At 40.1% G+C, this 142,749-nt stretch overlaps 8 protein-coding genes across 9 annotated transcripts in view; 5 read left to right on the top strand and 3 right to left on the bottom strand.

The window, feature by feature from the left end:
- Positions 1–5,776, top strand: part of aifm4 (apoptosis inducing factor mitochondria associated 4) — a 7,274-nt gene extending 1,498 nt beyond the window's left edge. Inside the window, exons 2-19 of the mRNA XM_061720305.1 lie at positions 626–716; positions 819–928; positions 1,022–1,131; positions 1,423–1,467; positions 1,574–1,655; positions 1,811–1,923; positions 2,066–2,152; positions 2,280–2,371; positions 2,511–2,641; positions 2,833–2,948; positions 3,052–3,123; positions 3,440–3,503; positions 4,047–4,123; positions 4,212–4,329; positions 4,435–4,533; positions 4,618–4,693; positions 4,785–4,889; positions 5,284–5,776. Of these exons, the coding sequence (XP_061576289.1) occupies positions 628–716; positions 819–928; positions 1,022–1,131; positions 1,423–1,467; positions 1,574–1,655; positions 1,811–1,923; positions 2,066–2,152; positions 2,280–2,371; positions 2,511–2,641; positions 2,833–2,948; positions 3,052–3,123; positions 3,440–3,503; positions 4,047–4,123; positions 4,212–4,329; positions 4,435–4,533; positions 4,618–4,693; positions 4,785–4,889; positions 5,284–5,314 (1,617 nt within the window). The 5' untranslated portion in view covers positions 626–627 and the 3' untranslated portion in view covers positions 5,315–5,776. The remainder of the gene's footprint in view (positions 1–625; positions 717–818; positions 929–1,021; positions 1,132–1,422; positions 1,468–1,573; positions 1,656–1,810; positions 1,924–2,065; positions 2,153–2,279; positions 2,372–2,510; positions 2,642–2,832; positions 2,949–3,051; positions 3,124–3,439; positions 3,504–4,046; positions 4,124–4,211; positions 4,330–4,434; positions 4,534–4,617; positions 4,694–4,784; positions 4,890–5,283) is intronic.
- A 4,569-nt stretch (positions 5,777–10,345) lies between these two features.
- Positions 10,346–15,863, bottom strand: LOC133441720 (tubulin alpha-1B chain-like). The gene is made up of 4 exons (XM_061719299.1): positions 15,826–15,863; positions 12,267–12,489; positions 11,397–11,545; positions 10,346–11,326 (listed from the first exon to the last, which is right to left on the bottom strand). Exons 1-4 carry the CDS (start codon positions 15,826–15,828, stop codon positions 10,346–10,348), a joined length of 1,356 nt encoding a protein of 451 aa, XP_061575283.1. The 5' UTR covers positions 15,829–15,863.
- Positions 15,864–20,840: 4,977 nt separating this feature from the next.
- On the top strand, positions 20,841–69,888 carry smc1b (structural maintenance of chromosomes 1B). Its single transcript, XM_061720304.1, has 25 exons — positions 20,841–20,949; positions 22,712–22,900; positions 28,480–28,592; positions 31,653–31,856; positions 38,314–38,552; positions 39,562–39,820; positions 40,827–40,967; positions 42,277–42,359; positions 45,299–45,506; positions 46,568–46,753; positions 48,394–48,585; positions 48,667–48,813; positions 48,897–49,034; positions 49,187–49,303; positions 51,908–52,014; positions 52,206–52,347; positions 53,674–53,819; positions 58,679–58,832; positions 58,941–59,039; positions 62,055–62,208; positions 62,877–63,031; positions 64,971–65,122; positions 67,337–67,406; positions 69,471–69,581; positions 69,657–69,888. Exons 1-25 carry the CDS (start codon positions 20,841–20,843, stop codon positions 69,786–69,788), a joined length of 3,747 nt encoding a protein of 1,248 aa, XP_061576288.1. The 3' UTR covers positions 69,789–69,888.
- A 5,488-nt stretch (positions 69,889–75,376) lies between these two features.
- zgc:153372 (uncharacterized protein LOC767695 homolog) lies at positions 75,377–79,664 on the bottom strand. The gene is made up of 10 exons (XM_061720303.1): positions 79,563–79,664; positions 79,094–79,227; positions 77,947–78,097; positions 77,724–77,860; positions 77,564–77,633; positions 77,394–77,475; positions 77,176–77,307; positions 75,994–76,136; positions 75,764–75,886; positions 75,377–75,686 (listed from the first exon to the last, which is right to left on the bottom strand). The coding sequence occupies exons 1-10, from the start codon at positions 79,596–79,598 to the stop codon at positions 75,609–75,611; spliced, it is 1,086 nt and encodes a 361-aa protein (XP_061576287.1). The 5' UTR covers positions 79,599–79,664; the 3' UTR covers positions 75,377–75,608.
- Positions 79,665–85,616: 5,952 nt separating this feature from the next.
- prpf8 (pre-mRNA processing factor 8) lies at positions 85,617–105,589 on the top strand. The gene is made up of 43 exons (XM_061719298.1): positions 85,617–85,775; positions 87,060–87,198; positions 87,314–87,482; positions 87,667–87,831; positions 87,975–88,193; positions 88,283–88,495; positions 88,702–88,827; positions 88,945–89,050; positions 89,357–89,547; positions 89,781–89,900; positions 90,013–90,202; positions 90,362–90,481; positions 90,705–90,839; positions 91,707–91,836; positions 91,956–92,152; positions 92,552–92,758; positions 93,228–93,391; positions 94,186–94,312; positions 94,995–95,187; positions 95,301–95,488; positions 95,599–95,837; positions 95,932–96,078; positions 96,212–96,422; positions 96,523–96,639; positions 97,403–97,650; positions 97,756–97,935; positions 98,051–98,186; positions 98,467–98,636; positions 98,834–98,963; positions 99,080–99,226; positions 99,321–99,481; positions 99,674–99,865; positions 100,193–100,430; positions 100,548–100,676; positions 100,875–100,988; positions 101,114–101,287; positions 101,542–101,735; positions 101,880–102,119; positions 102,261–102,402; positions 102,542–102,682; positions 102,793–102,932; positions 103,173–103,375; positions 104,958–105,589. The coding sequence occupies exons 2-43, from the start codon at positions 87,069–87,071 to the stop codon at positions 105,110–105,112; spliced, it is 7,038 nt and encodes a 2,345-aa protein (XP_061575282.1). The 5' UTR covers positions 85,617–85,775; positions 87,060–87,068; the 3' UTR covers positions 105,113–105,589.
- Positions 105,590–106,711: 1,122 nt separating this feature from the next.
- rilp (Rab interacting lysosomal protein) lies at positions 106,712–121,209 on the top strand. Its single transcript, XM_061720302.1, has 8 exons — positions 106,712–107,190; positions 110,070–110,193; positions 113,027–113,148; positions 114,694–114,879; positions 118,477–118,646; positions 118,794–118,919; positions 119,013–119,111; positions 119,506–121,209. Exons 1-8 carry the CDS (start codon positions 106,861–106,863, stop codon positions 119,630–119,632), a joined length of 1,284 nt encoding a protein of 427 aa, XP_061576286.1. The 5' UTR covers positions 106,712–106,860; the 3' UTR covers positions 119,633–121,209.
- A 2,469-nt stretch (positions 121,210–123,678) lies between these two features.
- Positions 123,679–134,795, top strand: scarf1 (scavenger receptor class F, member 1). Its single transcript, XM_061719297.1, has 11 exons — positions 123,679–123,854; positions 125,444–125,505; positions 125,611–125,712; positions 126,437–126,974; positions 127,076–127,294; positions 129,028–129,156; positions 130,516–130,622; positions 130,712–130,823; positions 131,809–131,933; positions 132,299–132,436; positions 132,541–134,795. The coding sequence occupies exons 1-11, from the start codon at positions 123,757–123,759 to the stop codon at positions 133,644–133,646; spliced, it is 2,736 nt and encodes a 911-aa protein (XP_061575281.1). The 5' UTR covers positions 123,679–123,756; the 3' UTR covers positions 133,647–134,795.
- On the bottom strand, positions 133,661–142,189 carry vtna (vitronectin a). Of its 2 annotated transcripts, none has more exons than XM_061719295.1 (8): positions 142,110–142,189; positions 139,442–139,561; positions 138,930–139,340; positions 138,268–138,407; positions 138,030–138,186; positions 137,783–137,935; positions 136,699–137,190; positions 133,661–134,964 (listed from the first exon to the last, which is right to left on the bottom strand). In XM_061719295.1, the coding sequence occupies exons 1-8, from the start codon at positions 142,165–142,167 to the stop codon at positions 134,843–134,845; spliced, it is 1,653 nt and encodes a 550-aa protein (XP_061575279.1). In that variant the 5' UTR covers positions 142,168–142,189; the 3' UTR covers positions 133,661–134,842. The 2 variants fall into 2 exon arrangements, with proteins under 2 accessions (XP_061575279.1, XP_061575280.1); XM_061719296.1 differs by having other exon boundaries at positions 139,451–139,561.
- Between the last annotated feature and the right edge of the window lie 560 nt (positions 142,190–142,749).

Raw genomic sequence — 142,749 nt, 5'->3', positions numbered from 1 at the left:
CAGTTAACTAGTACTCCTTGTTGTTGTAGTACTCTAGTATTCTTGTACTAGTACTAGTACTTTAGTACTCCTGCAAATGTTACTGCTGAACATAGAGCCGGGCTCCACCTTGTAGGAGAGTGTTATTGCTGCACCTCTTCTCCTTCTCCTCTTAAGGCGAAAGAAAATAAGTGAGTAGAGTTATGCCAGGCTATATGCTCATTATGCTCATGCAGTTGAATATCTATTATTAAATGCTAGTGTGTGTGTATATATATATATATATATATATATATATATATATATACGCACAAGCATAGATTTGTCATTTTGATGAAAGGAATTATTTTTATGTGGATGAATATATACTGTGTGTGTGTGTGTGTGTGTGTGTGTGTGTGTATATATATATATTTTTTTTTTTCGACATACCTTTGCTCTTCTGCATTTATTTTGTCTATTCACTTTAAAAGGTTGAGTAAAAGTGTAGATGACACCAGTGGTTACTTAAATAGATTTAGAGAAGTGGAGTTGCTGCAGAAATCGAAACCTACTTGTTTGCATGCAAGAATGAGTTAGTATATTATATTGTCCCGTATATTTGTAAAAGGACCACCCATAAACATGTTTCATTAACCACTTGCAGGAATGAATAAGATACAAGAAACAGGTCAAAGTGAAAAGAGGGAAGAGGTGACAGAACTGGTTTGTCAGGAGACTGATCTTCAAGATGGACAGTAAGTCATGAGTGGCTTTACCGAAAAAAGTCTGTTTCCAATGTTGTCAGTAATGCAAAGCTTCACAAATACTCTGTTTTTGCACTCTTAATGTTCACGAAGAATGAAAGAAGTAAAGGTGCAGGATCAAGAGGTGTTGTTGGTGCGTGTCCACGGTCAGTACAGTGCTGTTGGAAGCAAGTGCTCTCATTACAATGCTCCTCTGATTAAAGGTAAATCCTTGCACGATGTCCAGTTTTTTTGGGGGGGTTTGTCTCTGCACATACATAAACATGATGTTCAGGTATGAAATAATGACTTCCCAGGAGCACTAGTTGGTGAGAGAGTGAGATGTCCTTTACATGGCGCCTGCTTCAATGTGCGAACTGGAGATATTGAAGAATACCCAGGCCTGGACTGTCTACCCACGTATAAGGTAAAACAGCACTTATAGCAAATAAAGCCAAGACATTATCTACAATTTAAGAAGTCAATAACTTACATAATGCTAATTTGCTATTCAATGAAAACTGACAAACACTAGAACTAGATTTCAGTTTGTCTAGTCGGCCTAGACTTTCAGCGCCTTACATTTTTAAGTTAGAAGATCACCGTACTTCCTGACTTTTATAAAACAATTCCTTTTTCTAGGAACGGCACTGTCATTGACATCTAAAAAAATGATTCTGCAATCGAATATCTTTATTTATATGGTTTAATTTCACAGGTAAAGATTGAAGATGGCAAGGTGTATGTTTCCATCAACAAAATGGTAAGTGACATAAATACAGAGCACTTGAGGTGATCTACGATAAGTTTTATTGTATTAAGTGTTTACAAAGAAAAACAAACACTACGTTTTTTTCTTGTTTTCCTAGACTCTGACGGTGACTAAGCGGGTGAAAGAGATGTGCACCGTTAAACCAGACATCAAACATACTGTTTTGCTTATCGGAGGAGGTAAGATCAAGATGCATCATTAGAAAAGGTCACGTTTCAAAGCCATTTCATTCAGCAGTATTAAGGTGCAACATTTAAAGGGTTGTCGAAGTATTCAGACAAATATGGGGATTAGGTTTGGGTTCAAACCCTGAGCATGACTTTTGTGATTTCAGGTCCTGCTTCTCTGGTTTGTGCCGAGACTCTTCGCCAAAATTGCTACCAGGGTCGCATTATCATCATAACCAAAGACAGCCTGCCTCCCTTTGACAAAACCAAGCTGAGCAAGGTGAGAGCTTGAGAGTGGATGGATACCCTTCATACAATGAGTATTTTGGTCCTCACTGATCATTGCTCTGCTCGTTGAATGGTTATTTTCTTTTTCTTTCAGTGTGTTTCTGTTTTTCATTAAAATGCATTGCTTTTCTCAGGCTATGAATGTAGACAGCAGCAGCATCCTCCTCCGCACAAGTGACTTCTATCAACAGTATGGAATAGAAGTGTGGACACAGAAAGAGGTAAGAGGCAAAAACTAACTGTTGACGGGTTTTCTGCTAAATACAATGTTATGTTTGTCATGTGATACCAACATATAAAAGATATTACATTCTGCTGTAAGTGTTATGAATGTGTGATGTGTTGCAGGTGGTGTCTGTTAACCCAAATGACAAGGTGGTAAAGATGAATGATGGCACTTTGCAGCATTATGACCAGTTACTTATCTCAACAGGCTGCAGGTTAGTCCCAAAACATCCAATTTTAACTAACATAAGCAAACATACACTAAGTTTTAAATGAATTAAATGTTTCATTATTTTGTTGCAGGGATCCAGTTAAAACTTTGATAAAGGAGTTTGGTTGTTTGTTTTTCCACAGAGCGCGCCCAATGAGCTGTCCTGGTTCAGAGTTGAAAGGAGTGCAGCTGCTGCAGAGTTATGAAGATGCCAAAGAGATTCATGAATCCTGCTTGGGCCGGAAAGTTGTTGTAACCGGAGCATCCTTCATAGGTGATCATTAGGCATCTTTGACTGGATAATTAGGCTGACACGATGCTCTTCAGTCATAGCAAATTCCCTCACTATTAAATAAGCTATTCAAATATACAACAGTACATGATAGATTTGTTTTACTCTATATGTAAGCACATTTGAGCATGCTAAACACGCACACCGCTTACGTGTTTTTCCGTCATAAACAGGTATGGAGGTGGCATCATACCTGTCGGACAAAGCTGCCAGTGTGACTCTGGTTGGGACTTCCAGATACCCGTATGAGATGTCTCTGGGGGAAGAGATTGGAAAGATGTGTATGCAAGTAAGGGACAGTGGCAACAACAGTGTGTCACTGTTGCTGATATTTACTTTGATTTGTTTTTTACTTTAAACAACATAATTAAAACACAGTTTCTCCTTTGAAGATGTTGGAAGAAAAAAATGTGAAGTTCTACATGAGCAATGAAGTGACGGAGATCAGAGGGGAATCTGGCAAGGTAATTCTTGCTTTAGATAGGTGGTAAAAGCTGGACATTTGGATTTGTTATTATAGAACCATTATTATAGAATGGTTTAACTAATTAAATGTTCTAGTAAACCCCACCAGTAACAGCAAACCAATGTGAACAATACCACAACCTTCAAACTGTCAAAAACAATACTCTCCCAGTACAATTTTGCTAACACTTGTATTATGTTATATTTGCTGTGATATTTTACTTGAACTACGGTAAGTACAAATTCACTGAAATCTAACATATATTTTGTTACATCCCTAAACTAAGTACCACAACATTTCTTTATTTGTTGAAGGTGAAAGAGGTGGTGTTGAAGAGTGGTGCAGTACTGGAGGCTGATGTGGTGATTGCTGGAATTGGTAATTGTATTTCATTGTAAGATGTTAGGATGGTATAATCCTAATTCTATACTTTGATTATTCAAATTAAACCAAATAAATCCACACAAAACCAAATATACAGTTACATATTAATAATGGAATAAAGCAAGCAAAAATTAAAAGAATTAAAAACTAACAAATGATAATGTAAGACATCAATCTCCAAATTAACTAAAAAAAAGATTGTAAAATGTACTGATAACAAAATCCTATCAAAATAGTTAGGATGAAGAAAGATATCTCTTTAATCAATTCAAATTTGTTCAATGGCAAACTGTAAACTGCCTATAGTGCAATATCATGGCAGATGACTATTTTTTAGAAACATAGATGTGCTTTGATTAGAACCTCTTTCAAGCTTAAACAAATGTGGGAATCTGTAAATCTTATTTAATTATGTGGGAAGCTGGTGTTTTATTAACACTGCAAATGTTGCCCTGCTTCAATAATAGAAGTAAATCAGAGCTTCTGGAGTTAGTGCAGTGCTGTGATGCAAAAATCTAACACTTACATGTATTTCAGGTGTAATCCCTAATACGAGTTTCTTAGCTGGAAGTGAGGTAGCAGTGGATTCAAGGAAAGCTGTGATTGTTAACAAGGTAACACAAGAAGGTAAAAGCCAGAATTACAATCACGTGGTGAACTTTATGCTTCAAATTGCTTTATCTATTTTATCTCCTTTAACAGTTCTTGAGAACAAATGTACCTGACATTTTCAGCGCTGGTGATGTGACGTCCTTCCCTCTGAGCATTCGTGGTGACCAGCAGGTTCACATCGGTCACTGGCAAATGTCACAGGCTCATGGTTAGTTCCTCATAGCATAAATTAATTCCATTATTTCCCTTCCACATGTGGGGGGGAAATAGCATGAGGGCTCATGTTTAACATCACCATGATTCTTTATTCCAGGGAGAATTGCAGCTCTAAATATGCTGAACAGACCGACCATGATCGACTCGATTCCCTTCTTCTGGTCTGTGCTCCTCGGGAAGAGCATCAGATACGCAGGTTGAGTTTTTAACGCAAGTCTGACATTTAACTTAAATGAGGGTGCACTGAACCCGAGTTGTCATTTTCATTTCTTCTTCATAGGCTATGGGGAAGGATATACAGAGATCGTATTTAAAGGCAAAGTGGAAGACAGGAAGTTCCTGGCGTTCTACATAAAGTGAGCAGCTGCGCGGTAACCCTTGGTGGCTGTGAAGATAGGGTCTTGCTATTTGTCTCAAATAGATGTCTCTTATTTCTGTTGTTATCAGGGATGAGGTGGTGGTAGCTGCAGCCAGCCTGATGTTCGATCCTTTTGTGGCGCAGGTTGCAGAGCTGATGGCTCGGGGCAAGATCTTAACAAAGGCACAGGCTCAGTGAGTGACCGCCTGCATTTATACGGGAGAGTGCATGTTTACATACCCTACGCCTACATCCTGAACCCAAACAGGGATTTAACTTCCTCTGACTGCCATGTGGTGCTGCACAGGAAGACAGCAAGGTTTAAAGACTTCTTTGGTAGAACATTGGTGGGCTGATTGAGATACATACAATACAAGGGCAGATTCCACCGGTACGATGTTGAATTATATCTTCACCAAACGCAGAGTCTGATCGGACACCAGAAAAATATATTTGAGTAATGTAAACGTGCTTGGGAAGTAAATAAGTGGGTTGCATAATGTTATATGTAAACATCACCTGGTAAAACTTAAGATATTACTACATTTGATGCTAAATGAATTGTTTCCAACTTCCTGATCCATGCAGAGCTGACGACCTGAACTGGCTGCAGATGTAACCAGATGTTTCCAGAAGTGCTATGGCTCAGAGATGCAGGGTGTCGTCTCTGTTTATTGTTTTCTCGCGTGTTAACAAACTGGATTACTCCATTTACTGCCTCAGGCCTCCAGAAACCCAATCAGATGTCCTGTCTGCTTTCCCAGTTACCATAGTAGCTTGAACGGCTTTATTGAATTACATCTTTGTGTACTCTGGAAAATCAATTTTGTTTGTAATGAGTATTTACAGTCTGTGTTTATTTCAGGTTTAAACTCTTAGTGTAATGTAAGTGAGATTCCTCAAGGGGTCACTGTCAAATACAGTCAACCCGAAACATTTTTCTTACATCTTAAGAATTCATAAAGATTTGGTTTGGTCGTTTTTAGAGGTATAGCCATAGTGAAATAAAAAGTAGGCATATTCTCCAGTATGTCTGGTTTGCCAAAAGACCAATGTCTTTGTGATGATCATTACGGAGATGAGCGTTTCAAAAATGTACAAATTAAATAGATGAGTTGAGAAAAAAGTATTTTAACATTCATAGCTTAGAAAATTGATGTTGGACCAGCTCAGGGATATAGCTCTGAAAACATTTGTCTCTTTGGAGGAGAAAGTATAATGTAATAGATGTGATCAAAAATGCAAATGTTTAACTGTGTAACCGTCAACCGTGAACCACTTTGACACAGTCAGAAGAACGTCATCTGCTGGCTGTCTCTGAGAACTGCACCAGAGTGGACAACCTGAAAATTCCTCCAGCTTGTCACGTTTGCGTTTTTTATTCAATAAATATTTTAAGAAACTGTGCCAACGTGTCCTGTCACTGTGTGTGCATATAGACACAATAATTATCGTAATAATTGCACGTCTGCAAAACTAGTTTCTTTTGGCAATATTTGAATCATCACGTAGTTTGTCACTTTTACTGTGGTTACGGTTTTATCGTGGCAGCGCAGTGTTTTTATTTGTCCACCAGAGGGCGCCGTTTAGTCTGAAACAGGCTATTTAGCTTTATTTATCTGTTTCATCAATAATAGCGTGAGAAAGAGTAACATTAATGTTGATACTGCTTAAGTTTGTTTCAATGTTATACTTGGGAAGTGTGTGTAACAGTATGTAAATGTGTTTATGTCAAAGGCATTACAAAGGGAATATTTTTGTTACCAGATACAACAGAAATTATTTTGTAGTAATGTTTATTTTTGTTTATTGTTTGCAGTCTTACAAAAAAGAACTGTGATTGGAGAGAAGTACAAGAAATAAAACTGAGGACCAAAAGAGAAGAAAAGATCAAACATAAATCCTTCTTCAGAGTGTTAGCGATCTGTCTAGTTGTACAAGCTGAAACGAGGACAGAATAACCTGTAACCCACCAAAAGTTACCAAAGATACATTAGTTCTTGTTTTTCATCAGTTTTAGACAAATAAAAACATGTAATAATCCTGGGATATCTCCCACTAGATCTCCCTCTAAGTTACAACAATTACTTTTATTTGTATCTTTGCATCATGGTTGGCACGTCACATTCATGCGTAATCATTCAAGGTGAACTCCACCTGCAGAGCGAGAAATCTCAATCAGCTCGTTGCATAACGATAAAAACTATAGAAATGTCATTAATAACATCTTGAAAACATCCCCACAGTTATCTCAGGGCCATTTGTCTTAGTGGTGAAACTGAGACAGGCCTTTTATTGGAGTTAAATCAGGTTTTAACTCTAACAGAAAAGGGAAATGGTATTTTTCCTAAAATGCCAAACTACTCCTTTCAAGCAGGTAAATGTTCTTCTGCTGACAGCAGAAAGATAGCAAAAGCTAAAATACCACCTCTGTTACTGAGGTGTTTTGTGCTACAGGGGAGGGAGAGCTGATGAGCAGCTACTGTCAGGAGGATTGGTCTTATTAGAATTAAACCGTCCAGTCCTGAGTGACGGACCAACGGAGGTGAAGGAGTGAAGAGGACTGGAGGAAACCAGACCGTAAAATAACTCCAGCCATAGGTTTTCTGAAGAAGCCTCTTCTTCTTCATGCTGTGCAGCGGCACGCCGCAATCCAACCAGCTCCTTCAGCCAAACCCCCAGAAAAGCAGCGAAGCTCCTCTGAATTTACCTGAAGTTCTACCAGACAAGGCCGAGCTATGGAGACAAAAACTACTTTTTAACCAGGCAGCAAATGTTTGTTTCAATATGTCAATATTTTAACATGGGGGTCAACAGCGGTTGGCACACTTTTACCTATTATACAGTACAGACCAAAACTTCCCCATTTGTTTGAATGACAGGGGTGTATATATATATATATATATATATATATATATATATATATATATATATATATATATATATATATATATATATATATATACAGTATATATCACAAGTATGACCACATCACCCCCGTTCTGGCCTCCCTTCACTGGCTCCCTGTCTCTTTTAGAATTCATTTTAAAATACTATTGTTTGTTTTTAAGTCACTAAATGGGTTGGCACCAAAATATATCTCAGACCCCCTACATGTGTACATTCCCTCTAGGTCTTTGAGGTCCTCTACTCAGTCACGTCTGGTCGTTCCCAAAACTAGGCCAAAAAACCAGGGGCGACCGTGCCTTTTCAGCAATAGCCCCTAAACTCTGGAACGAACTACCTCCCCACATCAAAATGGCCCCCACAGTAGAAACTTTTAAATCTTGTCTTAAAACGTATTTTTATTCTTTGGCTTTTAATCCAGCATGAGAGTTGTGTGGTCTCTGTCCTGTCTTTTATGTTTATGAATCACTGGTTGTTGTCTGTCTGGTGTGTTTTTATTTCGTGCTTTTATGTGCTCTTATCTATTTTACTCTGTTTTTAGTTTTTACTATTTTATTATGTCTTGTTTTACTCATTGTGCAGCACTTTGGTAACCTTGTTGTTTTTAAAATGTGCTATACAAATAAAGTGGATTGGATTGGATTGGAACATTGCACCTTCAGTGACAAAAAGAGAAAAACAGGCTTTAAAAGGACTCTTAAAGCCTGAGTGACGTCACCGGGGGTTTGTCCAGTTTTAGTCGATGGTTGACCCTGGATTATTGTGCCTTTTTAATAGAAAAATGATGATCTCCCACCCTGCCTGATAAAACACAGTTCGACACCTTTCTCAATCCACTTCCTACTCTGAAAGGCACCCTGACAATCATTTATAGACAGATTTGCTCCTTACAAACTACCTCATTAAACGGCATTAAAGCTTCATGGGAGGAGGAGCTGGGTGAAGTTATATCTGATAATATATGGGAAGAGGCGCTTAAAAAGGTGCACACTTCCTCCATCTGTGCTAGACATGGCCTCATCCAGAGTAAACTTATTCATTGGGCCCACTGGACCAGGATGAGACTGTCTAAGATTTACAGAGATGTGGATCCTAAATGTCTAAGATGTGCCCAGTCCCCTGCAAACCACCTACATACGTTTTGGAGTTGCCCATCTTTAGCTGTTTTCTGGAAAGACTTTAACAAGCTGTCAGAAATGTGTAATATGCACATTGAACCAGACCCCATTATTGCACTGTTTGGGGTAGTTTCAGCCACGCCACAACTCTCTAGAGCGAGTAAGGACGTAATTGCCTTTGTTTCTTTATTAGCAAGACGTTTAATTTTACCTATGTGGAAATCTTCTGCAGCTCCTACTCACGTCTCCTGGATCAGATCTATTTTACACTGTGTAAAACTGGAAAAAAGATGCACATTGAATGGGTGTACAGACAAATTCTATGCTACATGGGCCCCCTTTTTCTCATGTTAAGCTTGATTTCCCTGCAGTTCCATAGTACTATTTCTCCTAGCTGTGTGAGGATATTTTTATTTTTTTTATTAGCATTTAATTTTTTTTATTTACATATGTATATGTTTTACTTGCTTTCACTCTGCCGGATGGATGTGACGATTAGACAGTCTAGTAAGTATCATGATGTACATCTAAATGGCGAATAGTCTGGTTAGGAGGATCCCGTTGTATTATCTGGTCGAACTGTAGTTAACTTAGTCAAGGCGTATTGTTGGTTTTTTTTTCTTTTTTTAGGACAGTTTTTGTTAATGTCCTTTTACTTAAGCATTATAATTCATGTGTACATTTATACTGTTAATGTTTGTTGTGCCAAAAATTCAATAAAAAGATTTTTTTTTTTAATAGAAAAAGGATGATCTGTGTTAATTACTTGAGCAAAGATGAAACGAGGAACAAACTCCTGGTGGGGTCAGATGTTGAGAATCCATCCTTGGTGTCTTCCATCAGGGGAAAAAAAGCTTCATCACCTGCTGCTGAGGGTTCATCCAAGTGTAATTAATCTGACCTTTGTTCTCCTTTCCAGGACAGTTTGAGTTTGCGCTGACGAGGTGAACACCAATAAAAAAAATTAATTCCCACTTCATAAAATGGTAAATCTTTCACAAAAGTGTGTATTTCTGCCTTCATTAATCCAATGTGAAAGTTACAGTTAGATCTGCAGCAGAAATCAGTGAAAGGTTAACTGATTTCAGATTTTGAAGGGGGACTAAAGTGAGTTTTGTTTAATATGACACTGATCTAAGAGCCTACAGAGAGGGTGGAGTCAAGTGTCAGACCCCCCCCTAAAAGCTGCTACTATGAAACGGTAGCATTTCAGCACTTGCTTGAATGAGCTTAAAAGTGAAACATTAACAAATTCACTTTAATCTAGATTTCCAGACTTAACACATTTCAGATGCCAAACTCAAACAAACAGACATCAACTGCATTTCCGTCATGAACACAAACAAACATCAACTGCATTTCCTTCATGAAAACAAACAAACATCAACTGCATTTCCTTCATGAACACAAACAAACATCAACTGCATTTCCGTCATGAACACAAACAAACATCAACTGCATTTCCGTCATGAAAACAAACAGACATCAACTGCATTTCCGTCATGAACACAAACAAACATCAACTGCATTTCCGTCATGAACACAAAACTTGAGAACTGGCTGACGGATGTTCAAGGATCTAATTCTCCTCTTTCGTCCTCCTTTCCGACGCTGCTGCTTACGTCTTAATATTCCCCTGCCTCTTCCTCTCCTCCATCATCAACGCTGTCAACTCCCACCTCCTCGTAATCCTTCTCCAGAGCCGCCATGTCCTCCCGGGCCTCGGAGAACTCCCCCTCCTCCATCCCCTCCCCCACGTACCAGTGGACGAAGGCCCGCTTGGCATACATCAGGTCAAACTTGTGGTTGAGCCGAGCCCAGGCCTCGGCGATGGCGGTGGTGTTGCTCAGCATGCACAAAGCCCTCTGCACCTTGGCCAGGTCTCCCCCGGGAACCACGGTGGGGGGCTGGTAGTTGATGCCCACCTTGAAGCCGGTGGGGCACCAGTCCACGAACTGGATGCTGCGCTTGGTTTTGATGGTTGCTATGGCGGCGTTGACGTCTTTGGGCACCACGTCTCCGCGGTACAGCAGGCAGCAGGCCATGTACTTGCCGTGGCGAGGGTCGCACTTCACCATCTGGTTAGCTGGCTCGAAGCAGGCGTTGGTGATCTCAGCTACGGTCAGCTGCTCGTGGTAAGCCTTCTCCGCCGAGATGACGGGGGCGTAGGTGGCCAGAGGGAAGTGGATCCGGGGATACGGCACCAGGTTGGTCTGGAACTCCGTCAGATCCACGTTGAGGGCGCCGGCGAAGCGGAGGGAGGCGGTGATGGAGGACACGATCTGACTGATGAGCCGGTTCAGGTTGGTGTAGGTGGGACGCTCGATGTCCAGGTTCCTGCGGCAGATGTCGTAGATGGCCTCGTTGTCCACCATGAAGGCGCAGTCGGAGTGCTCCAGGGTGGTGTGGGTGGTCAGGATGGAGTTGTACGGCTCCACCACCGCCGTGGACACCTGGGGGGCCGGGTAGATGGAGAACTCCAGCTTGGACTTCTTGCCGTAGTCCACGGACAGACGCTCCATCAGCAGGGAGGTGAAACCAGAGCCGGTGCCCCCGCCGAAGCTGTGGAACACCAGGAAGCCCTGCAGGCCGGTGCACTGGTCCGCCTGTCCACAGAGAAAACCGTGAGAAAACAGTCGATGCCTTGGAGGTGAAAACCACTTGAGAGGAACTCACCAGTTTCCGGATCCGGTCCAGAACCAGGTCTATGATTTCCTTCCCGATGGTGTAGTGTCCGCGGGCGTAGTTGTTGGCAGCATCCTCCTTGCCAGTGATCAGCTGCTCGGGGTGGAACAGCTGACGGTAGGTCCCCGACCGCACCTCATCTGAAAGAGAGGGGGGGGGGGGACAAAGGCCAAAAAAAAAAAAAGATTATTATTTAGATGGTGTTGGAGCCAAAATATTTTGTTTTATTTATTTAAACTGAATATGAATTGTCATCCCCCTTATGGCGACGTCATGTTTAGCCTGTCAATCAGTCTTGGTGGGTGGTTGTCATGGTAACCATTACCTTCCTGGGTGATGATTGCACTCAGGTGCGACAGGGGGGAAGACAAACAGTTTTCGACCGTGCAAGACGTGCAAAGGCGTTCTGTCACTCACAAGTTTATGTTAAGTTTAAACAGTGGAATTATGTTTGCTTTGACTGCTGCATACGGAATAAATGGATTGGCATATCCGATTCGGATCCTAAGTCTGAATCAGTTTGAAGCACGCGTCATAACAAAAAAACCAACCCTGTTGCCCTGCAGTATAGCCTATTGGTACAGGCTCTACAGATGGGACAATGCATATTGATGGCCACCAATCCTTCAGATTTGTTCACAATAATTCTGTTCTGTAAATGTTTTCCAATAAGTTATGCTCTGTGTCCTAATTCATAATAGTCATCTTAAAATTGTAAAATTGAATTTGTGTCTGAGGTTGGGCCCGTGGGGAGGGGTTAGTTCCTACAAGAACTTTATCCTACTTTCACCCCTGGTCAGCAGTTTCAAATCATTAAAATGTGATCTGCTCAGACTGAAAAGCAGCAGAACTGATCATCACCGATGACGGTGGGTTCCAGGTCCACAAAGACGGCTCTCGGCACGTGTTTTCCAGCTCCAGTTTCACTGAAGAAGGTGTTGAAGGAGTCGTCTCCTCCGCCGACTGTCTTGTCACTTCGGGTCTGTCCGTCCGGCTGGATGCCGTGCTCCAGGCAGTAAAGCTCCCAGCATGCATTTCCAATCTGAACACCGGCCTGGCCCACGTGCACCGAGATACACTCACGCTGGGAATTTCAGGAGAAGACAAGAGAAACACCTTAGACTGAAAGATTATGCAAAAAATTTAAATTACTATAAAAATAAAAAATATACATACATTATAGAAAAAAAATAAAAAATATAAAATTAAAACATATGCAAAAAATTAAAATAACTAAAAAGATTACACACACACACACACACACACACACACACACACACACACACACACACACACACACACACACACACACACACACACACACACACACACATAAAAAATAATAAAATTAAATTTAAAAAATTGCTGTATTTCTGAATTAACGAGATAACATTTTAATTTAAAAAAAAATCTGCTCTGTTTTTCCTCAAAACTTGCAAGAAGCTTCCTTCACTTGAGAGCTCGATTTCATGGAAGCAAACATGTTCCTGTCCAGTTTAATCCAGTTTTATTTTGGTTGAAACATTAGGAGATACTCTTGTCTTTAAGTTATATCGATGGTTTTGTTATTAGTTTGTCGACTTTGCCAGAAACCTCAGGACTTTGCGGATGTTCAGACGGAAAGCCCATTCTGATCTGCTGGAGTAGCAAACAAAACAAACCTTGTGCCTTTTTATCAGCCAGGTGCTTTTTGTGTCAGTTAGGCTTCACTTTAGCATCAAGACACTTTCTACTGCCGTTAAACTTTAACCGTTAAACTTTAACCGTTAAACTTTAACCGTTAAACTTTAACCTTTAAACTTTAACCTTTAAACTTTAACCCTTAAACTTTAACCCTTAAACTTTAACCCTTAAACTTTAACCTTAAACTTTAACCCTTAAACTTTAACCCTTAAACTTTAACCGTTAAACTTTAACCGTTAAACTTTAACCGTTAACCGTTAAACTTTAACCGTTAAACTTTAACCGTTAAACTTTAACCGTTAAACTTTAACCTTAAACTTTAACCTTAAACTTTAACCTTAAACTTTAACCCTTAAACTTTAACCGTAAACTTTAACCGTTAAACTTTAACCGTTAAACTTTAACCGTTAAAATTTAACCGTTAAACTTTAACCTTAAACTTTAACCGTTAAACTTTAACCGTTAAACTTTAACCTTAAACTTTAACCTTAAACTTTAACCTTAAACTTTAACCTTAAACTTTAACCGTTAAACTTTAACCTTAAACTTTAACCGTTAAACTTTAACCGTTAAACTTTAACCGTTAAACTTTAACCTTTAAACTTTAACCTTAAACTTTAAACGTTAAACTTTAACCTTAAACTTTAACCGTTAAACTTTAACCGTTAACCGTTAAACTTTAACCGTTAAACTTTAACCTTAAACTTTAACCTTAAACTTTAACCGTTAACCGTTAACCGTTAAACTTTAACCGTTAACCGTTAAACTTTAACCGTTAAACTTTAACCTTAAACTTTAACCTTAAACTTTAACCGTTAAACTTTAACCGTTAAACTTTAACCTTAAACTTTAACCGTTAAACTTTAACCTTAAACTTTAACCTTAAACTTTAACCCTTAAAATTTAACCGTTAAAATTTAACCGTTAAACTTTAACCTTAAACTTTAACATTAAACTTTAACCGTTAAACTTTAACCGTTAAACTTTAACCGTTAAACTTTAACGTTAAAGTCGAAGCGCTGGACGTTTACAAGGTCTCGGCGAGACGCCTTCAAAATAAAAGCACTAAATAGCTGTCTGCTTAATACATAATACAATAAAAGCCTGGCTTTAAAGAACGTTAATGAGTTAACCCTTAAACTTTAACCGTTAAACTTTAACCGTTAAACTTTAACCGTTAAACTTTAACGTTAAACTTTAACCGTTAAACTTTAACCGTTAACCGTTAAACTTTAACCGTTAAACTTTAACCGTTAAACTTTAACCCTTAAACTTTAACCGTAAACTTTAACCGTTAAACTTTAACCGTTAAACTTTAACCGTTAAACTTTAACCGTTAAACTTTAACCGATAAACTTTAACCGATAAACTTTAACCTTAAACTTTAACCTTAAACTTTAACCGTTAAACTTTAACCGTTAAACTTTAACCTTAAACTTTAACCGTTAAACTTTAACCGTTAAACTTTAACCTTTAAACGTTAAACTTTAACCGTTAAACTTTAACCGTTAAACTTTAACCTTAAAATTTAACCGTTAAACTTTAACCGTTAAACTTTAACCGTTAACCGTTAAACTTTAACCGTTAAAATGTAACCGTGAAACTTTAACCTTAAACTTTAACCGTTAAACTTTAACCTTAAACTTTAACCGTTAAACTTTAACCTTAAACTTTAACGTTAAACTTTAACGTTAAACTTTAACGTTAAACTTTAACCTTAAACTTTAACCTTAAACTTTAACCTTAAACTTTAACCGTTAAACTTTAACCGTTAACCGTTAAACTTTAACCGTTAAAATGTAACCGTTAAACTTTAACCTTAAACTTTAACCGTTAAACTTTAACGTTAAACTTTAACCGTTAAACTTTAACCGTTAAACTTTAACGTTAAACTTTAACCGTTAAACTTTAACCGTTAAACTTTAACCTTAAACTTTAACCGTTAAACTTTAACCTTAAACTTTAACCTTAAACTTTAACCCTTAAAATTTAACCGTTAAAATTTAACCGTTAAACTTTAACCTTAAACTTTAACCTTAAACTTTAACCGTTAAACTTTAACCGTTAAACTTTAACCTTAAACTTTAACGTTAAAGTCGAAGCGCTGGACGTTTACAAGGTCTCGGCGAGACGCCTTCAAAATAAAAGCACTAAATAGCTGTCTGCTAATACATAATACAATAAAAGCCTGGCTTTAAAGAACGTTAATGAGTTAATAATGTAAATGGCCTTTAAAATGAGTAGAGTATTTCTATAAATGTGTTTTATGTTTTCTCATTAACGTTCTTTAAAGCCAGGCTTTTATTTGTTGTTTTAAGCAGACAGATATTTAGTGCTTTTATTTTGAAGGCGTCTCGCCGAGTGAGGAAAAACAGCAGATTTTTTTTTCCATTAAAATGTTATATCGTTAATTCAGAAAAACAGAGCAATTTGTTTTTTCTCAAGTGAATGTAATACAGTTCTGTAGGAAAGTTCTCATGACTAAACTGAAATTTAGGCTTCGGCCTTTTGGGCGTTGGTTTAAAAAAATACAAATATAGGCTACATGAAAAGAAAAGCATCATCTCTGTATCAAACACGAACCCTGTTTAACAGCAGAGAAATTTAATTTTACATTACGTTATCAGACTCAATGTCAAAGAAAAATTGATGACGCATTTTAACAAAGAAATTGACATGAGGTGAGAAAGTTTCAACTTTTGAATCGAAATAAACCTGACAATTAAGAAACACTTACCATGTTTGCTGAATTAAGGTGGAAAAAAGGCAAGTAGATAAAAGTTTCTCTACGCAGACAGACGTTAAAGCGTCTCAAACTAACTGTGACTGGAACCGTTGGGCGGAGATATTTATACTCGCCCAACAACCGGAAGTTCGTTCTTTCACCTGATTGGTCGCTGTTTCTTTGCCGTTAATTGCATTACGTTAGTTACACGTTAGTTACGTTCTAGTTAGTTACATTTACACTGCTCTAACAAACAGCTTCGTAGTTCCCTGGTTGCTGCAGCATGAAACAAAGAGACACATTGTTGATTTATAATATCTTTTGTTTTAAGTTGTTGCCGTATTTAAACCCACACAGCCTTTCATCTGTTAACAGTTTAATTTAAGTTTTAAGAGAGACAATAGAAACCCTTTTTGTTCTGTCAATTTACCTTTTGTTCAAATAAACAGGAACCTCACCCAAAGATATTACTTTTGCAACCTTTCCTTTTTATTCACTCTGGAGTCGAGTCAAGAACAAACCATCCCAAACCACCAACAGGTGACAAGTTTTGTTTTTTGAGTAGTCACCACAGTTCAGTAAGTATGACAGTGTAATTAAATTACACCTTGATGCCATAAAAGAAGAGCAGAAATCTGGAAAAAGACCTCTTGTCTCGCTCCTCTCAAACAGAAGCCAGAATAATATCATCAAAGCTTTGGCCACTTCAGTAAGACGCATCATCCACACAGAAATCCAAGAAAGTGAAATCTTTTCCATATTGATAGATGAAACCACAGATGTGTCGCACACCGAGCAGGTTTCGGTTGTAATCGGGTACATACACAACATGGAAATCAAAGAGCACTTCCTTCAGGTGTCGAATGTGCAGTCAACACGTGGAGAGGCTCTTGAAAAGGTAGTGATGCCTTTTCTGGAAGAAAATGACCTGAAGATAGAAAACATCAGGTGTCAAGGTTATGATGGGGCTGCAAACATGAGTGGGTGCTTTAAGGGACGTCAGTCAAGAATCCAAAGAAGAAATCCGAAGGCCTTGTATGTGCCCTGTCAGGCACTTTGTCTTAAAGGGGACCTATTATGAAAAACACGTTTTTCTTGTTTTAACATATATAAAGTGGTCTCCCCTCACCCTGCCAGCACAGGGGAGACAAAATACCATGAATTTCTGCAATCTCTCTGACCCCCGCCGGACAGAGTCCCCCAGTGTCACGTGGTTTTTTTTGAGCCGATTAGAATCTGCTCCTGTCGTGACATCACGACAGGAGCAGATTTCCATAGGTTCAGCCTCCGCTGCTGAAACCACGCTCACAACCAGCTCTCTCCGCTGCTGGAGCGGTGCTTCCTTCAGCCAGTCGGACGCGGCGCCACGGCGGAGCGGATCCGGGTTAAATCATCCAGGTTCCCGGGCGGTTTGGGAGCTGGTTCCTCGGGGGTCTGTCCCAGGCTGGACCAGCTTCACCCTCCGAGATTTTCAGGCAAATCTGTCGGTTTGATCACCGGTAACCGACAATGCGCAGAGGATGCGCTCCGGAGCCGATCTGTGCGCCTGCCGTGGGGTTGCAGCGCCCGTCGCGCAGCATCCGCCGGGCAGATCCGGCTGAAATTCCGCTGGTCGGTCCCCAGGAGTCCCTGCTATCAGTCCAGGCCGGTTCCTGCGGTCCCGGCCGGTCGGAACCGTTCAGATTCCCCCGTTAAAGCCGCGGTGATGCGCGCTGCTCCAGCAGCGCTGCTCCCGGGCGCCCGGCGTGGCTCCGGGGCCAGCGTTCAGCATCCGCCGGGTAGATCCGGCTTAAATAGTGCATAAATGTTATTTATATACAACTCATATTTTATTTTTTTAACAATAAAGTTTCCATTTGTGAAAATTCAGTGTTGTGATAATTTACAGGCTCGGGCTGCTCTGGCGGAGCGAGGTTTATGCTCCTCCCCTGCTACACGTCATTCAGGGAGCCAATCAGCACAGAGCCTCATTATCATACCCCCCCTTCCCTAAAAATGAGGCGCAGAAAAAGAGGTTAGAAGCGGTAAAACTAGTGACAGGGCCCACAGGCTGGATTTATGATTTATGTAGAAAAAACAAGCTTTAGATTGTTTTTAAGAGATTCAAGGCCTGTTTAAAATATACATTAAATGCCATAATAGGTCACCTTTAATCTGGTGTTGGTGGAGTGTGCAAAGTCCAACATGTGTTTTGTCAGTTTTTTCAACTTGGTTGAAAAACGTTACTGTTTTGTTGCCAACTCATCTAAACGGCACTCTGCATTTATTGAAATGCAGAAGAGTTTGTGCCCTGATCAGTTCCACAGGAGCTGCAGAAGCTGTCAGACACACAGTGGGCCTGCAGAGAAACTGCCCTTAACACTTTAAGGAAGGTCCTCCCTGCTGTTATGCAGTTTCTTGAGGAAATGACACTGCAAGATCCTCCAGACTCTTCAGCAGGTGATGCAATGATCCTTCTCAAAAGCATCAGCTTTGAATTTGTATTTGAATCTGCAACTGCATCTGATGCATTGCAGCAGAAAGATATAGACTTGGCTGCAGCTTATGAGATTTTTGATGGGGTTTTGCAGAGGCTGGCCCTTACCAGAACAGAGGAAGAGTTCAAGAAGCTGTATGAACAGGCCACAGAGAAAGCTGCATCAGCAGGTTTGGACTGTGGCAGGGTGGAGAGGTTGATGGGACACGCGCACCTGTGTCCTATCAACCTGAGTGGCTGCCGCGCCTCCACCCTGCCTGCCTTATAAGGCAGAGCTGGACAGCAGAAGAGAAAGGTCGGAGGAGCTGTATGATGCTGTGCTTCTGCACTGTGTGTGGCGTTTGTGGCTGAATAAACGGTGCGTCCACGACCGCCTCCCTCACGGCGCAGCCCCGTTCTGGAGCTGGTGCGTCCCGGACCACGCCCTCCTTCGTGACGCAGCCCTGCGCGGGCTGCTGGTCCGCCTCCAGGACCGCCTCTTCCCCCACACTCTGCTCTGGCTGCAGGTCCGGCCCCGTCTCCGCGGGACCCGCCGTAGCTGGCGGCTACGCCTCCGCAGCCGCCTCCCCCCGCCAACTCTGCTTCCGCCTCCGTCCCAGGAGCCGCCTGGCGGCCTGCAGCCACTGCCTCACGGCCGGTCGGCTGCAGCGCCGCCAGCGCTGCCGCGGCGAACCTCAGACGGGGTGCAGGGATGGGTCGCTCCGCGGGTCCCGCCGCCTCGGGAGCCGTCGCTTGGCGGCCCGCAGCTTCTGCCTCCCGGCCTCTCAGCTGCGGCGCCGCCAGCTCCTCCCGCGCTGCTGCAGCGAACCTCGAGCGTGGCGCAGGGGTGGGTCGCTCCGCGGCCACCAGCGCTTCTAGTGCCGCAAGCTGCCACTCCCCCTGGCTCTGAAGCATGGCTGCCAGGTCTGCCAACTCATGGGCGAGCGCCTCCAGGGCCCGCTCCGTGCCTCCCTTCTCCATCCCGTCGGGCCCCACGTTGGGCGCCAGTGTAGCATGGCGAGTGCTACGGGGCCCGACCGAGAGGATAGAGAGGACACGGAGTTTAGTGCAGAACCCTTTTATTCAGCAAAATCACCCAAGACACGTGCTTCCAGCTCCTTCAGCTTCAGTCTGACCACCAGTCTCAGCAGCAGCTTCTCCTCTTATAAGGCTGGCAGGGTGGAGAGGTTGACGAGCCACACCTGTGTCCCGTCAGCCTGAGTGGCTGCAGCTCCTCCACTCTGCCACATGGACCATCTCAGGTTTCAGGACAAGCCAGGAGGAAAGTTCCAGCAAAGCTGAAGTTTTTTGCCTCAGCAGCTACAAGTGACCATGCTTTTGCGACCATTCAAGATTACTACAGTTAAAGTGTACTACACTTTTGTGGACACCATGAAACAGGAGCTTAAACTGCGCTTTAAAGGAGGAGATAATTCCACATGGGAAATCTTGAATGCCTTCCATCACCTGACAGTTCCACAGTAGTGGAAAGCAGCAAGCATCTCAACAGAAGTGATTTTTCCCAACATGACTGAGCTGCTGAGCTGCTGAGTTGCGCAGCCTTTGCTCAGAGGAGAGATTGACAGATCTACTTTTATTGGCAATTGAGAAGGACATTCCGATCAACCACAGTGGCGTGACTTTATTCAGGGACATGGTCAACAGAAAGTTGCCGTTGTGAGCTGCAAAACCGAAGCACACACACACACGCACTCACGCACGCACGCACGCACGCACGCACGCACGCACGCACGCACGCACGCACGCACGCACACACACACACACACACACACACACACACACACACACACACACACACACACACACACACACACACACACACACACACACAGAAACTCCTTAAAAAGCAACTGTACAACATTCCCATATCAGGTAAAGCATAGGCTAATTTTGCTTTGCATTATTGTCCTAACCTGATGAATTCAGATGGGGTGATGATATTGTATGATGCGATTACATGTTACACCCTTTAAAAATATGGGTTGCTATAATATATTCTGTTATCCTGAATGTTATTGTCGGAAAGTGTTTAAATTTCAGCACCAGCCCCAAAGGTCTCTGCACATCCCTGCAATACAGTACCGACCTAGATATGTATGTATATATAAAAACAACAGAATTTCTATTTAAAGTCTATTTAAAAAAACATAATGTTAATAAAAATGAATGTAGACTGTAGCGGACCCTTGGTACCAAGAAAAAGGCGGAGAGATTCATACGGGTGCTCAAATTTTACATCGCCGCCTCTCATTCGGCTGTTTCCGGCCCCATTCGGCTTTTTCCGTTCCCGCCTCTCATTCGGCTTTTCCCGGCACCATTCGGCTTTTTCCGTTCCCGCCTCTCATTCGGCTTTTTCCGGCACCATTCGGCTTTTTCCGTTCCCGCCTCTCATTCGGCTTTTTCCGGCCTCATTCGGCTTTTTCCGTTCCCGCCTCTCATTCGGCTTTTTCCGTTCCCGCCTCTCGTTCGCCATTCATTTATGCCATTCGTCCAACGACGGAAAATTTATTGACCCGTTATTTTTTTATGTACCTCAGAAAATTTAATAAAGATGGGGTTTTTAAAACAAATTAATGTCGAAAACTTCAAGTCCTGGCGTGGAAAACAGATTATTGGTCCGTTTATGCGGTTTAACTGCATAATTGGCACTAACGGCTCTGGTGAGTGAACATAAACTTGTTAGGGTTAGCTCGCCTTTAGTTACAAAACTGCTAGTTGGTTTTGAATTAATGTTAAATAATTAAGCAGGAACTGGGTTTATTATCACTCATTTATCTGCAGGACCGCGTTCGTCTATGTAAAAAGATGTATTGAAAGAAACGAATTGGTTTTCTGTCTAATTCTTTTACCAAATAGCAATTAGAAACCAAGAAATAAAACTTGTTTGACACACAACACTAATTTGAGTCCACAGAATGCTAATTAAAGACCACAAAATATGAATTCGAGCCCACAAAAATAATGTGTGGCCTCAAATGTTTCAATTATTGCCAAAAACTGATAATTTAAACCCTATAAATATAAATTTAGGAACATAAAATAATTATTTAAAGCCACAACATTCTGTAGGCCAGCAGATTTGAAGTTCTGGCCAAAATATATAATTTGTATATACAGTGTATTTGTGGCCACCAATTTCTAGTTTGTCACTACAAAACATTACAGGCCAATAAATACAATCCTTTTTGCCACAAAACACTAATTTGAGGCCATGAAATTATATTTTAGTAATACTCAATCATTCCTTCATTAATTTATTGGCGTGGAAAACAGATTATTGGTCCGTTTATGCGGTTTAACTGCATAATTGGCACTAATGGCTCTGGTGAGTGAAAGTTAATAGAATGGAATAGAATAGAATCAGCTTTATTGGCCAAGTATGAACATGCCAGACAGGGAATTTGTTTTCCTTTTTTTTCCGCTCACTGAACCCAGATTTATATAGTTACAAACAGTAATAGACAAATGTCTCTTATTAACATATACCGGTATATACAATTTAAAAGTGAAAGGTGCAGCAGTATGAGGTAGACATGGTTATTGAAAGGTGCTTTGTTACAGCACATGATTGTGGTTATTATTATTATCGTTATTGCTCAGTGGTTGATTACTCTGCATCTATAATATATATATATATATATATATATATATATATATATATATATATATATATATATATAATAATAAACTTGTTAAGTTAGTTACAAAACTGCCTGTTTGTTTTGAATTCATGTTAAATAGTTAAGTTCCTGCAGGAAATGGGTTTATTATCAGTAATATATCTGCAGGACTGGGTTCCTCTATGTCAGGGGTCGGCAACCCAAAATGTTGAAAGAGCCATATTGGACAAAAAACACAAAAAACAAATATGTCTGGAGCCGCAAAAAATGAAAAGTCTTGTATCAGCCTTAGAATGAAGGCAACACATGCTGCATGTGTCTATATTAGTTAGAACTGGGGGGAGATTTTTTTTTTCATTATGCACTTCGAGAAAAAAGTCGAAATGCAGAGAAAAAAGTTGAAATTTCGAGAAAAAAGTCGAAATGTCAAGATTAATATTGAAGAACAATCTTGAGACAAAAGTCGAAATGTCAAGACAAAAGTCGAAATGTCGAGAAAAAAGTCGAAATGTCGAGATTAAAAAGGAAAGGAAAAAGAAAAAAAGGTCAAACATTTTTGAAAAAGCTCCAGGGAGCCACTAGGGCGGCGCTAAAGAGCTGCATGTGGCTCTAGAGCCGCGGGTTGCCGATCCCTGCTCTATGTAAAAAAAGATGTATGAGAGTAAAACTACATATCTGTGTAAATGAGTCATACTTTTTTTTTAATGGCCCTATTTTGCTTGCAAGCACTTGTAACTGTTAGCTTTTAAGTTATAATATGGTAACTAAAGTATATTTACTGAGTTGGTGTAAATCCCACCAGGTAAGTCCAACGTGATGGACGCCCTGAGCTTCGTGATCGGGGAGCGGGCGGCGGCGCTGAGGGTCCGGCGCCTGAGGGACCTGATCCACGGGGCCCACATCGGGCAGCCCGTGTCCGGCTCCGCCAGTGTGGCCCTGCAGTTCTGTGACGACAGGGACACAGAAACCGTGTTTTCACGGACAATTGCAGGTCCGTGTTATTCCATGATTAATATTTCTTCTTTTTTTTATTCCTTGAGTTTTTTTTTCATAATAATATTTTATTGATTTTCAGTATTAACACCAAAGGTATAAATCAAAAACAGAATACAATACAAACAAAAAGAAAAGAAAAAAAAAGGAAAAAGAAAAGGGCAATCGACACATCTATAGATACAACACAGTTACTGTGTAAATTAAAAAAAAAGTTATATTGTGTAGTACACACAGCACACACCGAGCACATCAGAAGGTAAACTGCAAGAGTACAGCTGGGGGTCTAAAATCAAAAGAATCGCTTCCTTTATAAATCAAGGCAGATAGATCCCTGGGCAAATGGTTTATAAGAGGCCACCAAATTTTCATGAAGTTATCTTCCCTATCTTTTAATTTGGCACTGAGTCTTTCCATCGGAAGAACTCTGTAGATTTCTCTATACCATTGGGTTACTGATGGAGGTTTCTCATGAATCCAATTGAACAGAATACATTTTCTAGCTACGCAGAGAAGCTTACTAAGTAGCTTGGCTCGATCCAATACTCCAAATTTTGACGGCAGCCCTAATAGAAATTGTCCAGGATCTTTACAGATAGTAGATTTCATAATTGAACTCAATTCTTTAGCCACATAGGACCAAAATCTAGCAATCTTGGGACATTCCCAGAAACAGTGTATGTAGGTACCAATCTCCTTTTTGCATTTAATGCATAATGGGGACCTGCTGGGATCGAATTTGTTTAAGATTTCAGGTGTTCTATGTTGCCTATGAAGAATCCTATACTGCATCTCCTTGTATCTATTACTTATGAAAATAGAGTGGGAGTTTTGGATGCATTGAGACCAACATTCTTGTTCATACTCTGTTTGGAAGTCCCTTTCCCATCGCCATGCAACATTGGCCACGTTGTGTTTTCCATGACTCAGAAAAGTGTCATAAAAGTATGAAATCAAGCCTTTTTTCTTAGTAAAATGCATAATAGTCTTTTCTAAATGCCCAAGACGAGATCCATCTTGAGGAAACCTAATGTTATTGTTTATAAAGTGGCGAGCCTGTAGATATGCAAAGAAATCTGTTTGTGGGATTCCAAATGAATTCTTAACCATTGTGAATGACATTAAAACACCATTGGCATCAAACAGGTCTCCTATAACCCTAATACCTTTATCATACCATGACCGAAAAACGACGCTCCTTATCCCCGGGACAAATTGTCTATTACCGATGAGAGGTGTCAAATATGAGGACATATTTTTCCTACCAGTAAAAGCTACAATATTTTTCCAAATCTTGCTTGAATTCAAGAGTACTGGGCTATCTGCTGATATGGAGTGTAATTTGTGTATATTTGTAAGTTCAGCTAGGAGTACATAGGGAGTACACTCCCATACTTCAAGGGGCTCTGGCTTACCAGTAAGAAAATCATGAACCCACCCATGCATAGTACGACAGTGGCAGGCCCAATTGTAATATAAGATACTTGGAAGTGCCAACCCCCCCCTATCCTTAGGTAGTTGCAATGTCTTCATACTCAGTCTAGGTTTTTTACCATGCCATATGAATTTTGAAAGGTCCCTTTCAATTTCTCTAATTACTTTCTTGGTTATGTATAGTGGTAACATTTGCATGGGATAAAGAAGCCGGGGTAGCACGTTCATCTTAATTAGATTTATCCTACCCATCCAAGAAACCGGCAGGTCAAACCATCTTACAAGATCTCTTTTAACCTCTTGTAACACATTGGAGAAATTTAACCTCAGCATATCCTTAACATTAGGAGTGATGGTGATTCCTAGATATGTGAAACCAGTAGTGGACCATACAAAGGGAAAATTAGGCAAGCATGGTGTGTCAACACTGCCCCCCAGAGGCATAGCTACAGATTTGTCGTAATTTATCCTGTAACCTGAAAAGGAGCCAAATGTCTGAATAAGTGACATTATAGCTGGGATAGATTTGGATGGGTTGGATACAAATAATAATAAATCATCGGCGTATAAAGCCAGTTTGTGTGTAACCGGGCCCATTTGAATTCCAAATATATTATTATGACTTCTAATTGCTTCAGCCAGAGGCTCGATAGCTAAATTAAAAATGAGTGGAGAAATCGGATCCCCCTGGCGCACCGACCTTCCTAAGTTAAATTCAGGGGATAGCATACCATTGACCAGCACACTTGCCCTCGGAGAGTGATAAATTAATTTTAACATATTAATAAAGCCCTCACCCAGACGAAACTTCTCCAGGGTACTAAATACGTAAGGAAATAAAATGTTATCGAAGGCCTTGGCTGCATCGCAAGAAATTACGAGACCCTCCTTTTTATGCGTTCTTGTGTACTGTATAACACCAACTAATGTCCTCATATTTAGCTGAGAAGCTCTATTTTTGATAAAACCAGTTTGTTGTTCTCCAATTAAAAAAGGAAGATGGCCTTCCAGTCTCTTTGCCAAGAGTTTAGAAAATATTTTACTATCGACATTAATTAAACTAATAGGGCGATATGAACCACATTCATCAGGAGGCTTTCCTTTCTTGAGGATGACAGAAATATTTACAGCATATAAGGTGGGGGGAAATTGGCCTAATTCTATAGAGTGTAGATACATTTTAGTTAAGGGGCCTATTAGTAATTTATGGAACTTTTTATAAAACTCTGGCCCGTAGCCGTCAGGCCCAGGCGCTTTACCACTCTGTAGTGATGTTATCGCCTCTGTAACCTCCTCTGATGTAATAGGCCTCCCAAGAGACTCCTGGTTTGTTTCAGATAGGGATGGGAGGTTAAGTTTTCCCAAGAAAGAGTGCATAGTCTCCTCATCAGCCGATGAGTCAGGAGCATATAGCTTTTTATAAAAGTTCCCCATTATTTCAGTAAGAGCTTTCGTCTCATGATGGCTCTTTCCAGAATCATCCTTAAGTGAGGCTATTGAGGTATAATTCTGTCTACCCGCTGCCAAACGTGCAAGCAGCCGACCCGGTTTATCCCCCATTTCAAACAGCCTGTGTCTCGCATAGAAAATGCTGGCCTCCGCTTTCTGTGTTAGCAGTTGGTTAAGAGCTGAGCGTGAGGCATCCGTTCTATTAAGCAAGGTCTTGGTCGGATTGTCCTTCAATTGTTTTTCTAAATCCGCTAATTGTTTTTCTAAGTCAATCTGTTTTTTCAAAGCCTCTTTTTTCCTTGCTGAGCAATACGATATGGCCGCACCCCTAACATAGGCCTTAAGGGTCTCCCATAGTATTGATGGATTGGTTTCATCATTATCATTAATCACTAAGAATTGTTCAATTTGGTCCTCCATATAATCCACAAATGCGGTGCTGTTCAAAATAGAAGGGTTCAAACGCCAGCGGGGGGTGGTGGGTTGACAAAATGGTGGTGCGACCACCAGGGAGACATCGGCGTGATCTGATAATAACCTACTGCCTATATTGCATTTTTCTACTCTATCAAGAACCTGCCTAGAGGTAAAGATATAGTCTATTCTAGTGAAAATCTGATGTGGATTGGAAAAAAACATGTAGTCCCTCTCCGAGGGATGTAGGACTCTCCAAGTGTCAAATAGATCTAAATCAGAGCATACTTCTCTCATGGCTCTTGACATTTTAGAAGGTTTGGCCCTGGACGGTGGAGAATGGTCAACCTCAGGATTAGCCGTAGAATTCCAATCACCAGCCAGTATTGTGTATGAAGAAGAAAGAGAGGAAACGTCAGCCAGCAAAGAAGAGTAAAATTGACTGTCATATGTATTCGGAGCATATACGCAGCCAATCATAATGCGTTCCCCATATAGAACACCAGATATAAGAACATAGCGTCCATTTTTGTCTTTAATACAACTATCTAAAGTAAATGGTGTATTCTTATTTATAAGAATGGCGACACCTCTTTTGCTTGTCGAAAAAGAGGAATAGTAAACTTGGCCGACCCATTCTCTCTCCCAAGTTTTTCATGCTCCTTATCGTCCAGATGTGTTTCCTGTAAAAGAGCTATATTAACTCTCTCTGTCTTCAACCAAGATAGGAGTTTTTTACGCTTTATGACATGGTTCGCCCCCTTTACGTTAAGTGAATCCTTGAGTTTTTTTAATATATGTGTCGAGTTTTCAGCTGTTTCAAAGCTACAAAGTACAGATAACCTCAAATTAATATTTCATATTTTTGCTGCCAATTATTGTATGGCCACAAGTTAGTATTCTGTGGTCTAAAACGAGTGTAATACTAGGCAAGGCAAGGCAAGTTTATTTGTATAGCACAATTCAACACAAGGTAATTCAAAGTGCTTTACATCAACATTAAAAGCGGCAAGACACAATTAAACAGTAAATAACAAATACAATGAAATAAAATGATAAGAAAAGAGGTAAAATAATAAAAAGCACAAGTTGTTAAAAAGTAAGGGCAGTAGAGTACAGCAGGTACACATCGCATTCTTATAATAGCAAGAATTACGTTTCTATATGGTCAAAACCTACAAAGACCGGGTCAAATACAGTATTACAAAAGTAATTGTAACAATTCATACAGTGAATCAAACCAATTTGACAATTCTATGACACAATGCCTGCATTCAGGTCTTATTTCGCACAACTGAGGAGAATTACGTTTCTATACGGTCAAAACGTACAATGACCGGGTCTAGACAGAATTAGTGATGTAGAGATCGATACTGAAATATCGATACTTTCGATACCAGATCTGTTTGCTCTAAAATCGATTCTCAAACTAAAATATCGATACTTTTGATACTTCAGTCATTTGTGGTAAAGTATATCCTTAACAGGAATACGGTGGAAAGTGACTAAACTATTCAGATTTAGTCTAAATGACTCGCTGTTGGTAGGAACTACTTTTCATTTTTATAGTAGTTTTTGTTTATTATTCTCCTATTTATTTTACTGGTTTAATTATTTTACTTAGGATTTTTTTTTAGTGATGGAAACACCTCTGGTTTTCCTGTTGTAACAGCTCGGCCCAAAATATATTAATTTATGGCCACAAAAGTCTAATTCTATATTACCAAATACCAATTAGAGGCCGAGAAATAAAATATGTTTGACACACAACACTAATTTGAGTCCACAGAATGCTAATTAAAGACCACAAAATAATGTGTGGCCTCAAATGTTTCAATTATTGCCAAAAACTGATAATTTAAACCCTGGAAATATTCATTTAGGAACATGAAATAATTATTTAAAGCCACAAAATTCAAATTGTAGGCCAGCAGATTTGAAGTTCTGGCCAAAATATATACTAATTTGTATATATATTTGTGCCCACCAAATTCTAATTTGTCACTACAAAATATTAGAGGCCAAGAAATACGATCTTTTTTGCCACAAAACACTGATTTGAGACCATGAAATAATAAATGTAGTAATACTCAATCATTCATTTATTCATTCATTCAGATGGCATATCAGGGGCTCTGCAACAAAATCTGTGAAACAAAAATATTCTTGGAAAGACTAAATTACAATAGATCATATTAAACATCTAAAAGGTGAAATTAAAGTTCTCATATTCTGCTTTTTCCTGACTTTTAAGGTTTCAAATGTTTTTGTATTTTTCAGGAGACTCCTCTGAATATTGCATCGATGGTGTCACTGTCACGTTTTCCAGATACACCGAGGAGCTGGAAAAGATTGGAATTGTGACCAAAGCTCAGAACTGTCTGGTGTTTCAGGTACCATTAAAAACTCCTGAACTTGAATCTATTCATCCACTTATCCCACTTGATCACACTCAGATTCACAGTGGCTCATGCATGATTATTTGGCTTACAGGTAATAACAATTAACAACTTAACTGTCTATGAAGGTTTTAAACACATCATTTCATAACCAAAAATAACCTTTGTGAGTAGGTGATTCTTCATTTTGCTGCATTTGCTAGTTGGTATAAACACTATATCGTTCAGCGCCCCCTCCGCCCACGGAATCACTGAGATCATGATAAGACAAACAATAAAAAAAAAAGTTTTGTTTTTACTGAACCAAATATGTAAATTTAGGTCAAACAGTCAATCTCATCACTACACCACATTTGAAATGAGGGTCAGTGTGCTGTAATTTTTTTTCTCACAAGAGTTTCCAAACTTTACAAAATAATCATCTAAAAAATTACACTTCTAAAAAGATGAGAGTTTTGTTTGTTTGTTTTTATACAAGAGCACATTTGGGGAGATTTGTCACTTACATCCGACGCCACAACACTTGTCTCCATCTCATGTTTGGGTCACGAAAGAGTTAAAATTACAAGATTCAAGATTACTCAGTTACATCTCAAGGGAGAGGGTAGATCTCTTGGGTAGTAAAGGGGCTTTCACATAGAACGCGGTTTGCACCGCGCACACCACCGGGATGGGCGTAGAGCGGGCGGCGAGTCGGTGCAGAGCAGCGCGCGCATGCGCGAATCGCGTACATATTTGTTGCAAGTTGCTTGGCGAACGAAAAAAAAGTTTTCCGTTCTGGCGCCGTTTTCCCACTCGTTTGGACGTACAGTAGCTACAGCTCGGTTTGCAAAATGTATCTGTCCCTGCTTCAAAGAAAAGCCCTGGCTTTAGTGATTCTTCTTCTTCTGAGGAGGAGGAAGAGGAGGAGGAGGAGGAGGAGGAGGAGGAGGAGGAGGAGGAGGAGGAGGAGGAGGAGACGAGCAGCAGCAGCAAGGAGGGCCCATGAAATCCTCATGAAGACAGGATTTGGGGGAATACAGGCTTGTTCGGGAGCTACAGCTCCATGATGAGCTTCTACTTCAGGCTGAACAAGGAGCAGTTTGAGCCTGTTGGGGAGAGTTGGAGCCTCAGCAGGATCAACCAACTTCAGGCTTCATCACTGCAACTGGCCTGGCCTCCCTTCCTCTCCGTCATATATCTGTCCCTCAGGTTTTTCCATTTTTTGTTCAAGTCATCCACTGTAAATAGTTAAAAACATATTTTATTAAAAAACCTTTCTGAACTATGTTGTTGTTTTTTAGCTCATGTCAGTCATCTAGATGTTTAGATATACTGAGTGTACATGTAGTATGTGCTTCAGTTTACAAAAGTATTGACACGTGGTCTTTCCATAGCCATATATTGATAAATGATTCAATTGATCCTGATATGAGGCATGGAAATGCTATATTTTATTTTAAACTAACATTTTATTGTTAAAAGAGCAAAAGAATATCACATTTCTACCACTTTTAAACACACCTGGTATGTCCAAATACTGGGAGATTTCTCTTCACACAATAGGCCTGCAGTCTCGTATCCCACAGCTCCTCACAGACTCACAGCCAAGATCATTCTTTCCTCCATGTTGATCGTCTCTGATCTACAACCTGCAAGTTTTTTTTCACACTCCACCACCTTCTCTCCTATTGGACACCGCCGAGATGACGTCACAGGGCGCACACTGAAATTAAAAAATGTTCAATTCGCAGCGGCAGCCTGCGCCCTCTTGCGCCCTTTGCCGCCGCGGCAACCTGGCAGCTGCATCTCTATGTGAAAGGGGCTTTACACCTCCTAAATAATAGAACATCAACAACAACCTCCCTGGTCAAATAATCTGCTTGTGCGATGTGAGAAATCCTACAGACACTGATTCCTCTAAATATCAGCATTATTATTAGGCCCCGAGCACTTACAGTGCGAAGGCCCTATTGTATCTGTAGGAATTTATTTTTTCTTTTTCTTTATTTTTATTCTTCTGACGAAAGGAGGGCCTTTTTGCCCCCCTAAACGTGCCCAAAAAGTCACCAAATTTTGCACGCAAGCCAGGCCTGGCGAAAAATGTGATATTTAATGGTTTGCATTAATGGGCGTGGCAAAATGGCTCAACAGCGCCCCCTAGAAAACTTTGTGCCTCAAACCCCACAATACGGTTTGACGTACATGAACGAAAATCGGTACACACCTGTATTATGTCGCAACTTAAAGAAAAGTCTCTTGGCGCCATGGCCGAAACCAAACAGGAAGTCGGCCATTTTGAACATTCTGAATTAATCGCGTAATTTTGGAGCAATTTATGCCATTCCTTTGACAGTTAATACGGCCTGAACCGTAACGTGCACCCAGGTGTGTTATACATCAAAATGTTCGTCTCCATCCTGCGACAACGCGCATTACTTTTCTCTTTCAAAAGCATTACCGTGGCGCGCCCCCCTTTCATCTGATTGGTCCATATTTGATAGTTCCCCAAAAGTCACCAAATTTTGCATGCAAGCCAGGCCTGGCGATAAATTTGATATTTCATGGTTGGCATTAATGGGCGTGGCCTAACGGCTCAACAGCGCCCCCCAGAATACTTTTCTCTGCCATAACTTTTGAATGGTTTGACATAAAGAGTCGTGGGTGGTGTCATCGGACTCGGTTTTGAGTCCTTGACAATAATTGGTGAAAATTAGCCCCGCCCCTTCTTCTGATTGGTTGTCCCTATATTCTGACTATAACTTTTGAATGGTTTGACATAGAGAGTCGTGGGTGGTGTCATTTCTGATATGCTTATGGGGGGCGGTGGCCATGAGTGCGAGGGCCCGTTCATCGCTGCTTGCAGCTTTAATTTCTTTTGCAGCTGTCTCGTAACTAAAAACTTGTTTTATGAAAAGCTTTTTCTTTGTGAAATATTTGTCTGGAAGTGTTTTCTGTTGTTGCTCAGAGCAACAAAAGATGCGATCATTGTGATATATTACAGTAATAGTGATGTGTTACATGTGTGATTTATACCACGTGATTGAGAGGTGTCACTCGCTCTGCTGCCACCAGGGGGCGGTGGAGTCCATCGCTCTGAAGGACCCGAAGGAGCGCACCAAGATGCTGGAGTGCATCAGTCAGTCCAAGGCGTGCGCTGCTGAATACCAGGCCAAGAAGGAGGCCCTGCTGAAGGCTAAAGAGGACACGCAGTTTCACTTCAACAAGAAAAAATCAGCCACTGTGGAGAAGAAAGAAGTGTTCAAAGAAAGAATAGAGGTATCACACCATTAACATCACTAAACACTTGTGAATTGTATCTTCCAGATACATTTATAACATCATACGGACAAAATAAGTGTCAGACCAAGAGCAGGTGATTATTGTTATTGATACTTCCTGAATCGAGGTTTTAAATGTCAGTTAGTTTTTGAGATATGTCATTTTATATATTGCGTTTAGATAGCGCGTCTTCATCCGGCGCTGAACTCAGCTTCGCTCACAGTGAACCGTTTATACCGTTTATACCATTTATACCGTTTCGCGCAACTTGACTTTAAAAGCCCGGTTCACACCGACGTCCAGCGGTTGGAGCTCTTTCGTTAGTCCTCCTGGGACGATGGCGAGCTCCAAATTCACTTCCAGCGGGATGTTGATTTGTGAAAAACGCCACCTGGTCTCCTGACATCCACTTCTCTCAGCCACTCTTTCATTTCTTCCTTGTCCATCCAGCCCTTTCGATTTGCCTCAACCACAACTACGGCTTCTTTCTGCAACGTCTTCCTCTTGAAAATCACTATAGGTCTCCTTGCAGCGAGCAAAAAAGCTGTTACAAGGAGGTGGTTAAAACCTGAATCCCCCACTATAGATGAATGGAGAGGAATAATATATGAAATATATGTCATGGAAAAGTTGTCATTCTCTCTAAAAATCGAGGAGGAGAAATTTTACCAGATGTGGTCTAAGTGGACTGAGTACATAAAACCTATTAGGTCTGACTTCTGCTAACTTAACAAAAATAAGCAGTGGGATCAAAATGTGTTTTGTAATATGATATATTGATATAATCTACAGCACGATCTTTACTCATTCTGCTTTGTGTGTAATTTTCTGTATGTAATATTTAAAATGAGAAGCTTTCCATGTTCCATGTAAATATTTTACAAAGAAAATTCTGGGAAGAGCCAGGAGGCAAATTGGACACCAGAAGTTCTACAAAATGTCATGCCAATGTTATGTTAACTTACTTGAAGTGATTTTGACGCTATGTAAATCTGCATCTGTGAAATCAAGGCATTTCCAAATACAAGATAAAAGAAAAAAGAAAATCACCATAGGTAGACAATTTCTGTCCGTTACCATGGCAACCAAGAACCACGGTGCGTCGCTACCGTTCCGGTCACTTTTTTCTCCACCGTATGGTTCAAAGGTTTGTCGAGAGTCAGCGGGACCTCGTCCATGTGGATGATGTGATGTGGGAAGATGGTCACGGGCGGCCGCTGCGCCACAGTGGTCCTCGCACGTATGGAGAGATGTCACCTCCTTGGAAGTGCTCAACGTCAGTTTCTTCTGCAATCACTTTCACCTTTAGTTGAATGGTGACAGAAGAAATGCGGTTACACATCCCACTGCAGGGGTGATAGCGCTCCGGCGTCACGTCGGATTTCCGGCATACCGAGGTGTTTGCGAGAAAAAAAAAAAAAATTATCAGGTTTGCCGTTTATTTTTCTTATGATATGAACTTTTCATATACCGTAATACCGGTGAGTAGCGCACACAGCGTTGGGAACGCTGCGTGGCGCGGCGGAACGTAGCGCCGCTGGACACTGTTTGTGAGGGGACTGTTTAGCGAGTGAGCAGTGAGCAGAGCCGGCATTGCGCGTAACCCACGGCGTATGGCCTGCGTTGGTGTAACGCAGAACTATAAATCAGCCTTAAACCACACCTGCAACCCATCAGGAGGAGAGGTTAAAACAGCTACGAGTTGTTGATTGCTGGTTCGTTTTGTTAACTCTGTGAGCTTTATTGGTTTGTTTGTTAGCTTGCTGGTGTTTTTTTTCTCTCTGGGATTTTTGAGTTATTTATGAAGAAGTTCTGAGTTCCGTGTGAGCAGTACTCGGGTTGAGGGGGGATGAGGGGTGATGTGATGGCACACCCCCCCCCCCCCCCCCCCCCCCCCCCCCCCAAATAAAAACGGTCCAAATCATCCCCCCTGTAAAACTGCCATCCCCCCATTCCATCCCTTATGTCATTTCATCAATAAATGTGGTTTTACTGATATTTCAACATTTAGAGTCATCACCAGGAAAATAACACCAGAGAAATAACTTGTTTGACAATTTTCACCTGTTTCAAGTAAATTTTCACTTGAAATAAGTAGAAAAATCTGCCAGTGGGACAAGATTTATCTTCTCATTACAAGCAAAAAAATGGCAGATTTTTCTACTTATTTCAAGTGAAAATCTACTTGAAACAGACTGATTTATTGCTTGTGTAGTTGAAAAATACATGAGAACAGGACCTTGAAAAAAATAATCACATATTAAATCGCAATCGTAATATTGAGGAAAAAAATCGCAATTAGATAATTTCCAAAAATCGTTCAGCCCTACATTAGAATCATAAGTGCCACCTCATTGTAAACGGCATCATTTTGTGAGGCCATGCAAACCTGTATTTATACTAGTGTGGACATTAATGTTTTTCTACAATATTTCCTCCTCATGACAGTAAAATAGGCCCTTCTAAGCCAATTTACTGCAGCAATTCCTTTCCAAATCATTAGAAAATATGGTTAACACCCAGTTGTGCATGAAAAAAAAACAAAAACCTGATACACCGTGAAACCGATATAATTTTAAAAAATACCGTGATATAAATTTTTGGTCATACCGCCCAGCACTACGTTCGCGTAGATCCGAGAAACGCTTTCACTCAAAACCACACCAGTAGCCATACTTAAGCCAATCGGTAATAGTGTAGGGGGTGGTCTTGGGTTTTGGCCAATCAGATTGATTCTAGCCTCGCGTCACCAGGCTCCAGGCTGTTAACCGAAATCACCAAAATAAATGTGTTTCATTCTGTTTTCTATGGGCTGCATGTGGTGAGCTTGAACAACAGGACCATAGGTCAATTTACACCAGACTTACACTTTAAGAGGACAAAAAATGACAATTGTGTTGATCGGGGCATATATCTTGGCTTAGGGGCTCGCTTACCTCCCAGGGAAAAAAAGTTCAGGCTCAGGATTTTTTTTTACTATCACCCCTGCCACTGTTCCACATCCTGCTGTTCCACATCCTGCTGTTCCACATCCTGCTGTTCCACATTCTGCTGTTCCACATCCTCCTGTTCCACATTCCGCTGTTCCAGTCGGTCTTCCAACTCTGGACACCTCGCTTTGTCCCCTCGGAAACTCAGCTTCCTCTTCCTCACTTGGTTCAGTTAGTTTTTTTTGTTCTCCACTTTCTGACCATGGACTCATTTTGATTGAAATGTCTCGCAGCTGCTTGATTGTCATACTCGATAGCCTGCAGTTTAAATTGAGCCTTACCAGCGCGTTGCTTCACCTGTGCCGTTTTAGGGGTTCCTCAGGCAAGTAAATTGCAATTGGCCCTTCGTCAAGCCTCTGTTGTCAGGTCAGACAAAACCGTCATCTCCCGTCCATTTCCATTGTAAAAACAGGGTTTTACATCACTTTATTTCTAATATTGTATCAAAGAAAATCCACAGCAACTAGATATTAAATAAAAAGTATTGTATTGGCCCGAATATAAGACGACCCACTCTATTTCAAGACTCAAGTTTGAAAAAACACTTTTTGAACACCAAATTCAATTTTTATACAGAAAATAATTACAGTACATCTGAAACAAATGATTATAACAATATATTGGAGAGAAAAAGCCTGTTATTTTGCCTCATTCAAATCATCATCTTGAAGTTTGCGTCATAACTTCTCCTCAGCTGCCGGTTAACCTGCCGATCTTCCACACACTTTTCTCCAGATTGTCGCTACGTTTCTCCATTTTCTGTTATCTCTTCTCTTTTCTTTCTTACTGCTATTTTTTATTTTTCTTCTTCGTGACAGGGGTTCGCTTTAAAGATATCTGGTGCCATCTAGCATTGTGAATAGGTATAATGTCTAGACCCCGAATGGACGACCCCCACTTTTTCAGTCTTATTTCAATGCAAAAAACACTGTCTTATATTCAGGCCAATACGGTACTTCTGGTACCGTGGAGTGAGTTTAAAAAACTGAGGTTTTTGGTGAAAACAAGATCTTTTGATGAGTTTAGCTGATAGCATGGTGGGAGGTGTAGCCGTCCAGGTAGCTTTATTGTAATTTACCGTTGGTTTTGGGTTTGGTTTTATTTCTGAGACTCTCTCTGGGTAGCGGGTGTCACTTTTACAAGTGCTTAACCATTTTAAGATGAATAAATAAAAGAGTTTCACGAGTTTGTTTTGGAAGTACGGACTGGATTTCTGCCAGTTTGGGGATAAAAAAATATTCTGACTTGGGGACAAGTGTTCCTTTCAAATAATACAAAGTTTAAAAAAAAGAATACAGTGATTTAAATTTTGATTCAAGGCAAGTTAAAACTATGGATTTTCCATTGCTATGAACGAGAGACGGCTGTTCTGGATGTAGCAACGGAGAATGATTCTTCTGATTGGTCAGTCAGGGACCAATCAGAAGGCTGACAAAGGGTCAATTAGCAGGTTTATCGTTGTTTCAGCGGGAAATGGTCCACCGATCAATCTGGTGGAGCGCTTACCGTAGTGCACATACACAAGGTGGGTGGCAGATTTTGGATCTCAGTCTACACACAGTATTAAAGGTGATTTTTGAGAAATTTTTAGGCCTTTAAGTGCGCCTTATAGTGCAGAAAATACGGTAACTGCCGTGGATTGTGCGCCACCACGACCACATGATGATTCATTTATTTGTTCAACGTCCAGGGCTCCAGACTGCGACCAAATGCTCGCAATTTGCGACCAAAATTTGAGTATGTGCGACTGAATTTCATGTCCACTCGCACACGTGCGACCAGTACATTTGCCAGTGTTACACCAACGCTGTAGGCTCTGCGTTGGTGTAACGCGGGACCATAAATCAGCCGTTAGACTATCCAATTAAATCATGTTGGACATTAAACTGACGCTGTTGTAAACCAATAAATCTAGCCAGAGCCTTGGTATCAGCCAATCAGAACCAGAGGAGGGCCGGTTGGCTCCCGCCCCTCAGGGAAGACTGACTTGTCAGAGACTGAGGGACCAGTAGTCACGTCATTTAATTCACATATGCGCGTGGTGTGAAACTATCAAACAATGAACACGGCGTCAAAGAGCAGCGGTAGCGTTAACAAAGCGCTGGTTTTTAAAACTCGAACTAAATCACGTTTTCTTTTGAAAAAATGCTGAAAAAAGGGTCAGTAAGAGCCGGGGACACTGCGCTTCTTTCCCCCGCCCGCCCCCGCTGCCCTCATGAAGAAAACAAACATGTCGAAGCGGCCGCCTGAGAAACCAGCGCAGAAAATAGAGAACCAAAGTTTACTCCGTACAGACGGCAGGCTGAGCAGGACTGTTAATGCTGGAAGTTACTTGCTGTTTGAGACTGTGTTTATGCTGCCATGTGCGTTAATGTCCGCTCACACAGACAACCAGCTGCGTTAAGAAACAGACCCCGCTCTCGCGCTCCACGTGAGGAGAGCGCGTCGTTCTGTAATACAAAATTATGATTATTACACCTACAGACGTCGCCGTTAAAGTAAATGATCTTTTTTCGCATGTATCTTTTCGTGTCCAGTCAACTGTGTGCGGGGAAAACTTGCAGATCATTGAATCGCCAGGCACGTTACACACAGACAAGGACGCACTCATACACACTCATACACACCCCCACCCGTGCACAACCAGTGTTCAGTGTTTCGGATATTTCAGCTTAAATTTTAAAATGTTATATAAGTTCAATGAAGTTCATAGCTTGTTTGGTTTTTTTCTGTTATTGGACACAGAGTTTGTCATGACATACATGAAAAAATCCCTGATGCTTCATGGCAAGCTGTGTGTCTGGTGACAGAATAAATTAGACAAGCTAAAATTATTTGTTTACTGCATGAGCTGTTGATATTTCCTTCTTTTTTGCACTTTAAATGGATATTGAAAGACCCATTTGAGTTATTTATCTTTTAGTTATTTCACAATAATTATTGTGAAATTATTATTTCACTAGTTATTTTACAGTCGTATAATTCAGGCAACAGCTCAAAAAACATTTTTAATAACACTAACCCACATTAATATCGGATCTAATCAAATGGTGATGAAAAACAGAAAACAGAAGGGCTAATACAGCATTTAACTTTTTTACTTGAAACCTTTGGGAAACGACCGCACTGCAAAAAAGGGGCCATTCTTAAAGTTGGTGCAGCGCATAGATGGCATATGAATATGAATAATAAGAATAATAGGAATATGAACTGGCCTGAAAACATTTTTTCAGTCAAAAATATTTTTTTTGCTTTAATCCCTGAATTCATTAATCTATTATGAAATACGTATTACTAATACACTGAAATGTAGTAGAAATGTAAAAATTTGGTTAGCGTGTCGATAAACGATGTGCGCTCCTAAAATTTCTGATTGTGCCCCTAAAAATTTTCAGTTAGGGGCTACTGTGCTCCTAGTGAAAAAAGTTAGTCTGGAGCCCTGACGTCACTCGTCTTATTTCCAGGCAGAGAAATACCAGGCGTTGGTGGATGATCTTCACCACAACCGTCTGCAGCTGAGTCTGGCTGAACTTTACTGCAACGAGACGTCCATCCATGCCGTTGGCGAGACGCTGAGGCAGAGGCAGCAGGCTGCGGCAGCTAAGAACAACGAGCTGGTCGGCAGGGAGAAGACGGTCAAAGCCCTGAAGAAGGAACACGGCCGCCTCACGAGAGAGCAGCAGCTCACCGAGAAAGAGATCCGGTATGTTGAGATTTCAGGAGCCTTGTCCCTGCGAGGTCAGTCAGGATTCTCTGTTGTCATGTACCACGTATCACTCAACCATACACAATTAGGACATGAGAGAGAAACATTAAAAGGCTCAACATTTTTGGAGGGGAGATATTCAACTGCGCCATAAGTCTTAAATCCCATTTTCCTAAAATAAGGCCTTTAAATGTGTTAATTTGTCTTAAATCTTCATCCAAGGGTCTTCATTTTTTAATCTTAATTTAAGAGGATCATTATTAAAAAATGTTCTTACACTTTGAAAAGGAAAAGTTTATTTAATTAATCGTTTTCAGGAGAAATAAACCTGTTTACAGTTGTTAGAGGCCTCAGTCAGGGTTGCCAGGTTGAGCGGGTTTCAGCCCAATTGGGCTGAAAAATGCAGGACTGGGCGGGTTGATAAAATCTGGCCTGCTTTTCCTGGTTTTTACAAAATGTTTAGGAGAAATTATGAACAAAAAAGTTTCCATTATGGCAGAGAAAAGTAGAAACTTGCACAATTAACTCACTGATATTTTATTTGCTTTAATCTGCTCAATTTAATTGTAGTCTTTGTTTGGAGCCTGAACCTTTTTGGGCTATTTAGGGGTTTTGTGAAGCTTCATTTGCTTATGACTTGAAATCTATTACGCATTTAATAATTTAGGGTTTTAACGTAGAGAATGTCTGATTTGGGCGGGTTTTTCATTATTTCGGCGGGTTTTACATCACGTTTGGGCTGGAACCTGTCAGATCTGGCAACGTCGACCTCAGCGCTGGATTTCGCAGCGGCAAACAAATGTGGGTAAATGTTGATTTGGGTTCAAAGTGTGTGACTGTCTTTTTGGTCTTAAATTTTGTTTGAAAATGGTATTAAGAAGTCTTCAATGGAACTTGGTCAAACCTGTAGACGCCCTGATGTTGTCATTTAACATCTTCCAATAACTGATGTCAGAGAACCTCTTGTTTCAGTCTGACCTGGTCTCCGTTCCCTGTTTTTGACCAGTGGTCTGGAACATGCGCTGTCCCAGTCTCAGTCCCAGTACATCAAAGCCAAAGTAAACTCCTCCCATCACCTGAAGAAGAACAAGGAGATCCGGGATGCTGTGAAGAAGAGCCAGAAGTTGTTGGCTATTAAAGAGCAGGAGCTGGCAGAGGGTCGGCAGGAAATCGCTGAACTGAAGAAAACCTGGAAGACGTACGAGAAGAAGATCCAGGAGGAGGGAGTCGCGCGGGGAAGAGGGATCGAGCTGGACCAAGACCAGGTGACTTTACATACAGTTTGAACAAAGACACATAAAAGTCCAGTTGCAACTAAGGAAAGTTACTGGTTGTAAATGAAAAAAAAGAAAACATTTGTGATGTCCGTTTGCTGCTTTCCTTTTTTTTTTTGTTATTAAACTTTTATTAGAGAAATAAAGTCAATTATACGAGATTCACATCATTGTAGTATCAATCGAGTATTTTTTTTCATAAAAAGAGAAAAAAATAAAAAAGAGGTGGAGGAGGAAATAAAAACTAATACCAAATAAGTAAATAAATCAAGAAGAAATCAAAAAGAAGATGCATTTTTTAAGGGGATAGCAAAAAATAGATTGTCACTTTCGCCCCTCGAACATTCTGAGAAGTTCCCTTAAAATACTAAATACCCCCCTACAGAAAAAAATAAATAAATCAAATAAATAAATAAAAACATTCTGCTCATCAGCACAAAAAAATCAGCACAAGTTATCGGTCGACAACAATAGTTATAGAACCAATATATACATTTAACTCATGTAAACCCTTAGACCTTTATATATATCTGTAAACAAAACATTTGGTTGATAACTGTACTGATAATAATAAAACAAAATATAATTGTAAAACAGTAAAAAATTGCATCCATGCATAACTCTTATGAAAAGAAAAAATGAAAGAAAGTTAAGAAAAATAGCAAACAAACAGATGAACAGAACTATCTGAGTGGAGTTAGGAACTGGAGTTTGTTTCAATTATGCATAATTCAGTAATATATTAAGATGTTGTGATAAAGCTTATCCAGTTTTCCCAGAGACTATCAAACTGGTTCTGTTCCTGTCTTAAAAAAAAGTTAGCTTCTCCATTTTAAAGATATCCTGAACAACCTTAATCCAATCTTCAACTGTTGGGCAATTCTTGGACAACCAGTTCCTTGTGATAGCTTTTTTGCAAGCTAGTGATAAAATATTGTTTAAGTATTTGTTTTCAGGCCCCTTGACAGTGCTGCTTTTCTTTTTTTATCCGTTCCAGTTCGAGCGATACAAGGAGCTGAAGGAGTTGGCCCGGAAACAGGGCGCCGTTCTGCGCCAGCAAGCAGAGAAGTTGCACTGGGAGGTGAGAGCCGACAATGAAAAGATGGCCTTCGACGAGCGCCGCAAGAAGGAAGTGGAGGTACCGTAGCCTTTCTGCTGACACCTGAAACTGCCCTTAAAAACACATTAATCACCTGTGATGAAGATGTCTTTAACCCCTTCCCCCTGACGGAGCCGGTACTGGTCCACCAGCTGGATGCACCAGTTCACGTGTGGAAACGTTACTCAAGAACTGTCAGGGTATTTTCTTTCAACTGTTTCTCAAACAAGAAGCCCTGAAGCCAATATGTCAAAACTCCAAGTACGTTTTGTCAACAAAGTATTTGATATATAACAACTTCAATACGCAACAAAGATGGCGCCCGCAACAGGAGCAACACCCGCAACAAAACACAAGATAACTTTTCTCCAACCCAACATAGTGGGTATCATATGAAACTAGAAAAGCTACGCTTTCAGATACCGAACATAATGTTTTCTGGGCTGACCACTTCATGCCGATCTCAAAACAAACCGAAAGCCAAAATTCACATTTCTCAGCAGATAGCCAGATTCCCTTCAAAAAGGGTAAAAAAAAGGGTAAAAAAAAACATTTGGCACAGTCTAAGTATAAGGGATCAGAATCTTCCGCGGATCCGCGGAATTCCGCAGATTTTGGTCTCAGCAAAAGATTTCCGCAGTTTCCGTGGAACGGGGGGGAAAAAAAAAAAATTCCCCAAACATGTGTTATTATGTTATCAAAATGCATCATTCTTTGCAAAAATTCAGATTTTTTGTGTGTATTCTTGCATTGATAAAAGATGTGATTATGGAGCTTTGAGACCACCAGAATGCACCATTTTGAGTCTATTTTTCAAAATTTGGACCCCCGGACCCCCCTAGAGGGTTCGGGCGCGTTGCGCCCTCACTCGTCCGCGTCGAGAATTTTCCTCTTTCTTTAGGAAAAGCTGGTACTATCCACACTAAAACCTTTATAAAATCTATGTGCTTGAAGCTATTCTCATGTAACTTGGTACAGTTGTAGTCAAGGAGTTGCTGAATCCAGGCAGTGGGGTCTTTATAATTATATTCATTGCTATCATGGTGTTTTCCACTGTTTAAACTAAAATAAAACTAGACAAGGATAAAAAATTAAATTTTTTCTCTTTGGTTTATCACAATTTGCTCAGGCATTTGAACATTCACAATTTTTCTGACACTGGAAATGCATGCTGGGAAGTTTTAGCTATCCATTGAGACCAAGATTATGCATATTGTCCTTATAACTGTGGAGATATTGTTGATTTAATTTGGATAGGCCTGTTCAGGTGAAGTTCAGCTCCAAAATCCCTCGGGCTGAACAGGTTAATACACTTCATTACACCTGGGACATCTTTTTTTTTTTGCAGGTTGCCATCAGAAACAGTCAAATTCACCTGGAAGAATTGACAGGCAGAGCAGAGAAACTGGAGGAGTACACCAAGACCTGCAAGTGAGTTATCTGTCTGTCCATGCAGCCACTCATCTGGGTTAGTGTGGACGGACGGCAGCCTCCGCTCCTCTGAGAGGAGGCTGTTGTCAGGCCACGTGAGAGGTATAATCTCTCCAGGTGTCCTGAGTTGAGCTCAGTAGGACCAACCTGAAACACCTCTAGGGAGGCTCCTGATCAGAGGTTGGCTCTCAAAAGGTCAAGTTCAGATTAAAGTTGCTTTCGTCAAAGAAGATGATGAGTAAATATCGTCGTCAACGAATCTTTATCACCTGAGGAAAACGGGACGAGATGCTACGTAATAATGTCAGATGAAGCGTTCCAAACCAAAACGAATGAGCCCTCTACCGTATCTCTCCGTTGCCTTGAACAGGCCGTGTGCTGCAAAATGTGCTGCAATTCTGGACCCGAATTTCCCCCGCTGTCCTGCGGATGTGACTCACATGACGCTGCATGCGCGTTCTCCCCGTTCGCCCGTGCCGGCTTCGCTGTTGGCTGCAGTACCCCCGACGGCCGTCGTGGCGAAGGTGGCGCTAATCAGTCTCATTTCATAAAAGGAGCCTCATGCTCCTTTAAGTTAATACTTTGTAGCGCCACCTTTTGCTGCGATTACAGCTGTAAGTCGCTTGGGGTTTGTCTCTATCAGTTTTGCACATCGAGAGACTGAAATTTTTGCCCATTCCTCCTTGCAAAACAGCTGGAGCTCAGTGAGGTTGGATGGAGAGCGTTTGTGAACAGCAGTTTTCAGTTCTTTCCACAAATTCTCGATTGGATTCAGGTCTGGATTTGACTTGGCCATTCTAACACCTGGATATGTTTTTTTGTGAACCATTCCATTGTAGATTTTGCTTTATGTTTTGGTTCATTGTCTTGTTTGAAGACAAATCTCCGTCCCAGTCTCAGGTCTTTTGCAGACTCCATCAGGGTTTCTTCCAGAATGGTCCTGTATTTGGCTCCATCCATCTTCCCATCAATTTTAACCATCTTCCCTGTCCCTGCTGAAGAAAAGCAGGCCCAAACCATGATGCTGCCACCACCATGTTTGACAGTGGGGATGGTGTGTTGAGGGTGATGAGCTGTGTTGCTTTTACGCCAAACATAACGTCTTCAGGGCTTAAAGTATTCCGGATCTCCAGCGTACAAAGTTTTTTTCTCGGCGCGCGAGTTTGACTGCTTTAAAAAAAAAAAAAAATTAAAAGATGAGTAACTTTAACGGTTTACATATAAATATGTGTTGATAGGCTACGGAATATTGTCAGTTTGAGTCAACCAAGTTCGTCTACCAATGGAATGAGAGGAAAGCAGCTCTGGCGCTCAACTAAACTAACACTAGCCAATCAGAAGTAGAGCTGGGCGGGTCTTTGACGGCATCAGGGCGCAGAGCGGTGTTTCAACCTGCCGGAATACGAATCACCGACTTGAAGATGGAGAAAAAATTAATGAATGTCGGTTTATAAGAATCTTTTTACCCAGAAGAAAAAAAGAGCGACAAAAAAATACCCATAACCATGTTCTTCTCTCGAAAAAACACACCTGCACCGCAGGCTTTAGAAGAAAAAGACGCTGCAGAGCGAGTCAGGATGCAGCGGCAGTCAGAAGAGCAGTGAAATACATGCGAGGCGGTGCTGATCTCCGCAATTTGAAGCCTTCTATAATAATTGTAAAAAAAAAAAGGGTTGCTACTATGCGGATATCACTTATCACGGGTTCTTTTTGGAACGTAACCCCCACGAAAAACAAGGGATTACTGTATATGAATACTCATGGCATACATACCTGTCAAGTTTTGGATTTAAAAATAAGGGAAATATTCCGCCACCCGCTGTCCAACCAGCCCAACCGAGGTCCAGTATTACATTTTTAGACAGGTTTACAAAATATTTAAAATATCTACCTCAATCACTTACAAACTACAATTATGTGCTCTTTATGTACCTTTGTTGACACTGAAATGCTGTGGATATTCTTATGTATGTAGTTCCTATAATAGAGTCTAAATGAAAACAAAGGGGAACATTTATTTATTTTAAATATTTTCAGTTTATATACAAATTGATTGTCTTCAAGTGAAACATTTTCTTTTAATTTGTCATTGTCACTCATGTGGGTCTCTGGCTCCCATTTTTAGATATATTTACAAGATAGTCTTTGCTTTTCTGGCAGAAATGTCATCTTTATTACATCCATCCATCTGATTTGTTGTTTTTTTTCCCGTTGTTGCCACTAACCTTGTGAGAACTGCCCTCCAGGCTACAGCAAGGGGCAGTTCTCGCGAGGTTAGTGACAATTCAGTTTGTAGAGGCACAATAACCCTTTTAAAAAATTATTATATCATAAAACGGGAAATTTACAGGAAAATACTAATACGGGGGGACGGCGGGAAAGAGGGGTAAAATACGGTAGTTTCCTGGCCAAAACCGGCGACTTGACAGGTATGGGCATAGCACCAGAATTAAAAAAAAAAATATTCATATTTTAGATTGTAGGTCATCTTATACCCCGTCAAACACAATGACAACTAGCGAAACTTGATATCAAAAGCATCCATAGTGAAAAGGAAAATAATATTGCTTGCCAAATTGCCGAGCGCATGTGCCCCCGCTCCCGGAAAAAGGCTCAGGATTTTTTTTTACTTTAAGCCCTGATAATATGGGTTTGGCTAAATAAATACAATCTTTGACTAAAACTAGACTAAAATGGACAATTCTGACTAAAATAAGACTAAAATGCTCAGACTTGTAGTCGACTGAAACTTGACACGACTAAAAGGAGAATGAACGTGACTCAATCTAATAAAAACTAAAATGATAGCTGGACCCAAAGACTAGACTGAAACTAAAACTGAAACAGGCTGCCAGAAACAACACTAGTTCAGATAACTTTCTTACACACTGGGTGTTTCTTCCAACACAATGATGATTCCATGCTTTTGTGTGTCTCAGAGTGTCTCTGGAGGAATCCCGTCAGCAGGAGGAGAGCTTGACGTCAGAGCTCCAGTGGGTCAATCAGCGCAGCGCGGAGCTGAACCAGGAGCTGCTTCAGGTGACGGAGGAGCTGAGAGACGCTCGTCTGGACAGACACGAGAGCAAGCGGCAGCAGCAGCGCAGAGAGCTGCTGGAGAAGCTGCGCAGACTCTACCCAGAAACTGTGGTCAGATATGAATATGGATCATTTACTGCTGAATTACGTTGTATCTTTCAAAAGTTTCCCAGTGTTAAGTTACTGGTTTGGATTAATCTTCTGGTAAAACCAGTCCTTAAAAAGTCTTGAAAAGTCTGAAATTCAATTTTTCTAAAATAAGGCCTTTAAATGTCTTAATTTGTCTTAAATCTCAATCCAAGGGTCTTAAATTTTGCATCATTAAAAAATGTATTTCATCGTTCTGAGGAGAATCTCCTGCGGAGGTTCTCAATCTGTGTTGCCAGGTTGGGCAAGTTCCAATTTGGCTGAAAAATATATATATTTGGGCTGCTTTTCCTGGTTTTTACTAATTATTTAGGATAAATTATCCTAAGTTGCCATTATGGCATCATCATTAAAATGTTTTCTTACAATTTGAAAAGGGAAAAGTTTATCAAATCGTCTTGAGGAGAAATAAATGTGTTTACTAGTTGTTAGAAGCGTGCTTGCTTGACAACGCCTCAGTAAGGGTTGCCAGATTTGGCGGGTTTCATCCCAATTGGGCTGAAAAATACAGGACTTGGCGGGTTTATAAAATCTGGGCTGCTTTTCCTGGTTTTTACTAAATATGTAGGAGAAATTATTAACAAAAAAGTTGCCATTATGGCAGAGAAAAGTAGAAACTTACACAATAAACTCACTGATATATCTGCTTTAATCTACTCAATTTAATTGTTGTCTTTGTTTGGAGCCTGAACCCTTTTTGGCTTCATTTATTTATGACTTGATAGTTATTCCGGATTTAATAATTGACGGTTTTAACAAAGAGAATGTTTGATTCGGGCTGTTTCTTCATTATTTCGGCGGGTTTTACATGGCGTTTGGGCTGGAGCCTGCCAGATCTGGCAACCTCGACCTCAGCGATGGATTTCTTAGTGACTCGTTTTTTTGGTCTTAAATTTTGTTTGTAAATGGTATTAACAAGTCTTAAGTTTAACTTGGTCAAACCTGTATACACATCTGTAATTATTTGTCCTGCATCTGTTTTCTCCGAGGAACCTTCACTAGTCTGTCTGTCTGTCCTTTTCCAGTTCGGCCGGCTGTCTGACCTGTGCGGCCCCATCCATAAGAAGTACCTGCTGGCCGTCACCAAGGTGTTCGGCAGCAGCATGAACTCAATCGTTGTGACTTCGGAGAAAGTAGCCCGGGAATGCATCTCGTTCATCAAAGAGGAGAGAGCCGAACCGGAGACGTTCCTCCCTGTTGACTATTTGGTTGTAAGTAGAAGCATTTCCCAAACTGACTGAATATTTATCACATATAAACACGTGTTTTATGTGTTAAAATATAGTCAAAGTCATCCATTTGTGGTGGGTCTTGGTGTTAAGCAAGTACCCTCTCAGACGAATATATAACTTGTTTCAGCGCACAATTATTTATTCAACAAAAATTCAGCCAATAAATAAGCATGTTGGCAACGTGAAGTATCCCAATGATTCGATATCTTGTATATCCACCTGAGGAGATCATGTGTTTGGTTTCTTCTAAACCTGGTTCTGGACGTTAAGACCAAACAAGTCCATGTTGGTCTCATGGTTCCAGAAGTCTGCTGGTTGGTTCAGATGCAGGTTTGTGGACCTCAGTCCTGCAGAAGAGGTTTCCACCTGGAAACTCTAACAAAAAACTCTACTTGTTCAGACTTCATATAATTGTGCCGTCGCAGACGAAATGTTCTAGCGAAGATCCTTAATGTCCATGTTTTCAGTAGTTTCCTCTGGTTTAGTTCTGCTGCTGGGTGACGTCACGTCCTCAATCCCAGTCGCTGCAGCGGGGAATCAGATCCAGAAGATGCAGCTGCAGAGTTAGAGGCTGATGCCGTTAACGCAGAGCTCTAGGTCCATTAAAAACAAAGTTACATAGAGAAAGGGGCCGATGGCCACGCGGGGATCTGCTCTGGGGGGGAGAAGAAGAAGAGACCATCTTTGGATACACTTTCCTATAGACGTGGAAAAGAAAACCCAGTGTGTTGTCGAAAAAGATAAAAATATATATGTTGTAAACTCAAATGAGAGTCTTCTGTATCTGGAATGAATGTATTCTTGAGTCTAGAAGGTAACAATAATATAATAATAAGATAACCTTGTTTGAATTGTAAAATGTGTTTGGCTAAATACAACCTTTGACTAAAACGAGACTAAAATGGTCCTGGACAATTCTGACTAAAATAAGACTAAAATGCTCAGACTCTTAGTTGACTGAAACTTGACACGACTAAAAGGAGAATGAACGTGACTAAAACTAATAAAAACTAAAATGATAGCTGGACCCAAAGACTAGACTGAAACTAAAATTGAAACAGGCTGACAGAAACAACACTAGTCTCAGTTTATTTTTAGCACAGGGGGGAATATTGTAACTTGCCCCCGCTCATCCTTGAAACCAGCAAAAGTCAATTTGCTGTTTTTTGTTGTTAAAAAAATCCTGCGTTGTTATGTTTCTGTAAGGGGCAGCTAAATAAAAACTTCTTTTTCAAACATTTGTTTATTCTGTTGGTCATAAAAAGATACTTTATTACGTTTTATATGTTGTATGTCTGATATTGTACTTGCGATCAGATTCTTATATTTTTGCACAAAAAAAAAGGATTAGAATAGAATAGAAAGCCTTTATTGTCATTATAATAATATAATGAGATTAAGCAGCAGCTCCATAAAAGTGCACCCATGCAAAAGGCTATGTAAAAACTAAATAAGAAACAGACAATATAAATATGTATACACTATGAAAATGAATGAATGAAAGAATATTGCACATAAATGAGTGAAAAAATATTGCACAGTATGAGGTAACTTATGAGTTAGTACTGACTTGAACGTTGCAGTAACTATGTGTTATCCATAATCTTACCTGAGTGCAGGTGAGTCCGCTGAACGAGCGTCTGAGGGAGATTCCCGGAGCCACGCTGGTGGTCGATGTGATCAAGATCAATAATTCAGCAAACGCTGCCCAGCTGAAGAAGGTGGTGCAGTACGTGTGCGGCAACGCGCTGGTGTGTGACAGCATGAAGGACGCCAGGAGTGTGGCCTTCGACCGGCACGAGCGCGTCAGGGTAAACTCGGCTCGGGGGGAACAGGTTTTATTTCTGTTGTTTTGTTGCTGAAGTGAAACACGTCTGTTGTATTTCCTCCAGACGGTGACCCTGGACGGGACGCTGTTCAAACCGTCAGGGGTTATCTCTGGGGGCTCCAACTATCTGCGGACCAAAGCTCGCTGCTGGGACGAGAAGGACATGATGCAGCTGAGGGATCGCAAGGATCAGTGGACGGCTGAGCTGCGGGTGAGAATCAAAATAATCATTCAGATCTTTTACGTTTCTGAATGAGTTGGAACAAGACGTGTTTCTGTTCTGGTCTTGAACAGGATCTGATGAAGCGGAAGAGGAAGGAGACGGACCTCAAACTCCTCACTGCTCAGGCTCAGGGTGTTCAGACTCGCCTCAAATACTCCAAAGCTGATCTGGAAAACCTCCAAAAGAAAGTCGTCCCCAGATGTCAAGCGGTACGGCAGCAGAGCTTTGATTCTGAGACCTTCAGCATGGCTCGGCTGTCCGTCACAGATGAAGCTTCGGCTGTGTCCAGATGACATGAATCGACTGTTCAGTGTTTCTCGGTCCTCACTTTCGTCTCCTCCGTCATGCTGATTTGTTTCAGGACATATCTCGCATGGAGAGCGAACTGGCAAACCTGGACTCTCAGATTCAGATGCAGCAGGAGAGTCTGGAGGCCAAGAATGAGAGGATGGAGATCATTAGACACCAGATTGACCAGGTAGAGGGTTCAGCAAGAACCGGACAAACCCCCTCTGACATCACACAGGTCTAGTGCAGAAGTCTGCTGGGACACGCCCACCTGGTGTCAATCATTGGACCATTGTAGCTTTTGCTAATATTTGACATGAATAAAGTTGCTTTCGTCAACGAAAATTATGACTAAATATCGTCGTCAACGAACCTTTATCACCTGAGGAAAACGAGACGCAACGAAAATGCTGGTCATGTGATGATAAGATAATTAAATATATAATGCAATATCGTAGAGGAATAAAAATGAGGCTAAAATGTAGATTACAAGATAAAAACTGCTAAAATGTGTCTTCATTTTTGTTGATCAAAACGAGACGAAATGTTCTAACAAAGATCCTTAATATCCATGTTTTAAGTAGTTTCCTCTGGTTTAGTCTTTAAAGCAGTTTAGTCTTCAGATCTTTATATCCACTTTCCTACATAGACGTGGAAAAGAAAACCCAATGTGTCGTCGAAAAAGAAAAAGATGGAGAGCAAAGTGGAAAAATAAATGTTGTAAACGCAAATGAGAGTCTTCTGTATCTGGAATTAATGTATTCTTGAGTCTATAAGATAACAATAATATAATAATAAGATAACCTTGTTTGAATTGTAAAATGGGTTTGACTAAATACCAGTGGTGTAAAGTAACGAACTACAAGTACTTCGTTATTTTACTTAAGTAAGATTTTTGAGAATTTGTACTTTTATTGATACTTTCATTTTTCTGTACTTTTACTTTTACTTCGTTACATTTTCAAGGAAAAAATCGTACTTTTAATCCGCTACATTTAAAATTGGACACGTCGTTACTCGCTACAAATTAAAGAACAGCACAGCGGGGGCTGATTTATGGTTCCGCGTTACACCGGCGCAGAGCTACAGCGTAGGGTACGCGGCGACGCACACCCTACGTCGTAGCCTACGGCGTAAGGTGTGCGTCGATTTAACGCGGAACCATGAGGCGGACGGGAAGGAAGGGGGGCGCGTGAATATACCGAGAAGGAGCCGCAGCTCCCGGGAGAGTTTCGCCGCAGAGGCGGGCCGGAAGGCCGGAGGAACCGCCGTCGCGTCGAGTACCGAGGAGGACTGAAGCCTGAATTATGGTTCCGCGTTAAATTGACGCAGAGCCTCGCCGTAGGGTACGTTGGTGTAACGCGGAACCATAAATCAGCCTTGAGCGCCAGCCGACGCGTGTCCATGCGCACCATTCTTTGATTCCACCACTTCTAAGGTGGTTTTGGCATTTAAAAGTTCAAAAGTCTCATCCTTTATCAGCTGGGGTTGCTTAATGTTGTCACTGCATACTACAGGCTGGGTGAACCTGTCAGCGGGGCCAATGGGGAACAGCAGCAGTGATGAGCAAAGGGAGAAATTAAAATGGGGTAATGGAAACAAACACTAAAGGGGTCAGAATAATATCACCATTATTTAGAGTTGTAAGCAAATTCTTGGATTCTTCATTTCTTTGCAATCCTTTTGAAAATAATTTTGTACTTTGAATTTTGTACTTTGTACTTTGTACTTTTTACTTTTTACTTTTGTACTTAAGTACATTTTAACCCATGTACTTTTTGTACTTTATTATATTTAAGTTGAGGTACTTTTATACTTTTACTTAAGTAATTTTCTTAATGGGTACTTTTGACTTTTACTTAAGTAATTTTCAAGCAGAAAATTTGTACTTTTACTTAAGTACAATATTTTTGTACTTTTTCCACCTCTGCTAAATACAATCTTTGACTAAAACTAGACTAAAATGGCCCTGGACAATTCTGACTAAAATAAGACTAAAATGCTCAGACTCTTTGTCGACTGAAACTTGACACGACTAAAAGGAGAATGAACGTGACTAAAACTAATAAAAACTAAAATGATAGCTGGACCCAAAGACTAGACTAAAATGAAAATTGAAACATGCTGACAGAAACAACACTACATATGAAGCTACTAAATATTACCGCTATTTAATTCAGTTCAATTCAGCTTTATTTATATAGCACCAAAACATGACAAACATCATCTCAAGGCACAGTACAGTTCAACTCATTCCAAATTAGTCCAATTAATACAAAGCCAATTAAATAACAATAATTGTTGCTTCGCTCAGGAGGATTTAAAAAAGGTGGCTGGGTCTGACTGCAGTCTGAAAGCGTTTGGAGCATCATGGAATAAAAAAGAAGAATATCCAGGAGCATCTCCCATCATGTCAGACAGCAACATTCCTCTCCCAAACCTCCGTCAGCTCATTTCCCCTTGACATGTCTTCCAGGAAGACTAGCTGGCTGCTCTGGCACCAGCTAATGGGGATCCTTAATAAATAAATAAATAAATGTGTGAACAGATGCTGCTCGGTGATAAATATCAGCCTGTCCCAGCTTTGTTGAGATGTCTCCCAGCGTCAAATTCACAATGACTCTTAGTAAAATATCTTTTTAAACCAAATAAATATGGTTTTATAATATTTTCAAATCTTTTTATTCTGTTTCTATGAACAAGTTACACATTTGTGTTACTATTAAACAGCAAGTCCTGTATCTATTGTGGCTCCTGCGTGACTCTGTAGTTGTTAACACAGTTGTGTGTTTAGATGGAGGACCTGGTTTTTGCTGACTTCTGCGCTGAGATCGGTGTGGACACCATCAGACAGTACGAGCAGGAATACCTGAAACAGCAGGCGGAGCTCGACAAGAAACGGTACAACAACCTCACTGTTTTCTCCTTTCAAATAAACCGGCTAAATCTGTGACAGAGAAATAACAAGAGCAGATCGTTTGACTGGTTTTTACAGAAATCATTACCGCTGTGCTGTTTGTTGAGGGGGCCGAGTGTCTTTATACCGTTTATTCGAGATTCCTCTTGTTCTTTTCAAATATCTGGCCCTTCAGGCTGGAGTTTGAAAGTCAGTTTGCTCGCCTGAATGCACAGCTGGAATACGAAGAAGACCAACTGGAAAAGGAGCGCAGGAAGCTCAGCAAAAGGGAGGAGAGCATCGCGGAGGTGGAGAAAACCATCGAGGAGCAGAGAGAGGTAATCCTGTCCCCATTTCACTGTTAGTGTTTTCAGGAAGATCGCCCCTCATGAAATACTTCACTTCATGAAATATTAGTACCATTACATTAGTTTTTTTTTTTTTACTTTATTTTTTTGTATTTTGACATTACAGAATTGTTTTCTTTTTTTACATAATATTTAAGTCGTACCAGTAAAAATAACAAATACAGTACATATAAACAAACACAGCAGACAGGGTCATCTAGTTTGGGCGGGTTGGAGTAGCGGCTTTAGTTTGGGCTCCTTTCATGTCCATAACAGTCTTTCTATGATAATCCCTTGTTCATGTAGCATTTACATACATCATGTTCTTCCATATATCCTCAGACAGTAAACAAACATCCTTATAACACGTCATCCCAAATCCAAGTAATGTCTCCATTTCCTCCAGCACTTGTTTCTTGTCTGATTCATGTCTGAGGGAGAACGTTAGTTGTTCTATATTGGGGATTTCTTTAACTATTTCTATCCATTCTGAAATTGTTGGACGCTCCCGGCTCAGCCATTTCCTGGCTATTGCCTTTTTACTACTTGCTAGCAGTATTTTCAGTAAATACTTATCTTGTTTGTCCAGGCCAATTGGTATGTTCCCTAAGTAAATAATTTCAGAACTAAAATCCAGCTGTAAGTCAATTATTATTATAATTGCTGTTACTACATCAACCCAGTATGTGGAGATGTTGGGAATCTCCCAAAATATATGGTAATGGCCAGCAGACTTACTTCCACATTCTCTCCAACACTGTCCGTATTCTGGGTCTGTGAACTCTTGATTTTAGGAGTTATAAAGTACCTGAGTGTGTTCTTCCAGGTAAATTCTCTCCACAGATCAGAACTAGAGGTGGTGGAGTGTGTTCTGCAAATGTTTAGCCATCTTCAGTTAAAAGTATGTCTGCTTCCTTCTCCCCTCTGGATTTGATGTACATCATAGAGAGGCCCTTGTCCAATTGTAAGGCAGAATAGATTCTGGAAATAAGTTTGTCCGTATTACTTTTATATGCCTTAGTAAATATCTTTATCAGATTAATTTCCTCCCCTGCAGTGGATCTAATGTTGTTGTCAAAATGGTGTCTCACCTGGAGATATCTGAAGAAGTCCTGCTTCTCTAGCTCAAAGTTTTTCAGCTGCTGCAGGGAGTTTAATCTGGTGTTGAAGGACCATAACATTAGTTTTAAACAAATATAGCAATATAATTACCAACATCAATCCTGTGACTGTATTGGACACAACAATCCTTTCAATTTAACATCTGGCATTTGTGGTGTGTTTTCTAGTGTTTAAAGTTAGTGTGTGATCCTGCAGGAGGAGATGAAGCTGCTGGAGGCTGTGGAGGACGACCAGAATAAACTTCTGGGGCTGAAGAACCAGCTGCTCTCCAAGAAAAGCCTGGTGGCTGCTGCCAAAACTGAGCTGGGCCAGAAAACTCAGACTCTTCAGGGGATTAACAAGTAAAACTCCCTCCTACTATTATTACAGTTATGGCATCGACGGTGTTGTGCTGTTGTATCGTTGTTGCAACAGGGGGTCCTTAAAAAGTATTAAAGTCCATTTTCCTAAAATAAGGCATTTAAATGTCTTAATTTGTCTTAAATCTCAATCCAAGGGTCTTAATTTTTGAATCTTAATATTAGAGGGAATTTATCCGGTCATCATTAAAATGTTTTCTTGCACTCTAAAAAGGAAAAGTTTATTTAATCGTTTTGAGGAAAAATAAATCTGTTTACCAGTTGTTAGGCGCCTCAGTCAGGGTTGCCACTGGACTAAATTAAACCTGGACTAAACTAAACCTGGACTAAACTAAATATGGACTAAACTGGACCGGGACTAAACTAAACCTGGACTAAACTAAATATGGACTAAACTGGACCGGGACTAAACTAAACCTGGACTAAACTAAACCTGGACTAAATTAAACCTGGACTAAACTAGACCTGGACTAAACTGGACCTGGACTAAACTAAACCTGGACTAAACTGGACCTGGACTAAACTAAACCTGGACTAAACTAAACCTGGACTAAACTAAATATGGACTAAACTAAACCTGGACTAAACTAAACCTGGACTAAACTAAATATGGACTAAACTAAACCTGGACTAAACTAAACCTGGACTAAACTAAACCTGGACTAAACTAAATATGGACTAAACTAAACCTGGACTAAACTAAATATGGACTAAACTAAACCTGGACTAAACTAAACCTGGACTAAACTAAACCTGGACTAAATTAAACCTGGACTAAACTAAACCTGGACTGAACTGGACCGAGACTAAACTAAACCTGGACTAAACTGGACCGAGACTAAACTAAACCTGGACTAAACTAAACCTGGACTAAACTGGACCTGGACTAAACTAAACCTGGACTAAACTGGACCTGGACTAAACTAAACCTGGACTGGACTAAACTAAACCTGGACTAAACTGGACCGGGACTAAACTAAACCTGGAATAAACTAGACCTGGACTAAATTAAACCTGGACTAAACTAAACCTGTACTAAACTGGACCTGGACAAAACTAAACCTGGACTAAACTAAACCTGGACTAAACTGGACCTGGACTAAACTGGACCTGGACTAAACTAAACCTGGACTTAACTAAACCTGGACTAAACTGGACCTGGACTAAACTGGACCTGGACAAAACTAAACCTGGACTAAACTAAACCTGGACTAAACTGGACCTGGACTAAACTGGACCTGGACTAAACTGGACCTGGACTAAACTAAACCTGGACTAAACTAAACCTGGACTAAACTAAACTTGGACTAAAGTAAACCTGGACCCAGCAGGACCAGGACCAGACTCCCTGAAGTGGCGTGAAAAACTCCAACCTGACGACTCTCTGACAACGTGATGATGTAGGTCTCGACATACGTCAACGTAGGACGAGCTGTGAACACGAACCGGATCTAGAAATAACTCTCAATTATGATGATTTCCGTGTGGCAATTTTACTGGATTATTATGTGATTTTTCCAGCTGTTTTAATGGATTAAAACTCTGGGACACTAAATGCAGGATATGGAAGTGAAACTATTCCTTAACTTGCAAAAAGAACTATTGCTCTGTTTTATTTGGTTGCAATTGTACATTTTGAAAATCAATATGTAAACGGGAGCACCGGCCGGTCTTAAAGGGTTAATCAATCAGTACGTTTACATGCAGCAAAGAGATCGGATTTCTGATCGTATCAGATAACGACATGCAGAAGACCGGATCACTTGTCTGAGTTTACATGCTGTTCAGAGATCGGATAAATGGCCAGAGCATGGCTGACTCCGTGACACTAGGGCCGCGTTCAGACTGCAGGCAAATCTGATTCATATCTGATTCCTTCTCATATCCGATTTTCAGGGCTGACTGTCCACACTGTTTTTAGCAAGTGTCCATATCGGATATGGCTCTGTTCAGACTGCGCCACATCATTGACTGATCTGACGGGTTGCCGTAGCAACGACGTCGGAGCGGAGGCGTCACCTCCGTCAGCGCCTGTATTGTGTGAAGTCATGTATTTCTTTTATATATATAAAAAAATCCCAAAATATCTGTAGCCTACCGTTTCTGATTGGGTCGGCACTGCGCATCATTTTTAGACATAAAAATGAACGCATACAGCAAAAGTTGTGTCTCGGTGGAGGGACCCGGCGTCCCAGCAAAATGAGAAACAGAGAAGAGAAGTGTTCAGAACAAAACCACCAGCAAACTAACAAACCAACCAACAAAGCTCAGAGTTAACAAAACGAACCAGCAATGATTAACTGGCAGCCCCGCTCCATAACCTGTCCTCCTAGGAGGAGAGGGGCTGACGGGCTGCAGGTTCAGGCTCACAGCGCGACTGAAGGCTGATTTATGGTTCCGCGTTACACCGACGCAGAGCCTACGGCGTAGGGTACGCGGCGACCCGCACCTACGTGGAAATGCGGTCTTTTTTTCTGCTATTAAAACATGATTTGTAATGTGAATTTGCAACACTTACAAATAATAGTTTTTGACGTGACATCAGAGATTGTACATGCTCTCTGTGAAAGGATGAGTAGCTCCACAACTGGAAATGGGCGGGTGGTTTGGAGCGTCTGGGACAGTCATATCCGATCTGAGTGTTTGGAGCTGTTCAGACTGACACGCATCTGCCCAAATGAGATATGGATCGGATATGAAACTACCTCCTGGAGGTGGTTTCGATCTAGTTTGCAAAAATCGGATATCATGCGGTTTGGGACTGTTCAGACTTCAAAAGAGTCATCCAGTTTCAATCTGGATGGGCTAAAAATCGGATATTTGCCTGCAGTCTGAACGCGGCCTAGGTGGCGCTGTAACCATGGTAACCATTTCAACAAAGAGACACTTCCGGTTGACCTCCACTCAACAACAACAAGAAAAGATGTCGTACGACGGTCTGATTTGTTCTTCCAAGTTTGTTCCCTTTGCTGCCACTAACCTTGCGAGAGGCGCAATAACCCTTTTTAAAAATTATTATATTATAAAACGGGAAATTTACGGGAAAATACTAATACGGGAGGACGGCGGGAAAGAGGGGTAAAACACGGTAGTTTCTCAGCCAAAACGGGAGACTGGACTTGAGTGGAAACAAGTCACAAGTTTTCTACTGGACAATTGTGTCGTTATTAGAGAAAGAGGACTGGTCTTGAGACACAAGTTAGGAAGGCCAGCCAGGTTCTTTCCTCTCTTTTATTGTTCAACTGTTGCACTGTAGGTGTTTTGCAAATAATAATAAAAAAAAAATAGTGTAAGTGATAGATAGATAGATAGATAGAAACTTGATATCAAAAGCATCCATAGTGAAGTCCCTCTGCGCAGACCCTTGTTTTAGCATTTTGTTTTCAGTTGTAAGAGCTTCCTTCATCTTTTTTGCTGTACAGCACACGCTTGTATCTTTCATGCCACGAATAAAGTCATTTCATTTGTAGTTATGTGTTTCACTTTTATTACAAACAAAGAGCTAGATATTAGTGTTGGTGTGTTACATTTATTATGAACAGATACAAAATGATATACAAATCTTAAACAAAATATCAACATGTACAAATTTGAAAAAAGTTTACAAATTTTAAACATTAACTCAGAGTTCCTCTGCAGCGGGGAACTGCTCCTTGAGGTCTCAGCAGACCTTATCCTTTCGACTGGACTAGAATCATCGAAGCCATGCTGTGTTGTGCTGCCTGTTGAATCATCATGGCCCCCCATCTCTGTTGCTGCTTCTGCAGAGGGTTATGAAAATGAAAAATTATTTATATCTTATTCATTTTATGTCAGACATATGGATTTCTGTTGTCTAGTTGTCAGAATAATCACATTATTGGTTCTATATTATATTCTTTGCAAATATAATCATGACTACTTTCATTAAACTGTGTTTTAGGTACTTTGATTTATAAACAGTCACACCGGGTTCATTTTGACCCAGGAAAACAGCTGTGATTGGTTTTAAATCAGTATTCTGATTAAACCTGATCAGTGTGTTATAATATAAACGCATTTTCCTTAAAGTCAGACAATAATGCCCAAAAAAGTACCGTAAAGTTGGAACGCAGTTGGATAATAACACATTTAACACAGAATTAGGTTATAATTTATGTAATGTGTTATTGGTAGTCAAACATAACATGAGCATAAGTTACATTGAATAACCCCTCACCCCCGCACGCTTGAGTGTTAAATGTAAATGTACAGGTAAATCGTTATTTAGCAGACGCTTTTATCCAAAGCAACGTGCATAACATTACAGAACATACAGAACAAAACATTCTTTGAACAAAGGCAACAAGTTTTAGCAACTCACCGTTATTTTGATCTGCTCTGGTGTGACTCCGTCCTCCTTTCACTTCCGGGTGAATGCCCCCCAGAGGAAATTCTCGAGCATGCGCAGACTGCAATATCCGATCCCCCGTACACATGGCGTTAACATTCCGACTGCGAACGGGTTATCTAGGTGCTGCAACCAGATTACTAAATGTCCGACATAGGTCCGAACTAGATCGGGTTCAGGTGTTTACATGCAGTTTAAAAGTCTGAACGATGTCTTATACGATCAGAAACCCGATTGAACTGCTGCATGTAAACGTACTGAGTGTGAGATGTAAAAGAGGGAAAAAAAGAAGACGATACAGAAATAATAGTAATTAGCAATTACTTAGAGGTTAAGCTGAAAACAGCAGTAAAGTAGTAATAGGTACGTAATAATTAGAAATGGTACGAGTTTGGTGCAGGTCCACAGCAAACCACCAGGGGGAGACTGATCAGGACGCTCATTTTCCTGAACAACTGTGTGTTTCCATCAGAGAGCTGGTGAAGCTGCAGCGGGAGGTGATGTTTGCAGAGTCGGCCTTGGAGCAGAAACGTTTGGCTCGACACAACCTGCTGCTGGCCTGCAAGATCCGGGGCTTCCCCATCGGCCTGCTGTCGGGGAGCCTGGATGACATCAGTGAGGTCCAGGTACGACCTGGAGAGATTTAACTTCACCTTCCACTATCAGAGTTGGAAAAGTAAATAAATGAAAGACTATTCCTCGTGTTTATGGCTGTATTTGTCTGCTCTCTGTAGCTGGACGCAGAGTCAGAAAGTACTTCAGCCACTGCGGACATCTACGAGAGAGAGTCTCAGCTGGTCATCGACTACTCCCAGGTGGAGGCCGATCTCAGGGTGAGAATCAAATCAAGTCTCGCCGTCGTTACTCCCTTTCAGCTCTCTTTACGAGCATTCAGAGGAGAGCAGTGTTGTTTTTGGCAGTTAGCCAGTTTGGCATTTAGTCTTAGGCTGCATCCAAAATTCCATACTTCCCTAATGAGTATGCAAAAACAGTGTGATTTTTGAGTGCGTCCGAAACATTAGTACGTACTCAATAGTATGTACTATCCATACTCATTCCGGAGAAATGTATTAGTGTGGATTGATGTACACTAGCTAAGCAGAAACTTCCCACAATGCAATGCAGCGGTGTTTGGTTGCTAAGTGATACGTATATGCGTCACAAGTATAATATTAAGTATAATAATATCATTATATAATATTAATATTATAATATCTGTATATGATATTATATAATGTCATCTTGTTTGGGCCAGGATAGATGGGAAATAGCGGAGCGGTGCTGCTACCGCTGCTGTTACCATGGTAACAGCTGCTACTGCTGCTGTGACACGTCACTTCCTCCCTATGGCAGGAAGTGACGTGTTCGCTCTGAATAGTACGTCCGAATTAATGCACACTACTGATATTTACTCAAAAGTGTGCTGAACTTAAGTATACTGTTTAGTATGGCATTTGGGACGCACCGTTAGTCTAATGCTTATTAGTTTTAGTCATTTCTATATGTGATAGTTTTAGTCTAGTTTTAGTCGACGAAAACTTAAAAAGGTTTTAGTCCAGTTTTAGTCAGTTATAGTTAAAAAAAACAAAAGGTAAAAAAGAAAGTATTTTCACCAATATTTACAACAATAAAGGTATATTCTGCTTTAGCCTAAAGCTAGCAGACTCTACGTACAGTATGATAAAGCTGCACAAATAACTCGACCAGTTTAACATATCGCCAACACTCGACCATGGTTAAACATGCTGCTAACGTCACAAAAAAAGCCAAGTGTGCTGTTCATTTAGACACATGGGAAACAGCAACACGTCTCAAATGCTATAATTTCGTCTACATTTCAGACAGTCACTCAAACATGGGTCAATATGAACTTATTACACTTGCAGCCCGACCAAAACCCCATCATGTACGACACACAGGCTACTAGTAACACACACAGGCTACCAGTAACACACACAGGCTACCAGTAACACACACAGGCTACCAGTAACACACATAAGCTACTGAATTGATGTCCGCACAACTAAACTAACTTCAGCCTGGGTTAGCAGCACAACCAAGCTAATTTTAGACTGAAGTCAGCAATGGATCATATGAAGTTGATCACAAGCCGATTGTCGAGTAACATTGTATGTATATTAGGGGTGTGAATCTCTCCCTTACAAGACGATGCGATACGTATCCGATATATGGGCTCCGATGCGATTCAGGGACGATACATTTTATAGACCATACGATTCGATCCGATACGATTTGGTACAATTTCGATGCAATTCGATTTTGTGGAATTTGATGCAATGTCATGCGATTCGATACGATACGGTGCGATCTGATATATTAATACATTTTTTAAAACTTTTCATTAAAAAGCTCAAGCAAGTAATAAATTGATATTATCTCATAAAGGACTATGGGAAAACAAAATAAAAAATACCTTTGTAAAGAAAGGCGGATGTCTGGATGACAAATGAATCATGTCATGTTTATTATTCCAATACTAAACAGTAAACACCAACATGAATACAAATACAAAACTATAAACTACTGTACTATACATTCTGACATGGAATGGAAGTCTCTGTCTCACACACCTATTTCTAAGAGATTCACTTTGGCAGGTACTTACTTTGTCAGGTGGAGAAATATGAAATATAAAGGTCTAGAAAATAAGGCTTAGCCCTCTTCTGGCTTCAGTACAGTGCAAAATTATTGTACTTTGCAAAGCTCCAAACTAACAATGAAAATCTCCTCAAAATTCCTCAACAATGCCACAAATCAGATCACAAAATTAAACTATAAAATGGGCCTGCTGTTATGTCAAAATCAATTTCATACCTTACAAATGGCCATAGTTTTGTCCAGTTTTCCTCCCTTTTTATAAAATCCAAACGTCTTCCAAACAAAAGATTTAAGATGTGTTCCTCCACTGTATATTTGTTCACCGTTATCGTTTGAGATTGCTCAAGGCTGCAGCCAGCCTGTGTTTACGTTCGCTCGTGTCGCACATTTTACAGCGTCATGCGTGTGGTGATATGCGCGCGCCGGTGTCCTGCGCCGGAAGTAGGAAAGGAGCAGATCTCCAAGCTCACAACCTGCCTAAATGCAACGCACTGTGGGCTTGTAGATCTGTATTTTTACCGCAGTTACTCGGTGCATCGATTCCCAACGCTAGGACCGAACCAACGTCCCGTTTATGCTTTATTTGGTCCGATACAGTTCAACGTGCACCGATGTAGTCGCATCGTTGGTGTTAAACACCGATTAACGATGCATATCGATATTTTTTGACACTCCTAATGTATATGATATGTTAACAGGACTTGGTGTAACTTACCTTCAAAAAAATATCAGCGTGGTGAGTCTTCAGGTGCCGCTTGAGATTCTTTCCACCGAGTTTGGTTCCACATTTATCGCCGTCTCCCTCAACGATGCATTCTGTTTTTCTTTCTGCTTGATTATATTGAAAATATGTCCATGTATCATCTGGTCATTTCCGACCACCATGCTCCTTGCTGCCAAGGTCCATCATCCAACCAGACTGAGTGTGACCGCAGCCGTGTCGCGTTCAGGTGCTGCAGGTGATGCCAAGTGACCAAACAAGGATAGGTTGCAGCGCTGATATTTTTAAATTTTTTAACAGACATGTCAAAGGCAGGCAGAAATGTCATGCATTTTGAACGTCTGACCCACTAACATTTTCGTCTAGTCTCGTCTCGTCTCGTCAACGAAAACTCAAACACGTCTTGTCATGTTTTAGTCATCAAAGAGCCTCGTTAAGCTCGTCACCATCTCGTTATTGTCATGAAAAAAAGGTGTGTGAACGATTCAGAGGAGACGTGTGTTGGCAGGATCTGACCGAAGGGCAGACGGATTCCTACCTGGAGAAGCTGAAGGAGGCCGTCGCCTCCACAGAGGCGGCGCTTCATCACACCTGCCCCCCCAACCTGAAGGTCCTGGAGAAGATCAGGGACGTGAAGGACAAGTTACAGGGAGTCAATGAAGGTGTTTTTTCATTTAGTCTGGTATCTATTTACAATTGAGTTAATCTCTTCCAACAGCGCAACACCAATCAAATTATCACTAAACTTAAGAAAGAGAAATTCTGTTCAGCTGCCAGGAAATTTGCAAGGACGTCATGTCGTGTTTAAAATTTAAAAATTCAGTTGAGTTCAAAAATATTTCTAAATCTTCATCTAAGTCACAAAAACAAACAATGTGTTAAAGGTGATAACATGCAGTTATAGTTTCTGGTGTTTTTATTAAATAAACCAGAGTTAACAGCTGGTTGGAGAGTTGACTTCAACAAGATCGTCCAGTGTCTCCGGACCCGGAGTGTCTTTCATCAAAGTAGCTGTAAGCCACACCTCCAAACTGTTGTTTAAGTAATTAGTGGCCTTTATTTACCTCCATTTAATAATTGATGGTTGTGTTCAGTAATGACACGAGGGAGTAAACTAGTTTATCTCAATAGTTTATTTAGGGTTATACATTGTGTTGGAAATCAGATCACATTTGTTGGTAAACTGATGCAGAAAACCAGATATTTCAGGGATCTACAGTATATGTATGTATATATATATAGTATTACTTTCTTTACTCAGGAGTCTTGTGCTTGTGTTCTAAGTGAGTGTTGAGCAGCAGGACTGATGAATCTCTTGTCTGTCACTCAGCGTTTGACACCAGCACTAGAGCAGCCAGGAAGTGCAGTCAGGAGTTTGAGCGAATCAAATCCCGGCGCTTCCATCTCTTCAGCCAGTGTTTTGAGCACGTGTCCATTGTAATCGATCAGATTTATAAAAGAATATGCAGGAACAGCAGCGCCCAGGTGAGAAACAGTCAAACACTGGATACTGACTCTGTTTAATGTTTAATTTTCCCACAAATATCCATTTCCCTTCTCCCTCCAGCAAATGATTTCTAGAACTCACCATTATTCTGTTTAACCATTCCTTAATACTTCATTAATACTTGTGTCTCTGGAGCCAAAAGCCAATATTTCTGGACCTGCTGGACTCAGCATAGCAATAATATATTATAACAGAGCCGAGATCTTCAGTCCAGGCAGAGGATGCCGTATCCTGTATGCTCGTTAACTTGCAGAGTAAAAAAAAAAATTTACCCTTGGTCAAGCCCCGGCCCCGAAGAAAATCAACAGCAACCAGATATAAATAAAAAGAACTTTGTGTACCATGTAGTGAGTTTTCGGCAAAAACAAGATATTTTGATTTGTTTATCTAATAGCGTTCCCAAGTGTTGCTTTTACTAATATAACGTTTAAAAAAAATAATCCAGTGATTTAAATTTTGATACAAAGCAAGTAAATATAACGCTTTTTCCATTGATGTCAATGAGAGAGACGGCTGTTTGGTCGAAGGTTTTTGTCCAGTTTTAGTCAGTTTTAGTTAAAAAAAGAATTTCAATTCAACTTTGAATTCAATTTTATTTATATATTTAGCGTCTATTACAACAGAAGTTGTCTCTAGGATCTTTCCAGAGACCCAGAACATGAACATAAACCCCCGAGCAATTATTACATAAACACTGGCAGGTAAAAACTCCCCTAGTGGGAGAAAAGCCTTAAGCCAAACAGTGGCAAGAAAAAACTCTGCTTTAGGAGGGAAGAAACCTGGACCAGGATCAGGCTCATAAAGGGGGACCCTCTTGCTGGAGGCCAGACTGGGGGGTCGGGCGGGGCGGGCAGAACAGGATGTCAGCAGCACAGCAGATCCACACAGACAGGTGGAAGCAACAGCTGGATGACCAGAGGGGGCGCAGGCCAGCACTCAGCTCCTGAAGCTCCGGCCTGCAAAAAAAAAAAAAAACAAGATAAGATAAAAAAGAAAGTATTTTCACCAATATTTACAATAATAAAAAGGTATATTCTGTTTTAGCCCAAAGCTAGCAGACTCTACGTATGATAAGGCTGGACATATAACTGACCAGTTTAACATATCGCAACGTGCTGAGGGAACATAAACACAGAGAGAGGACCACACCGTCACTGAATGACTGTAAACATGGTTAAACATGCTGCTAACTTACAAAAGAAGTGTGCTGTTCATTTAGACACATGGGGAACAGCAACACGTCTCAAATGCTATATTCTAGTTTACGCCTCAGTCAGGGTTGCAAAGTTGGGCGGGTTTCAGCCCAATTGGGATGAAAAATATCGGACTGGGCAGGTTTATAAAATCTGGGCTGCTTTTCCTGGTTTTTACTAAATATTTAGGAGAAATTATTAACAAAAAAAGTTTCCATTATGGCAGAGAAAAGTAGAAACTCACACAATAAACTCACTGATATTTTATTTGCTTTAATCTACTCAATTTAATTGTAGTCTTTGTTTGGAGCCTGAACTTTTCTTGCTATTTAGAGGTGTTGTGAAGATTAATTTGCTTATGCTTGAAATTTATTACGCATTTAATAATTTAGGGGTTTAACATAGAGAATGTATGATTTGGGCTGTTTTTTCATTATTTCGGTGGGTTTTACATCACGTTTGGGCTGTAACCTGTCAGATCTGGCAACCTCAAACTCAGCGCTGGATTTCTTAGTGGGTTCAAAGTGTTCGACTGTTTTTTTGGTCTTAAATTTAGTTTGAAAGTGGTATTAAAAAGTCTGAAATGTAACTTTGTCAAACCTGCAACCCCCTGGTCTGGTTCACAGTCTCTGCTCCAGCTCATCTCAAAGGAGCTTGACATGGATTAAAAGCTTGTCTCGTATCATTTGGGGACTTCAAAATACTCTCTCTTTTTGTCCTGGAGGCCATTCTGAGCGCCGAGAATCCAGACGAGCCGTACCTGGGGGGCATCAACTACAACTGCGTGGCGCCAGGGAAGCGCTTCATGTCCATGGAAAATCTGTCCGGCGGAGAAAAGGCCATCGCTGCTCTGGCTCTGCTGTTCTCCGTAAACAGGTAACGCTGCTGTGGAAATCCTGACTCAGATCAGGTGACACTTGATAACGATGCGTCAAACTGGATGCAGAGCTTCAATAAGACGTGAGATGAAGGTAATCATTACATCATTATTGCTGAATACTTATTAAAACCGCTGTTGACACGTTTATTACATCAGAAGCTGTCTCTTGGATCTTTCCAGAGACCAGAACCTTGACCCCCGAGCAATTATTACAAAACATACATAAGCAATGCCAGATCACACATCATGTGATATTTCTCAAAAGTCAAGGAGTCATTATGACTTTTAAGATGAAGACTTTTTACCTTCGATCCCATTGTTTGCTTCCATTAGGTTTTATTAAGAAAGGAAAAAAATCTCATATTAAATCTTAATGTTGGGGGTAAAATCCTGCAGCTGCTCACTTTTACTAGGGATGTCCCGATCTGATCATGTTGTTTCAGACTTGATCGAAATCAGACGTTGCATCCCGATCAGGAATCGGATATATATTTTATTCTCATTATTTTGATCAGCGCATCAAACAGACAATGGAAAAAATGCTAAACAACTGATGTATCAGCAATCAATGGCTCTGCGTAATTTTGTGTGACAACGCTGCTAATATGAAGAAAGCTATAGGAGAAGTGGGGGGGGAGTGTGCGCTGTGTCACGTTGAAGTGACATAAATAAAGTTTTTTGTGGTGATCTGCGCACAGCGGCGTTACAGCAGAGGAAAATAAATACAAGTCAAGCTACAACGGTGATTGAAAACCGAACAAAGCCGTGTTCCTAAACTGAGCGTTCAGAAAAACGCCACAGGCTGAGTCGCGCATTCTTGCCAACTTTGCTGCACGAGGGCAGCATGATGGACACCTGCTACCGCCAGGACGATTGTAGGTCCTTCAAACACAAACCTTTTATTCTTTAAGCCACAATCGGACAGTAAGAAGTAAGAGTCGGACTGCAGCTATTGAATATTTTGGTGATCGATGATTCTATGAAATATTCCATCGATTAATCGGATAAAACGTACTATTGCTTTATTAAAGCCCAATTATAAATATACAATAGAAAACAAGACAGATTACCTGATTTAAAAACAACCGATTTGTTTCTTTTATTAGAATAATTGACATTAATTTACATATTTTATGTAAACTAGTAAACTGTTAAATTTTCCAATAAAAACAAATTATTTTAAACTTAACATTTCCTGAAACATACATTTTTTTTTTAAATTTTTTAAGTATTAAAAGTAAAAAATATTCTTAAACACTGCTTTTAAATTGTGCAACTTCACAATCATGACCAACACGTTTCAACAGAGATGCTTGGCTGTGGATCGGGAGTCGGAACCAGAATTTGACACCATGTGGACCGGGGCCTTTTTTATTATTTTTTACATATTTTTTATTTATTTTTAATTTGAAATAATCCCACAGCTTCGACATCTTCTGTCTCTTCCTCTTATTACTAATGAGTTTTCTCATTGTTGCTGTCACTGTTTTCAGTCCCGGCCGGCGTCTGTGCAGCTAAACTGAAGACGTCGTCTTCTTCGCTTCATAAGGGGCACATGCATGTAGCACGTTGTGTCACGTTAAAAAGAACCCGTGCGAAACGTGAAGTTTAAATTTATTTTTTATTTAAACGACGCTTCGAGGCCGAGGAAATTCCTCGATCATTTTTTGTAATCGAGGTACTCGAGGAATCAATGCAGCCCTAAGTAAGAGTTCATTCTAAAAAAACACATTACTGCCTTACTTTATGACATTGTTGCTCTTTTATTTGCTTATTTGTTTATGTGCCTGCTGGGTGTTTTAAGTTGAGCTGCTGTTTTTATTTAATTCAAATTGATGTTTAAATTTGAACTATTTTTACGATCGGGACTCGGTATCGGCAGATACTCAAAATCAAATGACTCGGAATCGGATCGAGTCCAAAAACCCCTGATTGGGACATCCTTATTTTTACTTTGTATGTGAGAACAGAAAAAGGGTTGTTTTTATTCACCTGATGTCTGAACTTTGGGTATTTTACCGTCGCTAGACGCAAAATGAGGAGAAAATCGTTTCATCAAAGTTCCACGAACTGTCCTCCTTTTCAGGTCCAGTCTCCCAAGTGTTTTTTATAAACTGAATCCTGTTAATGTCCTTGTAGATGAAGTATATGAAGCCGTAGCCTTGTGACGCTGCTGGTTTAACATGTCTGTCCTGGTTGGTTCCTCTCAGCTTCCGACCCGCCCCGTTCTTCATCCTGGATGAGGTGGATGCAGCTCTGGACAACACCAACATCGGCAAGGTAAGATCCCACCTGCGTCTGTTGTCCTTTACAAACCGCTCCAACAATTACCGATCAATAGAAACAGGAGCTGAAATTGATTCCTGCACAACAACACAGTCATCTCCAAACCCCGCTAACCTGGAGTTTATTTAGACTAGAATGAGAAGGCAGCAACACGTCCCAGGAGGATGTTTCCCACCGTGTGGCATCAACTCTTCCTCAAACAACCATAAACATCTGAAGCCGAGGAGGGAATGTTGTCCCACTCTGCTCTGACAGTTCGGTTCATGATGCTCCAGATGTTTCCAGGTGAACGTTCTTGACTGCAGGTAGAACTTGTAGTTCTGGAGACCGGTCTTGGTCTCAGACCACTTTTTTGTGGTCTTGTCCCGGTCTCGGGTCTCTGGGTCTCCCCAGGTCTCGGTCTCAGATAACTGAGAGTCCGTTTCACACCAAAGTGACAGAATCTGGTGATCAGCAGTTCTTCCTCTTGTTAATGTACAGTTTTGTAAACTATGTGTATTTTGTATCTGATTTAATGTTTTGGTGCATCTGCATGTGTCTGTATTTAATTACAGTTTTGTGTTTATAACGGCCTTGTTTGGATAAATATACTGTATGAATAATATCTGCATATCCTTGTGATTGATTAAGCATCAGGTCCATTTCAGTGATGCTGATATACGGTGTAATCTGATTACTATAATGGTAAATAATGTAATTTCAATCTTTAATATTTAAAATTCAGGTTTCATCTCCAAATTCAGTCCAATTTAAACCAGTAACATTTACTATTCCTTCCTTTTCTGAGGTGGAGGGGGGTGTTGGAGCTGGTTATTCTGCTAGAGGACTTTGGGACTAGTTAGTAGTCGTGTCAATCCTTAAAAGCACTGGTGTCAATCCTCCAATAGTGTAGAAATAGCGGTCGATGTTGATAACAGGACTCTCTTTAGTGTAACACGTCACCATGGAAACATCACACCAACTCATTTATACATAACAGTTTCTTCTTCTCTTCCTTTTGGAAGTGTTGCTGCCATTGAATTTAAGATAAGCTCATATCTTTAAGTAAATGGTCAAATGTGTCACAATTTTTATGTTTCCTGTTTCCATCTGTTCTTTTAATTATTTCCAGGTCCTCCAAGCTATTTATTAAATAATTGGTCTCTGCTCTTGACCAGCGTTTACTGCGTGCTGCCATCTTGAAACTTTGTTTGGAAAACAAGCCCAGCGCGGAATATACTGTACAATGTCAGGGAGACAGACGGGCGAGGGAACGAGCAGCGCAGAAAGACCGGAATTAATTTAAAGCGGAATGAGTGTTTACATGATCGCGGAATTATTCTATTCGGATTTGAAATCGGAATAAACCAGCCACTTACTTCGGAATTAAAGAGGACCTATTATGGCATCTAATACCTATTTTAAACAGGCCTTGAATGTCTTAAAAACAAGCTTTTGATTGTTTTTGTTAAATAAATTAGAAATTCAGCCTCTGAGCCATGTCTTTATCTTCCCATTCTCTAACCTCATTCTCTATGCGGGATTCTGAGTGGGCGGGGCTATGATACTGAGGCTCTGTGCTGATTGGCTGCCTGAATGACGCGATAAACCGCTATGAAAAAATGGCGGAAGCTCCGGCCGACGGAGTTAGTTGTGGGCGTGGTTTCACGCATCGGAGGCCAACCGATGTAAATTGCTTTTTTGTTATGTAACGACGGGAGCAGAATCTTATTGGCTCGTAGAAGCCACATCACACTGGATGGTTCATCCGGGCGGCTGTACAGACACTGCAGAATTTGGTTGCTTTCCTCCTTCTCTGAGTTGGCAGGCTGAGGGGAGACCACTTTATATATGTTAAAGCAAGAGAAAATGTGTTTTTCATAATAGGTTCCCTTTAAGTTTAATTCGGAATGGCCATTTTCATTCGGAATTAGGTGTTTACATGGTAATTTTTACTCATTTTAAATCGGATTTAATTTTAATTCTGAATTAAAGAGGAATTAAACCCATGTAAACGCACTCATGGTTGTGTTTCTGTTGGTTGTTGATCACATGGTTGTGTTTCTCCGTGTCCTCCAGGTGACCAGCTTCATCAGGGAGGAGTCCAGGCAGAACATGCAGATCATCGTCATCTCGCTGAAGGAGGAGTTCTTCTCCAAGGCCGACGCCCTCCTGGGCGTCTACTCCGGCGTGAGGAACCGAACCGACAGCTCCGAGTGCTCGTTTCAGAAAAGCCCGTATTGACCAAGTTTTTCTGTTCTGCAGTTTGATGAATACATGTTCAGCCAGATCCTGACCCTGGACCTGCGGCCGTTCCCCCTGGAGGAGGAAGGAGACCGGCAGAGGGAGGGAGCAGCCGGAGGACGGGATCTCTTCACCCCGGACTCACGAGCCTGAGCCCGTCCTCGTTCTCCAGCTCCTTTTTACATCGTTGTGGTCGTTCAGTGTTTGTGTCTCTGGAGTCGTGGAGTATTTAATGACGGCCGCTGTGTTTTATCAAACAAATAACATTAACGTTTCCTCGTGTTTAAGCAGTCCGGTTGGTGTCGGTGGTGGTTTTTACGGGATGTGTTTGGTATCGTTACCCTCCAAGCCCGACTCATGAAAAACATTCAGTTATCCTGTTTCTTGTAAATTCAACGTTTTATCCTTTTGAAGATAATAATAAACTGTGTTTTACTAAAGCAGAGCTGCTGTCATTGACTCTTTGCACGTCTTTGGGTGCTAAAGCTGCATCCAGTGATTCCCCGAGCTGCTCTCTCAGTCATCTCTACGTTTCCAGAGGACGGTCCAGAGCTTTAGGGGGCGGTGTCTCGGGTTCAGGTGAGGTAAAGGCAGCGTTAACCCGACCGTCAGCTGGCAGCAGGAAACACCAGGACTGGACAACCCAAGACTTCAGCTGCAGCGGTCGGATGGTAGGATCAGCATCCTGGTGTGAGTAACGTGAAACATCCTGCATCCGGGTGAAGGGTGGAGATGTGTATGTATGTTCTGGGTTCCCTTTACGCCTCTTCCTGTTAGGGCTCGGCCGGACGGGGCTTTTTCCTCCGCAGCCCGGCTGGTGCTGGGAGCGCCGAGTCGGCGCGGCGTGTGGATAAGAGGAGCTGGCGGACAGTGGAGTCGCTCTGAGCCGCATAATAACAACACACAACACCTGCATAACATAACACAACATAACACCTGCAGCTCGTCAGCTCATCAGGAGAGGTTAAGGGGCTGCCAGTTGTTCAGTGCGGGTTTGTGTTGTTAACTTGGTAGTTGTTGTTAACTTTATAGCTTTGTTTGGTTCGTGGTTTGCTTGTGTTCTGTACCTGTTTATTTTTGAGTTCTTGTGAGAAAGGTTTGTGTTTCTTTTTGAGTCAGTTTTTTGTTATTCCGTGTGGAAGTTCTTTTTGGTTCTAAATTAAACCACGCCGTGATTTTTGGCTCAGTTTAACCCTGTTTGGTGTCGTGTAATTGGGTTCGAGGAAAACGAACTCCTAACCCTTTCATGTCCATTCTTTCTTTTTTTTAATCATCATTTTATCGTCATGGCATTTGTAATTTTTCCGTATAACAGAAACAGAAATACAAACATAAGTGCAAAGATACAGAAATAACACCCAACAACCCACAAAATAAATAAATTAAAATTAAACTAAAAAACCTTAAAGACCTCAAGATGATATCTGTAATCTTACCAGAAGGTTTTTTTTGGTGTAGGAGACCGACTCTTCCTGCCTGAATGAGAAATAACACTGTTTTATTTTGAAAATACCTCATTAAACACATTGATAAGACAAATACACACTTATTTAAACATATTAAGCCTCATTTTATTTAGCATTTCATTTGAGAACTTAGACCATGGTCAAAAAGCACACTACAAAATTGCTCTTGCTGGCTATTTGGGTCTCTCCTGAGTTTGCAAATATGAAGATAGTGTTGTATAGTAGTTTATATATATATATATATATATATATATATATATATATATATATATATATATATATATATATATATATATATATATATATAATGTATATACATTTAAAAAAAATGTATAGTAGTGTGTGTGTGTATATATATATATATTTATATACATGTATATAAATATATATAGTATGTAGTGGTATGTATGTAATTACCCATGTTTTAGTTTTTTACTTCGGAGGAGTTCAGAAATCAACAAACATTTTATTAGCAGAATTCATGTGCCTTGACATACTGGCCAGCAGGTTTTCACGTTGCTGTCAGGTAATATGGCTCCTGATCAGTACGGCATGAAATAGACTGAATTGATTTTGTGTTGGAATTCAACCAGCCAGAATGAAAGTCATGTGGAGATTGAGATATATATTTGCTGTGGTGGAGTAATACTTTCCAGAATTGCATGTATTAATAGTGAGTGAGTGAGTGAGTGAGTTTTTTCTTAAAAAAAAAAAAAAAGAAGCATTTCAGTAATAGGCCTATGTGGTTTGAGTCTGTTCCCCTTGTGGATAACATGCTCTCCAGCTTAGAAATCCTGTGCATGTGGAGGTTCTTTACCAACCTAAAAAGAGGTTTGGCCATATTCCCTCCTGCAAAGCCTAAAAGTAAGTGGATTTGCTCAAGAGGTAGGGCTCAGACAAAAACCTCTGTACCTCAACAGTTACATCTGCCGTCGCATTCTGGGATTGCTGTTTCACCTAAACAATGGGAAAAATTAGCAATTTTCCATACTAATAAGATTATGTATATAGAGTTAAGAGAGGATGTCCATAATAAAAAAAAAAGATAAATGGTACACTGCCCGTGACGTTGATGGCATTGGGAGCACTTTGATATCATTGGCCCCCAAAGAAAGTCAAATGTTATATCTTTTCTCTGGAGATGAGTGTCAGCAAGCTATATTGGACAAGAAACTGACTGGAGCTTGAAACCTAACCATGCAAACTGGTGGAGGACAAAAGATTTAGGGCATTTGTAAATAAGCTGAACCCTGAATACATCTTGCATAGGCTTAAGGCTTTATGAGCCATGGTGGAGAAGTACCATAAAGCAAAAGAGATGGAAAAACAAGAACTGGAGAATACAGTCTTATCAGTTTGATTGCAAATATGTGGAACTCCATGACCGTGTGTGCCTAAGTTAGGGTCATATGGATGGATGGATGGATGTGTGTATATACATACACTCTCTCTTGCAAGATGTCTTACAATGTTATAAATTCCTGCAGTTACCTGGGAAAGAGAAGCACATGGGCCTTCAGAAGAGGGAAACCTGTGGGATCTTGGGTAGCAAACCTGCTCATTTATGATGGTCTGTTGTTAAGTATGCATAATCTTCTTATTATACAAAGTGGTTAATTATCATTTTGTTTAGCTGAAACACAGATACTGTGCCAGTAGATGCAACATCTGAGGTATTTGTCTGAGCCCTACCTCTCCAGATGAGAAGATCCACTCACTTATTGGACTTCGTGTGAGGTGATATATCCAAAGCTTTTCAGGTTGGTAAAGAAGAACCTCCACATGACTTTGTGACATCTGTGCCACGTGCACAGGTCTTCTCCTAAACTGGAGAGCATGCTAGGGGAACAGACTCAAACCACATACTGTTGAAATGCTTCCTTTTTTATATCACCACAATGGCAAAATTGCAGAAGCACCAGCATCGACTCCCATATTACATAATGCTGTATTATACAATCTAACACAAAGTGAGACAAACACTGTCCCTGTTCCCTAATCACCTTCCTTTCCACTCTCCCTCCATTAAAATATGCAAGTCTGGAAAGTATCACGAGAACACAGCAAGGTATATTCCTGACTTATACTGAATTGTCTGTCCAACAAACCTCAATCTATTACATGACGTACTGACTAGGTATAAAGTCACCCGACAGCAATGTTAAAACCTGGTGAATAGTATGTCCAGGCACGTGGCTGTATGAATAACATGGTTATTCCACCAAATATTGTCCATTTAAAAAACATGAGTAATGACTAGGGGTGTAACGATACACTAATCTCACGATACAGTACGATACACGATATTGAGGTCACGATAACGATACGATATTATAGCAGTATTTTTTTTAACAACCTTGAATGAGGAACATATGACTGGAAAAAATGGTCTTTTATTTGAAAAATACAAAATAATGCTGTGCGTTTGCCCTATTGTTACAGTTTGTAATGCTTTATAACTGTTTAAGTTTTAAAGAAAAAGCCAGGCCAACCATTTTCCACAAACTGAACTAAAAGTAAATGTCAGGTTTGCATTATGCATCTTCAGTTTCATACAAGTACAAATATTTTGCCACAAACTGAATAGTTTCTCTCATGTATGATTTGACTTTTTTCTTTTTTCGGATGCGCGTTACTAGTCAACACAATAGATTAATATTAATATTCCAATATCGCGATACACTTTGTCACCTCCACGACACGTATTGTGACGTTTTTGTATCACGAAATTTTGTGGCACGATATATTGTTACACCCCTTGTAATGACGTACATATGTAATTACTACTATTAGATTCTTTTATTACTATAGTTATTATATATTTACATGTATCACAGGGAATGTGCATATTTGTATCTTTTTACTCACCTGTTCTGGATTTGAGCATTCTTTTTCAGTTTAAAAAGATGAGATGGGGGAGTTGGTCAATCAAAAACACATCAGTGCACATGGCTTAATTACTTTTTGATTTATTATGAATTAATACATTCAGCAAATACAGTGAAATATACTGAAACGTTTTTATTCCCCTGCACTTTAATGCCCTTTAGTGCCTTAATCCATTAGAGTGCTGATGTTTACCTGGGTCTTATTGCTTATTGTTTATTATTGTATGTTGTAAACCTCAGATTCATGGAGTTATTCTTGCCTTCTGCATCTGCTAGTTTTAACACTGCTGTCCTCTGCACCATTTAACATTTCTGCCACTAGTTTATGACATGGGCGTCAATTGGGTATGGCAAGGTATTGCACCCGCCACACCTTGGCTTCAAGGAAAAAGGTAAATGTTTGTTTTTTACATTTAGGGAATTACTCTGTGTCTATTTGATTATTCTATTACTTTATACATATAGAATAACTACAAATGCAAATCAGAACAACATGATCGATTTCACTAGATATTATATACTGCAAAAAGTCAAAATCTTAAGAATTTTTGTCTTATTTCTAGTTAAAATGTCTAATTTTTAGTAAAAAAAAATCTCATTACATTTAAGACAAGACTCAAAAACAACCATTTTCACCTGTTTCAAGTAGATTTTCACTTGAAATAAGTAGAAAAATCTGCCAGTGGAACAAGATTTTTTTGCTTGTAATGAGAAGATAAATCTTGTCCCACTGGCAGATTTTTCTACTTATTTCAAGTGAAGATGTACTTGAAACAGGTGAAAATGGTCAAATAAGTTATTTTTCTTGTGATGACTCGTTTTAAGTGTAATGAGATTTTTTGACTAAAAATGAGACATTTTAAATAGAAATAAGACAAATATTCCTGGTAAGATTTTGAGTTTTTGCAGTGAGCGAGACTGCATTTGAAAAAGTTCAAATTTTCTTAACCACACAGATCAGCTCCATAGCAGACTTCTGTGATGAGTATTTGCTGGACGTGTTGATTGATACTTTAGTTAAGTTCTGTGACTCGTAACCTTGCCATACCTTAACTTCCACTGAATTGACGCCACTGGTTTATGAACCTCCAACTGTTTCTATCCCACCTCATATCACTGCTAGTGGTTAGATGATTCCTTCTTTTTTTAATTGTTTCTTTTAAACAATATACATAGCAATTATATATACATTTTTGTATTACATTTCAAGCCCTCCATGTTCTCATATCTTTCAATTTTTATTATTAGTTGCTATCAAACCCAACCCTTCTTGTTCTTCACAAACATTGATCTCACTCACCACGTCCGACATGTAGTTTGTTTGTCACATCTGTTAATCCCTCTCAAGAATAGATTTGAACATATTATGTAACATATATGTATATATATATATGTTATCAAGTGCTTGCTCAGAGGGAATTATTGTGTTTCTCTCCATCACCAAAGAGGACTGAGATGATTTCATGGTGAATTGATCTAATGCGATTAAAAAACCTGATTGTTTAACTGTGGTATTGAAATGATGCCACTAGCTGCAGACATGTATAAAATCCTCTGGGGGAAAAAAAGAAATGTTTAAGGTTTTCTTCGGACGCTTTCCTCTTGACGCAGCTGCCTGTTTATTTAACAGTCTTGGAGCACTGTTTCACGGAGGACCCCCGCTTGTCAGCCAGCAGAAATGGGTTGAGGTGGCAGTACTGAGAAAATACAGTATATCAGTGGTCACAAACTAATAATCTGTAATCAGGATTTAAAACAGCACAACATCAGCTACCTGTGGGGCTGACTCTGAGCTGGACTCCTGTTTATCCAACATCTGGATTTCAAAATCTGAGGAGAATCTGGATTTCTGAAGGATCGCTGTCATCTTCCCATTTACCTCCACTCCCACGCCTTTCTGCAGAGACCAGAGGCAAACTTTAACCAACAGCCGTTAGGTTAATAGTGGTCTTTGTAGATATTGAGAAGACAGTATTTCCAGAATTGCATTATTAACCTTCTCACCTTGAAACAGTGGGAGGAATCGAAGTCCAGCTGATCCGGTAACTCTGCTATTGTTCCGTTGTAGGTCACAGTTGATCTGGACAGCACTGAATCTTTGGGTAGCTTGAAGAGCCTGTAAGTGCCTGAAGCATATCTGATGTCGCCTGGAAAAAAAATGGGCTCAGTTGTAGTTATTGTGTAAAGGCAGGGCTTCAGAGGTTGCCAACATCGAGTTGCACAATGGGATTATTTTTTTTCCTCACACACTGAGACCAGTACTTTGCACATGTCATACCACTGCACCCTAGAAATACAAGTTTTTTTAAGTCAAGCATCATGAAGCAGAAGGAACTAAATGTTTGTCTAAGTGTGCGTACCTACATCATGTGTAAGTGAGAAAGGAACAACAAAGAGAGAAAGAGCTAATGGCTAATTTTGATATTGATGCCAAGTGGGGTGTCATTTTCCTGTGTCAATAAGCACATGCGGTTGCTCTGCCCTTCAAACCATCGGTTTATTTGTCAAAAGAAAAGATCATGAAAGCCCCAAATCTCTGACAAGTTTAAAATGTGTAATCGTTGTCTGGTTTTGGTTTGAAAAAGTCGCACTTAAATGGAGAACTCATAATTATAATGTACTGTTCACAGTATATAGACAAATTAATTTGCTAGTTCTTTTTTCAGACAAAAAAATGTAGGCTTTTTAAATACTTACATTTATATTTTTAAATATGTCAAATCTAACAGGTGAGTCACGCCTCCCTTTTAACATCATCTGATAAATGACAGGTCACACACACAGTCTTGTGACACTCTGATGAAAGAATCACTGAAACATGTCAGGTATTTAAAAAAAAAAAAAATTATTTTGTCTGAAAAAAAAAGAACTAGCAAATGAAATTGTAATCCAAAGACAAAATGAACTTTAATAAATCAGTTTAGACAAATATTTTTTTGAATAATAAATTTGCTAACCCTTTCAAAAAACTGAAGTGAACTAATAAAGTGTTCAAAGGAGACTGAAATAACAGTAAATGTAAGTTATATAAGCTTTTGTAAAGGAGGTGCCTATGCGTAGAGCAGCATATATTACAGGATTGTTGTAAAGCTGATTAAAGCTGTTATTATAAACTTTTTTCTGGCGCTCCAAAAATGTTTTTGCAGTCTGGTTAGTCTGGAGCCTTATAAAATGATCTTTTCCTACCTGCTTTTTCTTTGAGTTCGCTGTTGTGGATCACAATGTGACTGGCTGAAACAAGGTGTGGGGTGCTGAAACCAACACCATGGGCAAGTGAGATGAGATCCTTCCAAAACAAAGAGCCACCCATTCCCTCCCCTAAGAAAGAGAAGAAAGGAGATTGGAGCCTGAGGATATTGCATGTCATGCTTTCTTAGTACCTCGTTCATGGACTGTTATTTTACCCCAGAGGACTGGATCCTGCTTCATGTGATCAGGAATGACACTGCTGGCATACATGTCACTGAAGTAAAGTTCCCCTCCCTCCTGTATGCAATGAGGGAGGGATGAAACATGTGACATTTTGAGCTGTTTTAAACAGTTTTGCAGTAACCTGTTAACTTTTCAAACTAACCTTTAGGACATCAAAGGCTTGTTGTAGCACTGCTCTTTTATCAGGACACAAGCAGATTACACAGTTGGATCTATGATTAGAGAGAAAACCGCTGTTTTAATAGCCTATCAGATATGTCTTCTTAATTACCACAATAATCAAGACGATCATTCTGACATACATCACAACATCCATGGAGTCCTTCTGTATCCCCGCCTCAGTGAGCTTTTCCATGTATGCCTGGACAAAAGTGACGTTGGGCTTCTCATAGCCAAACTTTTCCTGATGATACTCAACATACTGACGGGAGGCTGTGATCTAAAGACAAACACTTTAAATCAGTAGTTTGGGAAAAAAAATATAGAAGGATCAGGTGTAACGTGTGCATCTGTGTGTATGTTTACCAGCTCTTCTGTCATATCAATCCCTGTCACATGTCCACTTGGTCCAACAAGTTTGCTGAAGGCAAAACAGTCACGTCCGGATCCACTGCCGAGATCCAGGACTCTGCAACCCTCAAGCTTCGCTGGAAACGGAAGACCGCATCCAAAGAATCTGGAGAAAAGTAACACTTATCACTTTTATAACTTTTATAACTTGCTATATGGATAAGGTCCTGTATTGTGCACAGAAACCTAAGTCAGCGGTGAGTTTTTTCTTCTAAGAATGTACAGTATACACAGAATTAGATGAGTGACTTGTCAATTAAGTTGTTGAATGATAGATGAAATCTGCATAGTAATCAAGCTGTCCCAAACCAAATTATCCCATAAACTGGAGAGAATATCTTTGCAGATTTTATTCTCTATTAATCAGCTACTGTCATTCTCTGCACAATGGGCCCCATTCCTGATCTGTGAGCAGATTTGCACATATTTGCTTAAAACCTACTTGGGATTCACAAATACTCATCATGATACCAAACACTTAACATTTACACGCAAAACATCTTAGTGGCAAAAAAGGAGGAACGACAAGGGCATGTACATAAAAGACAGGTCTACCGAGACGTGCCCTCATTCAGAGCCTTAATGGTGTTGGGAATGAATGAGTTTTTAAATATGTTACGGTTAGCCTTTACCATCTACCTGAGGGAAGTAATTTAAACTCTGCAGAGTGGGTGAGTAGGATAATTTGCTATCCTGGCAACCTTTTTCCCAATCACTTCCTTATAAATACCACTTACGTTTCTCTGTCTTCCCTATTATTTTTGAGGCTAGATACACTATTCTTTGTAGCTTGCATCTATTTTTTGTGTTAAGGTTGCCGTACCACATTGCCATGTTAAAGGTTAAAATTCCCTCTATGAGGTTCTTATAGACAGTCTCCATAATCTACTTGCTCACACTAAAAGAGTTGAGGTTGCGTAGTAAATGTAGCAGTTCATTACAAGATTTAAAGATGTGGTCAGTGTTGTTACTAAAGTTAAGATTGCTGTCAATAAAAGGTACCTAAATATTTAAAGTCTCCTACTACCTCTACAGTGGACAGAAACAGTACTTCCTAGATACTTTCCAGCCATTGCAGATGAACTTGAAAGGCGAGCTTTACCTTTTGATGACCTGTGGGTGAACCAGACTCAGGGCATCAGTCACACTCCTGGGCGGTGGGCTGCAGGCCAGGGGGCAGGAGGCGGCGCTGGTTTGCAAGTCACATGAGGACTCCAGTCGTTGGCCATAGTATTTCTGTAATGGAGATAGTTTACACGTTTTATGATCTTTACTCAACAATATTTTCAAGAGATTTAAAGAGTTTAAAAGTAGCTGTTCACCGCTTTCAGGGCAAAGAAAAACAACACTTTTCATTCAGTGTTGTGTTTGACAAACACCAAATCGACGCAGAGCCTACGCCGTAGGATTCCGCGTAGGCTCTGCGTTGGTGTAACGCGGAACCATAAATCAGCCTTCAGTGTTGAGATTTCAATGTGAGCCAGCAACTGTGAGTTTTTATGCTATGACTTTCGGACAGTTTCCTGCTACGCTGCAAAGGGAAGCCTTCAGCAAACCCGGCACTCACGTACCTTCACGTTCTCTCGCACGTCGTTACTTGTTGCCATTTTGGTGCTAAATCCAAACTGAGTTGAAGAAAACAAGTAGAAAAGTAAAGTTTATAGCGTTAATGACGGGCAGTTTTTTACAATCTGGCCAAAGCCATTTCCGCTTTATTTTCGTTTCAGAATAAAAGCGTTGAGTTAATAAATAAATAAATAAAATAAAAGTAAAATAAAAATAAAATAAAATGAAAAAAATAAAATACATAAAAGTTCGAATATGCCTCCGTTATAATTCAACAACGTCATTTTTGTCATTCGATCTAGAACTCGGTGTACATGCAGAGCCGCTGAGTTTCCCGATTTCCTATAGTGTAGCGGTAGTGTCCCCGTTTTTAGGACGAGAGACTCGTGTTCGAACCTTCTGTCGGACGTGTACGAGGCTCGAGTCGACGCTGCGGTTACATACTACTAGAGCGGGAGACACAAAAAAATACTGTGCACAAATCGTTTTATAATAGATCCATGGTACAAACCCACTCTACTCTCAATTAAATCACATATCGGCTATTTTCATGCCTGGACTTGGGGACTTCGTGAGAGGATTGCTAAAGTATTGTAATGAGTCACAGATCATATAATATATACTGTGTATGCATACAGGACTGTCTCAGAAAATTAGAATATTGTGATAAAGTTCTTTATTTTCTGTAATGCAATTAAAAAAACAAAAATGTCATACATTCAGATTCTGGATTCATTACAAATCAACTGAAATATTGCAAGCCTTTTATTATTTTAATATTGCTGGTTATGGTTTACAGTTTAAGATTAAGATCCCCAGAATATTTAATTTTTTGAGATAGGATATTTGAGTTTTCTTAAACTGTAAGCCATGATCAGCAATATTAAAATAATAAAAGGCTTGCAATATAAATGTATGACATTTTTGCATTACAGAAAACAAAAGACTTTATCACAATATTCAAATATTCAAATTTTCTAAGTCTTTCGTCATTGGAATGCACGTGATGTCATCAAGGGTGCCGGTGGTTGTTTTGACATGTACTCCGCTAAATAAGATCAACGGAATCCTTTGATGGTATTATGACAACCGCTTTTTATTAATAGTCTTAATAAACGTAAAAATATGTGTAAATAAAGCAGAAAAACCGTAACTTAACACAGAGCACAGTCGAAAACGGTTTGCTTCCCCTTTCCTCAGCAACACCTGTGTCGAATTGTAATCAATTTAAATAACCTGGCATGACTCCGCTGTCAGTGTCAGCCTGAGGTCTCATAAATAGATACATACAGCCCCCTAGCTGTTTGGAAGAGGAACTTACCAAACAATAAAAATAAAATATGGCTCCTACACCTAGTATGATCAAATAGTGCAGAATCTTTGGCCAATATTATATATAATGCCCAACTGGGGGAAAAAACGCGCCACCATGACAAGTATTCCTTGCCATAATCACTACATAAATACCATTGGGTGTTATTATTTAAATGGTCTGTGGAAGGCTCTGAATGTGGTCAGTTGTGTAATGCTTAACCCCAGTCTATATACCGCCTTTGAGGCCAAGAGGACGACCGATGGATAGGGGGGAAGGGAAAAAAAAAATAACATAAAAAAAAATAACATAAAAAAATAAATAACATAAAAAAATAAAAAAAGAAGAAGAAGAAAAAAAACAACATAAAAAATAAATAACATAAAAAAATAAATAACATAAAAAAATTAAAAAAGAAGAAGAAAAAAAACAACATAAAAAATAAATAACATAAAAAAAAAACAACATAAAAAAAAATAACATAAAAAAAAAATAACATAAAAAAATAAATAACATAAAAAAAAAAATAAAAAAAAGAAGAAGAAAAAAAACAACATAAAAAAATAAATAACATAAAAAAAACAACAACAGGACATGAAGGTAGAAAAGACAGGCACAGAAAATAGATGGAGCCCTGAAGAGAATAGCTGGAGAGGTATAGCATGAACACAACTGTACCGCAATCAGACCTTCGACTGCTTTTCACACACACACAAACACGACTATATGATAGAGAAGCAGAAGCAGGTTGTGTAAAATGCTATTATTTTAATAATATGAAGAAACAATAATAACATATCCATATATATCTATCTACAGCTGGGAAAATAAGTATTGAACACGTCAACATTTCTCTCAAAAAACATATTTCTAATCGAGCTATTGACATGAAATTTTCACCAGATGTCGGCATCAGCCCAAGTAATGCACACATGCAAAGAAATCCAAACATTTATGTCCATAAATTAAGTTATGTGTAATAAAGTGAAATGGCACAAGGAAAAAGTATTGAACACGCTTACTGAAATTTATTTAATACTTAGTGCAAAAACCTTTGTTGGTGATTACAGCCTCAAGACGCCTCCTGTATGGAGAAACCAGTCGAATACATTGCTCAGGTGTGATTTTGGCCCATTCATCCACACAAACTGCCTTCAAATCTTCAAGGTTCCGGGGGTCTCTTCTGTGAACCCGGATCTTCAGTTCTTTCCAAAGATTTTCAATTGGATTCAAGTCTGGTGATTGACTGGGCCATTCCAGCAGCTTTATTTTCTTTTTCTCCAACCAATTGAGTGTTACCTTGGCTGTGTGCTTGGGATCGTTGTCTTGCTGAAAGATCGACCCTCTTTTCATCTTCAGCAGCCTGGCAGATGACAGCAGATTCTGATCAAGAATGTCTCGATACTTTTCTCCAGTCATTATTCCTTCAATGATATGAAGTCTACCAGTACCACATGCTGAAAAAAAGCCCCACGCCATGATGCTCCACCTCCAAACTGGACTGTTGGTACGGTGTTTTTGGGGTGATGTGTGGTGCCATTTTTCCTCCAAACATGTTGTGTCTTATGACATCCAAAGAGTTCAATTTTGGTCTCATTTGACCAGAGTATGTTCTCCCAGAATGTCATGGATTTATCCAAATGTTGTGTTGCAAACTCCAAACGAGCTTCAACATGCTTCTTCTTCAAAAATGGAGTCTTGCGTGGTGTGCGTGCATGGAGGCCATGGCGGTTGAGTGCATTACTTATTGTTTTCTTTGAAACAACGGTACCTGCTGATTCCAGGTCTTTCTGTAGCTCTCCACGAGTGGTCCTGGGCTGTTGGAGAACCTTCTGATGATTGTTTTGACTCCTCTGTCTGAAATCTTGCGAGGAGCACCTGGCCGTGGCTGGTTTATGGTAATGCCGTGTTCTTTCCACTTCCGGATGATGGCCCCAATGATACTCACTGGAACTTTCAGAAGTTTAGAAATGCACCTGTAACCAATGCCTTCAGTGTGTTTTGCAACAATAAGGTTGCGTAGGTCTTTGGACAGCTCTTTGCTTTTACCCATCATGCAATGCTTCTTGTCTAACACCTTGCTGGTGAGAAACCTTTTTTAAAGGCATCAATCAGGACTAAACCAGCTGATATTACTTTGCACTGATAGGGGACAGGTTCACTTTCTAAATACTGACAAACTTCAGCTGTTTTCTTGGCTCTCCAGACCTTTTTACCCCTCATTTTCTTCATGTGTTCAATACTTATTCCCTGTGCCATTTCACTTTATTACACATAACTCAATTTATGGACATAAATGTTTGGATTTCTTTGCATGTGTGCATTACTTGGGTTGATGCCGACATCTGGTGAAAATTTCATGTCAATAGCTCGATTAGAAATATGTTTTTTGAGAGAAATGTTGACGTGTTCAATACTTATTTTCCCCGCTGTACAGCAAAAGATCATCAGCATAAAGAGATACCCGGTGTTCCAGTCCAGATCTATATATACCAGTGAAGAGAGGGGATGATTTGAGTGCTATAGAGAGAGGCTCAATTGCTATAGCGAAGAGTAAGGGGGACATTGGTCAGCCTTGACGGGTTCCTCTTGTTAACGAGAAATAATCAGACCTGTTTTGAATGATTATTATGAATGACTACTTTTTTCACAATTTCTTAATTTGGACCCGAGGCCATTTATCAATGACAGTTTGCACCAACTGCTCTGTCAAATTATAAAGACATGGAATTTATCATTATAAAAACATAGATATGGCGCAATTTTAGAGTTAAAGGACCCAACCTAAATCCAACTTCTTCACTGGGTTATATTGAAGAGAAAATACAAGATAAAACTTCATATGACATAAAACTTTTTATCGACTTGTTTAAACTTTACGGTGCGTTTTAATTTTTTAATTTTTTTATTTTATGTGTTGATATGTTTAGTTTCATTTGGAACATATTGTGCAATGTGAGATGGCTGGATGTACCCATTTATCTCAAGACTGTAAGCTTCAGTAATTTAGATCTTAGATTATAATTTACACTTTCGTCTTTAGATAAACTAATTAAATCTGCGTTGAACTGAATTTGAATTCGTGCCATAGTGCAGTATTTTAACATTTAGGCCTAATAATTTAAACGCACACACACACAAAACAAATTACCATCCCTGTGGATTTGCCCCAAGACAAAAGAAGTTCATTTCAAAATTCTAAACAATATTTATCCGTCCAATGAACTGCTGAGGAAGAGATTTGGTATTGACCACAATAACTGCAGCTTCTGTGATCATGAAATTGAAACTACTGATCACCTGTTTTTTGATTGCCTGTACACTGTAACATTCTGGGAGGATATGCAAGACTGGCTGTCAACAAAAATTCAACCACTCAATTGTCTCACAAGAGAGAACATAGTGTTTGGTATTAACATGAAGGACAATAAGTGTGACCTGATATTGAACAATCTAATTCTCCTTGCAAAATTCTTCATCCACACATCTAAATGGAGGAAAATGAAACCCCTCCTCTCTGTGTTTAAAAAAGACCTTGTGGACAATCATCTCAATGCTTTGAAAATAATGAGGAAAAAAACTGCATTGGCCATCCTCAGAGCATATGAAGAACTGAAAATATTTGAGGACCCCTAATGTGATATTATTTCTTATCATTTATTTATTTTATGTCTTAATTCATTTTATTTATTTACTTATTTATTGTTCATGTTAATTATAATTTCCAATATTTTGTTTGTTGTGTTCTATGTGCCTTGTGTAATTAAGTTCATTGTCATGGTTTCTATGCCTTATTGTCAGAGGTGTCAAGTAACGAAGTACAAATACTTTGTTACCTTACTTAAGTAGAAATTTTGGTTATCTATACTTCACTGGAGTAATTATTTTTCAGACGACTTTTTACTTTTACTCCTTACATTTTCACACAATTATCTGTACTTTTTACTCCTTACATTTTAAAAACAGCCTCGTTACTCTATTTCATTTCGGCCTTAAAAAAAAAACTATCCAGTTAAATTGCTCCATCCGGATAGAGTGAATTTGGTTGTGGTTGTTTCAGATGTTCTTGTCCAGTTTTGTTCTTACATCCGTTCCCTCAGATTCCTGCAACTAAACTTGGATGTACATTCCAATAAAGGTTAGGATAAATGATAACATGCCTCTGAAGTTTGACTTTTTGCACCATTACAATACTTATAGGCAACTAGTCATCATATCTCCTGCTCTCTGAAACACATGTTAATGCTCAATAGTACACATATATGGTTCTTTAATATATTTGCATTATACTAAGATGCATTCATTTTCAATGGCTTTTGTCATTAATGGCTTTTTTCCCCCTTACATTACTTTTACTTTTATACTTTAAGTAGTTTTGAAACCAGTACTTTTATACTTTTACTCGAGTAAAAAACTTGAGATGATACTTCAACTTCTACAGGAGTATTTTTAAACTCTAGTATCTATACTTCTCCCTGAGTAATGAATGTGAATACTTTTGACACCTTTGCTTATTGCATGTAAACGATACATTCTCAATAAAATAAATGAATAAATAAAACCCTTGGTTTGGTTTTACTCCAGTAAAGGTTTGGTTTTACTCCAGTACTACGGGGGGCAGTCATGAGCCGGAAATAGAACCATCCGGGGTTTTCTCGTCCCAACGTTTAGTTTTTTTACTTACGCCAACTGCGTTCAGCAGTGAGCAATTCGCGTGTTTCCGGCGTCCGAGCCGTCCGTGAATGCGTCTGCGGCGTTCATCGTGTGGAGTGCGTTTGTGTGCAGACGATCAGACACGGAAAAAGAACAATACCGCCGTTTCAGAAGAAGCATAAATGCTATGATAAATCACTGCGGGTGAACAGAGGCTGTTATCGACGCGAAGAAACCGCCTTCGGGACCAAAGGTATCCATAAGTGTTTATACTTTCATTTGTTTCGTTGTTACTTAACGCGCTAACGTTAGCACACCTGCTAACGAGGCTGACGGTCCCTCATGCTTTTCTGGGAAACATATTGAACAACCTTAAGTAATGTTTTTTTCTACTCTATGAATTACGTGCTTATGCGGCTAGTAATCACTAGTACTACACTTGTGTATAACCAGAGGTGAAGCATTTCCTCGTGGTTGTAGGTTCAGGTTAAGCCTGATCGACGGCGTAGGGTACGCGGCGACGCACAACGTACGTTGTGCGTCGCCGCGTAACCACCGCCGTAGGCTCTGCGTTGGTGTAACGCGGAACCATAAATCAGCCGTTATGGTGGATGGGAGCCATGTTGCTTGAGCTGCACTCACTCTAATAAGATCACAAAAATCATTTTACTTTTGTGTATTTTGCACAAGACCCTTCGTATTACACACGAGTGTTGTGCAAAATAGAGACTCAGAATCAAGAAAGCGTTACTAATAATAGAGGACGTATATTTTTCACGTGATATTTTCTATTAATCTTTATACAGATTATTTTAGCTTTATTTCTTAATCTGGGCTCTCGTTCAACAGTATATTTGAGGGCAAGGCAAGTTTTATTTGTATAGCACTATTCAACACAAGTAAAGGTAATTCAAAGTGCTTTACATCAACACTATAAAAGCGGAAAGACACAATTAAACAGTAAATAACAAATAAAATGAAATAAAATTATGAGAAAAGAAGGTAAAATAATAAAAAGCACAAGTTGCTGATTTAAGAGTACGCTTAAATAACAAATAAATGAAATAAAATGATAAGAAAAGAGGTAAAATAATAAAAAGCACAAGTTGTTAAAAGTAAGGGCAGTAGAGTACAGCAGGTAAGTATTTAATTTAGGAGTACGCTTCAGTAAACAGTAATGTTTTTAGGCCTGATTTAAAGGAGCTGACAGTTGGAGCAGACCTCAGGTCTACAGGAAGTTTGTTCCACCGGTGAGGAGCAGAATAACTGAACGCTGCCTCTCCTTGCTTGGTTCTGGTTCTTGGGAACCACAACAAACCAGATCCAGATGAACCTCAGGGGTCTGGGAGCTTCATAGGGAACTAACACATCAACCATGTATTTTGGTCCAAGACCATTCAGGTCTTTGTAGACCAGCAGTAAGATTTTAAACTCCATCCTTTGACTCACTGGAAGCCAGTGTAGTGATTTCATGATCTAATATGGTCCAGTTTTAAAGCATTGTAATATATCTGTTTTTGTGTTTATTTTTCCTTAGTGAGGCGCAATGGCGGCTACCTTTCCCTACAGAGGGGTCCCCCCAGGGATGCCAGTGCCGCCAGGTGTATCTCCAGGTGTTCCCCCTGGTGTTGTCCCTCTCCCAGACTACATGTCTGAAGAGAAGCTGCAAGAGAAAGGTACATTTCTACCCCCCCCCCCTTCTTCTTTGTGGTTTGCTTATAAAACATTACACCTTGGATGGGTGGGGCTTACTTTTAAATTGGCAATTTTTTTTATTTTGTAACCTTTCAGCACGGAAATGGCAGCAGTTACAGGCTAAACGATACTCTGAAAAGAGGAAGTTTGGATTTGTGGATGCCCAGAAGGAAGATATGCCACCTGAGCATGTTCGGAAAATCATAAGGGACCATGGAGACATGACCAATAGAAAGTTTCGCCATGACAAGAGGGTCTATCTTGGGTAAAGTTTTATTAATCTACTGCTGCAATAATCTTCACTTCTTCTGTATATCATGTATACGCTCAATAATACGAGTGTAACTTTAAAATCTTTGGCCTTCATTTATATGTTTGCTCACTGGAGGATTCATTGCTTTTGACATACTGTCTCAAGATCTAAACCCATGTTTGTTTTTCTATAACAGTGCCCTCAAGTACATGCCCCATGCAGTGCTAAAGCTGCTGGAAAACATGCCAATGCCATGGGAGCAGATCCGAGATGTCCCTGTGCTCTACCACATCACAGGAGCAATTTCTTTTGTGAATGAAATCCCTTGGGTCATAGAGCCAGTCTACATCGCACAGTGGGGGTAAGAGAGTTTAATATCCCAAGCGATTAGTTTTACTCTGAAAGGGTTTGTCTGAGTATTCGCCTGGGAAATGAACATAAAGTGTAACATGTACATTTGTATTTATGTTAAATTAATATGTGGAAACCCTTATCTAATCAAAGTACCATGTGGATCATGATGCGTCGAGAGAAGCGAGATCGGCGACACTTCAAAAGGATGCGATTTCCTCCATTTGATGATGAGGAGCCGCCGCTGGACTATGCTGACAACATTCTTGATGTGGAACCACTGGAAGCCATCCAAATGGAGCTTGATAATGAGGAGGATGGTTCGGTTGTGGACTGGTTCTATGAACACCAGCCCCTAAAAGACACCACCAAGTGAGCCTCTACGTTTCTTTAGACAAAAAAACATTCAGCTGATGTTTGGTTAGGGGACAGATGAAACTAACATTCATTTGTGCTTTTAGATTTGTGAATGGCACCACCTATCGTCGCTGGCAGTTCACATTGCCGATGATGTCAACACTCTACCGTCTGGCCAATCAGCTTCTGACAGATCTGGTGGATTTCAACTACTTCTATCTCTTTGATCTCAAGGCCTTTTTTACATCCAAGGCTTTAAACATGGCAATTCCAGGTGGACCGAAATTCGAGCCACTCGTCAGAGACATCAACCTCCAGTATGTATGCATGAGGCAATAGACTTAATGACTGTACACAATTGATTTGTGCGAGTATAAAAGCCATGTGGCTTGATTACCATTAAGCTTTAAATTTGAGTGCAATTACTAAACTTTGTTTTTGTTTGGGTTTCTGCTTGATCCCAAAGAAGTGTGTATAGATGATATATTTTGTGCCTAAACTGATCCATATATTTTTCCTGCAGGGACGAAGACTGGAATGAGTTCAATGACATCAACAAAATCATTATCCGACAGCCCATTAGGACGGAGTACAAAATTGCCTTCCCCTACCTGTACAACAACCTGCCACACCACGTCCACCTCACATGGTAAACATTGAAATAAATTCTTAAAACACAAGCTTTTCTGAAACAATTTGTTGCATATGTTTTTAATGTTTTGTATTTTTCTTTATAAACTGAACCCTGATCATTTTGATTCAACAGGTACCATACTCCAAACGTGGTATTCATCAAAACAGAAGATCCAGATCTTCCAGCATTCTACTTTGATCCACTGATCAACCCCATTTCTCACAGACATTCTGTCAAGGTATGTGTTTGAAACTGTGAAGTCTAATTTTGGAAGAAGTAGAAAACATTCTGTATACCCAATAAATAGATAAATAAAATCCTCTTACTAAGGCGCACCTGCATTGGTCTGCTTGTTTGTGCGTAAGAACATGAGGAATAGTAACATGAATGGTGATTTAATAATTCATGACTGGCTGCAGCTGCAGATTTCTCCTTACCATTCAAATATTGCCTCACATTTTATAATCATAGAAGTTAAAGATGTATTTCCTCTTTTAGACTTTAGTGACTGTTTATTTGATTTTTCTATTTCCTTTTCTCTCAGAGTCAGGAGCCGCTCCCCGATGACGACGAAGAGTTTGAGCTTCCTGAGTATGTGGAGCCCTTCCTCAAAGAAACGCCACTGTACAGTGACAACACAGCCAATGGCATTGCTCTGCTTTGGGCTCCAAGACCCTTCAACCTCCGCTCTGGCCGCACAAGGCGTGCCATTGATATCCCCTTGATCAAGAACTGGTAAGAAAATATCCAAAATGTTGGCACAGGAGTTAATGTATTGTCTTGCATTTCATGGATCTTACATCAAATTGGCTGGCTTTGTGTTTAAGAAAAGGTTAACATTTTGTGGTTATAAAGTTGATCCTTTTTTTTTTTTTTTTTTTTTTTTTTTTAAGAAAAGGGAGAAGAAAAAAAAAGAAGTAAAATATTGAAGAATTGTGTTTTTTTTTTTTTACAATAATATTACACAGGTACAGAGAGCATTGCCCAGCAGGACAGCCAGTGAAAGTGCGTGTGTCATACCAGAAACTGCTGAAGTATTATGTACTCAATGCGCTCAAGCACAGACCACCCAAGGCCCAGAAGAAGCGGTGAGCATCGGCACTTATAAATTGAATTTCTCTTAATTTCATAATTGAAATCAGTTAATGATCATGACTGTTAAAAAAAATAAATAATAAAGTTTCAACCTCTATCGTTCAGGTATCTGTTCCGATCGTTCAAAGCCACAAAGTTCTTCCAGTCCACCAAGCTGGACTGGGTGGAGGTGGGCCTTCAGGTGTGCAGGCAGGGTTACAACATGCTCAATTTGCTCATCCACCGTAAGAACCTCAACTACTTGCATCTGGATTACAACTTCAACCTGAAGCCTGTCAAGACACTGACAACAAAGGTATTATTTTCTGGACAGATGGAATTTTTTCCTTTTTTTTTTTAATATACATAACAATTTGACATTGAATCTTGTGGCCATATTTGATCGTGGGTCAAAGAGCATTTACTTCCACTTCAACCTGTTTGACTTGCAGCTTTGTTCTTGTTTGTCCTCCAGGAGAGAAAGAAGTCCAGATTTGGAAATGCCTTCCACTTGTGCAGAGAGGTGCTGCGTCTCAGCAAGCTGGTGGTGGACAGCCATGTCCAGTACAGACTGGGAAATGTTGACGCATTCCAGGTTGGTGTCATCACGGATTTAGCACAGTTAGTCCCAGAATATTCACGTTTGTTTTTGCCATTGTTGAAAAATTAAGTTTTCTTTTCAAAATTCAGGTAACTTGGCATAGCTTAACAGCAGCATAAAATAAAGGATTGTAATTTTGTGACGTGAAATAGTTCTGATTAGTCATGATGTTTTTGGCCATTTATATAATTTAACATGCTTTGCATCTATGTTCTAGTTGTCTGATGGGCTGCAGTACATCTTTGCTCATGTGGGACAGCTGACAGGCATGTACCGCTACAAGTACAAGCTTATGAGACAAATCCGCATGTGCAAGGACCTGAAACATCTCATCTACTATCGGTTCAACACCGTAAGTAAACACGTTGCGTATTTGAACTTCTGTACATAACACAATTTTAGTGATGCACCGAATGTTCGGTAACCGAAATTGTTTGGCCGAAAATGCAAAAAAACTTTCGGTGTTCAGTGGTATAAGTGGGGGAAAAAACGAACAATTAATAACGGCGTGTGATGACGCAATCAAACAGCGTGAAGTGTGGGGCGTGCAGTGTTAAACGCAGCAAACATGTCAGCATGTCAGATCATTACTTGGCTGTGGGGAAAAAGCAGAGGACACGAGAAATGATCCAGGCTGAGTTGGATTTGGGAAAGCCGCTTGGTGAAGGAGACGGTCATGGGACGCACGGCGCAGGAGATCAGAGAGAGAGCGCAGAGAAAAGGGCACGTATGCGGTGCGTGTTGTGTGTGTCTGATATGACGAGATCCTCCAAGAAAATAACCCAGATTTTTAAAATTATTATACAAGGCTTCAAATTGCGGAGATCAGCCCCGCCCCACCGCGACCCGATTAACTGGATTTGAACGGGAGAAAATGAAAAAGGATTTGAGAAAAAATAGAATAAGTACAGTCAGACAAATTGTGACTGGCGGGTATTTCACTGCACATTTATTTGATTTATGCAATGGTGAAAAAATTGTCAAAATAAATGAAAAACTGGGAAGAACCATTGTTCGGTATTATTCAGTATTTGGCCAAGTGTTTATTATTTTCGGTTTCGGCCACAAATTTTCATTTCGGTGCATCACTACACGATTTATCTGTCCATTTAAGGTATGCTGTTTCCCTCAAAATACATAAAAGCTTAATAATGTGAAATAAAGTTGGACCCCTTAAGTTTCACTGTCACAATATTGTCTCTTATGTGTGTTTGATCAGGGCCCTGTGGGTAAGGGTCCAGGTTGTGGATTCTGGGCTCCTGGCTGGAGAGTGTGGCTGTTCTTTATGAGAGGCATTACGCCACTGTTGGAGAGGTGGCTGGGAAATCTGTTGGCCAGACAGTTTGAAGGTATGACCAAATGTTTCAGTATTTATTGTTTGAGCAGCTAGGGGTGTCAAGCACACATTCAAAGGTAGTAGGACTTGTCAGTATAAGCAACTGCAGCGTGGCTCTGTTTACCACAACAGGACGTCACTCCAAGGGCGTGGCCAAGACTGTGACGAAACAGCGCGTGGAGTCCCACTTTGATCTGGAACTGCGTGCTGCAGTGATGCATGACATCCTGGATATGATGCCAGAGGGCATCAAACAGAACAAAGCCAGAACCATCCTGCAGCACCTCAGTGAGTCCTGGAGGTGCTGGAAAGCAAACATCCCATGGAAGGTCAGTGCATCACTAAAATCAGTTCCTAGATGACTGAAGAGCTAAAGGTGGCAAGTGATGGTCTACTGTTAAAAGACAGAATCACACAAGTTATGATTATTCTGAAATTAGTGTCAGTGTTTTTGTGATAATTAAGATCTGCAGTTTACTGTCGTAGAGATCATGTAAGTTTTTAGCACTTAATGATTGTAGCAGTCGCAGATGTTTATTCAAACGTAGTAAAAAACTTTTTTTTTTGTTTGAAATGTCAATGTGCACTATTTTAACTCCCAAAATGGGTTCTTTTTATTATTAATTTTTTTTTTAATTTTATTCCCATGTCTAGGGCCAATAAATTGAAATGTTTAATATTGTGATAATTAAATGTAACTTTTGTATGTATCCTTTTTTTTCTTTAAGGTGCCTGGCCTCCCCACTCCCATTGAGAACATGATTCTGCGCTATGTCAAGGCCAAAGCTGACTGGTGGACCAACACCGCTCATTACAACCGTGAGCGAATTCGTCGTGGAGCCACTGTGGACAAGACGGTGTGCAAGAAAAACTTGGGGAGACTGACCCGTCTGTACCTGAAAGCAGAGCAAGAAAGGCAGCACAACTACCTGAAGGTAACACAGGAAAAAGTTGTTTTTCTCAGACTCTCATGAACTGTTGGGATATCCTAGTTCAGTTTTTGGTGGTTAACGTTAAAGTGCCTTTAAACATTCTTAATATAAAGCCAACGCTATTGCAGAATGTGACCATGGTTTGCTATATTTTAGGAAGGCAGTGGATGCATTACCTTTAAAACTAATTTCCCTACTCTTCCCTACTCTTTAATGAAATCTTCAACAAACTAACAAAGGCGCACTTGCATTGGTCTGCTTGTCAGTGCGTAAGAACTGGGGGAATATAAAAATAATGGTGGTTCTACCTCTGCTGGCTGTAGTTACAGTTGGCTACTCGCCATTCAGATAGATAATTAGTAACTTAAGACACAAATAATTTTCTATCAAATTAGTTGCTGTTGAATCATAATGTTAAAACTGCCAACGTCTTGCTTTTGGAGTCTGACCTGTTTGACTTATTTGTTAACAGGATGGTCCCTACATCACAGCAGAAGAGGCTGTAGCCATTTACACCACCACTGTGCACTGGTTGGAGAGCCGGCGGTTTTCGCCCATCCCTTTCCCTCCACTGTCTTACAAACATGACACCAAGCTGCTGATCCTGGCCCTGGAAAGGCTCAAAGAGGCATACAGGTGAGCATTCATACTGCTATTTTATCTAAGAATTAGTGATGCACCAAATGTTTGGTAACTGAAATTGTTCAGCCAAAAATAGCAAAAAAACCCTTTCGGTGTTCGGTGGAATAAGTAGGGAAAAAACCAAACAATTAATAACGGAGTGTGACGATGCAATCAAACGGCGTGGAGTGAGGGGCGAGCGGTGTTAAACGCAGCAAACATGTCATGTCAGATCATTACTTGGATGTGGGGAAAAAGCAGAGGACACGAGAAATGATCCTGGCTGAGTTGGATTTGGGAAAGCCGCTTGGTGATGGAGACGGTCACGTGACGCACAGCGCAGGAGATCGGGGAGAGTGCGCGGAGAAAAGGGCCCGTACTACTGATGCGGTGCGCGAACCCTCACTGTCTGATATGACGAGATCCTCCAAGAAAATAACCCAGATGTTTACAATTATTATACAAGGCTTCAAATTGCAGAGATCAGCCCCACCCCAGCGCGACCTGATTAACTGGATTTGAACGGGAGAAAATGAAAAAGGATTATGAGAAAAAATAGAATAAGTACAGTCAGACAAATTGTGACTGGCGGGTAATTCACTGCATATTTATTTGATTTATGCAATGGTGAAAAAATTGGCAAAATAAATGAAAAACTGCGAAGAACCATTGTTCGGTATTCGGCCAAGTGTTATTATTTTCGGCTTCGGCCACAAATTTTCATTTCGGTGCATCACTACTGAGAATGGCTTCACCAGCAAATATTTTCTGAACAAAACCAACCAACCTTTTTTTTGTGTCTTCCCTAGTGTGAAGTCTCGTCTGAACCAGAGTCAAAGGGAGGAGCTGGGTCTGATAGAGCAAGCTTACGACAACCCTCACGAGGCCCTATCCAGGATCAAACGTCACCTGCTCACTCAGAGAGCGTTCAAAGAGGTCAGCACAAAGAAGCACAGATACTTTATAATTATATAAACTTTTTTCAGTATCTCCATTATAGCATAGGCTTTGAAGTACTAGGCATGCTGTGAATTTTTTTTCAGCTAAGGGCTGGAAACAGAGTTCTTTGCCTGGGGGGGTGTGGCAAGTTGACAACCACTTAGCCACAAAAAGAGGGAAATACAGGGCCAGTAAATTTGCACAATTTGCGGCATATTCAAACAGCCTGGCATCAAGCATGTTGCCACTGCATACAGAATATCCAAAGCTAGTAGCTTGTGCTACCTGTAAGATAGTGTACAGACAGAAGCATTTGCTGTGTTTCACTGGTATGGGTGATGAAAGAAGTTAAGCAATTGGAAGGAAAATCTTGGAATTCACTAGATGACTCTTTTTCTGTAGTGAAGAATAGAGGTTTCAGGAATTTGATAGGTCATGCAAGGCACACAATACCAAACAGAAGATGCTTTTCCATTGCAGCATTAACATAGTTTTTCATTCTTATTACTTGCAACATCTGCAATGTTCCGACAGCAGTTTCAATGCAGCAGTCAGTGGTGAAATAGGCATTTAAACATCTGATACATTGATATCCATGAGGCTGCTGTACGTCTGTTTTTTATTTTTTGGGATGCTGTAAAAGATTCGTCTAGTGTTTAAACACAGTCTTCCTTTGCAGGTTGGTATTGAGTTCATGGACTTGTACAGCCATCTGGTGCCAGTGTACGATGTGGAACCCCTGGAGAAAATCACTGATGCTTACCTGGACCAGTATCTGTGGTACGAGGCAGACAAGAGACGCTTGTTCCCGCCTTGGATCAAACCTGCTGACACTGAACCTCCACCGCTTTTGGTTTACAAGTGGTGCCAAGGTTAAACTCTTCCCCTCCATGTTTATATTGAAAAAAATGTGATTCTGATCTTATTGTTAAATTCGCCAGCATGGACACCAGTTAAAACATTTTTCTTTTTTTTTTTTTCCCAGGTATCAACAACTTGCAGGATGTTTGGGAAACTGCAGAGGGAGAGTGTAATGTGATGCTGGAGTCCCGCTATGAAAAGATGTACGAGAAGATTGATCTGACGTTGCTCAACAGGTTGCTGCGTCTTATTGTTGACCACAACATTGCTGATTACATGACAGCCAAGAACAATGTGGTCATAAATTACAAGGTAAGCACTCTCTCCTGCTTAGATACCATGTTCACTTTCTTTTTATTGATATTTATTTGCCGTTATCTGTTTACAGCTATTTTGGCTAAACGTCTTTCTCTTTCATACAGGACATGAACCACACCAACTCTTACGGCATAATCAGAGGGCTTCAGTTTGCGTCGTTCATTGTGCAGTACTACGGGCTGGTGATGGACCTGCTGGTTCTGGGCTTGCACCGTGCCAGTGAGATGGCCGGCCCACCTCAAATGCCCAATGACTTCCTCAGTTTCCAAGACACTGCCACAGAGAGTGCCCACCCGATCAGACTGTACTGCCGTTACATCGATCGCATACACATCTTCTTCAGGTTGGGCTTTATCAGAAAATGTTAAGATGTTCCTTTCTAACCTGGAGTGTGTATCAAAGTCAAAATTGTGACAACTTCTTCATTGGTTTTCCAGGTTCTCTGCTGATGAAGCCAGGGACCTGATTCAGCGGTATCTGACGGAGCACCCTGACCCCAACAATGAGAATATAGTTGGTTATAACAACAAGAAGTGCTGGCCTCGTGATGCCCGCATGAGACTGATGAAGCATGATGTCAACCTGTGAGTTCAGTGTTAAATAAAACAAACGACAACAAAACATCCTAACACAGTACCATATTTTAATATTCAAAATAATTTTGAAGTATTTGACAGCGTTTTCTTAAAGTTTAAGACGAGTCTAATATTTCCCCAGTGGACGTGCAGTGTTTTGGGACATCAAGAATCGCTTGCCCAGGTCTGTGACTACAGTCCAGTGGGAGAACAGCTTTGTTTCAGTCTACAGCAAAGACAACCCCAATCTGCTCTTCAACATGTGTGGCTTCGAGTGCCGTATTCTCCCCAAGTGCCGCACCAGCTATGAAGAGTTTACGCACAAGGACGGTGTCTGGAACCTGCAGAATGAGGTAAGGAATTAAACTGTACTCTTTTGCATCCTTTTATATAATCAAATCTTCGTGTCTTGATATCTTCAAATGGGATTGAAGTGAGCTTTTTTTTGTGCAGGTAACGAAGGAGAGGACTGCACAGTGTTTCCTGCGTGTGGATGATGAATCAATGCAGCGCTTTCACAACAGAGTGCGTCAGATCCTGATGGCGTCTGGATCCACCACTTTCACCAAGGTTGGCATAAATATTTCTTCCCGGTGAACTAGGGCTGTTCGATTAATCGATTTTAAATCGTAATCGGGATTATGTAATTAGAACGATGTTAAAACGTGAAACTCGTAAAATCTTTTTTTTTTTTAACTTTTACCTTGTCTGCACACATATTAATGATTGATACCATATTAATGATTGATGGAAATACCTCTCAATACCTGCGATAAGTGCCCCATCGGAGAGGCTCTTTAGTGTAGGAGGGGGCGTTGTAACATGTAGACCGGCTCGTGTTCCTTGCAAAAAACTTGCAAATGTAATGACTGACATTACACACCTCTACCTCCTTCATGGGTTGCATTATTATTTAGCATGCAAAGACCCAGTTTAGTTTGATTAGAAAATGTCTTGTTTTATTTAATTGGAAATATAACTTACTGTATGTTTGCAAGTGCTGATTTTTTTTTTTTTTTTTTTTTTTTTTTTTTTTTTTTTCTCCAGAGATAAAACTTTATATTTTATTATATTTTTTTTTTAATAAGAGCAAAGTTTGCACTTAAAGCCCAATGGGGCAAATGTTCAATAAAAAAAACAGCATATTTGAAATCATTTCTTTGCCTTTTGTCAATTCACAAAATAATCGTAATCGAAAATCGGATTTTGAGAGAAAAAAAAACAATTTTATATTTGGGCAGAATCGAATAGCCCTACGGTGAACTAGTAACAGGTGGGAGAAAATTAATCACAGGGAAAAAATTGCTGAAAATTCTTAAAAATTGTCTTCCAGATTGTGAACAAATGGAACACAGCCCTCATTGGTCTGATGACCTACTTCCGTGAGGCTGTGGTCAACACACAGGAGCTCCTTGACCTGCTGGTGAAATGTGAGAACAAGATTCAGACACGTATTAAGATTGGCCTCAACTCCAAGATGCCTAGCCGGTTCCCTCCGGTCGTCTTCTACACTCCCAAAGAGTTGGGCGGGCTTGGCATGTTGTCCATGGGCCATGTGCTCATTCCTCAGTCAGACTTGCGGTATGTTCCCATCCTCATTTAACTTCTTGTCTTTAGGTTATGTTGTAACTTCTTCCAGCTGTGACTCCTGAGCAAGTAACTCATTCTGTTGTCTCACTTTGCCAGGTGGTCCAAGCAGACAGATGTGGGCATCACCCACTTCAGGTCTGGAATGAGCCACGAAGAAGACCAGCTCATTCCTAACTTGTATCGTTACATCCAGCCATGGGAGAGTGAGTTCATTGACTCTCAGAGAGTTTGGGCTGAGTACGCCCTCAAGAGACAGGAGGCCATTGCCCAGAACAGGTACTGATCCCAAGTCCGATCAGTTTTTGATGCTGAGTGGGATTCTGTTATATATTTATCTAATAATATGCAGTATATTTGAATTTATTCAGCCACAATGTCTGTTTCTTGTCAGGCGTTTGACTCTGGAGGATTTGGAGGACTCCTGGGACCGAGGGATCCCCCGGATCAACACACTTTTCCAGAAGGACAGACACACACTGGCCTATGACAAAGGCTGGAGAGTCAGGACAGATTTCAAACAGTATCAGGTATGATTGACATGCTCCTGAAGTGTTCATGAGAAAAAATACATAAATGAAATTATCCTTAGTGTATATAGGATGCATTGTATTCACTAGAATTCCATGAAGATTAGAATTCGCCTGACTTTTTTCACATCTATAGAAACGTCAACATAGAGAACTGGTTTAATGTCACAATCTCAGCTTTAAAATCTGTTTGTATGCAGATTAGTATTATTCTTTTATTAAGCGATTTAAAATCGACACGCATCTGTTGATTATTCTAATTTGTTTGTCCCGAGTGCAGGTGCTGAAGCAGAACCCCTTCTGGTGGACTCACCAGAGACACGATGGTAAACTGTGGAACCTGAACAACTACCGCACAGACATGATCCAGGCCCTGGGCGGTGTGGAGGGCATTCTGGAGCACACGCTCTTCAAGGGCACTTACTTCCCTACCTGGGAGGGTCTCTTTTGGTGAGAGTGATGTTGGAGCTAAATCAATACTTGAAGACATCAAAGTGCTTGGAATGTTTTTGTGCTTCTTTGGTGTGCTACATGTAGATTAATTTATCTGTTTTTCTCTTTAAGTGTATTTATTTACAAGATAATTTGTTTTATAAGTAATTGAATGCTTGAAAAAAAATAAATAACACTGGCTTTCTGGATTTTAGGGAAAAGGCCAGTGGCTTTGAGGAGTCCATGAAATGGAAGAAGCTGACCAATGCCCAGAGATCTGGTCTCAACCAAATCCCCAACCGTCGTTTTACTCTGTGGTGGTCACCCACCATCAACAGAGCCAATGTTAGTGCAACGCAGTATTTAAAATGGGCCTTGATGGCTATTTGAGTTTTCTCTTGCATTTCTAATCCTTGAGATTGCTTGTACTGATTGCTTATCAATTCTATTTTTGTTTCCAGGTCTACGTGGGTTTCCAAGTGCAGCTTGACTTGACGGGAATCTTCATGCATGGCAAAATCCCCACGCTGAAAATCTCCCTCATTCAGATCTTCAGGGCTCACTTGTGGCAGAAGATTCATGAGAGCATCGTCATGGATCTTTGCCAGGTATGGTCTATATTTAATTTTTTTGTACAGGAGTTTTTGCATGTATAATTAAAACAATGGCAAAAACCTATTTTTTTTTTTTTTTTATTCTCAGGTCTTTGACCAAGAGCTGGATGCTCTGGAAATTGAGACTGTGCAGAAGGAGACCATCCACCCCAGGAAGTCATACAAGATGAACTCATCCTGTGCAGACATCCTCCTCTTTGCATCATACAAGTGGAATGTCTCCCGCCCATCACTGCTCGCTGACTCAAAGTACGACTTTAAGGATATCATTTACTTTGAATTAAGTTTTAAAATAAAATCTGTTTGCTTTTGAGAATTCTGACAGTGATGTACTTTATACCACTATTATCAAGATGTTTTAAAAGATTTCTATTCTGTCGTATTACAGTACATTTAAAGACTGTCTACTTTTGTGATTTTAACTATTCTTATATCCCACAGAGATGTGATGGACAGCACCACCACACAGAAATACTGGATTGACATCCAGCTCCGTTGGGGTGACTATGACTCTCACGATATTGAACGCTACGCCAGGGCAAAGTTCCTGGACTACACCACGGACAACATGAGTATCTATCCTTCCCCCACTGGAGTGCTTATTGCTATTGACCTGGCTTACAACCTGCACAGGTGAGATTTGTTGTATGTGCAAATCCTTTTACTGTTATGATGGCAGATAAAACATAAATTAAAGCATAAGCCTTTGTTGTATTAATTTTTATTTAGCAGTCTATTTTGAGATGGTGATTGAGGTTTTTTCTCCACTTTTTTTAAGGCTGAAATGTTTGTTTTTTGTAAAGCTTTATAATTTGACCTTTGACTTCCCATCTAGCTTTTTAACAACAGTTGACTGTAAAAACCAATAGCCCTTATTTAACTGAACATAGTGTATATATTTTTATTGAAGATTAAACTGTCCGTAGTCCTCAACCCTGCATTTTATTGTATTTTATACAGCGCTTACGGCAACTGGTTCCCTGGAAGCAAGCCACTGATCCAGCAGGCCATGGCCAAGATTATGAAGGCCAACCCTGCTCTGTATGTGCTCAGGGAGCGCATCCGCAAAGGCTTGCAGCTGTATTCCTCTGAGCCCACTGAGCCCTACCTGTCCTCACAGAACTATGGTGAACTCTTCTCCAACCAGATCATCTGGTTTGTGGATGACACAAACGTGTACAGAGTCACAATCCACAAGGTTTGAATTGTCGTCTTAAAGTTGCAAATTCAATTTTTGGAAATGTCCTTTCACAGGAATGTACATGAAAAGAAAAAAAATCATGAATTAAATAATGTTCTTCATCCGTCTCAACAGACCTTTGAGGGTAACTTGACCACGAAGCCCATCAATGGAGCCATTTTCATCTTCAACCCCAGGACTGGTCAGCTCTTCCTCAAGATCATTCACACATCTGTGTGGGCTGGACAGAAACGTCTGGGACAGGTGCAGAGATGCTTCCAAGCTTTCAATTCTTTGTTCAGTTTAAAAAAATGTTTTTATAAAAATTAGAAATAAACAATTTAAATGACCTGACTTTTCAATTAATCACGTCACTATGGAAATTAGATTTTAGCAGTTTGGAATATTTTTGTATTTTTTCTTTCAGTTGTAGTTCATGATTGTTTTTTATTATGTCTGTAGCTGGCCAAATGGAAGACTGCTGAAGAAGTTGCTGCCCTGATTCGCTCTCTTCCTGTAGAAGAACAGCCAAAACAAATCATTGTAACCAGGAAAGGCATGTTGGATCCTCTGGAGGTGAGACTTGCACATTTGTAACTGCTATAACAATTACAGGTCTTAAATGTTCATCTAAATATTTATTTACTTATTTAAAAGCTGAAGTTCTGATGATTTTACAATTGTTTTTTCTTTCTGTGCAGGTCCACTTGCTCGACTTCCCTAACATCGTGATTAAGGGCTCTGAGTTGCAGCTGCCCTTCCAGGCCTGTCTGAAGGTGGAGAAGTTTGGAGACTTGATCCTGAAGGCCACGGAGCCACAGATGGTGCTGTTCAACCTTTATGATGATTGGCTGAAGACCATCTCATCTTACACAGTGAGTTTTGCCCCAAGCTAAAAAAAAAAGCCTGATTACAATTAATGTTGTCAAATTATTTTGTATTACTAGATTTAGTCTCTGATAGTCAACATTATGCTATGAGGACTAAGTCATCCATGTCAAATCCTGATCACGTCGCAATCTTAAAAGTTGTTCAAAGCTGATTCAAAGTTCATTATGTACTTTTCATTGATTCCTGGATTTAGTGAACTCTCCTGTCTAAATTAGTCACTTGTCTGTTCCACTTCTAGGCGTTCTCCCGTCTGATCCTGATCCTCAGAGCACTCCATGTCAATAACGACCGCGCCAAAGTGATTCTGAAACCCGATAAAACAACAGTCACGGAGCCACATCACATTTGGCCTACACTCACTGATGAGGAATGGATCAAGGTGGAAGTGCAGCTCAAGGATCTCATTCTGGCTGATTATGGCAAAAAGAACAAGTAAGAAATGTTTCTGGCTCATTGTTACGAGAAAATGTAGCTATTAATGTTAGAAACACTCTTTTTAAAGATTCTGATCTAACGTCAGAACAAAGTAAAGCGAGACTCACCGTTTTAATAAAAGCTTAATTTACCTCTTTCCAGTGTGAATGTGGCTTCACTGACCCAGTCTGAGATCCGTGACATCATCCTGGGTATGGAGATCTCTGCTCCATCACAGCAGCGTCAGCAAATTGCTGAGATCGAGAAGCAGACCAAAGAACAGTCGCAGCTCACCGCCACACAGACCCGCACAGTCAACAAGCACGGAGACGAGATCATCACCTCCACCACCTCCAACTACGAGACCCAGACGTTCTCGTCCAAGACTGAATGGAGAGTGAGGTACACAAGCATTTCATCTGAATTTTTACTCATAAATAAGTTTAATTGAACCACAAAGAACTATACAACAAATCTTGGCGTAGTAAATGGAAAAAATGTCAACTTTTGTTAGTAGACTTAAATTGCATCGCTCTCTTGTAGGGCCATATCTGCTGCCAACCTCCATCTCCGAACCAACCACATCTATGTGTCCTCGGATGACATTAAAGAGACTGGTTACACCTACATTCTGCCCAAAAATGTTCTGAAGAAGTTCATCTGCATCTCAGATCTGCGTGCACAGGTATTCATACATCTGTACCGATATATTTCTAACTTTGTAATCAAAGAACTACTGCTGCATAATTTTACCATTGTTTTTTTTTTTTTTTTGATAATTAGTGAAAAAGTATCTCCCTTTGACACTGTCCATTTGTTTTTAGATTGCAGGCTACCTGTATGGCACCAGCCCACCAGACAACCCTCAGGTGAAAGAGATTCGCTGTATCGTCATGGTGCCTCAGTGGGGAACACATCAGACAGTCCACCTGCCCAACCAGCTGCCGGGTCACGAATATCTTAAAGTGAGATTCACACAGAGAACTAACCTCTACTTCTTGCTTATTTATTTTTTTTGTCTTTTTAGTTGGTTTTGTAAGAGTTGTGAAGTGCTGTTTTTCTTTTCCATAAAAAGGAAATGGAGCCCCTTGGCTGGATCCACACACAGCCTAATGAGTCACCACAGCTGTCCCCGCAAGACGTCACAACCCATGCCAAGGTCATGGCTGATAATCCATCTTGGGATGGAGAGAAGACCATCATCATCACGTGCAGGTAGGCTTTGTTTCAAGTTGCCTGATATTGTTCAAAGTATTGAGGTGTGATCTCGAATGTTTGACCTCTTAAACCCTCGTTGCAGAAATTTACGAGTAGAAGAGCTAGCATTTGGAGAGTTGCACTGTATTCAGATTCAGTTCTAATATTGACGACATCTCAATTAAAATATTATATTTGTGTTGCATCTGTAACAATGGGTTGAGAGCTGTATGTTAAATGCATTTTTCCTGTTTTCAGCTTCACACCAGGGTCATGCACGCTCACAGCTTACAAGCTGACTCCCAGTGGGTACGAATGGGGTCGCCAGAACACCGACAAGGGCAACAATCCTAAAGGTTATCTACCATCCCACTATGAAAGAGTGCAGATGCTGCTCTCCGACAGATTCCTGGGCTTCTTCATGGTTCCTGGCCAAGTCTCCTGGAACTACAACTTCATGGGTCAGTAGCTTTACTATCTATTTTTATTTTATAGTTATTGAGTTACATGATTATGCTTTAAACTCAATTGAGTTGCATGCCATATACCCAATTTAATGTTCATTCTGACTTTTTAAACTTGTGAAAGAAATCTAAAAAGGTGAAGGAAGTTGATCCCATAACTTGGCTAGTGCGTAGGCCGTCGGTAACTATCACAGCCCTGCACACGTATGCAGCATGGCTGCATTGTTCAGTGGTGTCTCTTATAAATGACAGTTTCTGAAGTGATAATTTCTGACTTTATAGTCACATTTTGTGACCTCATGAAAGAGAATATTGAAGAATTATTTAAATAAAAGTACTTGTTAAATCATGTGTGTAATTAAGTCAATTTAGCCTTTAGGCCATTTCATATGAAATATAGATCATTATTGTATATTAACATTAGGGGTGTAACAATATATCGTGCCACGAAATTTCGCGATACAGAAACGTCACAATACGTGTCGTGGAGGTGACAAAGTGTATCGCGATATTGGATTATTAATATTAATCTATTGTGTTGACTAGAAACGCGCTTCCGACCGCGACCGCATCTCGACCCGCGGACCAAAATCTTCCTCCGCTCAGAAGAAACTAGTACCGTTTTGTGGTCCCGTTTTGAGCTCTGAACCTTTACTTATGTAAGGCTGGTGTAGAGTTAAGCCTTACCTTATTAAATTAAACCTTTTTCGGGTCGTGAGTAGGATAAACACGGGACAACTTCTGCTGAGTTTGAGTGTACTTTAATGTCCCTCAACAGCGTAGGATTTTAGAGCATCAACACAGCACCTAGTGCTGTATCACTCCGCCCAATCTAAAACATATTAACAACTACAGATAAACTGACTAGTGTAATTATAGTCCCTGATTTACATCAGAATATAAAGAATATATTTATAAAATAATGAACCCTGAATTACCAAAATAAACTTCTTAACAAAAAAATCTCCTCTTACACTTATAAGGTGAGCATGAATCAATCTTTTTTATGATGTAAAATTGTATGTATTTATTTACTTTTATTTATTTATTTAATTTTAGTTGTTAAATTAGAAAGAAAAAAGTCAAATCATACATGAGAGAGACTATTAAGTTTGTGGTAAAATATTTTTCCTTTTATGAAACTGAAGATGCTTAATGCAAACCTGACATTTACTTTTAGTTCAGTTTGTGGAAAATGGTTGGCCTGGCTTTCTCTTTAAAACTTAACCAGTTATAAAGCATTACAAACTGTAACAATAGGGCAAACACACAGCATTGTTTTGTATTTTGTGTCTTTCAAATAAAAGACAATTTTTCCAGTCATATGTTCCTCATTCAAGGTTGTTAAAAAAATACTGCTATAATATCGTATCGTTATCGTGACCTCAATATCGTGTATCGTACCGTATCGTGAGATTAGTGTATCGTTACACCCCTAATTAACATTCAGTCTTTTTCACCAGCCTTGACAGGTTGGTGTTATAACTTCATATTTTAAAGAAGCTCATTATAGGAAGCTCACAGAACTGGTAGTTAAGGTTGCTGTAAGTAAGGATTTTGGTTTCTTGTTTTGCTATAGGTGTTCGACATGACCCCAACATGAAGTATGACCTGCAACTGGCCAACCCCAAGGAGTTTTACCACGAAGTCCATCGACCCTCGCACTTCCTAAATTTTGCATCGCTGCAGGAGGGAGAGATCTACAACGCCGACCGTGAGGACATGTTTGGCTGAGACTCTGCTTGTGGCGTGTTTTGTAGATAGCTCTGCCAGTGTCATGTGGAGGCAGTCCAGAAGAGCCCCTGTAATATTTCTATTGAACACATGTATCTGATATTTGAAACCTTTTTTTTTTCTTTTTTTTTTGTAAAGGCTTTAGGTCATTTTTAGAAATCTGTTCTTCTTTTGGTTCCCACAAATATTGTTCCTTCCCCTTCTGTCCTTGATTACAGTAAACGACTTTTGTAACTGTTAGGGGGTCTCGTGACTTTTCTGTGAATTTCAACATGTTTGCATTTGTGTGTAGTTTTCTGTACACGATGCTTTGGTGTAATTTTAGAAAGCTGAAAACAAAATATTGGCTTCCTCTTTTCCATTTTTAGAAATGAAATTGAAAGTTGCATTTTCATGTCAGTACTGCCCCATTGCTCTGCTCTGTACATCCTGAGAGAATGTAGCCTGGGTTTAAATAAAGATCACAATTTTTTTTAAATATAAATCTTTGAATGTATTTATTTTATTTTTATTTTATTGATAGCAGCTTAAAATTTGACAAGCAAATTGACAGCGTGGTCAGGACCAGTTTTTATCAGTTACGGGTTTTAACAAAAGTAAAGCCATTCTTAAATCGTGCAGACTTGGAAAAAACCATTCATGCTTTTATAAGCTCGAGAATTGACTATTGCAATGCTTTGTATGTTGGTGTCTCCAAGTCTTCTCTTAGCCGTCTTCAGCTTGTTCAGAATGCCGCTGCACGTTTTTTAACTAATACTCGACGTCGCAAACACATCACTCCGGTTTTATTTGCTCTTCACTGGCTTCCCGTTTCTTTTAGAATTGATTTTAAAATGTTAATCTTTGTTTTTAAAGCCCTCAATGGGCTTGCCCCTGTTTATTTGTGAACAAGTGCGAGTTCAGAACTCCACTAGAGGCCTACGGTCCTCAAATCAGCTCCTGCTGGAAGTCCCCAGGACCAGGACTAAACTCTGGGGTGATCGGGCCTTCTCGGTAGCTGGACCAGACTCTGGAATAAGCTGCCCCCAGAAATACGCACCATCACTGACTTTGAGGTTTTTAAATCCAGACTGAAAACCTGGTTATTTAGACTGGCTTTTAATATAGTATTGATGTGATATATTCTTAATTTAGTTTTAATGGTTTTATTATGTTTTTAAATTGTTTTGTTTTAATGTGATTTTAATGGAAAGCACATTGGTCACCCTGTGTGTTTTAAAGGGCTTTAGAAATAAAGATTGATTGATTTATTTTGGTGGAACAAGCAGAGGGGGAAGTGGACTCGCTTCCTGCTTTCACTGAAACACCTGGTTAAGCTTGATGAATTTGCTCAAACAAACTTCATGAATACAACACTTTTTCTGCTTGATGAACCACTTCTGCATTAGGCGGTTACTTTTTTCTTTTAATAGTTCTTACATTTATAGATGGCTATAATTTTCTGTCTGCAAATAAAGTGAGGTAATCCCGTGTTCACGGTCTGCTGGGTGGATCAGCATGTTCAGGACGAGTTGGTGCGTGTTTAGTCTGCAGCTCTACATTGGTCAGAAGAGGAGGAGGATCCCGCAGTCAGAGCAGGAGCTGCTGAACTGCATTTTTCTGTTGCTACGCCGCTCATCATGTTATGGTAATATTATCGTTTTCCACGAGGCGTCTGAACACCAACGTAAGTTTTCCACCGAGGGGACTCTCCAGTTTCGGTTTCGGGAGCATGTGAAGCAGCTCTGCAGCTGCGCCCCCGGACAGTCATGGAGGTGCAGCCCGAGGTGCGGAGCGCCCCGCTCGGCTGCTTCGACAGGACGGCCGCCGCTCTCACCGTCGACGACGTCTACCAGATCGCCAAAGTGATCGGCACCGAGGTGGAGAAACTCATCGACGGCTACGGCAAAGAGAGCGTGGAGACGCTGGTGACTAAAGTGGTGAAGGTGCTGGAGCTGCTGGAGAGCTTCGCCTGCAGGAACCAGGCGGAGAAGCTGCGGGAGGAAGAGCTGCTGAAGACCTTCGAGACGCTGCAGCTGCAGCAGCAGAGGAAGCGCTGCAGGGACGGAGACGAGCTGCGGGACACGCAGCAGATACGGGTGAGACGGGGCTGGTTTCACTGCTGCCATTTTGGAAACAATAAAACAACTGCTGGTACGCTTTATTATGGCGTGGCTGTGTGTTTCTTATGACTGAGTATTAGGGCCAAACTAAGACAAAAAAAAAAAAAGGAAAATGACGAGAATAAAGTTGTAATGTTGCGAGAATAAAGTTGTAATATTATGAGAATAAAGTCATAGTAAAGTCAATAAATAAAGTCAATAAATAAAGTCAAGTGCAATATTCTTCCACTCATTCATGTACATTTTTTATCCTCCCATTCACTCTTTTTTATAGTGTATATATATATATATGTTTCCTGTTTTTCATTTTGTTGTTTACAGTACTTGTTTACATAGTCTTTGCATGTGTGCACTTTTACGGAGCTGCTTCCTAATCTCATTGTACCAGTATAATGATAATAAAGGCTTTCTATTCTATTCTATAATGTTGCGAGAATAAAGTCGTAATATTACGAGTAGGGGTGGGGCGATACGGGTAACTGTGGCGATATGTGGCCCACGATAACGATAATATCACGAGGCACGATATCTAGACTACGATATTCGATATATTGTAATTTCCTCAACGATATATCACGATATATGTGACTGAAAAAGAAAAAATAGCCATAAAAAGGAAACCGTCTGTAGTTATGCATTTATTCAATGCCAAAACTTCATACAATGTACAAAGAAAGGGCATTTGTCTCACTGCCTCCTAGGCTTGTAAATGTAAACACTGTACAGCTGGACAAATTGAAGTGCATGAACAATAGTAAATCAATTGTGTGTGTTGTAATAAAATATCGATATTTGCCGTCAGTTTATCGATTATTTATTGTGACAGAGAGCGCAACAATATATTGCAATATCGATTTTATTCCCCATCACTAATTACGAGAATAAAGTTGTAATGTTGCAAGAATAAAGTCGTAATTTATGAGAACTCTAACAGGAATAATATTACGACTTTATTCTTGTAATATTACGACTTTATTCTCATATTATTACTTTATTCTCGTAATTTCCAATTTTTTTTGTCTTAGTTTGGCCCTAATACTCCGTCGTAGTTTCTTGCACCGATGTTATAATCAAATTATAGCTTTAATTGTACGAGTCACCCTGCATTTCGGGGACTTTCTGTCTGGACTAACATCTGGGTCTAGATAGCTGACCCCTCCCCTCCCCCAAATATTCATATTTAACCTGGAGGATGCCTTTAAACATATAACACAGAGCTATATTGAAACTGACCTCCCCCTGCATTGTATTTATTTTCTCGTCGTTTTCTCGCCATCAATGTTATAATTAAAGGGGACCTATTATGAAAAACAAGTTTTTTCTTGCTTTAACATATATAAAGTGGTCTCCCCTCAGCCTGCCAACTCAGAGAAGGAGGAAAGCAACCAAATTCTGCAGTGTCTGTACAGCCGCCCGGATGATCCATCCAGTGTGATGTGGCTTCTACGAGCCGTTCAGATTCTGCTCCCTTTCGTTACGTAACCAAAATGCAAACCACGCCCACAACTATAAAACCGTGTAACTCTATGCGAGCGTCCGACTATCCCGTCGCACTGTGTGACATCGGACGCTCTCTGTCCATCTCCCTCCAGCCAGGTTTTTGTAGTGAAATGAGGAGGTATTATAGAGATAACCTCTCATTTCAACTAACTGGATCAGCCCTTCCTCATCCGTGACTGTTTCATACAGGGCTTTCAACCGGCTTTCAATGCTAGCGACAGGAAGAAAATAGAAGCAGGGCGTCCGACAAATGTTCAGCTCAAAACGGCGCACCGTGTCGTGATGCGCAGCACGCCGCGGCCGGTTAGGACAGTCCAATAGAAAATTAAGCAATGGAATTGATTTTGTTGATGACGCTCGCTCGCATCGCATGCAGTTAGGACACGGTAACTCCGCCGGCCGGAGCTTCCCCCATTTTTTCGTAGCGGTGTATCGAGTCATTCAGGCAGCCAATCAGCACAGAGCCTCATTATCATAGCCTCCCCACCCACTCAGAATCCCTCATAGATAATGAGGTTAGAGAATGGGAAGATAAAGACATGGTTTAGAGGCTGAATTTCTAATTTATTTAGTAAAAAAAATCAAAAGCTTGTTTTTAAAACATTCAAGGCCTGTTTAAAATAGGTATTAGATGCCATAATAGGTCCCCTTTAAGATCAATCCGCCAGCCAGAAACACCAGACCTACTTCAAGGCAACAACAGAGGGTCATTGGGCTTTAGTCTCTGGGCAACTGTAAAGTTATAGTATTTAAAGTGGAGATATTTAATCTAAGTTACAAATGTGCTGAAAGATTGGGCTTTGTTTATTACTATTACTATTTTATTATGCTGATTCCATAATAGTACGTTGTGAATTGTCCACTGGCCTGTAAGACATCCCTTTTGGCCCAATGCCCTTTCAAAATGTTCAAACATGTCAAAGGAGTGTTGTTTGGAATTATCTTTTTTTTAAATCACACTTTCATGGTTTACTTTTACTTTTGGTTTAACTTACATTGTTGCACAAGTTTTGGGCATTGTTTATCCATTTATATAAAAACAAGTCTTTTAAATGTTGTCAAAATGAATAGTCCTATGGATAAGGTATTGTTGGAAACACTGTATAGGGAGAAGTGTGGTTCTTGGGAGTCAGTCGTTGCTCTTGTTGGGTTTTGGAACTGATGTAACCAAACATCTGTATCAACTTAAAACAATATGACATAATAACTTTAACACAGCATGTTTTGTTCAATCCAGATCCCTAAGGGCTCATAAAAGTTGTTTGTGTTTTTGCTGCAGCAGCATGCAGGACAGTTGCATCAAATCTGGCTTGTGAGGTTATAGTAAACGGTCTTTCTTCCATGTTCTTGTGCAGGAGCTGCAACAGAAGGAGCAGCAGTGGAAGAGGAGGTGTGAAGAGCTGCAAGTTCAGGTGCAGCAGCTGCAGGAGGACAGGGAAGAGCTGCACAGCAGACTTAAAGGCAGCTATGCACAGGAGGGTATGTTCTTTAAGTACTATATGCTTCATATATTCTATAGGTTTTTTTGGGACTGTGCTATTAATTAGTAGTACATTGAGACAAGCTGCAGTTTAGTCTCGCGCTAAATATTGTCTATTTATCTTTTTTCTGTAACTGTTTAAATCTTACATAAAAAAACACACACTGTACATCATTGATGAAATCTTTGTACGTCTGTGAGTGTGAGTAGACTTACACATTCATCACCTCCTTGCTAAAAACCTCCTGGTTTATGAATAATGCGTAAAACTCCCTACCCAGGCACCATCTTATAAGGAGGTATGAATCTGCATCCTGCTTGTCTACCTGAGGACATGGAGGAAGAAAGGACGAAAAGGTTTTTCAGAGAAGGCATTAGAAGTAATTTTAACTGAATTGGAGCAGAGGAAAACTTCTTTTGACGAACAAGGCACAGGAAAGAGTTGACTTATGCAGCTAATACTGTGTCTTCTGTCCATCAAAGCATGTAACGAATGAAACAAAAATGGTGTGACACAAACATTTCTCCATGTCAACAAACTTTCTGCTGCAGATAACTGCATGTAATTGGAGAAACCTCTTTATCAGTAATCATGCTTGACAGAGACACACCTCATTAACAGGCAGTACTAGATTTTGTCCGTACCAACAAAAAGTTTAGTACGCTTAAATCTTAGCCCTCACACCGTACTCAGGGTCACAACTGCCAGTGTGATGTGAGGATTAATGAAAGCTGAAACATGCATACATTTGACTTTGTAAACAGTTTATGCACCAATTTGTTCTGCTCATGTTTCATTAAAGACAAACAGACGGATAGATAGATACCGTACTTCTATTAATCTCAGAACTGGGAAATTAGGGGTTGCGGCAAGTATTGAGATAAACAATGACTCTAAATAACAAATAATTGGTTTTAGTTTTAAATAAAGTAAAAGGAATCACAAACACAGTTTACAATTTTTTATTCCCTATACCTTTTACAACAGGGAACCATCACCCTTTTCTTACAAAGTGAATAGCATCTGAATTTTCTGTGAGAATGCTCAAATAAACTGAAGACAAAAAGCTCTGTGGTGCTAACTTTACCTGGGTTTCAAGCAGGCAAATTAACCTCCAGGTCATTTGTCTAAACCGTTTTTATACTTCAGTACAGGAATACAGAAGTATTCAAATGTTTGCCCTGTAGAGGTTTATCAGCCAATTCAAAACCCCGGGGTTAACTGTCAGACTGTGTGCAGAGTCTGGAAGTAGTTGAACTGGTTGAGTTAGTGTTGACAGTCTAAATATTCAGCTATTGTCACATGCCCAGGCATGGGATGGCTCGGAAAAAAAAAAAAAGCTGCTTAAACTGTTAACAAAAAGAGGAGGTCCTGAAATATTCTGAAAGTCAAGGTAATGTTATAAACAGTGAATAAAAAAAGATTTAAAGTGTAGGTTCATTAGAAAGTATTTCTGAGTATAATTTATAATAACACAAATAACTGCAGAACAAACAAAATGAAAGTGTTTGGGTTTTTCTGTTGTGTGTTGCTGCTTTTACATTTAAGCGTTACTGTAGGTATATTTTAATAACAAAATGAAAGAGATAAGACATCATCCATGATGTATCCAAACAGACACACTCAACCATGCATGAAACTCACCACAGTAATGTGACCCAGATGCTGCAGTTGCTTTGCCAACTCTTCTTTTCTTGGACTGAAAAGGAAGAACATGCTGCCTCACTACTTTTAGGATTTACTTGACGAGAGGCCATGAGGCAGGTGAATGTGGAGGTTTATTTTAACCGCTGAATGTGACTCGTGTGAGGCTCGTAGGGTTAAGTTCAGATGCTCTGTAGGTTATTTCAGTTCATGAATAAGAAGTTGTCTTCAGGGGCTTCAGTGTATGGATTTGAAAGACTTGCTCTTTGTATCTTTTATTCTGAATATATCTAGAGGACAGTTTATTCAAAATCATAAAAAAAACAAAACAAAAAAAAAAGCTATGAATGTTATCTTTGGTTTCGGTTCTATTTACCTGGGTAAAAAAACAACCCCAAAATACGATTGTAAGATTTCCGCCTCCACTTAGCACAATGTAGTATATCTGCATGAAAAAATCTTAATAATAAAATAAAATATAAATATAATAAAATATCTTTCACAGGCAGTATCTAATTTACTTAAGATAATCTACAACATTTAACTTTTCTGTTTGTACCTATAAAAACTCCACATGTGGATCGGTATCTATTAGTTTAATTCTGCAGGGCAAGATAAAATTAGATGCAAGCAAGAGATATAATCTGACAGCATTCGAACTCAGCTTCCTAGGTGGACTTTGTCCTCTGCCACATCTACCAAAGTGTGATTAATGCATCTAGCTTATGTAATGTTGAGATTGTGTAGTAAAAAGCAAATATGAGTAGCTTCCATCTGCTGAACATTACTGTGAATCTTGTTGGAGAAAAAAAATCTTGTTTTTAGTACATGTACAGATTCAGAAAATGAACTGAGATCCCAGTATACATGTTTCAAAATTGTCTGATGTTGTGGAGCAATAGTCCTATGTAAATAACAGGAATAGCTAAGGGCCAATATACTTGCTGTTTGGAAATATTGTATTGCTTTTCCAACTCTGGCTCTGCATACTGCCCCCAACCGGTTACTGCCGGTACGACCCGATCTCCTTGCGTGGTGCGCGGAAGAGTATATTCCAGCCTTAAAGTAAGTTGGTAATAGATCATTATAATAACAGCAGTTCTGTAGTACAGCCAATGAACATTGCTTTATAGTTATAAGAAGTGTCCAAGTAGTGTTTATAACATGCGGGTGGATGTGTGTTTTAGACCGAGTTCAGCGACAGGAGAGGGAAGTGATGCTAAAACTGAAGCAGGTGGTGGACAAGCAGAGAGATGAGCTAAGAGCCAAAGTCCAGGAGATCACTGCTATTTCTAAAGAGGTGGAGGCGGTAAGGAGACACAAACACATCTATCTATCTATCTATCTATCTATCTATCTATCTATCTATCTATCTATCTATCTATCTATCTATCTATCTATCTATCTATCTATCTATCTATCTATCTATCTATCTATCTATCTATCTATCTATCTATCTATCTATCTATCTATCTATCTATCTATCTATCTATCTATCTATCTATCTATCTATCTATCTATCTATCTATCTAATTTTATATGTATGTATGTGTGTGTGTGTGTGTGTGTGTGTGTGTGTGTGTGTGTGTGTGTGTGTGTGTGTGTGTGTGTGTGTGTGTGTGTGTGTGTGTGTGTGTGTGTGTGTGTGTGTGTGTGTGTGTGTGTGTAACTACACTTATTGCTCTTTGCATAATTTATAATTTAGGGTTTCTTACTCTACTGAAGCTTGAATGTTGTGCCTCACACCCTCACCTATCAGCTGTTTTGAATAAAAGCATCTGCTCAACAATGACCAAATGTAAAAAACACGTAAATGAAACCAATATAAGCACGAGCTGACAGGGAGAAAGAGGGAAGAGATTTCAGACAAGTCAGGACACTGTTTTCTCTCCCACACAACTACTGTTTCTGTAGGCTTTGGAATGATTGCTTGTGTGTGTGTGTGTGTGTGTGTGTGTGTGTGTGTGTGTGTGTGTGTGTGTGTGTGTGTGTGTGTGTGTGTGTGTGTGTGTGTGTGTGTGTGTGTGTGTGTGTGTGTGTGTGTGTGTGTGTAACTACACTTATTGCTCTTTGCATAATTTATAATTTAGGGTTTCTTACTCTACTGAAGCTTGAATGTTGTGCCTCACACCCTCACCTATCAGCTGTTTTGAATAAAAGCATCTGCTAAACAATTACCAAATGTAAAAAACACGTAAATGAAACCAATATAAGCACGAGCTGACAGGGAGAAAGAGGGAAGAGATTTCAGACAAGTCAGGACACTGTTTTCTCTCCCACACAACTACTGTTTCTGTAGGCTTTGGAATGATTGCTTGTGTGTGTGTGTGTGTGTGTGTGTGTGTGTGTGTGTGTGTGTGTGTGTGTGTGTGTGTGTGTGTGTGTGTGTGTGTGTGTGTGTGTGTGTGTGTGTGTGTGTGTGTGTGTGAGATTGCTTGCACGTGTCAGTGCACACATATCACATGATTTAAGCAGTGACTGCACAACTGGGCGTGTTTGTTAAAGCTTAACCTTTTGCTACCATTCGGTCAACCGGAATGAAAGAAAAGCCACTTTAATTGACCATGGGTTGTTCTTGATTTGACTCATCAAACAGATGCCAAAAATATTTTTCATTCTTATAATAATGCTGGTGTTGTTTTTAAAGCTGTTACCTGTAGACTTTCTGTCCAGATTGAATGCCTAAAATGGTTTTACTGTACCAGCCGGCCAGATTTAGCCAGATTGTCTTTTCATTTCAACCACGTCATATTGATTTTATCAGTTTTTATAACTGTTAAGAAGTATATAACATGTATTGCTTTTCTTTTCAGATTTGTAATGTATGGACATCTGTGTATGTGTATTTGTGCAGCTCCAGGAGCAGTTGGAGCGCTTTATGAAAATGAATGCAGAGCTGCGACACAAGCAGAACGTTCTGCAAACGCAGCTGACCAGCGTCGTGGAGAGGAAGACCGACATGGAGGCTGACCTGAAGGAGAAAAGCAAAGAAATAGAAAAACTCCAAGCACAGCTGGACAGTGCCAACAGCAACAGCCCGGTATGTACAGTACTCTTTCCACACAAAATACACACTACCACACTATACTGGTCAAAAGTGTCTAAATCCATGTGTCAGGATTTCTTTTTTTGTTTTTTTTTTAAATTAAATTTAGAAACATTTTTGTGTCAAAGTGTTATATACCTTAAAAAACTGAGTAGTGATTTAGCATGAGGGGGAGCAGATAAAGCGCCATGAGTTTAGCAACAAGACATTTGAATGCACGCCTAATCCATGCAAAAAGGAGTTTTGATGCTAAAGAGATTGAAAATGCAAGTGCAGATGCACATGAGTCCAAATGATTACAGGGAGGTGGACTGTTGTTGTAAAATCACGCTCTGTGAAAGACAGTTCAGGCATTTAAAAATGACAGTGAAAATGCAGAGAATTTAAGGATTTTAACATCAACAGCTTAAAATCTTAAAAGGCAAAAACCAAAACAGTGATGTACAGTAATGATGACAATGTGGCAACCAAACTACCGGGCAGGAACTTTCTGCACTAATACTCTTGCATGCCACACCCCGGGTGCTCACGCCCCAGAGAGAATTGGGCAAGACAAATGACCAGTCTGCTACAAAAACAGTTTTTTAGGACCAGTATTATTCATACTTTTGTATGTATTAACATAGGGCTGTGCAATTAACCCAAAATTAATCGAGACCAACATTTAGAACCTAACTGACTTAATCATGCTCATTATTCCGGTCATGTCACTATTTAAATACATTTTTTTTGCAAGGGCTGTAAGATATTTTATGTTCTGTACATGGCAATGCTGGAAAGATTCATTTCATTCATTCACAAGAGATATGTTATTTATTTTCTACTGTTAAAGAGCATGATTCTTTAAAACTAAAGTGTGACCTTTGAATAGTTATTTTCAATTTTTTATTGGATTTATTTCAGATATTTTGTTTAGAGAGAGAAAGAAAGAGATTTAAAGTACTTATTACCATTCAATATTACAAGCTTTAAAATAGGGGTGTAACAATATATCGTGCCACGAAATTTCGCGATACAGAAACGTCACAATACGTGTCGTGGAGGTGACAAAGTGTATCGCGATATTGGATTATTAATATTAATCTATTGTGTTGACTAGAAACGCGCATCCGACCGCGACCGCACCTCGACCCGCGGACCAAAATCTTACTCCGCTCAGAAGAAACTAGTCCAGTTTTGTGGTCCCGTTTTGAGCTCTGAACTTTTACTTATGTAAGGCTGGTGTAGAGTTAAGCCTTACCTTATTAAATTAAACCTTTTTCGGGTCGTCAGTAGGATAAACACGGGACAACTTCTGCTGAGTTCCAGTGTACTTTAATGTCCGCTCAACAGCGTAGGATTTTAGAACATCAACACAGCACCTAGTGCTGTATCACTCCGCCCAATCTGAAACATACTAACAACTACAGATAAACTGACTAGTGTCCTTATAGTCCCTGATTTACATCAGAATATAAAGAATATATTTATAAAATAATGAACCCTGAATTACCAAAATAACCTTCTTAACAAAAATAAATCTCCTCTTACACTTATAAGGTGAGCATAAACCAATCTTTTTTATGATGTAAAAATGTATTTATTTACTTTTATTTATTTATTTATTTAATTTTAGTTGTTAAATTAGAAAGAAAAAAGTCAAATCATACATGAGAGAAACTATTCAGTTTGTGGCAAAATATTTGTACTTGTATGAAACTGAAGATGCATAATGCAAACCTGACATTTACTTTTAGTTCAGTTTGTGGAAAATGGTTGGCCTGGCTTTCTCTTTAAAACTTAAACAGTTATAAAGCATTACAAACTGTAACAATAGGGCAAACACACAGTGTTGTTTTGTATTTTGTGTCTTTCAAATAAAAGACCATTTTTTCCAGTCATATGTTCCTCATTCAAGGTTGTTAAAAAAATACTGCTATAATATCGTATCGTATCGTTATCGTGACCTCAATATCGTGTATCGTACCGTATCGTGAGATTAGTGTATCGTTACACCCCTACTTTAAAACAAATGACTTCCTTGGTCTACGTCAACATTAGTTTGATGATATATAACTGATATACCTCCCATTCTGTGTTAGAGAATTTCCTTTTTTTGGAATTATGGGCCTATTATTGTTTTAATTGCCTGCAGCCACTAATTCTTTCATACTAAGATGACAAAAACATCAAACATGACATTAATGACATATTTAGCATTCATTAGTTTTTAGCATAAAGAATGTAAATGATTATAGTTGTGTTTTTCTTCATCATTAAGTGTTTTTATTGTTCATTAAACCACCCTAAAGAGATCCAGACAGTCATTGATAAAGTTAGAGCAAGGACCAAGACCAAAAACCTTCAACAAAAGTCTCTCAGGGTTCCCAGCATTAAAATCAAACAAAATTCTGAAGTGGGGATCATGAATTTAGGTCACATACATTCTTGAGAAGCATTGGCAGTTCATTGCTGTTTCTACGAATGTAAATTAAAGCAACCATAAATAATAAACTATCCAGATATGCCATAATCTTCTTTGGGACCAAAGTTAATATAAAATGGACTGAGCTGAAGATCAGTGAAGTGATTACCTTCACTGCTGAACATTAAATATAGCTTTGTGGCAGCATATGCTGCCTTCAAATTATGTGTTTATAATAGGGCTGCAACTGAAGACTAACAGTTGATTAGTCATCGACTATTAAAATGATTAGTTGAATAATCAGATTATGAAATGCCTGTTATTTGCTCTCAGCTTTTCGATTTTGCGTGAGATTGTTTAAATGATGTGCTAATTAAAAATAAAAGACAAGAATGATGGACACGTTATACAGAAATACTGTACATCTTTTGAGGAACTTTGCTGACAGTCGACATGGTGTTGCATCAGCCTCTCCCTTATTCTCTACCCGGCCCTGAGACTATTGTCAATTGCAACTCTCAGTAGAGATAAAATGGGAGGAAGATGCCTGACTCTGTTGAAAAACACGTGTGGTGACAAAGGCGGCTAAACTCTTGTTTGCTGTATACTTCCCATTTGTTTAAATACATTTAACAAAAACAAACAAAACAACCCAATCAGAGCTAAACACTATTGCGCATATGCACTTCTCAGCAGGGATGTGAACGAAGGCAATACCTCACGCGATTATTTCTACTATTGATTTTTGTCAACAACGTCGGCTAATCGTTGCACAACTAGTTTATAAGGGAACGACTTCATTTCAGCAAGATCATACCAAGCCACCTTTTTGCATTCTGCATTTCATCAGCATCCCTCAGTAAAGAAAGAGTTCAGGTGCAGAAGTCCCAATCCAGAGGTCACTTATTGAAAAAAAAAAAAGAAAATGGAAGAAAAATCTATTTCGCAAGAATGAGAAAAGGTTTTGGCTTCAAACACTGCAACTTTTTTTCTCAGTTCCTAAGAGTCTTAGAGTGTTGGACAACTCAACCCAAAAGTCAATATGCTGATTGTTTTATTTTTGCTGATTGATACTTGTATCTCATTTAGAAGCAAGGTATAGCTCATGCTTAAGTTTAAAAAAAAAAACTAAAGCAAAACTTTTCACGTTTAGTATTTTTTAATTTGATGATCTGTTTTCCCATTAGTCTACTGTAAATGTGACAGCACATGAGAAAACCAAAGCATCTACAGGTGATCAGAAGGATCCGGATCAGCCGTGCTTCACCAAGAAGGAAGTGCGTGACATCCTTTTTGAGAGGAATGAGCTGAAAACCAATCTCTTCCTGGTGCAAGAAGAGCTTAATTACTACCAGAGGTGGGTCTAATGTGTGTGTGTCTATCATTTGGAGAGAAATTGATGATTTCAATGTATTGTGGATTCAGCCACTCCGAATGTGGATTGGAAAGTTAATTTTTTTATGGATACATGTAAATGAAATGGATGGATATCTTGTTTTTGCAGGGAAATATTGAATGAGGAAAGGTGCCCAGGTTTCCTTTTAGAGGCCGTCCGCTCCGCCATCAAAAAGAGAAGGAAGGTGATAAAAGCAAAGATGCTTGGGATTCCTGTCATTGAATGCAGCAGCAGGTATTTCTTAGACACACAATTCATTTCTCATATCTAGAACAAGTCAGGTTCAGATGTTGAATTTTTCAATTTAAATTTTTTCCCCCTCTGTAGTGATGATGAGGAGAAGACCTCTCTGTTTGGACAGACAGAAGTGGATGGTACAGAAATAGACGGGAGTGCAAAACCTGCTGAATCACGCATTCGAAACCTGTGAGTTTACCTCGTGTCCTTGCTTTTGTTTTGTGGCTTTGCAAACATGCCCTTTTCTTGTTTGCCTGGGTTCACTTTGCTGTTTAAGTTGTTCTGATTGCAGATAATCCAGTCACTGTTCTGTCACACTAGCTGAAAGAGAATGCAGCTCAAATAAATAAACATAAATCGTTCAACCCTCCGGGAGATGTGTCATTTAAGGCAAACAAAAAAACAACAGAATGGAAGACCCAAATCCCCTCTCTAAAAGCAATACAGCAGAAACTGTGCAGCATTAGTCTTGCTCTACTAACTGCTACTGCCTAGAGATCTGTCAATCCTAATCTATATTTAGCTGTAATCCGTGACTACACATCTGACCTCAGGCCTGTCTCTTTCACTCTGTCCGGCGCAGCTTTGGCTTTCTGACGCGGTCGGGCAGTGGCAAGGCCCCCACCCACATGAGCAACTCCGCCTCCAGCTGGGAAATCCTCGGTGATGCCGAGGCCGACGAGGACACAGAGCAGCAGTCATCTTCTTGACTCTGGTACTGAGCTTGAGCTGTGAAATTTCTTCAAGTTTGTCTGCAAATGTTCTCACCTCAGTCAGAAGCTTGTAGCAGAACTTCTGGTTGTTGAATGCAAACCTAAGTTGTGAAACTCAAAAGCACTTTTAAATGGAGAGAATGTGTGTGTGACGGTAAATTCAGCTTTCTCACTTTTTAAATTGAGCTTCAATCATGATTACATCTTAGTTTTACTCTCATCAAATGAGAGGGAGACTACAGTATAACTGGTAAAGCATATTACAGTATTACAGTAAGAGGGACATTTTTGGATTCTTCCTGTAGTTTAATTCAGGTATTAAAACGACAATCATGTTATTCTTCACTGTAGGAAAAGTTTTGAAACTTTAGCTCAGATATATATATATTTATAAACATCCTCAAGAATTTTTAGCTAAAACCAAAGATGATATAACAAATTTCTTTACATTTTCTCACCCTCATTTTTAAAAAAGTATTTTTTCTGGTGGAAGATTAAACTGAATGAGGTTGAAACTTCAAATGGGTTAAAAATATCCGTTTGGATGTATTTCATTGAGAAACTCTTAAGTTGATTTGTTCAGCAATTAATGTACCAAACAATATTTTATTTTTGCATGCATTTTTATGTAGAAAGATCTTAAATATAAATATTATATTTATAAAAAGGTATTGAGATATCATCTTTATTAAAACTATAGAAAAGAAAAATGCAAAAACACACTTGAAGCTTTATTACAGGACATGGAAAGCAGGACAAACATTTAAGACATTCAAACAGTTTTAAAAATGTTAAAAATAACTATTTCAATGTATTTATGTGGAATTCAACCTTTAATAAAACACAATTTTTGATTTAATAGTTTTATAAAAGAATAACATTTTTAGCTGTTTGTTCCAAACTTTAAAAATGTGTTTTAAAGTATCTATTTATCCATTACTCCATTAAATTCACTTCTGTGGGTGTGGGTTGCTGGGGTAACAGGCTAAGCAGGGAGGCCCAGCCCCCCTCTCCTCACGCACCTCCAGCTCCTCTGGGAGGATGTGAAGACATTCTCAGGCCAACCAGGATGTTTAATCTCTCCAGTCTCTCCTGGATCTGCCTCAAGGCCTCCTCCCAGTCAAACATCCCCAAAACACCTCCTAAGAGGCCTCCTGACCAGATGCCTAAACCACCTCAGTTGGGTCTGGTTGTTGTGCAGGAGCAGCAGCTCTCCTCCGATATGCTAGTTCTACTCTATTCTCTCCCAGACAACTGAACTGCTCAACTTTCCTCTTACAACGCTGCGGAGGACACACATTTCAGCCGCATTCACCGTAGTCGCATTCTCATTTTTTAAAGGGGACCTATTATGGCATCTAATACCTATTTTAAACAGGCCTTGAATGTCTTAAAAACAAGCTTTTGATTGTTAATAAAAAATAAATTAGAAATTCAGCCTCTGAGCCATGTCTTTATCTTCCCCGTTTCTAACCTCATTATCTATTCAGGATTCTGAGTGGGCGGGCGGCTATGATAATGAGGCACTGTGCTGATTGGCTGCCTGACGCGATGACACAATACACCGCTACGAAAAAATGGCGGAAGCTCCGGCCGGCGGAGTTAGTTGTGGGCGTTGTTTCACGCATCGGATGCCAACCTATATAAATTGCGCCCGGCGTTGCGTAACGACAGGAGCAGAATCTGAACGGCTCGTAGATCCACATCATACTGGACGGCTCATCCGGGCGGGCTGAACAGACACTGCAGAATTTGGCTGCTTTCCTCCTTCTCTGAGTTGGCAGGCTGAGGGGAGACCACTTTATATATGTTAAAGCAAGAAAAAACATGTTTTTCATAATAGGTCCCCTTTAAGCTACTACCCACTGTCCATGACCATAGGTGGAGGTAGGAACATGGATCAACTAGTAAACAGAGTTGCCTTTTGGCTCAGCTTTCTTCACTTCAGACTGATACAGAGTCCGCACCGTTCGCCTCTCAAGCTCCTACTCCATTTTTTCCACATTCAAGAACAGGACCAGGGAAGTTGAAAGTCTTCCACTTGTTGTAGCACATCACTGGCAACCCAGGGAGGGCTTTTCACCATTGTCTGACTGATATAACGGAAATGAACAGACATTAGCAATATTACATTATATTCAGCAGACTCTTTTATCCAATTAAAGAAATACAATCAAGCTACAGTAAGAGTGTACATCACAAAGTAGGTTCAGATAAAACCGTATTTAAGTGCATCTAAGTGCCGCTAAGATGAATTTGAAGAGATTGTTAAATTACAGGGGCAATACAGTAAACTACAGAATGTGTTTTTGGAGGAGGAAGGTTTTTAACACCTTCTTGAACGTAGAGCGGGACGACTCTGCTGGTAACTTGTTCCACCATTGAGGGGTGATGTGAGAGGAGTCTCGACTGAGATCACCTTGTTTGAGGGGAGGCCACGGCCGGTCGGTGTTGTTGTTAACACAGGCTGTCCTGTCCTGGGTCGGCCTCGAGGCCACATGACTCAAGCAGCATGACCTTTTCATACAGCAGTGATTTTCAAAAGTATTTAAAATGTCACTCTAGACCTTTAATAGTGTTATCATATTTCTTGGTGCCTGTTGCTAACAAAAACTATTCAATGAAATGTGCCAAGCTGTCTACAGCTCTTTAAATCACATAACACGTAACATTCCCAATAAAAATAAATAAATCTGCCTGTAGGTATTTAATATTCCTAATTAGACTCATCAAAACCCAGAACTTGTCAACTACCAAAGACCAAATTTGTAAATCTGACTAAATCCGAGAAATCGTTGCCACTTCTGCATCGTATGGATTCATTTTCCACCAGAAAGATGGGAAACCTGATGTATTTAAAATGGGACATAACTGTACAAACGGGGTAAATTAAGTTCACCTCTGGTCCACAAGAGGGCATTGCTACTTTTATAACCAGTGAGGATATTTGACCTTAAAAATGATGCAGAGAGTTTGTAATCCATGTGTTAACTAATGTCTTTTTCATAAGTTGAAGCACTTTTGTAAACAAAGATGGAAAAGCATTGTAGTCATAGGACTAGCATTGTCCAGCAGTTACTTCATTCAAACCCTTATACGCCTTAAATTGCTGCTTATATTGTCGACAATGTATTTTGTTAGTTTTAAGTCATCAGTTACTTGGAGCCAAATCATTGAACTGGTGTGTCTTGCTGGGGCCATATGTGTGTGTTTGGCTGGTGTTCATTACATTATTTTAGTATGAAATCACGTGCTTCCTTTTGAAATGTATTAATACTGTTTTGGATGTTTTCTGTCCCACAGATATAAAGTCATTACTGTGTACTGTGTCTGACCCTTCCTCTAAATGTTTTATCATAGCACTACTTGGACTGGCCAGTCATGCATGTCATTGAGGGACAATAAATGACCTTCCAGTTTATTTTTGTAAGCATGTTGTTACATTCTCCTGACAGCTCTTTAAAAAAGGAATTTCTAGTTTAATGATGTTCATTGGATCTTTGATAAAACAGCTCAAATGTAGATTATCTTTGATATTGATATCCAATAAAGAGAATATAATAAAAAAAAAAACTGAATTGATCTCAGTTAATTGTTTTCTATATCATGTTGTGTTGAAAGTGGAGAAATAAAATTCATTTTTTGAAGCTCAAAGCAATCACTTGACTTTTTGTTCTGACTTCCGCAACTTGTAAGGAATGACGAAGGCTCTCTTCATCATCTCCTGTAAGACGGTCACCATTAGATTCTGGGAAAAAGGTGAACACCAGAGTTTTGTGGGTGTGTACGTACATGCTCCACGAGTGTGTGTGGCGTGTTCTGTGTGTTAGTGTGTGACCATCTTTAAAAAGCTCTATGTCTGGCTGAATAGAAGGAAGTGGCTCTGACTTCCCCAGGAAACGGGGAGAGGAAACTTGGGGTTTTGACCTCTCTGGCTGCATTGGAGCTGCAAGACGACTCACTGGAGAGACAGAGGGAGGGGAGGGTGGAGGGTGGTCAGAAACGAGAAATACCGTCTCGTCGTGCTTCCCTCTGCAAGCTGAACAAGCGAAGAGGAAAAAAGAAGCCAGGAGTAGAGAGGAAGAGTTTGGATCCCTGGACTAGGTTTTGGGCTTTGGAAGATGAATGTTCTCAGAGCTCTGAGTGCTTTGCTCTGCTGCTCACTGTCGTCTGCACACACACTGGATCCTGGTGGGAAGAACGTCTGCAAGAACACAAGGTACACCTCATTCACCTGCTGGCTTCTACGCTTTTAAGGTGAGGGGAGGAGAGGCCGAGCAGGGGCAGGATATTGGCCTAGCTAAGAAGATCAGAGTATGAATGTTCATTATGATCATTTTAGTGCTATATATTTTTCTGAAATGTTCCCTTTTGTAGGAATGCAGGCTTCACTGAACAGCTCCATTGTTAGGTTAGGTTTTGCTGCTAAATATTCCGATCACCTCGTTTTAATTTTTTTTAACTTATGTTCTTGGCTGTGTATTATCAAACATCACAGTGTTTTGATTGATTTGATTTGATTTGATTGATTGATTCTGTCTTGATATTCTGCCTTCAAACTTTTTTAAAACAGTTTTTAACTGCATAGCTCCGGATGTATTGCAGATAATAAATACTTCTCTTCAAACAGGCCAGTTTCCCCAGGCCTTGAAAACTGCAGTAATAAAACCTCTTCTAAAAAATCAAATCTGGATGCTACAACACTTAGTAACTATAGGCCAATATCAAATCTGCCATTTTTGGGGAAAATCATTGAAAAGGTTGTTTTCCAGCAAATCCATGCTTTTATGATGCAAAACAACCTTTTTAATGCATTTCAGTCTGGATTTCGGCCACACCACAGCACTGAGACTGTACTCATCAAAGGCCCTAAACATGAAAGGGAAAAGATCAGCGCTTACCTTGGCTCCATGTCATTGACAGCTACAAATCAAGCCAGAAATCTTGGTGTAATTATTGACTCAGACCTGAACTTCAACAGCCATCTAAAGTTTATCACTAAATCTGCCTATTACCACCTGAAAAACATTGCTAGAATTAAGGGGATTCTGTCTAAACAAGACATGGAAAAACATATTCATGCATTCATTTTCAGTAGGTTGGATTATTGCAATGGCATCTTTACAGGCCTTAACAAGAAATCTATCAGGCAGCTGCAGCTGATCCAGAACGCTGCCGCCAGAGTCCTTACAAACACCAGGAAACTGGACCACATTACACCGGTCATGAAATCACTACACTGGCTTCCAGTGAGTCAAAGGATAGAGTTTAAAATCTTACTGCTGGTCTACAAAGCACTGAATGGTCTTGGACCAAAATACATGCTTGATCTGTTAGTTCCTATGAAGCTCCCAGACCCCTGAGGTTCATCTGGATCTGGTTTGTTGTGGTTCCCAAGAACCAGAACCAAGCAAGGTGAGGCAGCGTTCAGTTATTCTGCTCCTCACCGGTGGAACAAACTTCCTGTTTGAACTGTCAGCTCCTTTAAATCAGGACTAAAAACATTACTGTTTACTCAAGTGTACTCCTAAATTAAACTTACCTGCTGTACTCTACTGCCCTTACTTTTAACAACTTGTGCTTTTTATTATTTTACTTCTTTTCTTATCATCTTATTCTTAATTTTTTCAATCTTATTTGTTATTTACTGTCTAATTATGTCTTGCTGCTTCAATGTCAATGTAAAGCACTTTGAATTACCTTGTGTTGAATTGTGCTATATAAATAAATTGGCCTTGACTTGCCTTGCCTTTTATTTGACGAGTGTCAGATTTGGTAAGATTATCTTATTGTATCATGAATATTCAGGGACGCATCCACGGTGGTCTGTTGTGCTGGATGGCGTCAGGAAGGAAAAGAGTGCACCATACGTGAGTTAGAGTATTCTTAATGGCCCAGTAGTCTGTAAAAATAATGCTCTTCCATATTTGTTTGTCTGGCTTCTTATACGCTTGTATGTGTTTGTGTGTGTACAGCTGTCTGTGAAGGGGAGCAGGCCTGTCTAGATAATGAGATCTGTGTATTTCCTGGAGTGTGTCGCTGTCCACCTGGCTACTATGGAGCTCAGTGTAAAACACGTGAGTAGGTTTTAGTTTGGCACCAATCGCAGGATAAAAGCAACAAACTATGCCAGACTGTACAGTTCAACAGCCACACTTTAAAGTTTGACATTTCCCACTTCCACATACTACCAAGTACGGTCTAAAACAGCTTTTTAAACAGAAATGTGTCACTAGTATCAGTTTTTTCCACTGCCAATCATGTGAATATAGTGTATATACAGTGCTGAATCATACTTCTACTGATAACCCCGCCTTCTCTGTTCTGCTGTCACTCATGATGCCACGCCCACTCAGTTGATGCCACGCCCCCCAAAAGTCTGAAACTGAAAACAAATTTTGAAACTGAAAAAAAAAGATCTGAAACTGAAAAAACGAAGTTAAACTGAAAAAAAGATCTGAAACTGAAAAAAATATTTGAACTTTTGGCCTTGATTTGGCTCCATAAGGACCTCCCAATGATGTACTGTATGTGCCAGGGTTGTGGGATGCCAAAATTTGTGCTTTAACCAAACAAGGGGGTCTGAATTTATTTGAAAATTTAATATTTTAGTCTTTTGTTTTTAATAATTTAACCTAATACTCCAAAATTCTTCTTTTGGACACACGTATTGTGTCTAGTCTAATTTGAAAAAAAGGAGAAGAAATAAACAGAAAAGCAATCTATTTAGGGATAGTCTGAAACAAACAATGGGAAAAATGCCAAAGGCTCTGCATTTCCTCTGTGTTTGTTTCCTACCAGGCTGCCCGCCTGACTTCTGGGCCCCAGACTGCCGGCAAGTGTGTCAGTGCTACCCATATGGACGTTGTCATCCCGCCACTGGTGCCTGTACCTGCAACAGCAACCGCTGGGGTCCTCTTTGTCAGGACACCTGCAAGTGCGCCCGCCACGGCCATTGCCACCCCGTCCACGGAAACTGCACCTGCGACGAAGGCTGGTGGATGCCAACCTGCACCAAGCAATGCCTGTGTGCGGGGGGATCTGTGAGCTCTAGCTGCGACCAGCTAACAGGCTGGTGTCAGTGTCACAGGGGCCACTGGGGCCCAAAATGTCGCCTCAAGTGCCAGTGCAACCAGTCTCCTTGTAATCAGCAGACTGGTATGTGCGAGTGCGTGGAAGGCTCATGGGGACAAAGCTGTGAGAAGAAATGTAACTGCGACCTCACGCACAGTAGCTGTCACCCGGTCACTGGTCAATGCCTGTGTCACCCCGGGTACCAGGGCGTCTTATGCAACCAGCCCTGTGAAGCCAGGAAGTACGGGAGTGGGTGTAAGATGAGGTAGGTGCGTGATTAGGTAAAAGATTAATAAACATCTGTGCATATCTGTGATGGGCTTCTGCAAGCGGTCCTGCTGTCCTGACTCTTTCTTCTCTCTGTAGTTGTGGTAGCTGTAAAGACAACCAGCCGTGCTCCACCACTGATGGTGTGTGTGTTGCCTGTGAGCCCGGCTGGAACGGTACGCGATGTGACCGCCGGTGCCAGTCCGGTTTTTATGGTGACGGCTGCAAACATAAGTGTCCCCGATGCCGGAATAATGAACCCTGTGATCATAAAACAGGGGATTGTTGGAGGTGTGACCCTGGATGGACCGGACCCAGGTGTGCATGCACATTTGAGGCAAACACAACAAAGACATCTGTACAACCATTTACAGCCACTTGCTTTACACAGTAAATTTTAGAAGAAGTGACTGAATCCTTTTCTGGTGTCTTCAGATTTAATTTAATCTTTCACAATAGAAAAGGAAAAAAAGGTTTGTTTTTTTTAGACATAAAGGAATTACTTATTTTCATATCAAGTATGACATGCTGCAATTTATCTAAAAACTGTTTTAGTCAGAGAAAAAGAAGCTTTTAAGAATCACAACAAACAAAAAGAATCTGCTTGATCCTTAAAAACATATAAACTCTGAGGCTCAATAAATTAGCTATAAGTCGCTGACTGAAAATCAAACCGTGTTGAGGCCATATAAGCAGTACTTGAGTTGTAAAATAAAATCAGGGGGGATGGTGGATTTTATCATATGGGGACAGATAATTTGTGCTGATTACAAATAATATAATATATTACAAATAATAGCACTGACCAAAACACCTGCAGAAATACTGCAGGAATGACATAGCAGCAGTTAAATGCAGCCTTCTGTAAGCTTTAAATATCCACTGGGCTTACATCTAATACATCAAAACACAACAATTAAAAACAGTTTTCTGAACTTATCAATATGACTCTGTCCTTCACAGGATAAGTAAAATGGATCACTGCAAAAACTCAAAATCTTAACAAGAATATTTGTCTTATTTCTAGTTAAAATGTCTCATTTTAGTAAAAAAAATCTCATTACACTTAAAACAAGACTCATCACTGGAAAAAACAACAATTTTCACCTGTTTCAAGTAGATTTTCACTTGAAATAAGTAGAAAATCTGCCAGTGGAACAAGATTTTTTTGCTTGTAATGAGAAGATAAATCTTGTCCCAGTCACAGTGTCAGATTTTCCTACTTATTTCAAGTGTGAAACAGGTGAAAATGGTCAAATAAGTTATTTTTCTGGTGTTATTTTTCTGGTGATGACTAAATGTTGAAATAGCAGTAAAACCACATTTATTGATGAAATGACATAAGGGTTTTACAGGGGGGATGATTTTGACAGTTTTTATTTCAGGGGGGATGCCATCCCCCCTCATCCCCCCTCAACTCGAGTACTGCATATAAGGTCCTTTTGGTTTAAAAGTTTGTATGCTACGTATTACACATTACAGTTTAAAAGAAGCACTACCTACTTAAAATTACTTATTTATTGCAACAAGTCTCAGCTCTGAATATTGATTTGTGCTGCTGCAAACTAGTGCAATGATCCTTGTAGCCTCTGGTTAAAGTTAAGTTTAAATCTATTGATGATGTACATCAACACTGATGATCCTTGCACCTTCACAGTTCCATAATAGACAGTGTGCATGATATTCCTTATTGTGAGAGGTTGTGAGAAATTCTGACATTCAAAAAAAATCCTTCAAAAACCACCAAGGAAGGAATGTCAGTTCATCATGCTGTGCATGGATTGATATTAAGATTTATGTTAATAATGCCAATACTAAAACTGTCAGCAACAAGAACGGGCTCGTTTCACCCCTTGGCTCCCCATCGCATGCATCTCAATGAGATATGACCAGACAAGTGAAGGGCTGAGACGAGCACGCTCTTGTTGCCTTACAATAATAAAGCCGTAATTAAGCTTGCGCTGACAGATTTTGTTATAATTTTGGATTCCTGAGTTTTGAGATGCAGATTCCCTTATCGCAATGTCCTCATCATTTTAATACTTGTCCAGATGTGAGGAGGTCTGCCCTGACAGGACGTACGGAGACTCCTGCAGCTTCCCGTGTAGCCCTTGTCTCCATGGCGACTGCCACCATGTGACAGGAAGATGTGTCTGTCAGGCAGGCTTCCAGGGAGAGAGGTGAGCTGGCAGGTCAAAGGACTAACTGAAGCAGACACAAACACACGCAGAAAAGCTTTGTCCCGCCATAGCTCCCTTAAACTTTCAATGCTGTTTTTTAGTCATGCCCGGTATTGTGTTGTAAAAAGCTGAACTAGGCCACAGTCACAACAGACTGATAAAGGCTTTTATTTTTGACATTGGCTGACCCTGAGACATGTCTAGTTGATTTAAATGGGAACTGAGAGGAAAGCAGGGGCGTCAATTGGGTATGGCAAGGTATGGCAGCCGCCACACCTTTGCTTCAAGGGTTAAATGTAAATGTTTGTTTTTTTTACATTTATACATTTATGGAATAACTACAAATGCAAATAAGAACAACATGATCGATTTCACTAGTTATTATACACTGCAAAAACTCAAAATCTTAACAAGAATATTTGTCTTATTTCTAGTTAAAATGTCTAATTTTTAGTCTCTTTTTAAAAAAACAAGACTCAAAAACAACCATTTTCACCTGTTTCAAGTAGATTTTCATTTAAAATAAGTAGAAAAATCTGCCAATGGAACAAGATTGTTTTGCTTGTAATGAGAAGATAAATCTTGTCCCACTGGCAGATTTTTCTACTTATTTCAAGTGAAAATTTACTTGAAACAGGTGAAAATTGTCAAATAACAAGTCATTTTTCTGGTATCGACTCTTGTTTTAAGTGTAATGAGATTTTTTGACTAAAAATGAGACATTTTAACTAGAAATAAGACAAATATTCCTGGTAAGATTTTGAGTTTTTGCAGTGAGCGAGACTGCATTTCTAAAAAGTTCCAATTTTCTTGACCACACAGATAAGCTACATAGCAGACTAGTGTGATGAGTATTTGCTGGACGTGTTGATTGATACTCTAGTTAAGTTCTGTGACTCATAACCTTGCCATACCTTAGCTTCCACTGAATTGACGCCACTGGAGGAAAGGTTAAAAATATGCTCACTTTCTTTTTTCTCTTCTATTAGCTGAACTGTTCCACTAGGCCAACCCTAGAGACAAAAATAATCACAATTTCCTGTAAAAGCACGTGTCTTGGCTGTGTATGGTATAATGATTGATCTTCAATAAGACTGCACAGAAGAACAGTAATGAACAGTAGCCTACTTAGGGAAGTTAGGCAGGCATTCTTTATGAAGTAGTTGGCACCATTGTAACTGTTCATTAACTTTATTTTGGAGTTATACGGTAAAAACCTGGTAAAACATTTTTTTCTGTGTGTGGTGTTTCATTGTCACATGTTCTGTGATTCCTAAAACAGGCAATGTTTTCATGTTCATACAAAGGCCTCTTTGTTTAAAGTAGTGGTGTAATTATGTGATTCACGGTACTCTCCAGCTGTAACAGCAGCTGCCCGGCCCTGCAGTTTGGCCTCAACTGCTCGTCTGTCTGTGACTGTGGGGAGAGAGTCATCTGCCACCCCGTCACTGGTGTTTGCCCCAACAGTATGTCCCTCGTCTTGCTTTATGCATGTGCTTTTGTTTTAGTTTGAGCATGAAAGGACATCAGATGTTCCCTGACGTTTGTCTCTCAGGTGTTCGCGGTGCTGTGCTCGCAGGTGTGCTGGTCCCTTTGCTCCTGCTGCTTCTTGCTATACTGTGCTGCTGTCTCTGTTGTGGAGGAGGGCCTGCTGATCCCAAAGACAGGTCTTATTTCAATTGCATTTAGTAATATTATGCTCATTTAGTATTAAATGCAGTACTCGAGTTGTAAAAAAAAAATCAGGGTGGATGGTGGATTTGATCATATGGGGACAGATAATTTGTGCTGATTACAAATAATGTAATATATTACAAATAATAGCACTGACCAAAACACCTGCTGAAATACTGAAGGAACGACATAGCAGCAGTTAAATGCAGCCTTCTGTAAGCTTTAAATATCCACTGGGCTTACATCAAATACATCAAAACACACTGTCCTTCACAGGATAAGTAAAATGGATCACTGCAAAAACTCAAAATAAGAATATTTGTCTTATTTCTAGTTAAAATGTCTCATTTTAGTAAAACAATCTCATTACACTTAAAACAAGACTCATCACTGGAAAAAACAACAATTTACTTATTTCAAATGAAAATTCACCTGAAACAGGTGAAATTTGTCAAATAAGTTATTTTTCTGGTGTTATTTTTCTGGTGATGACTCTAAATGTTTAAATAGCAGTAAAACCACATTCATTGATGAAATGACATAAGGGATGGAAAGGGGGGATGGCAGTTTTACAGGGGGGATGATTTTTACCGTTTTTATTTCAGGGGGGATGCCATCCCCCCTCATCCCCCCTCAACTCGAGTACTGATTAAATGGGGGCTACAACCTGACTGCAATACACTGAACAAGAACTGAGTGAAAACAGTCTGTGCTCAACCAAATACGAGTCAAAAAGTAATGTTTCTAATTCTTTTTAAAAACAAGATCATTAGGTTACTTTAAAAAGTGTTCATATTGAATCATATTTGTGGTCCCTTCCTAAATATAAATATAAAGTAAATATAAAGAGCTTGTATACATTGCTGCAGCACCTCTGATCACTTTGTCAAACAAGTTGTTAAGAAATCAAAGTGCAGATGTGTTTAAGGTTCCAATGGATGCATCTCAGGGGGGAAAAATAGTTATTGTGTCCCTCAGAGCGGCTGTGGCTGACGGAGGCTTGTTGGTTCGCATGAAGTATCACGTCTACACCGTCCTGGCAAACATTGGCGCTGCCCTGCCCTGCATCTCTGACTGGTCTTCTGGCTTGCCTCGAGTCACTGGTCAGTACCGCCACTCTTTATTACAGGGCTCTTTACTGTTGTACAACAAGACAAACTCTTTCTGTTGATAAATATTATGAACAGCACGTTTACACAGAGACTGTTCTCGTGCAGGGATCAGCGTTCCGCTGTCTCTGGAAGAGTGACTTCATGAATTATAAACTTGGGGTGAACTTGCTGAAGGGTGGGGCTGAGGGAGATGTCAAAGTTCAATCATTTATCAGTAGCTTTCTTGTCAGAGCTTTTTCTTGCTGAATGCAGACATTGCAGATGCACAGGGCCCGCTGCAGCCCAAGCTGGAAGGACAGCCTGAATGGACTTGATTTGGCATTATTAAATCAACTTTCTCTGCCTGTTATACACAGTTTCTCACCATGACCCAGAGCTGACCTTTAACCACAGCTTCATTGAGCCTCCCTCCTCTAACTGGGTGACAGAGGGGTCGTCTTTTGACACTGATGAGGAGGCAGGAGAGGCTCTCTACTGCGTCCCTCCAAGAGAAGGTAGAAGCAGAAATATCTATCCTTACTTTATCCTCACAGCAGAGATGTGACCACAACATTTCTCTCTGATTTTGCTAAACCTTCACCTTGCGTCTCATCGGTAGACATCCCGGCTGTGGCGGGGGGCGAGTTCCAGGAGATGAGCTCCAAGTGCAACATGTTCCTCGACCCAACGGGCTTCAGCAGCGACGACATTGCCTCAGCCTTCAGTATCCCCCGCACGTCCAGCATCGCCAAGTCCAAGCGACCGTCTGTCTCCTTTGCAGAAGGCACCCGCTTCAGCCCCAAAGAGAGGCGCGGCTCTGGTCAGGACCACGCGGTTGTCTCACGCAGCAAAGCTAAGTCACCCTGGAGCGCCTTGATGCTTTCCACCCTCCACAATCAGGGAGGCTCGGCTAGAACTGGGGAACAGGATGGAGAGGAAGACGAGGAGACAGAAGCTTATGCGGATGTTCAAGTGGCAGACAATCAGGAATCCAGCTGTGAGGCAGCTGAACAGGAAGCAGACAGAACCCCATCTGGATCCTCCTTGCAGGTTCCTGGGTCGGCAGGTCGAAGACGTACCATGTCCAACGCAGCCGGTCATAAAGGGAACAAGCTTCCAGCTCCTGATGCTGAGGTGGGGGTCTCGCACAAGGTCACCACAGTGTACGTGACAGTGGGTAAGGCTGGCAAGCCCTTCACAAAGACAGACTCGGGCTCCGAGGGGCCGGTTCAGGCCATGCTGCGAAGACTCGGCAGCCTGCAGAGACAAAAGGAGCAGGACTCTAACAAGCAAAAGTCTAAAGCAGTGGAAGGGATCACAAAACCACCCAGGCGGAAGCTGGGAGCTCGGGCAACTGTGTGGGAGAAGGGGGGGCCGTCTGAAGAGGAGGCCGTGGTATTTAAGCCCATCAGGAGGAAGCACTCTTCCCATAACACCTCTGAAACTAATGGAACTGATAATGCTCCAACACCAGAGGGCAGCACAGCAAAACGCCCACTCTCATCCATCTTGAAGAGCATGCCGGAGGTGGCCGCAGCTGCCTTGGACTCAGACTCGAGGGCGGAGGGAGACAGGAGGCAGGGTGGGGATGCAAGCACAGGACAAACAGAGGGCGGTTACCTGACTGTGGGACCAGCAGGAGACGCCACTGAGATCATCACTAACGAAGGAGCAGTGGTGAACGTGGGGGATGAACCCTGCTATGAAAATGTCTATATCAAATAATCATAACTTCTGAGTTAACAAGTCAGCAGGTCTGACGGCAACAAACCTGCATGTTTATTATTCTGCAGGAATAACTTTACAGGCACAAATGGTAAACCTCTATGAGCAAATGACTTAAAGAAAATGATGGTGCTTTTGTAATAAAGTTTTATGTTTAAATCCAGTTAATGCAATTAGATGTATTGCTGTGTTATAAAGGATATAGATAGCAGTGTGTTTATATTAAATTTAAAGATAAATGAGTCAGAAAAATCCAGGAATCACATGTGTTTTCTATTACATAGGATCATCTTTTTTATTTACTTCATGGCTGCATGTCACAAATGGGATAAATACAAGTACTTTAATATGTGGATGTGCTTTCCTCGCTAAGTATAAGCAGATAAACTAGGAGCATATAGCACTAATGGAGGGCTCCAGTATGATAGAAACACCTGACGAAATATTTATGAAGAAGGTATCAGATCAGCGCGTGATGAACCGGTTTGCATACATATTTTTTGAGCGTGAGAAAAAGGTTCATTAGTCATGGCTCAAACAGATTGTGAATTTGTGATCAAACTCACTCAAAATCAGGACATCCTTTAACATCGGTCAATTAAAACTCAACAGGCGTCACTGTGTAGTATAGATGAGTTCTGCTGTAAAAGTCACCAGAAGTGAGGAAGGCATGCCACCGTGATGACAGCCTAAAGTAAAGATTTCAAAGAGCATCGACCCACCAGTCATAAGGCACTGCTGTTGCAATAACAACATGTAACTGCAGTCTTTTATGGCATATTTTCACTGCATACATATTAATAATTAATAATGAGGGGAAAAAGTACATTTATGAAGCAGGATTTAGATAACATTCACGATTACGGCAATGTTTTTACTCTAAGCTGCTTCTTTTTTTTTTTTTAATTTTAGTGTGATTTTACTGTGGTTATGTCTAATAAAATTGCTCAACTGATGTTTGGAGCCAATGAGATAACAGTTTAGCGCATCAGGCGGTTGAACTTTGGCCATGTGGACTTCTGCTGATCGCTGATGTTTGCTAAAGTCGATGAGAAGCGTGGTATGTGTGTCACTTCACATATTTAGTGCACCTGTAGTCAAAATGATTTCATTATACACTACTTTAGCCCCAGTAAACACACACACAAACACACACAGAAAAACAGAACCAAAAAGATGAATTAAAATATGTGAAGCTATTTCTTCTCTGCCCCTGTGGTGCCTGAACAGCCGAGCCAGTACTTGGCGATGGATCTGGGGTATGATGGCATGCCGGGATCAACTCTCTTAGTCCTGAGGTCCACTCTGTAGTATTTATCTACAAAACACAAACAAGACACTCATTCATTTACCATTATATATACAGTGTAATTGTCCGAGGGTTCATTAATTGATTTCTATATCCAAAGATGATTTGTTCCTGGGCAATTATCGTCTATAGTTCATATGAATGTTTTCCAGTGTTACTCCTCATTTCACTTTTCTTATGGTGGAAGTCTCTCTTCTGTCAGGATCTATAAAACCTTGCTTTATTGACCACTTGAGGGGTTTTGTTAATCATGAACCAGAAAACAGTGTTGCAGTAGCACAAAGTAAGTGAGTGAAAACAAGAGCTGCTGTGATTTTAGGCATTTGCCTCTTTGTCATGTGGACAACCACGCAGCATGTGCAACCGCTTACTATAATAGGTGTTCTTTGTTGAGCCTTACAGAGTTGGAAGGATGATCAAATTAGCTGCTGTTGCCTTTTCAAGCCGTCTGGCTTCGACATCGGTTCGTCTGAAGAGTTTATTTTTGCTTATCTCTTTGTGCTCTGCTCTTACTTTTGTTGTAAATTAGATTTTTGACAATAAAATTGAATTGATCTGAAAGCTGAAGAATGTTACCTGATACTATTAGTTCTAGTGTCATGTCGTATATCCTCAAAGCCTTGAATCAGGATAACTGGACTTCATTAGGATCCAGAATCTTCTTTAGGAGCCTTCTGTATAAAGACGTCCAGTTGCTGTGGTTCAAGCCTCTGAGGATTATGCCATGACCTGGACAACTGGGAGTTGACACCCGTGTCATAATGCATATCTTTATTTATCTAATCAAATTAATTTCCTCCATCAGATAATGAAGTTCAAATGAATTTGATTTGATTAGAGTTCCCATGAGATTTTGACGGCATGCCCGTAAATCTCATGGGACAGGTTGTTTATTACGCTTCCCTATTTTTCTGTATTTTAACTTTTTATGTGCCTTGTTTTGCTTAAGCAGGGGAAAGAATATGATCAATGGAAATCTACTCTGCTGGGTATTCCCGTCCAAAAACTATCCAAAGTCAGTCTGACCATGTGGAGTGAATAATTGTGATGTGCACTTTTCCTTTTTTCTTTAGTTTTGTTTTGACATTTTGATTGAATTAACCAACTAATCCATGAACCAGTCATTCCAAGAGAGCTTAACATCTGGATGAGTCTACATCAGGGGTCGGCAACCCAAAATGTTGAAAGAGCCATATTGGACCAAAAACACAAAAAACAAATGTGTCTGGAGCCACAAAAAATAAAAAGTCTTGTATCAGCCTTAGAATGAAGGCAAAACATGCTGCATGTTTCTATATTAGTTAGAACTGGGGGGAGATTTTTCTTTTCATTATGCACTTCGAGAAAAAAGTCGAATTGTCTAGAAAAAGTCGAAATGTTGAGAAAAAAGTCGAAATGTTGAGAAAAAAGTCGAAATGTTGAGAAAAAAGTTGAGAAAAAAGTCAAGATTTTGAGGAAGAAAATCAAAATTTCGAGAAAAAAGTCGAAATGTTGAGAAAAAAGTTGAAATGTTGAGAAAAAAAGTCAAAATTTCGAGAAAAAAGTTGAAATGTCGTGATTAAAAAGGAAAGGGAAAAAGGAAGAAAAAAAGGAAAAAAGGGAAAAAAGAAGAAAAAAAAAGGAAAAAAAGCTCTAGGAGCCACTAGGGTGGCTCTAAAGAGCCGCATGCAGCTCTAGAGCCGCGGGTTGCCGACCCCTGGTCTACATCATTGTCCTGCTCTGAATGGGTCCCTGATGCATTACCTCCTTTAAAGAAGTAGACGCTCTGTATGGGCATGTCCGGCGTGAAGAACCTCTCATCTCTGGAATCATAGTTCCCTCTGTTGTTCCGGTTGTAGCGATCCCACCGCCTGTACTGGTCGTAGTCTTGATCGTACCGCCGGTCCCAGTCTCGATCCCACCCCCTGTCCCAGTCTCGTCCAAGCCTTTCCTCCAATTCCATCCTCTTCTCTGCCAGTCTCAAGCCCATTTCCATCCCCCTCTGAGCAAAGTCCTGGCCCATGTTCATGCCCTGCTCAGCCATCGACCCCCAGAACGGCGGCGAGCGCCTTTGACGCCTCTGCCATCCGTTCTGCTGGTACTGCTGACCCCACTGGTGGTCGGCCCTGTAGTCGTAGCGGCGGGACGGCCTCGTGGAAGGCACATAGATTCTTCCAGTCATGGCAGCATCCACTGGAGACTTGAGGCCCTTCCAGTCTTTGTTAATGAAGTGGTGCTTGTCATGATGCTGTGGCACTGATAAAAGAAAAAAAACAAAAAAAACAAGTGAAATACACATTTGCATCCCCTACAAATTACCGTATTTTCTGCACTATAAGCCGCACCTGCATATAAGCCGCATTCGCTCTATTTTAAAAAAATAATTAAAAAAAGATATACAAGCCGCACCTGCATATAAGCCGCATCCGCTCTATTTAAAAAAAAAAAAAAGATATGCAAGCCGCAGATATTTATGTTGTTAGATTAGATATTTACTACATGTACAGAAGGATTTTGAACTGTAAATGATGTACATGTTTGTACCTAAATAGATCCTTCCCTAACAGTGTCTTTTAACACAGCAGCAACTTTGCTGATTAAAACGGGACAGAACCAAGAGGAAATACCCGGTTTGAAATCTGCTTCTACCTACCGTACTTCTATCTTTGCATTTATTTTGTCTTAGTTTTGATTCTAATTCTGATTCTAATTTAGAGCGCCCCGAGCAGTGGAAGAAAAATCCACAGAATAGCCGCACCTTTGTATAAGCCGCATGGTTCACAACCTATGAAAAAAGTAGCGGCTTATAGTCCAGAAAATACGGTAAATCTATTATAGCTCAACTTACAGTCAGAGAAGAGCTCGCTGAAGAATCGCTCGTAGTTGCTGGAGTATACGTCTGTGTAGTGCCTGAACAGTGTAGACGGAGACCTGGCAGTCATGTCAACACATTCTTCGTGGGATGGCTGGTGGACAAACTCATACATGTAGTACTGGTCCCCTGGACAAAATCAGCAGGAGCCATGACAAATATGAGCTGCTTTAACTTGATCAAAGTCGTGAAGTAAAACTAAACATAATATGCACGTCCAAACCTTTGAAAAAGTAGACTTTCTCTTTCCCGTGGTGACCAGGAGCAGGTAGGGCAAACGCTGCATCCACGTGATCAGGAATCTTGTCAAAGCCAACGCTGATATCTCGAGGGTAGTCCTCCTCAAGCACGCCGTCATCAAACCTCCAGTACTTGTTTCCCTGATGAGGTTTGGATTCATACAAGCATTACATCAAAAGCCCCCCATACAGTTAATCGGTGACTTGGAGTGTGGCTCTCACTTTAAACATGTAGGTCTTCCCCTGACAGTTGATGCGGGTGAATGCAGCATCAATGGGCCCTCTGATGCCCCACACGTCTTTTATGAGCTTAGGATAACCAGGAACGACCGCCTTCTGGTCCAGCTCAAAAAAGTAGTCCCCTGCAAAACACCAAGGCTAAATGTTTACATTGTTGAATTCATTTCAACTTATCGAGAGCTAGGGCTGGGCGATTTTGGACAAAAATAAAATCCCGATTTATTTTTTCTGAAAACCCGATTTTCGATTTCGATTTCGATTTTTTTGGTAAAACTATAAAAGACAATGGAATAAATTGTTTCAAATATTATATATATCTTTATTTTTAAAGAAAAATAGCAAACAAATTTCCCTATTGGGAATGAAGTGCAATTGAAAGATACTGTAAATCCTCCTTGAGTTTAGTAAAGTGACAACATTTACAATTTTCTTGACCAAACAAAGATTACTAGACGAGTTCTGTCTGTAATGCAGCCAGCTGCAAAAAAGGAAAATCGATTTTCCGATTTTACTTTTTTTAACATCGTCTTGAATAATAAATCCGATTTAGATTTAAAATCGATTAATCGCACAGCCCTATCGAGAGCATTATACTTCCTGATGGATGTCAGTTAAATTGTGACTGATACCAACATGCCACCCACCTCTGAAGGCATAGATGGAGCCATTTTTAAGCTGCAGGAAGGAGTCAAAAGGCGTGCCGCTGCAGGCTTTTGCATCTGGGTCTGGGGGTTCGGTGGTGCCTGTCGTGACGGGAACGGTGGTGGTCTCGGCTGTTGGATCAGTCGGAGAAGCTTCAGCTGTGGTGGGGGGTACCGTGTTTGAAGGAGGTGTGACCTTCTCAGTGTTCAGTCTCGGGGGTCTGGTCATTTGAAGAGAGCTCTCTCGATGTTGATGAGTCCTGGGGTTGAAGTCTTGGACAGAGGGCCGGGTGGTCTTCGGCTGATGGCCAACGACTGTGGAAGACTGGTCACCCGTCGAACGCCTAGGAGATGGAGTGGTGGCTCCAGGCGAGTCGTCATCATCTTCTGCAATCACAAACGTGTCTCCACGAGCTGAGTGGGGAAAAGAGTGACACCGGTGACCAGCTTTCCTTTCCCTGCAGCCTTGTTGAGAGACTGAGGATTTGAAGCAATTGTGCAGAGACGTTTCTTACTCATCATACCACAGATGGTCTCAAAGTCGGAGCAGCAGCTCTTGTAATACTTGCACATGGAGTCACACTGGCACTTCATCTGAGAGTCAAAGCCGTTTTCACAGCGGCCCAGACAGGACTCTTAAGATAGAACGATGTCGTTCATTCACTTTAATTTTGAAATGCCTTTAATTCTTTCATTATTCATACTTCTGTACAAATTAATCTCCTTCTTGGATTGATTAAATGAAATTAGATTACAGCTCCCATGATACCCAGACTGCATGCCCATTCCTGAGATACAGTACCGGTACATGGAATGAGCTTTTTTTCCTTTCATTGGGAGTTTTCATTGCAAGCTCATTGTTTTCTGTTTGCATTTGTTAACATAATTACAGCTGAATTTAAAGATTATTTGGTTAATTGATCAAGGGTTAGTGGCTCAGCTGTTGGATGAAACATTTCACAAGAATGAGTTGCAACCTTTGTTGGCTTATAAATGTGAATGTATTTGCGTTTCGGATAGTTGGTCATTTTAAAAGAAAAAATGGAGACATTTAAAGAAAATGGCAAGACCTTGACAGTAATTTGTGGCACTTTTTTGTTTAAAAGTTTTGCTTTCTACTTTTTTTTGCTTTTGGAGGATTTCTATCGGAATTATGGAAGAATGAAACTGCCCTTAAAATACAATTTTGGTGGATATTTTTCATCGCTTTGTCTATTTAAAAGAGAAACAAAAGGTTCATAGTAAAATATATTAGATCATAATTGTACCCATTAATTCCTAAATTTTTTTTTAGTTTTTTTAATTTATACTTTTTTCTTTGAACATGTAAACTTGTTTATTTGTCTTCTAGAGCTGATTTATGCAATGGTTGGAACCTGTTTTTCTTCTGATGCTAATCATATTTCTTGATTCCTTTTAAGTAATAACACAGTATATCTAAAATGTATGTCAAATATATACAATAAATGCAATTTGAGCCTGCCTTTGTCCAACTTTCGGACATCTGCTGTGGAAATGTGTCAAATATAACATCTTGATGCTGGATGTATTATATTGTATACATGACATGAATTTCTGAGACCTCTGAAGCACAACCATAATCAAAAAAGCTTTTTTTTTTAATTCAAACCAAAAAATTCTATATATAAATAACAAAATATGAAATACATAAACTTAATGTATACATATTTTTTTCACAACTCTTCTGATGACTCTGCAGTAGTGGGGTGTATCAGCAAGGGTGAGGAGACTTAGCACAGGGACAATTTTAAAATGTAATCATGTGGTGTGAGCAGAACCATCTGCAGCTTAAACTAAAGAACTGGGGGTGGACCTGAGGAGGACCAGGGCTCCAGTGACCCCGTCGCTATCTGCAGGGTCAATTAGGATCTGGGGAGGAATATAAGTACTTAGGGGTGTACCTGGAACTGGACTGGATTAAAAAAACTCAGGCCCTCTAAACTAAGAAAAGGTCAGAGTCGTCTGGTTTTTTCGAGGCAGCTGAGGTCCTTCAACATCTGCCGGATCGTGCTGCAGATGTTTTATGAGTCTGTGGTGGCCAGGCCCATCCTCTACTCTGTTGTGTGCTGGGGCAGCAGGCTGAGGTTAAAGGATCGAAATAGACATAACAAAGTCATCCTCAAAGCCAGCCACATTGTGAGACAGGAGCTGGACTCTGTGACAGTGGTGTTGGAGAGAAGGCTGTTGTCCAGAATAAGATCCATACTGGACAACTCCTCAAATCCTCTCCATGATGTGCTGGCCAGCCAAACAAGCACCTTCACTAAAAAACATGGGTCATTTTGTCATTTAGTTTGTGACTCTTCTTATATCCAATCTTTATCTTTGTAATTTGTCCCTTGGAGCACTGCGATGAAAGAAATATTATTTTCTATTCTATAATGCACGGAAATATAAATATTTACAAATTTTTAAATAAAACATTGGAAGTGTTTTTCATTTCAATATATGATCAAAACTTCAAATATATATATATATATATATATATATATATATATATATATATATATATATATATATATATATATTTATTAGCCTTTATTCATCCCACAAGGGGAAATTATTTTCTGCTTTTAACCCATCCCTAGTTGGACTAGGAGCAGTGGGCTCACTGGGCTGCTATCTCTAAAGCGCCTGGGGAGCAGTTGGGGTTAAGGGCCTTACTCAGGGGCCCAGGGTGGTTCACCTTGGTTGCAATCTGTGGACTTGAACCTGGGTCCTCCCTCTGTAGCCACTAGGCTACCATCCCCCCTTTTGGGGTGTTATTTCATATGTCCGGTGTTAAAGGGATAATATTGATGACCTAATTTGCATATTAACACTTACTATCTGTCTCATTATTTCATGACGATACTCATCATTTTAACGAATACATTTAGTCTAAAAAAATTAATGAATTATGAAATAAACATCTTCTTGCCTGTTTAGAGGTATTTGATAGTCACAGCACTTAGTCACAATAAATACATTCTGCAGACTTAAGCCACCAAGAATGAGTTATGATTCTTTAAATAAATTAAAATTGAATGAGTATGTTAGTAATCAGCACAGTACTGGCAGATAGAGATACACTGGATACAGTTCATTTACAGGCTCAAAATCTAACTGAGAAATGATCATCTAAAAATTATTTTAAACTGGATATTTTAATGTAGCACTCACCATCGGCAGCAAAAGCCTCAGTGAGCAGGCCGAGCAGCAGGAAAACCCATAGCTTCATGTTGCCTCTGGTGTGTCAGCGGGCAGACTGAGCGAGTGATGACTGACCATGCGCTCCCAGTTATTGGAAACATGTGTCAGTCACCCCTTATCTCTTGTTTGCTTTAACTTAATTTGCAAACTGTTTTTTACAGAGACGAGAGCAAATCAATAGGAAACAAAAGTAGAAATCCACTTGACAGTCTGCTTATTCTGACCGAGTTGTTTTGGTGTTTTTAACCTCAGTTAATGGGTTATTATTTGGTTGCAGATCAGTGCTTTTCTCTCTGAGGTTGACTCAATTTGAAACATTTTGGTTTTATTGTACATGGTCGGAGGGAAACCTGAGTTTAGTTTGGAACATGACATCTTTAACCTCCGAACACCTTGTGCCATTTTTTTGTTCTTGTTGCTTTGTACCCCCATTTAGATATTAAATGTTATTATGACAAAGACTGTAAAATGTCTGATGTCCAGATATGTGTATGCCGGGTCCTGAATGCAGGAGCACATACCTCTGGCCCAGTGTCCAGTCTCTCAAAACTGTTTAAGGTGGACCAAAAACCCAACAGCAAAACACACCACTGCAGAAAGGCATGTGACT

The sequence above is a fragment of the Cololabis saira genome, chromosome 4 (genome assembly GCF_033807715.1).
Source record: "Cololabis saira isolate AMF1-May2022 chromosome 4, fColSai1.1, whole genome shotgun sequence".
Taxonomy (NCBI): Eukaryota; Metazoa; Chordata; class Actinopteri; order Beloniformes; family Belonidae; genus Cololabis; species Cololabis saira.
This window is presented reverse-complemented; position numbering and strand designations above follow the sequence as displayed.

Bases quoted from the DNA above. Each gene is read 5' to 3' on its own strand.
- LOC133441720 (XM_061719299.1), bottom strand. The intron at 11,546-12,266 runs GTGATGATCAGT...CCTCTCTTTCAG, and splicing joins CCTGGAACCCACCGTCATCG to ATGAGGTGCGGTCGGGGACC. The intron at 11,327-11,396 runs GTGAGTTCCTCT...CTCTGTGGACAG, and splicing joins TGGACCGGATCCGGAAACTG to GCGGACCAGTGCACCGGCCT.
- smc1b (XM_061720304.1), top strand. From the start codon at position 20,841: ATGGGGTTTTTAAAACAAATTAATGTCGAAAACTTCAAGTCCTGGCGT. The intron at 46,754-48,393 runs GTAAGTAGAAGC...ACCTGAGTGCAG, and splicing joins TCCCTGTTGACTATTTGGTT to GTGAGTCCGCTGAACGAGCG. The intron at 49,304-51,907 runs GTAGAGGGTTCA...TTGTGTGTTTAG, and splicing joins TTAGACACCAGATTGACCAG to ATGGAGGACCTGGTTTTTGC.
- zgc:153372 (XM_061720303.1), bottom strand. From the start codon at position 79,598: ATGGCAACAAGTAACGACGTGCGAGAGAACGTGAAG. The intron at 79,228-79,562 runs GTACGTGAGTGC...TCTCCATTACAG, and splicing joins ACGTGCGAGAGAACGTGAAG to AAATACTATGGCCAACGACT. The intron at 77,476-77,563 runs GTTAGTTTGAAA...CATTGCATACAG, and splicing joins AAGCCTTTGATGTCCTAAAG to GAGGGAGGGGAACTTTACTT.
- prpf8 (XM_061719298.1), top strand. From the start codon at position 87,069: ATGGCGGCTACCTTTCCCTACAGAGGGGTCCCCCCAGGGATGCCAGTG. The intron at 88,194-88,282 runs GTGAGCCTCTAC...TTGTGCTTTTAG, and splicing joins CCCCTAAAAGACACCACCAA to ATTTGTGAATGGCACCACCT. The intron at 99,227-99,320 runs GTATGGTCTATA...TTTTATTCTCAG, and splicing joins TCGTCATGGATCTTTGCCAG to GTCTTTGACCAAGAGCTGGA.
- rilp (XM_061720302.1), top strand. From the start codon at position 106,861: ATGGAGGTGCAGCCCGAGGTGCGGAGCGCCCCGCTCGGCTGCTTCGAC. The intron at 114,880-118,476 runs GTATGTACAGTA...TTTTCCCATTAG, and splicing joins GTGCCAACAGCAACAGCCCG to TCTACTGTAAATGTGACAGC. The intron at 118,920-119,012 runs GTATTTCTTAGA...CCCCCTCTGTAG, and splicing joins GTCATTGAATGCAGCAGCAG to TGATGATGAGGAGAAGACCT.
- scarf1 (XM_061719297.1), top strand. From the start codon at position 123,757: ATGAATGTTCTCAGAGCTCTGAGTGCTTTGCTCTGCTGCTCACTGTCG. The intron at 127,295-129,027 runs GTGTGCATGCAC...ATACTTGTCCAG, and splicing joins CCTGGATGGACCGGACCCAG to ATGTGAGGAGGTCTGCCCTG. The intron at 130,623-130,711 runs GTATGTCCCTCG...TTTGTCTCTCAG, and splicing joins CACTGGTGTTTGCCCCAACA to GTGTTCGCGGTGCTGTGCTC.
- vtna (XM_061719295.1), bottom strand. From the start codon at position 142,167: ATGAAGCTATGGGTTTTCCTGCTGCTCGGCCTGCTCACTGAGGCTTTT. The intron at 139,562-142,109 runs GTGAGTGCTACA...TTCTATCTTAAG, and splicing joins TGAGGCTTTTGCTGCCGATG to AGTCCTGTCTGGGCCGCTGT. The intron at 137,936-138,029 runs GTTTGGACGTGC...GATTTTGTCCAG, and splicing joins GAAAGTCTACTTTTTCAAAG to GGGACCAGTACTACATGTAT.